Source organism: Cavia porcellus, unplaced genomic scaffold (assembly GCF_034190915.1).
Source record: "Cavia porcellus strain 051 isolate PalLab524CR breed Dunkin Hartley unplaced genomic scaffold, mCavPor4.1 scaffold_21, whole genome shotgun sequence".
Taxonomy (NCBI): domain Eukaryota; kingdom Metazoa; phylum Chordata; class Mammalia; order Rodentia; family Caviidae; genus Cavia; species Cavia porcellus.
The window spans coordinates 36,858,026-37,002,204 of NW_026947504.1; the positions used below are offsets into that span (position 1 = coordinate 36,858,026).

Below are 144,179 nucleotides of genomic sequence, written 5' to 3' on the forward strand. Positions count from 1 at the left end.
GAACTTCTCACCACTCAGCACACCTGAAGTGCTGTGTTGATTTACTCACAGTCCTCACCGCAACCACTACCCCAGGTTCATGGCAGATCGGAAGGGAAAGACGCAGTCAGCCAACGACAGAACAGGAGAAATGCAAAGACAGAAAGCCCCGCTACTGCTCTACTAGCTGGTTAGCAGCACAGAACAAGTGACTGATGCCCACAAGAAGGCGGAATCACAAAGCAAAGGCGAAGTTCAAATTCTCTTCATTAACTCAGGGGACAAAGGGAGACATCTGCAGCAAGACTTCAATGAAAACTAATTAAAAACGGACAAGCAAGGTGAAGATACTCAACATCATCCGTCATCAGGGAGGCACTTATACAGAACTAGCTGACTGGCAAAATCCAGAACACCAACAGCACCAGACGCTAGTGAGGATATGAAGCAAGAGGACCTCTCACTCACTGGTATTAGGAATTCAAAATGGCACAGCCACTCTGGAAGACAGTTTGGTAGATTTTTATAGAAGTATATACCTTCCAGGAATCATAATTGGGAGATATTTACTCAAATGAGGTGAAAAATGTGTACAAAAACAAAAATACAAACACCCTGTTCTTGAATGTTTCCCGCAGCTTTATTCACAACTGCAAAACCTGAAAGCAACCAAGACGTCCTTTAGGAGATAAATGGGTAAGCAGTGGTACATTCATACAAGGGTATATTATTTAGGGCTAAAAGAAATGAGCCATAAAGCCATAAAAAGACATGGAAGAAGCATGTGTATTTGTTGCATGCATCACGCACCACAAACAGTCTGAAAAGGCTTCATTCTATACGACTCCAACAGACACTGAAAAGATCAGCAGTTTCCAGGGGAGAGGACAAGATAGTAGGTGGAGCACGGGGGATTTTTAGAGTAGTGAAATTATCCTCCGTGATACCAGATCGGTGGACTTAGGATACGCTTTTGTACACTGTACAACAGAGTGAACCCTAAACTGTAGATTTCAGTCATAATAATGGATCAATACAAGTTCCTCAAGCACATGCTAATAGAATACATGCTAATGTAAGTTCCTTGTATACATGCTAATAAAAGGGCAAAATGGGGGTGTTGAAGAGTGAGTACATGGGAACTTTGTATGTTCTCAAATTTTCCATAAACGTAAAAAAACTATTAATTTAAAAAATAGTTTTTTGGAGATCTTCATAAAACAACACTCAGTCATGTGGAAAATTTACCGTATGTAAAAACCTTAAAGACATAGGGGTAGGTAGAGAATTCATGAACAGGAATCAAACCGCATGGGAAATACTTCCCAGAATCAATAACTGGAATCAGGTCTTATTAAAAAGTTTCTTCATGTCAAAAGAAATCTCCAGCAAAGTGAAAAGAAAACTCACAAACTGGGAAAAAAATCTTAGTGAACTGTCCCTCAGACAAAGGACTTGTAAAACATATAAAGAATTTTTAAAAAATCAGACCCCCAAAATTCAAAGATCCAATCCAAAAATGGGCATCTGAGATGAATACACAACTCTCAGATGAAGAAATGCAAATGGCAAATAAATACATGAAAAAATGTTCAGCATTGTTGGTCATTAGAGAAATGCAAATTAAAACCACACTGAGATTCCATCTCACTCCTGAAAGAATGGCCAGGATCAAGAAAAACACCTACAACAAATGCTGGAGAGGCTATAGGGAAAAGAAACTCTCCTGCACTGTTGGTGGGAGTGTAGACTGGTACAACCATTGTGGAGGTCAGTCTGGAGATACCTCAAAAAGCTGGGATTGGAAGTCCCATTCAACCCAGCTATTCCACTTCTAGGCATATTCCCAGAAGAACTGAAAACATCATACCACAGTGATATATGTGCACCTATGTTTATAGCAGCACAATTCATAATAGCCAGATCTTGGAAACAACCTAAGGGTCCATCAACTGAGGAATGGATAAAAAAAGTTGTGGTATTTTTATACAATGGAGTACTACTCAGCAATAAAGAATGATCACATTGAGATATTTATAAATAAACGGATGCAGCTTGAGACCATACTCATAAGTGAAATAAATCAAATTCACATGTATAAATACTGAATAGTCTCCCTAGTGTAAGAAATGGTAAGAATACATAAAAGTATGTGGTAATCATGATTGCCCATTATATTGCTTTGAAGCCCTATAATGTTCTCATCCATTAGTTGGAATGGTTTTATTCTGCATTGATTTGTCTGTGATGGTATGAAAAGCTATTTTGAAGAAAACAAGACATTGTAATAGCTAGTGATTTAATATCATCTTGTTTTGAAGTCCTACCAAGCATTTGTTCTTCTGTCTCCATCTGTTTTATCATGTTGTATCTTAGTGGATTTTATTATATGTGATAGTATAAACCAACATTTTTTAAGGACAAGGAGATAATATAGTGGCCATTGTTCATTTTCTGTTATTTGGTTCTGAATGCCCTGTAATACTTTCATTCTCTTGAATGGTTTTATACTGTCTTGTATGTTTGATACTATAGTATAGAAGGTATACTCAAATATTTCAAGGAAAGAGACACTATGGTAGCTACTGTTATGTCGGGTTATCCTGTGGTGAAACACTATGTTGCTTAAATTGTTCTGTTCCGACCTGTTTTGTTATGTTTTCTTTTATCTTAATCTTTTTTTTAAATAAATAAAGTTTTAAAAAAAGAAAATTTACCATATGTAATATCCATTCTACAATGGTGCTACACAAATAAGCCAAATGTATTTGTGAAAACAGAATTATTGAATAACTATACATCTTAACTTGCCTCAGTCTGGAAATTATCAGTATAATGCACAGTAAATTCAAGTTGACAATGTATGACTCTGAGAAACAAAGATTCAGGAAAAGTCAGCTCTTGCTAGTGAGGGGTTGTTGCCCTGGTGGGGGAGAATTATACAGATGACTGTACAGAAAAAGTGAACTACCAAGAAAAGACTGACAGCCAACACACTAGAAACTGATATCAAATTGCAACCTACACACAAACCCACTAAACTCAAGACTACCAAAGCAGCAGCACAAAGTGTGAGGCAAACACGTTTAATACGTACAATTTAGGAATGCCTGTTCTTTAAATTATGCCTCACTACTAGGAGATAAACACCAGGACATAAATCTTAGAAACACACGTACAACTCATCGTAACATGCAGTGACTCCACCGGACACAGTCCACAACCCTGAAGGCAACTGCCAGCTCTTGAACCGCTACGTGAATATACACTTGTCCACTCTTGTGCGTTTTCTTAAGGTATGAACAGGTGAGCACCAAAATTTTTACTTTTGTCATATGACTTTGTAAAGCTATGGGAGAACAGTGGAATGTGTGCTATACTTGTAGCTGCATGTATAAAATACACACAGATAATAAAGATAGTGTTATAATGAGGAGAAAAGGAAGTGACACGTTTCAGACTTAATCTTACCAGAGAAAGAATGACGAAATGTATTTTTTAAAACTTTCAAGTTTAAATAGAAAGGAGATGGGAGGAGGGCAAGACCAGAAGGGAGGAGTGCTTAGGGAAACAAATCTAGAGCTTCCGGGAAGATGGCAGAAGGGTAAGCAGCCACCAGTCAACTTCTCCGATTCTGAATCCACACTGGAAAACAACAATTTGGGGAAACAAGGAGGAGGGTGGCAGGTCCCTGGACCCAGGAATGGAAAATTAGAGAAAGTGAAGAGATGGACCTCAGCACAGAACAAGGGGCAATCCGTACCTTCTCCTCGGCTCCCACCCACAGGATAAGAACAAATCTAGAGTGCTGCCAGTGAAAGTGGGTGACTCCAGAGGCCTCCAGGGAGGTGGAAGACAGCAGTGATGCTGTGTGCTTAACTGCTGGTGAGGGAGTCCAATCCAAGTGCTGCCACGTCCCCTGGAGCCAGGGCTTGGTCCATGCCATTTTAGGGAGGGGCCAACGGAAACAGACTCCGAGCAACTGTGGGTGGGCTCCATCTCTGGGTACCCTGGGTTAAAAACCCACTGTTAACTAGTTGAGGGACATTCATGGGTGACACCCAGGGTCAGGGAGCAGCAGTCACATCAACAAGAGACACCCAGAGTATTATGAACTAAATGAGGCAGGCTCCAGCCCTACAGCCAGAGGCCAGGGTCAGCTTGCACTTCTGCAGATTTGAAAGTACCAGAATTGGCACACAGCCTAATTCCACTGCAGGCTCCCTGGGATTATCCGGCACAGAGCTGGGCTCCGGCCACCTCCTCCAGCAAGCACAGTCATGCCCTGAACTGGAAACCACTGCAAAGCTGTAGACCCCAAAGACAGCCAGAGGCTTCAAACCACACAGACACTGTTTCTCCCATCACTTTTGGGGTTTTTTTATTGTGGTCTTTTTTTGTGTGTGAATATAAATATTGTTTTTAGATTTTTCTGCCTTGTTTTTTCTTCTTGCTTTCCCTCCCGTCTTCTTCACCAGTTTCTCAAGGCCTGGATAATCTTCCTTTATCCTTCAGCCCTGCTTCTAATCTCTTTCTCTTCTTTTATTTCACTATTTTATCCTCCTATCTCTTTTAAGTCTTTCCTATGTAGGGTAAAATTGCACTCTTACGAGGACATTTACTGTGGATAATTTTCTGATTTGTCTTAGAATTTATGAATAATAAATCTTACACCTGTGGTTAAAGGCAGCCAATGAAGTTTTCACAATTTGTCCTTTTCTCGTCTATACTTGATGCTTTTGTTATTAAAGATTGTGCTACTTTAGCCAAGGTGACATAGTTGTTATGACCAACTGATTTTCCTTATATGCCAATACCTAGATTGTCTGGGGATCCTAACTAATACTATAGTCTAGCACCCCAAAACTGAGTATTAGGCTAAATAGGCAGCAACCTTTCATCCCTGATAAACTGAAGATGCAGGATCCAAGGACACACTCAAAAGCTAAATCCAGCCATGCCTAAAAGATATTTCAGAAAAGCAGTCATTTTCTAGAGGTTTCAGTACTAGTCATCAAGCTATCTACCATAAGGAATTTATAAACCTCAACATGTAACAAATAAACAACACACACACACACACACACACACACACACACACACACACACACAGATAAAGAGATAGAGATAGATGGAGAGAGAGAGAGAGAGAGAGAGAGAGAGAGAGAGAGAGAAAGCATAGAAGCAAAATGCAACCTGTAACCCTAATTCACCCAAGGCAAATACAAGAGACACTGAAGTATAAGAAATGAAAAGATACCCAACTGAATTTTTGAAACAGTAGTAGCTAAAGAAACAAAAGAGATAAGTAAGTCTCCTGACAAAACCAAAACAGAGATAATTAAGGAGATGACAATCATAGTGAAAGAAATAGTGAATCTTGTGTAGATACAGAATTTTTTTATAAAAAAGAGATTTGGAAAGACATGAAAATATGAACACCTAACACAGAAAAGAAATGCATTCCATAAAACAGACTCAAATAGAAGCCCAAGAGATTAACGATTCTACTGAAAATATAGGCAGCAGATTCTGCCAATCTGAAGATAGACCATGAAATCTAAAAGACAAGGTGTGGGTGGTCATCAAATAAAAGGCCTTTTAAAAAGAACAAGAGAACCCCTTGAAGCCAATCCAACAGCTACTAGATTATGCTAAAAAAAGACTAATGTAAAATTAATTGGAATCAGTCAGAAGACAACAGAAAGGGTATAATAACATGTTCACATAATAGCAGAAAACTTTCCAAGTATGGCAAAAGAATTTAAGATACAGATAAGTGAGACATGTAAAATTTAAAATAATTAGAAAAAAACTACACCAAGGAATATAACAGTCAAGTTCAGAAACTCAACACAAGGAGGCTAAAAGCTGCCAGAGAAAAGGAGCTGATAAAAAGAATAAGGACAGGAAAGAAAGAAGTTAATTTATCATTATTTGTGCATGACATGACACTCTATATAAAAGATGCCAAAAACTTCACCAAAAGGCTTCTACATTTAATAGCCAAATTCAGTCGTGTAGCTGGATACAAAGTCAACACTCAAAAATCAATAGCATTCCTTTATACAATAACAAATTCACAGAAAGAAATTAGGGAAACCACATCTTTCGTAATAGAATAAAAAATGAAATATATGGGAATCTACCTAACAAAGAAGTGAAAGACCTGCACATTGAAAGCTACACTAAGTATCATGAAAAAAGAGATCAAAGAGGGTATCAGAAATGGAAAGATCTCTTGTTCTTCGATAGTGAAATGGCCATTTCGGTAGTGAAATGGCCATACTTTTAAAATTGTTATGCAGATTTATACAATCCCAATCAAAATACCAACAGCATACCTCACAAAATTAAAGAAAAAAATCTTAAAATTCATTTGGAACCAGAAATGATCTAAATTAGCAAAAGCAATTCTGGACAGTAAAGGCAGGGGTGGGGGGCATCACAGTCCCTGACTTGAAATAATACTACAAAGCTACGACGATGAAAACCACATGGTATTGGGGGGAAAAAAAACTAAAAAATAGAAGCCAAAACCAAAACAGACCCAAAGATCAATGGAACAGACTAGAAGATGCAGAATCAACTCTGAACGCACTCAACCACCTTATTATCTTTGACAAAGGGCCAAACACTTTCACTGGAAGAAAAACAGCCTCTTTTACAAATGATGCTGGAAAAACTGGCTTTTCACATGCCAGAAACTAAAACTAGATCCATAACTCTCACCATACACTAAACTAAAATTGAAATGGATTGAAGATCTAATATAAAAACAAAAACACTAAATCTGCTGGAAGACAGAAAAGGTAAATCCCTTGAAGACACAAGTGAGGCAAAGACTACGTACAAACCCCAGGACCCACAGGATATACTGTATTACAAAGAATCAACAACTGGGGTCTCATCTTATTAAAAAGCTTTTGTACAACAAAAGAAACCGCCAAGAGAGCAAAGAGACAACCCACAAAGTGAGAAAAAATTTCTACTGGCTACTCTTCAGACAAAGGGCCTACATTTAGAATAATAAGGAACTCCGGAAAACAGAGCACCCTAATTTAAAGCCTCAGTCCAAAAATGGCCATCTCAAAAAAACAGACATTTCTCAGATGAACCAGTACAAACAGCAATAATGTATGAAAAAGTGCTCAGCGTCAACTGGTCATTCAAGAGCTGCAAATTAAAACACTGAGACTCTGTCTCACTCTAAAAGAATGGCTTTCACCAAGAGATCAGCCAATGGCAACAGCTGGTGAGGGTGTAAAGAAAAAGAACCCTTCTTCCCCATCAGTGGGAGTGTAGACTGCTGTAATCACTGTGGAAATCAGTACGGAGATTCCTCAGAAATTTAAAACCAGGGATGCTACTTGACCCAGCTGTCGGCTTCTGAGCTACCTTTCCAAAACTTAAAAACCAACATTCCAGTGGTATATGCATACTCATGGTTATAGCAGCACAATTATAACAGCTAAATCTTGGAAACAGTCTATCAACAGATAAATGGATAAGGAAATTGTGGTGTTTCTATAGAATGAGGTACTTCTCTGCCATAGAGAAAAGCCTGAGTTACTGTAGGAGACCATATGCTTGAGTGAAATGTATGGGACACACAAATTTAAATGTCACACTGCTTTGCTTGTGTGAGAAACCCAGTGGGTAGATAAGAAGCAGAATGGAGGACAGGTACTGGGAAATAAGAGCATGTTCAAATGGGAAGGAGAACAAGGGCGGAGGGAGGAGGAAGGAAGGACAGGAAAGGGAAAAAAAGAATAGAAAAAAAAAGCTTTCATAAATGAGATGGGCAAGAATTGAAGGAATGGGAAGGGAATGAGAAAAAAGACTTCAGGTATATCACGTATAGGAACAAATTCCATAGCAAAGGTGAGCAATACTCATGACAAATATGCACAAATAAAAATGTTAAAGAACAAACCAATTAGATAAAAAAATAAAGTAAAATTTGCATAGATGATTGAATGAATTTAATACAATTTATTCCTGCCTAAAACTAAGCAGCGTTAACTGAGGTAGAGTGGAAGTAACACATGTGCAGATTTTTTCCAAACATCAGTATTTAATCATTTGAGACAGTGGGAAGAGAAAGTGCATTTTACACATAAAATCAAATAAGAGCCTTTTAACGGGAGGGAAACACCTCTACACTAATTCCCTACTTGCTGTGTCCAATGTGAAAAACTTACACACTGCTATCGATAAAACAATATCCAAGTTTCTGTTTTATTTCCTCAAGAAATGAGATTTAAAAACTTTTTGTGACATAAACTGAACATTTCTTCCTGCTTTTATTAACAGTCATCTGCAATTCAGAAATATCATCAAAGCTAAACAGTTGTCTAGAGCCAAAAGATTTAATAAAATTTCAAAGAATTATTGTTAATGAGGTGAATGTGTAAAAACATTACTGAACAGATTTGATTTTTAAATACTCATACAATTTCCATATTGAGACAATATTAAAAGCAAATATCCAAAAATAAATAAGTATGAAAAGCCTAGTTTAAAAGCATAAATAAGTAAACCTACAAGAATTACAACACCCGTTTCAGCTCATCCTATAAAAAATAATTAGTGGAGAGGAGAGCAAAACATTTGAGGTTTAAAATTTTTTACCCTCCTACCGTACCCTCCAAATGTAATTCTTGCTGTTTTTTCTGTTGTGACAGATTCTTTGATTCACATAAATATTATGTGCATCACGGTAAGTGGAATGTAAAAACATTACACAATCAAAACATTCAAGCAACAAAGACACACACAAAAAAGAATCATTAATGATTTTTTTCTTCAAACAAGTGGTCTTCTCCTAGAAAAGGCCAGCACATACCCTTAATATTTGAATTCTAACATACAAGATACATCCAAAGATGACTTATAGTTAAGAATTTAAAGAGAAAAGTGGGAATCTATGCAAAAAGAAGACTCAATAACCAAGGTAACACAGAAGGAAACAAAGCCCACTTAAAACGTGAACTAACTTGCCTGGTTCTTCACTTGATCTCAGGTTGCAGGAAGAGGAAGAGGAGACATAAGTAACTATACCAAATAGCTGCCGTTTCCTAATTCTCCACATGGATTCAGAATATACAGAAGCTTACTTTCAAGAAAGGAAGTAAAATGGACTCAAGAATTTTACACCCAACAGAGCTGGGCTGCTCACAGCAAAGTAAGGGGTGACTCTGGGTTGTATACAATGTCCATTCCCCCGAGGTACCAGTACAGTGCTCAAGAGATTCACCAGGTACCTGCTGGCTTACTTTTTGCATAATGATTTCAGCCTATTTTTTTTTTTTTGAGATACTTGACAGTCAAATATCATAACAGGAAAGCTGCAATCTCAGGAGCTCAAAGCAAGCCCTGGTTCTACACTTAGCCCATGGCATGCTTCCCTAGGTGTCCTGATGTCTCTGGAAACAGGTGCTAGAACATTCTCAGATGGGCACACCGCTACTGACTGAGAAGATAAAGGCTGTCACACTGCCTCACTTTCTTCTCGGATGACTAGAAGGTGATAGCCTCCAATAAAGATCCATTTGTTTCTTTATTGGTATATTTCACCAATATTAATTTCTTTTAAAGGACATGTATACATGTTTAGTATAATTACACAGTAGTTATTGCATGGAAAATGATAAAAATTGCTTCACTGAAAGATAAAATAACTTCATACTTCTCAACCAACTGGGCATCAGTTTTCATTTTAAAACTAAACACTGAAAAGAGAGGAAGAAAACTTATGTCTTTTCAACACACACACGTTCCTTTGCCTCATCACATACGACCTAAACTCTCAATCTGGCAGCAGAAGCCAGAAACTACAACGAATAATCAGACAAAATGTCAGAACTTTCTGTCACCAATATCTTACACATGGTAAGCAATCACAAGTCTGCCTATCAGGGGACTGTTTGATCAGATAGTCACAAAGAAGGATCACATACAACTTACAACCTAATCTGAGAATCATTTCACTACAGAAGTCGAAATAATCTTTTCAGAGTAAGGAACCAAATATTTCTACTTCGTTAATGCATCTCTTTTTTTTTTTTTTTTTTTTTGTAGTGTGGATAAACACACCTCCAACCACCCAAGAAAAATCACAAAACAATTCTATGTCATTCTGGGTAAAACAACTCAGTCTTTTGCAATAAAGACAGCTATATACCAAAGGTTAGACAGCTAAACCCCTGAGGGATCTCTTCAAGATCTTTTAGGAGGTTTAGAGTATGCAAAGCCTTAACCATCCACTGATAGAGCAAAATGAGAAATGAAGGAAATAAAAGGGTATATTTGACTCACTTAAGACAATAATATAATCTTTCAGAAAACCCGAGTTGTTCTCAAACACTGCTTAACTGGTAATGAAAGAATCACAATTACCATGTCATTATGCAAGAAGAATTCAGGAAAAAAAAAACCCTGAATACATGCTAAAATAAATCCTGCAATAAAAAATAAATAAATACTGCAAAACTCAGAAGAGTCCTACTACCTAACTGAAATGTTACTGAAAAGTTTTATCACAACACTAATGTTTTAATGATATCCTTAAGAATCTAGGAAAAAATACATTAGTGGCTGGCAAGATTCTGAAGATAATTTTACTGGGAATACTTATTTATTTTAAAAGCTTATGAATAAATAGAAATTTCACTCATTTCTTAAAATGAATTAGGTCAATTATAATACAATCATGATTCCTTGTGGTCTAAAGTCTTATAATTTCTTTCTCAAACGAAAAAGAGTAATTTATAGCATCACATGAATACTGGGGTTAGAGTCAGACTTAAATTATCTGAAAAGAACATAAGACAGTTATAGTTCTTAGTAGGAAAAAACAGATCTGTTAGTCAAGATAGTAGGAGTTTTTGTTAAAGTATCTATAAGCTGTATTATTTTTTTAGTTTTAAACTAGTGTTACGATTTGCATTTGGACATCCCCCCAAAGCCTCATGCGGTCATGGGGATGGGCCTTTTGAAAGCAGCTGAGTCTAGCATTTGTGATGGGTTTGCTGTCTAGTGCTGGGACACAGCAGTGTGAGCAGTGCGCCCACCCAGGGCAGGCAGCGGCTTACTATATAAGGGAGGGAAGGAGGTGTGCTCCTCCTTTGGCCCTTTTCACTCTTGTTGCTTGCAGCTGCCATGACAGTTGCCCCTTAGCCACACCAGCCTGCCTTAGAGCCAGCTGAGTACAGACTGAAATCTCCACAAACTGCAAGCTAAATAACCCTTTCCTTGCTTCATTTTGGGTGTCAGATATTTTGTCTCAGCAACAAGAGAAAAGTAACCAACAACCAGTTGATGTCATCTTAAATTGAGAATTCAGAATGTCATTAAATACAAATTTTCAAAAGCCAGATTGTTAAATCACAGAATGTCTAATAATCTAAATAGGGTAAACAGAATTAATTACAAACAGTGTCATGATGTTCCACTTGTGATTCGATACATGCTATTTACTTTCCCTGGGTCCTTTTTACTACCTTCATGCCAAACTGAATAAGTACATCAAATTTCTATCTTTTTTTTGGTGTCTTTTTCCTTTTTATTGGTACCGGGGATCAAACTCATGACTACCTGCTTGCAAGGCAGGCGCTTATGCCGCTGAGCTAAATCCCCAGCCCCCAAATTTCTATCTTAATCTTACTATGTATATAGATTCTTAAGACTAAAAAGAATTTTAAAATTTTCAAATTTCTGTTAAACAGAATATATGGAAAACTATAAAGATTCTGTTTGTCTTGCACCAGTCACCAAGGGTGGATTTACTTAGAATGGCAAAGACGTATCTTAAATACTAAAGTAGCATTCAACAAAATCAGTATTGGAACTAAAAATAGCTGTTCGAAAACACTGAAATAAAAATGAAAGCAAATTTAGAAGTCTCTAATGAAGAACAGTTTCTCATGCAATCTTTAAGAAAGAATAAAATCTGGGCTGGGGATTTACTTCAGTGGTATAAGCACCTACCTGGCAAGCCAAGATCATGAGTTCAAACCCCAGTACAAAAAAAAAAAAGAAATAATAAGAGTTAATACAAAAAATGATGAGGAAGGGAGAAGTAATTATTTTAACCATATGTTAGACTCAGTAAGAACCAAATTCCAAAGCTTTAAGTAGCAAATTTATTTCCTCCAAAACTTATTGGCATTCTTCTCATAATGAATGAATTTGACTTGAACCTAGTTTGGCTGTGAGGAGTCAATATACATAAGGACCGCATGTTCGCAGAGTAAAGAATTGAAAACAAAGACAAAAGCCAACAAGGTCAGCTGAGAAACAGATTTACCAAATCATCTGTAAACAATTCCTAAAACTACACTGCTATGTTCCTTAGCCTCCCTATTATACTGGTTTGGGTGTGTTAATACTAATGCATGACTACATAGGCGGAGAGGGAGACCATCAAACTCTATCAAGTTTTTGTTTAGTTTTGAGATAGAATCTTGCTATGTATGTACCCCAGGCTGGCTTCTACCCTTTTGTGAAGATGGGAATTACAGGCATGCAACTGCCATGCCCAGCCAGACTCTACTAAGTCTTTCATTTCTCATCTACAGTTAGGATTTCTTTTGTTTTGTACTTTTAGATCTTTGTGTGTCTTTTTTTCCTCGAAGGGAAAATAGTTCCAAAGAAAAATTCCAAACCTGTTTAAAAACAAATTTCAGGAATTTCTTCACATTTGATAAATAAAAATGCCAGAAGTGAAAGAGCTGACAAAAACTCAAGCAGATCCAAATTCAACCATCCATTTTTCGTATTTCTCCAAGTCTGCAGCAGAGACAGACTTAGCAATTTTCTTAAGCGCCAACTCAAAGTCTCCTTTGGTGACAGGCATCTGAAGCTCCTCCTTAGACAGGGCACGGATCTCCTCCGGACTTAAACCATTGATACGCCGCCTCATTGCCATTAAAGAAGCGTCTCTGAAAATACAGCAAAATCAGTCAACAATAACTTCTGTAAGTGTTTTCAACACTTTTAATCATTACAAAGTTATGGGGAAGCACTGAAAATATGTTTCTATAGTACTGCTTAAAATTTTCCACTTCAGAGACTTCCTGCGGGTTCACGGGAAGTTAAAACAGAATCTAAAACACTTAGCACATGAAATGTACAGTACGTGGATCATAAAAATCTAGGTAATGAGCTCCAATAGTAATGAGTTTTCTTTTCCTTACCTATGCTTCAAAAACAACCAAGTCGTTTAGGAAACTGAAGTCAACTCTGAAATACTAAATTGCATACTTGGAAACAAACATAATGCTAATGTTAAGATGATTCGAATCACGTACAAGTTTCTCTACAGCCTATTAGAGGGCACAAAGTCAGGAGCTCCTCTCTAGAGCAAGAAGATATCCACATGCAGTGGACACGAATTCCCCACACAGCTATCTGAAAGCAGTCAGGACTCTCCTGACCGCATCTGCATCTCTAGTAAACCTGCTTCAACACATATGTACAAAACACAGAGACTCTCGCTCATGCAAGAGCTGCTAGGAGCCACCCAAACCTCCACACTTTTAAACATTTTGCTATACCAATGTGAGTTTTTTTGTATACCACTAACCTTAGATGTACACAGGGAAAATATTCACAGAAAAATGAGAAAACAGATGTTGGGTCATTAAAGAACAGCCACTGAGTCGATTTTACTTAGGAAAATAAGAAAAAGGAAAAATCCTCCTTACTGAGAGATGTGAACCATCTAAAAAGTACAGCGTCACTAAACTGAAAGGAAATTTACAGACGCGTGTGTGCTTCGTCCAGAGCTTAGGCTGATCACTGCATTCATCTGCATGTGGACAAATAACGCTGGCCAGCGCTAGCTGCGTCACTGTGTGCTGAGGCAGTGGCTCTGGCACAGAACTACATCACCCACACGCAGTTAATGTCATTATTATCACGTCAGACGAGACAATTTCTTAGAAAGCAATGGATCAAAGATATAACTTTTGTTATAGATATTATTTACCTAAGAGTGATCAAGGAAAAATTTACACAAACAGGAAAACAAGTCAAAGAATTAGGCAGTTACTTTTTAGGCTAAGGGTAATACAATGACTTTAAGATACAGTCTTCCTGTAAATTGTGCAACCAATGTCTAGGATGACAGCTCATTAAAGAAAATACCTGCAAACATTGGTTATATCGGCGCCGGAGTAGCCCTCAGTCTTATCTGCTATGTCTTCCAGCTGAATATCAGGATCTATTTCGACCTCTCGAAGATTGATCTTCAGAAGTTCGGTTCTTCCTTTTGCTGTGACAAGATTTTTAGTTGTTAGAGCAAACTGTTTTGCTGAGAAATCAACATGTTTACACTAGGAAAAGAGCAATACAAACAGGCGTGAACAACGATCAGCCCACCAGCACTGCCCATTCGCGGTGCAGCTCTCGGAACCGTCTGACCTGTTAGGGTCTCTGCTGAAACAACTGGAGCAAAGCTTGGTGTTCCTTACAGGTTGTGAGGATAACCTGCTATGGAAACAAAGCAGCGGAGATCCTTTACGTACCGGAAATACTCCTATCCAGAAATAGCTGGCCTTGTTTTACAAAGTAACATTGGGAGCTCCAATGCCTGTACCTTGATGAGCTCCTCACTTAGCACATCTCAAGTCTGGCAGCCGCCACACGGTCAGCCTAATAAACTCACTTCTCCAGCCCCTTCCTTTATGATTTGCTTTTTGCCTAACCCCTTAAACTGTACTCCGTAACAGTCTTTTAAACTCTGGGTGAGTGTGGCTTCCTATCATATCCAGGTCAGAATCCTTTTTTCTTTTTCTTTTTTTTCTTTGTCTTTTTCCTTTTTATCGGTACCAGGGATCGAACTCACGACTGCCTGCTTCCAAGGCAGGTGCTTATGCCGCTGAGCTAAATCTCCAGCCCTTTTTTTTTTGTACCAGAAATTGAACTCAGGACCTTGGGCTTGGCAGGCAGGTGCTTTTGCCATTGAGCTAAATCCCCGACTCAGAATTATTTGTTTTTACTTCTCTCTGCCCTAAGTTTGCACCTATGTGTCTTTCATCTCTGCACTGGTGTCCTCAGGGAGGCTCTCGTAGTTGAGAGTGGGAGGGGCAGTGAGTATGTCTGGAAGGCTGGCTGAGATTCAGGTTTTATAGGTATTGACTCATTTGACCATCAGGACAGACTGATGAGAGAGACTCTGTTCTGATCTTTAATTTACACTGTGGAAGCTGAGGAAGGCTGAGTATCCTCTGCAGCTCAGGAGATCAGGCAGCGAGGCACGGTCTGGCCCGACTGCCTGCTGTGCTCACAGGGAGCTGTGAAGATAAGCGGCATTGCATGTTGCTTCTGTCCTATTTGAATCTAGAGTACTGTATGTGTTAACATTATATCGCATTGGCAGTCCTTTACACTATTAACACACCAACCCCGTTACATCTTTTCACAAGTTAGTAAATCCCATTAATTCAGTTTTATGGGGCTGATAAATCTTACTTAGAATCTTCAAAAAAATCAGTGATATAATACCATTAGTTAAAAGCTAACTGCCCTAAAGACATAGTTCCTAAGAAAAAAGAGGATCCTTGCTGCCATGTTTCAGAACCACCAGGTCCTTAAGGAGCGGGCTTATCTTCAACGTTCATTTGAAGTCTGCTGTGTGGAACTTCATTACTGCATAAGAATACTGTACGTCAGATTAAACTTGGTGTTTAGGGTTTTAGGCATGACCAAGGCAAAACCTTCATTTACAAATAGAGTGGAATTGTGCTATTTTACTACTGCAACTAAACGAGTTAAGTGACTCTAGCTCACCTGTGCTCCCTTGCTGAAACAAGGAGCACTGGATAGAAATGTGCTTTTTCAAAACTGGGAGTTCTTACATGGGCACCAGGGCCCCAGCAGCTTTCTGTAGCAGCGTGGGTAGAAACCTCCTCCCGTCCCTCTTCCTTCCCCTCGTCTTTGCCATCCACCTGCCTTCCTTAGCTCAGTGTGTGCCAGGTGTCCCGGGAGCTTGCATGGTGGGCCTGCTGGCTGGGGTGCAGCACAGGGGCCTCCCGAGGTTAAGGAGCCGTACAGTTGGGGGGGTTCTAGCTGTGCCTTTTCATGTGGTTAAGTCTCAAAAATGCCTTCTGCCTCCCTTCCAGCCGCAATGGTTCTGTGTTGCTTTGCCCTGCCTTGTCCTGGCAGTGCACCTGTGTGTGCAGAATGGAACTGGAGTGTGGAAACATTTATTAAAATGTTTGGATTATCCAACTAACAAAGCGGACACCTCCATGGCAAGCCATGGCGCATCCTTGGAACTCAGCAGCTGCTCTGTGCGTCTCTCTCTTCCTGCTCCCTGCTGGCCACCACTTTTGTTCCTTTTATGGAAGTAATTTATTACTTTTTCTTTTATCACCTAGATTGTGTACTCAGTTTGCCCAGCCTTGGCTTTCAGATGCTGAGACAGAGCCTCCTGGCTTGCCCAGGGACATACTGTGCCCAGGAGGGTAATGAAGCGGCTGTTGATAAGAAAAGTGTTCTAGCTGAGTGCACTAGAATGACTTTCTTTCCTTCTTTCTTTTTTTTTTTCTTGTCTTTTTTTCTTTTTGAGACAACGTCTCACTCTGCAGTTCAGGTTCACTTTGTAGCCCAGGCTGGTCTAAAACTTCAACAATCCTCCTGCCTCAGCCTCCCGAGTGCTGGGATCACTGGAGTGCCCCATTACATCTGGCCAGAAAGATTAACTTTTATCAGTACTTTAATTTAATAGCAGAAAAAAATGATAGAATAAAATTTGTGAGATGAAGCTAACTCAGTGCTTTAAGAGAAATGTCAAGCTTTAAAATGTTTCCGGGTATGGGGGTGCACACCTGTAATCCCAGCTCTGTGGGAGGATGAGGCAGGGAGATGGCACGTTCCAGCCCAGCCCCCACAACCTGGCAACTTAGGAACAGCCTGTCTCAAAATTTAAAAGAGATGGGGGTGTACTTCAGGGATAGAATACTCCTGAGTAGATATGACAAAGATAAAAAGAAAAAAGAATGCTTAAAAGCAACCCTTTAAATTTTTAACTTCAGAAAAAAAGAAAACGAAATTCAAACTATAAAGGAAAAAATAAAAAAAGAAGAAATAAAATGAAATAGGAAATACAAAATTAACAAAGCAAAAGTCTGGTTCTTTGAAAAGACTCTTAGTATTCATAAATCTAACTATGAATATATTAATATTCATAAAATAGCAAGAATAATCAAGATAAAATAAATTACTAATATTAGGAATGAAAAATGAGCCATCACCATAGCTCCTACAGACCATGAAGGAAAATGAGATTAAGTGGATTTGTGTCTTTACTGCCCAGAGATCTCTTCATTGCATACCTCTGGGTTAATGGAGTGGAGATTACTCTGTGTGAGATTCCAAGGCAGAAAGGAATCAATGGAGAAAGTTGGTACATATTGCCTCTTCCCAGGAACTTTAGAAGAATGAGAGCCCAAGGTGGGTTCCAATCCACACTCCTGGGTTCCTGCTTATCCCAAGGTTACAAGTGATTATTACTTTTAAAACTTCACAGGCACCCTCTTTTCCTGAAAGCTTGCTCTGACCGACCTCAAGTTCCAGAACCACACATGAAATTAACAGCCGCACATACACTGTCAGCTTCTACATTTACATTAAGCCAAAACCAAATAAACTGACAACTTAAAAGAAATGTATATATTCTTTGCAAAACATAAGCTACCAAAGTTACTAAAAAAGAACAAATAACATCTTGAATAGAAAGATCTGTATCTATTTTTGAAAAATTAGGGGTAGAGATGAGTGTTTATAGATAGATCTATACATACATAGCAAGATATATAAACAAAGATGCTAAAGTAATGTAATGAACAAGAAAAGTCCTTTCAACAAATTGTGCTAGAACTGGATACATACATGGGAAATAAAACTCAAAACCTACACTACACTATAGACACACACACACACACTTAAGAAGAATCAAATATAAATATAGTTTCTAAAAACTATGGGGGAAAACATTGTAGCCTTGGAGTAAATGAAGATTTCTGAAGACATAAAAAGCACTATCCTTAAAATAACAACAAACACAAATGAAGAAGAAAAAGAGGAGGAGGAGAAGGGCGAAGGGGAGGGGAGGGGGGAAGGAGGAAAGAAAAACCTGACAATGAGATTCCACCAAAATTAAAAATTTCTGCTTTTCAAAAGATGCCATGGGAGGTACATAAAAAGAGGTAAAATGTATTATAACACATGTAACCAACTTATGAATGTAATCATTACGTTTGCCAACTACTAAAAATAAAAATTGTTTATGCCATAAAAATGAAAAAGCAAACTATAAATTGGAAGAAAATACTTCAGGCACATATCTGATAAATAACTTTATATAAAGTTTTAATAAAATAGCAGATAACTCAGTGAAAAACCTGGGCCAATAACCATATGAAAAGGTAAGACATCCACAAAATACAAATTAAAACCTTACACTGGCTAGAATGAACAAAGTTAAGATGTAACACTAAACGTTGAGAAGGTTGTACTAGAATTCCACTAACTGGTGGTAAGAGCATGAAATAGTACAACCTCTCTGGAAAAAAGCTTGAGTTTTTCTTAAGTTAAAAATGTAACTACCTTATGATTCATCTATTCTATTCTAATTACCCAAAAGAATTTAAAATATTTATGCATAAAAAAGATTTGTAGCTTATCGTAATGGCCAAAATCTAGAGGCAACTTAAATGTCCATCAGTCAAATAAATTATGGTATAATTATGTCAAGAAGAGTGTAACATGAATAAATCTCAGAAATATTAAATTGAATGTAAATAGATATCGTTATGATTCCACTCACATGAAGCTTAAGAAGAAGTAAAGCTAATATAAAAATCAGGTAAAATGAGTATCTGATGGAGATCTGAATTACCTGGTAGGGACACACAAAGTTTTTGGGGTGATAGAAATGTCCTACATCTTGAACAGGACATTGATTAACCTGGAGGATATATATCAAAACTCATGGATTACATACTTGATTTGTATGTTTTAGTATATATAAAAATTCACTTAAGGAAATTTAAATATTTATTAACTAAATGAAATTACAGTTTTGAAACATTATATTTTGAAAATGACCCCAAGAGAACTTTATTTTTAATCACTTAAGGTTTAACACAGATGCTTCAAGTTTAGAAGTGCTACCAACTTGAGTGTTATCAAATTTATTAACGCAAATATAAGAACTTCTCTGAAATGCAAGAAACTTCAATAGATGTTTCAATACAGTGCACTGCCTCTGTTTCTATGGACCACAAATTGGTTTTGTGATGCTGTGAACTTTGAGTAGACTGACAACAGAATAAACACACAGGCAAACAGGAAAAGGTAACAGCAAACAACAGAAAACTCAAACAGAACAGAAGGCAGAAGTTGTACCTGTGGGGAGAGGTATGTATATCCTTTTTTCTAATCTCCTTCTCAAAGCTTCGTCAATGTCCCACGGGAAATTAGTAGCCGCCAACACCATAACCATTTTGGAGGGGTCATCGTTTTCCAAAGCTCCCCCAACGCCTGGATGAGTAAGTGGGACAGAGAAGGTCTCAGCGCTTTATTGCAGCCCTTTATTCTTTCATTCAACCAATCACCTCTAAATGTAACGACACTTCTGGGTGGGAGGATACATGATAAAACACAGCAGCTTTTCTGACCTCTATGTGGCAGCAAAACCAGACACATTTTCAGATTAACTACAAAGAAAGCAAAAGAATTTTTAACGTAATCTAGTGAATTCTAAGCCAAATAAATTTTTTTCTGTATGAAAATAAATGCCTATTTCTTCTAAAAAGAAAAGGCATCAGAAGTTAGACTGTTTTTTAACCATAAATTTCCTCAAAAATTATTTTAGTTTTGAGTCTAACTTACACTTTTGTTTTCTTTACCTAGCAATACAAATGAAATCACAATCTTGAAAGATAGGTTATAGTGCAATTTGTTTTGTCCTTCAAATATTTAAGTGACATTAAAAAAATCAAGGAAAATATTTAAGAATGAGCTTAATAATCAAACACTGATGAAAATTCTGTTTTCTCTTAAGTCCAAACCAATTGTTTGTACATACACAGAGTCTACTTTTTCAGAATTAAAATTTCGGAATATACTTTATTGATGTGATTGTCCAATCAGGCATTTCAAAGGGATAAATAGCAACCCAGTTCAATATGCATTTTCTTAAAAATTATTAAACTATTTCAGTGATTATCTCAAAGAATCAAGCGGTCCAACTAATTATCAATAAGTCTCTAACACCCCTCAATCAAATTCTGCTGACTATAATCTTATTCACTGATTTTTTTTCCAGTTTTAAACACCTAATGTTCTCCTGTTTACCCTCCTCCAAAAACGTAATACTGTTGCTCCATTCTCTCATATGTAAGCAAAAGTTCAAATACAAACTCACTGAGGAAGAGAACGCATGGTACACTATTCTGTGTTACAGTGCCTGGCACTGTACCTAATACACATTAATACTCAGTAAGACTCTATGGCTGGTGGATGATAGCCAAGGGTGTTCTGAAGCACCCTGGGTATTTTTAATACACTCTGTTATTTTTAAACACATTTTAATCTTTCCTCATGGTTTGCTCAAACAGCTGTTGTTTACTACATAGTTACCAGAGAAAAAGGAGTTCTGAGCCTGGAACTTTCTTCCTTCTATGGCTTCCGAATATCTGGGAAAATGACCAGCGCTTCGAAGTCCAACTCCAGTGGCCCTTAGTCTGGGTGGTAGGACTTCTGAGGGGGGTTCAGTGCTCTCAGAGGCTACCTGCACCTCAGAATCCATCACAATGAACCATCATTTTTCTTTAGTATTTAGGCTTTTGTTGAAAAGCTAGGCTTTCTTTAGTATTTAGGCTTTTGTTGAAAATGGAAGTGAATTTTTCAATTGCTCTTAAAAAGTAAATAGTAATTAATGACTTTACTGTTATACTCAAAATCATGTATGCTTAAGATGAGAACCTTTGCCAGCAGAAAGGCGCTGCTCCACTTCATGCATGGTATTACAAAGAACTAAAATTTCCTTGTTTTTTTCTTCTTGAAGATGCGGAAGCTTCCTTCTGTAGCTACTCTGTGGGGAAACAGCAACTGGACAGTTTGATTTAGTCTGAACTCCTGCTAGCTTGGCATCGACCTCCCGCTGTAGTTTAATGATTACATTTTGCTTGTCCTTTTCTTGGGTTACTAACTTTGCATTTAACTCTGAAATTTCTGTCCTTGTTAGTTATTAAATCTTGTGCTTTTCTTCATTTAATTCAACTGTTTTCTGCATATCCTGATATTTCTATCTTGTGTTCTTCCTTTTGTTTTTCATTTTATGTACAAGTTTGTCAATATTATTCTTATTCTTGAGATTTTAGTTTTTCCTTTGACATATCAGCGTTTCTTTTCAGTTGTTCATTTTCACCTTTTTAAAATGAGGCTTTCTTTGTGTGGATTACTTTGAATAAACAGGTAGTCTTTCCCAGCTGGATCTCCAGGATGTGATTCTTTCCACCGGTTTCTATCACTTTCTTCTCTATCTGTGAAAATCTCTTACCAGTTTGTCGTGTTCACACTGCTAATCTTTTTTGTCTACCCTTCATCGCTTTGATCCATGTGTGCACAACTACTTACTGGGCTTCCTGAAGCTCTTTCCTCAGCTGTACTCTCACTTTCTGATCAGTTGTCTGCTTCTCATCTAGATGAGTCCTTCTCAGAGTTTTTGGTTTCAGGAGCCTTGTGCACTTTTTTTTTTTTTTTTTTTTTTTTTGTCTTTTTCCTTTTTATTGGTACCAGGGATCGAACTCACGACTGCCTGCTTACAAGGCAGGTGCTTATGCCGCTGAGCTAAATCCCCAGCCCCCCTTGTACACTTTTAAAAAGTACGGGGAGCTCCAGAGCTCTCTCTCTCTCTCTCTCTCTCTCTCTCTGTGTGTGTGTGTGTGTGTGTGTGTGTGTGTGTATGTGTGTGTGTGTATGTGTGTGTGTGTGTGATGGGAGTTCACTGATCAATATTTACCATTAGAAATTAAAAAAAATTTTCAAACTACTAATTAACTTTAAAAATAAATGTATTACTTGTTAACAAGTAAAAATTTTTTATAAAAAATAGATGTATTTTTCAAAACCCCAAAAACTGCATCGGATTTTTGTAAACATTTTAACATCTGACTATATAGAAAACAGCTAGATTACCACATCTGTTTGTTTCCCAGTTTTACCAGATTGCCAGGTTGTGTAGGTGTTGAAAAAGTCCACTGTACACTTGTGAGAGAATGAGTGAAAAAGACAAAATTACTAGTAAAACAGTTTACACCTTGTAGACTCTTGTGGAGGGACTCCAGAGCACATCTCTAGAGCCTCTGCTCTATAGTAAGCTCCTCGTGGGTGAAGACCATGAATGCTTCACAATGTATTACAAGTGTGTAACAGATACCTTTTTAATTCATGAAAAAAATGAGGATGAGTACATGAATAAATGATTAAATTCCAGCTGTCTTCTACTTCATTTAAGAACTTCCAAAGTATGAATCTACAAAAAAGTTCAAAAACGAAAGGCAGTAATTAAATGTTAATTACCATCCATCTGAATGAGGAGCTCAGCTTTCACTCTGCGACTTGCCTCGTGTTCATCAGAGGTTCCTCTTCTACTACAGATGGAATCTATTTCATCAATGAAGATTGTGGTAGGGGCATAAAACCTAGCCTTTGCAAAAATATTTTAAAGAAGTCAATGATCTCATAAAGCAACCCAAATATTTCTAAATACTAGCTACCCTTTTAAAACATGGCAAATGCAAACTGAAAGTTCACACTGCTTTAATACTGCTGCTATCTAGTTATTAAAGAGGCTAACTGAAGTAGTGACACCAGAAAAAAGGAAATTTCTAAAAATTTTTATGGTTGGTGGAGTTGCATGACTGACACTTTACGGTTCCCTTACTATTTCCTACACTTTTGTGTTTGGGAATTTCCATAGTGACTTCTTTAAAAGATAAATCTGCTAGGGTTATTTCCAAAAGATGAAAAATATTAACAAAATATGAGAAGTATAAAATAAAAAGCAGCCTTTATTCTGAGAACACGGAGAGAGATGACCGGCACCCCCACCGCTGGTGTCCGGCGATCTCTCCGGCTGACACGTGGTGTGGGGGCCTGTAAATAGCCTCGGTTTGGGGTGGAACCTAAGGCAGGCATTAGAGATACACAGGTAGCCCATTGGTCCTAGGTTTGGCGCCATATGTAAATTCCCAGGGGCGGGAAGATGGCGTCACAGGTAACTTCCTAGGGGCAGGGGAGATGGGGCTTCCTGCTTCCGGTTGTGGCTTTCCTGGCTACAGTGTCCTATCTGGGCCAAAACCCTTTCAAAATCAATCTCTACCTAAAAGCATGAAAAGAATAAACTGTAATATAGAACAATTTCCAATTTTTAAAAACATTACAAATCTTATTCTGCTCTATCAGCTCACAAAACAATGAAGAACCATCAATCAACCCACAGTTCGCCGAAGTTTCTTCATTCCCACTGGAGAGGATGCCAAAGGGCCTTCTGCTTCAGCAGAAGATACACAGAAGGCAGGCCAACTGTCCCACAAACCCAGTGCTCATTTCTCATTAGTGTGTCTGAACTATGAAAATGCAACCTCACTGCCCTTTTTACAAAGGTTCCTAGGCAAGCAGACTAGGTCAAGGGGCAGCACTGTACACCTATGCAGCAGACAAGCTCTAAATGCTAATCACTCACCATTTCAAACAACAGCCGGACTAACTTCTCAGATTCACCTCTGTACTTGGAAGTCAGAGTGGAAGAGGACACGTTGAAGAATGTTGTGCCACACTCCGTGGCAACAGCTTTCGCCAGCATAGTTTTACCAGTGCCTGGGGGGCCGACCATGAGTACACCCTGATATTTCAAAAAGAGGAACTTAAAATGATTGATCAAGGTGTATTTTTTTATAATCCATCAACTGTTATAGTACCTGAAGATTTCCTATTAAGAACTTCCTGGTGCATTTAGAAAAAACTTTTCCTGAGCCTATTATAAGATAAATTCTGTACAGTCTTATGTACCACCTAAGAGAGACTGCTCTGTTTCAAGTTGATGAAAACAAGGTATTTCCTGTTACACGCAGGATCATACATCCCTTTGCCGCTGTAAGGGATGAATTTTACCTTACACAATTCATTTCTACAGCTTTTAGTCACAAACAAAGAACCACTTAGCAGTTCAGCTAGCAGTCAAATCCAATGATAGTCCAAACAATCCAATTAGCTACAAGTCCATTAGTTTAACTATTCCTCGGATACACATTGAATAGTGTTACTGATGAAAGGGTCACTGAATACAGACAGAAAACTAAACATTTCTTATCTTTCAAAACAAAGTATTCTACAAAAACAAATCAGCAAGGCATAAAAATGACTCAAGGAAACCAATCCTGTAAGTTTCAGAAGACTAATGAATTTTTAGATATTATCTTCTCACACTTTCAATGAGAATTTGGATACATAGTCAATACTACTTTTTTTGGCATAAGAGTTGGTGATTCTTTAAGAGGAATTCTGGCCTAGTTACTATTTAGTTTGATAAGCTTCTGGAGGTTTAAATTTTGAAAACTATGTACACACTGAAGTCCTATAAACTCCAAATTCAAAAATTTACAAACCCCTTTCTAGCAATAGAATTTTGATACACAAAGCAATCAGGGATCACTTAGAATTGAAACTGGAGTTTTGTTTTGTTTTGCGTGCATGATTATGTGTGAGAGGGGTTAGTACTAAGGACTGAACTCAGGCCTTTGCAAAGAACTATATTTTCTGCCCTTTTCATTTCTTAATTTTTTTTTTAAATTTTGAGACAAGGTCTCTCTAAACTGCTCAGGTTGGGCTCAAAGTCACATCTTCCTGCCTCAGCCTCCCTTCATACTGATACTGGGCCTAGAGGCATGTGCTTCCACATCTAGCTGAAATACTAGCATTATAAAAATTTCCTTTTACTTTACAGGAAGATTTTAACTGCATGTGAGACTGACATTTTGAAAACTAAACACAAACTAATGCTATAGGCACTGTTACCCGGCACAGATACAGCAAAGGTCATACTTTTCTAACATCCCCCATTAAACGCCCTTTTAGTTCCTGGAAGGTCAGTAACTCAGTAACGGGCTGCCTGCAGTAGGAGGTCATTTCCAACACCATGATCTACACACAGATACAGTAAAATACCTGTGTGTTTCACCACCTCGTGACATTATTCCTTCAGTCACCTCCTGTCTGTCCTGCATCTCCTAGTCTATAGGCTCTTTTTTCTCAGTATAGAAACATAAATAAATCAGACTTGCACAGGTAAACACAGTATTGTCACCCTAGTGTAAAAAACTGAAATAGCAAATAAGATCCAAAAATTACAACAGATATAGTAAAAGGGAAAGAAACTGCTCAAAGGGAAATTTTATTGTTCAATCAGTCTTGCATGCCTGAATCTGGTAGCCTGAGCAATTACTTTGAGGATAACAATATGCAATATAACAACCATTGTCAAATTCCTATCATCTTGTTTTGAAATCCTATATTGCCATTGTTTTGTTATCATTGTTTTGCTTTGGTTGTTTTTTAATTGCTTATTTCTTGATTTTTCTGCATTCTTCTCTTTAAAAAAGTAAAAAAAGGAGCTGGGGATTTAGCTCAGCGGCATAAGGACCTGCCTTGCAAGCAGGCAGTTGTGAGTTCGATCCCCGATACCGATAAAAAGGAAGAAGATTAAAAAAAAAAAGTGAAAAAGGAAAGAAAGAAAACATATGCAAATGTCCCAGTTTTTAAAAAATCCCTCAGCTGACCCTACAAATCCTCTAGCTCCAACTCTCCAACTCTCTTTCCCTTTGTAGTCAATAGAGAAGCGAGTTATCCTCACTGATTCTTCTTCCTAGGGTACACTCTGACTTTGGTCTCCACCGTTTCTCTAAAATGACCTAATTTACTACTCCAGTGGCACCCTTCCAACCTACCTCCCGCCTCTCGCTGAAACCTGGGACAGCTGGGCATCACCTTCCTCCTCTTGTATTTTTTGCCCCCTGCACTGGGTTCTGTAATCTTGCTCTTTCCCCATCACTTCTATTCTGGCTGTTTTCAGTGTCTTTCAGATTCCTCCTTCCCTACCCCTTATAACTGCAAAGCAAGTCTAAGTCTTTTGCTCATCTCCGCTTATAAAAGCCCAGAACAAATTCAGCCATCACCCTACCATCAGCTACCAGTTATGTCTTACTATTTAAATTTAAACTCAAACTCCATCCCCAGCTCCAGACCTTTATTTCCACTTATCTGTTCAGTATTTGCCTAAACATGTTTTGTCTCTATTTAAACTTGCTCCTTTCTTATCAATTTTCAGTATCAGTTCACTGTACTTTGTAGAATAAAGAATTTGGTTTGCGTTTATCTCTGATATCTGGAAAGCAGCCTCTAGGGTCTTGAATGTAGTGAGTGAAGGAGTGTCTTTCTTATTCATGGTGGACTCTGGAATTTTATGCAAATGAGGTAACGGGGCAGGGTCCCTGAATAATTTATGCTAGCATGAGAGATTCAGGATGACAGGTGACCACGCCAGAAACACTAACCAAGTGATTAAAGAATTGGGGTTTTAAGCCATCAATCAATACCTAGGGAGAGAAAGAGGCCTGGGGTTTAAAGACCCATGGCCATGCTTCCATTCATCATGCTACACGGGACCCCAGTGAAAACTCTATACTGAGCTGGGTGGGGTGGCAGACTATGGCAGAAGGATATAAAGTTTGAGGCCAGCCTGGGCAACTTAATGAGACCCTGTCTCAATATTTAAACAATTTTTAAAAGGTTGGGATATAGCTTAGTGATAGAATACTTACTTATCAAGCATGCAAAAAAAATCCTGGGTTCAATCCCAGCTACTGCAAAGAAAGAGAAGAGAAGGGGAGGAGAAGGAGAGGGAGGGAGAGGACAGAAGAGAAACCAAACCAAAGTCTCCAGACATGACAGCCTGGCAGAGCTTCCATGTGTGGTAAGTGTATTCAAAGCAAGGAAGGGGGAGATAATGGCAATGTGTCTTCTACAAATTTACACATTCACTGGGTATTCTGATCACAGCTCATACATAGGTGTCAAATAAAAATTTAAAAATATGTTAAAGGGATAAAACAATCTTCAATTTGTAAGAGACGATCACAATGCTGTGAATGTTCCGAACTGTTCAGGCAGACACACAACCTCTAGTTTTTCAGCACAGGACAGAAGCAGAGGCAGGCAGAGAGACACAGACTCCTAGCTAAGTCAAAGGGCATAGTAAAATCAAGCTTTAATTTCATTCTACTATGAAAGTCAAGGAAGACCCCACCTATGGCTAAGACCAAATCAAAACAAAACAAAAACAAAAATAAAAGCTCCTGCCAGCCTGGAAGAGGTTTTCAATATGCTAAAGGAAAAATGCTGAACTTAAAAGGAACTATTCCTGAGTGAGCTTTAACCTCTAAAGCAGAGGACAACCTAGAAAGAAAGAAACAAATGATTTTTTCTGATAATTATACTGAACCTAGATTAAATGATGATCACAATAAAAAATGGTTAGTGAGAAATGCATCAAGTTTTAAGACTATACACTATTACTGCTTAATTTGCTTGATTTTTTACTTATAGAAACAAGTATCTAGAACACTCTTAAAGCCAGCCTCTAGGTCAGCACTTAAAGGAAGTGACAGACTAAAGAGGAGAGTTTCAACACTCCAGCCGGCTGGCTCACACCACACATCTCAACCACAAATTACACCCAGGTGTTCCGGGTGGTTGCAAGTCAAACCTCCCTTGTCTTGCAAACTAGGTTAAACACAAACTACCTGCCAGCAGCATCCTGACCCTCACACCCTGCTATTAAGTTCTTACCTTCCACGGCCTTCTAATCCCTTTGAAGAAGTCAGGCATCCACATTGGAAGGACAACAGCTTCCCTCAGCAACTTCTTAGCTTCTTCCAGATCTGCTATGTCATCCCTTTGCAAGAGCAAAGATTCACAATGCTTATCCAACAACAGCTTCGATTTAGGGGCAAAATTCTCTCGTATTTTTTACTTATGAAACATTATTAAAACATTATTCTGACTGCATAAAATGATCAGTGAAAGCACTGCAGGTATTAATTACTATGTTATTCAATTAAAGGTCTTTGTCAATCAATGTCAAGTTAACACATAAAATGGCCTGTTTTATACTGACAGAACCGTCCTGTCATTTCTGCATACTCATAACATAATCAGGAAAATAAAGGATAGCAAAAAAAAGATACTCTGCCAAGCTATACCTGTTTTTTTCTTCTATTTTAATTCAAGAACTTAAAATACTAACCAGTGAATGCTAGGATTCCTGGATACAATGTCTCTCTCAAGGGCATCCACCAGGTCCTTATCATAGCCAGCACCATCAAATTTTGGAATTTCACCATCACTTGCACCATCTTGCATATTTTTCCTTCCCTAAGAGCAGCCATAAAATAAACAAGTCAGTAATAAGACAATTTTAATATCATTAGGCTTTCAAAATAGTACAACAGAATCACTTCTAAAGTATTTTCTTACAGTTTAAAATAGTAATTTATGATTGTTCAAATTTTATCCTCCTATATTTAATTAATTAGAGTTAAACTGATTAAATTTATTACTATTATTATTTATATCTTCAAATATTATTTATATCTTCAAATCTACCTTCTAAAAGGGACAGTTACGGGTAAAACTAAAATAATCTTTGATAGATGCTAACAAACTAGGAAAGCCTAATTGTTGGACATAGAGGATTTCCACCACTCCTAAAGAATAATTAATGTAGCAACATACAGGAAAGAAAATTAATTTACTGAGACTCTACCACGTGGCAGAAGAATCTCACAAACACCATCTCACTTAATACAATAATTCTACAAGGTAGCTATAATTTTTCTTGTTTTTATAGATAGGAAACTAGTTCTCAGTAAAGCTCAGTAACCTAACATCACAAATAAATGTCAGGGAGAGATCTGAATTCAGGGTCTTTCCGCCCCCCTAAACCCACACTGTTCCACATCAGATTGTTTGAGGCTCAGCTCAGCTGCTTAAAGCCTAAGAGCAGCAGTGGTTGGAGAACTGCCCTCCACAGCATCCAAGGAGGAGCCGTAGAGGAAGGAAGGCTTGGGACATCTTTTTTTGTCTTTTTACTACAAGCAAGGCTCAGGATTCCAAGTTTCTTCCAGTAAGGTCCTTGGACCACATGATAAAGTCACGGTAATGACACTGGTAAATGACCTTGAAAAACAGTATTATTAAGAGCATTAAACCAATATGCTTTACCACAAATTCTTGATTTAATAATGAAGCACTACTCGGCTTTGAAGAGCTTTAAATTTGAAGAGCTATAAAGGAACACACTGATCTGCCAGACAGCTCAACTACAGAAACTGCTTAGCAGGCAGAGGCAAGGACATCTCCAGAACGGCAGCCCCACAGCCCCTGCCTGATGGAACAATGAAGCTCGAGTGTCCGTCTCCTGAACGGTACAGGGAGAGAGGCACAGGACATGACAGAGTTCTCTGATCCAGCTCTGCTGAGACCGATGACAGATGCACCCAGGACTAGGGGAGAACCAAACGCTTCCTCTGCAGATGCTCCTCTCATTTTATCAACTAAGTAAATGATAAACAGTGCCGCAGTACTTGACCCCCAAAATAAGTAATTTACTTTATCTGGGGAATATGACAGGAATTGCAAGCTAATTTTTATTAACATCCTTAAATTTCAGAAGACATGTATCAGTACTGACACTGCTGAATACGTTTCTGCCTTAACCATACAACAAATATAACATCAACAAATCCAAAATAGATAGCCCGGAATCACATTTGATAGATGGACAGGCCAAAGCTACAAAGTCTCATTCAAATGATTCACTGGGAACACACTGCAATCATTTAAAAATTAGTCTAGAAATAAATCAACTAAATAATGCGAAATAAACTAATACGGGGCTTAACAAGTCTTCACAGGGAAGCTGTAATTTGCAACAGCAAATTAAATTTAGAATTTCATTGTAAAGGAAGAGTCCAAGTGGCAGGGGAGAATCTGATAAAAATACCAAGAGAAAAGAAAGCCGCCTACCTATCTGCAAGCAACAGGACCACCGGATTTTAGAACAGAAATCTGAGCATCGATTAGGAGCAGCACATTCTACTGTGCTCTGGCTTTTAGAGCAGTGATTGAAAACACTCATGGTCTCATAGAGCATCTAGTCTAGTAGAGGAAAACCAGTAAACAAAGTAAAACCACACATAATCATAAATTTTCAAGGGTTGTGAAAAAATCTGATTAGTCACTGTGACCAAAAGGTACTGAGTAGAAGGAAGAAGCGGGAGACGGGGTAGAAATAAATCCTGGGTTTTACACTAAGTATACGAGAATGACACAATACGACTAACGGTTTAGATGACATTTCAGGCGACAGTATGGAAAAGGGGTTTGTGGAGGAGGAGGTGAACAAAGAAGTAAAAGCCTCTCACTGCAAGGAAGAAACACAGGTAAACATTCATCAAACAGTCTGCCCAGGAACTCGGTTTTCCAATGGGAGAGAATGACATACTCTGTATTTAGAAACCTTTTCGAGGCAAAATGATAAGGTAATAGGAAAGACAGAAAACTAGAATGAAATAAGATAAATAGGTGACCATTACTCTTGTAATAAATATATAGATAAATTAAAATATAGACATCATATACAAATAACTGTGGTATCAGCCAACCAGCAAATTAACTGCAACACCTAAAACACTTGTTTTCAAACTATAAAGCTAATCTCACCCATTATACATTACTCATGCATAATACTAATTGCAGTGACTCTCAAATGACCTTGGAATTCTTGCCTTAGATTTTCACAAGTTTACTAAGCTCATTGTTAGCAAGAAGGCTGACACACTTTTTTTTTCCTCTTGAAAGCAAAATATTTTAGCTGTTTTTACTAATATCTAAATTACCCATATCAAGAAAGCTCTGTTAAATATCTTCTAATAATAGTGGCTAACCATTCTACGGCAGATAATGAGATTTAGAATGATCGACCAAATACTACAGAGTCAGAGATTAATACAGCTTCACCCGAAGTACAAATAATAGTTTTTGCATTTCGTTGTTCAGCCTCTCACACTGGTGGATAATGTGAACCTGGTTAGTTACCAGCTGAGTCCTGCTGATGGATTAATTATACCCAGGGAAGGATGACTAGGGCTCATACACTACAGCATACAGAAGAGGACCAAAGAAACTAAAGATACTTAAGCAAAAGAAGAGGAGGCTAACAAAGCAACACAACTAACAAGCCTGTTCTACACTACTGTAAAGAAAAGAATCAGGATTTTAAAAAGTAACAAAAAGAGGTAGCTTTCAGATCAGCAGAAGAAGGAATTTTTCTCAGAGAAAAGTTCTTCCAAACAAAGAAGCCAACCCTCCCGTTTGGCAGTGAGTGACCTGACTTGACAGCCAGTGGCTAGCGGTAGCAATAATACTTGGTCCCCAGTCACAGGGATATCCTGAGGATGCTGAATGACAGCTGACCTTCTGGCCTGTACAGCCACCGTCTCCTACTTGACAAACTTACTCCTCTATGAGCTGGATCCGATGCCCAAAACAAGTACAAGATTTCCTGAACTCACCTCACTATTTACTTTTTTTAAAAAAGTGATTGCGCGTTCTCTCTGTGTCTTACTTTCGCGTCAGATTGACAGCTAAAACCACATACCAGGAACTGCAGTAAGCACTAGACACACCACACTAACTCCCTTCTTACCCTCAAAGTCCTTCTTTATCCTCTATCCCTGGCTTCCACCACCGCTGTTCTATTATCAGGCACACAGGAAGAATAATGTAGCTCTCACCTGAGCCAAACGCGAGGGCCCCAGGTCCAGCCTGTTTCAAGTTAACCAGAATACTTCCCACTAATACACTGCATTTAACATTAACCTTATCCCAAACCCCATGTTTTGCCACATGTGAAATTAAAATCAAAAAGGATCAAAAAGCTAAATGTTAAAACAGAAACAATCTGCTGAAAGATAAAATAGGTGAAATTCTTGACATCATACAGACAGGCCATGAGTTCCAGACAGAAACCTGGTTCACAGGAAAAGTACTAATCAACAAATGAGACCTTATCACGATCTTCATGATCTTATCTCATCAAGATCAGATCTCTGCACAGCATGAGAACCAAACAATGGGGTGAAGACAGAACATCCAGAGTGGGAAAAAATTTTTGCTAGCTACTTCTCAGAGGACTAATATTCAGACTATAGAAAGAGTTTTTTTTTTTTAAATTAGATTTCCCAAAATGAAAGACCCAATGAAAAAAGGAGCAAGTGAAATGAATAGACATTTTGCAGAAGAATTCATTTAAATGGCCAATAAATACATGAAGAAATGCTCAACATTTCTGACATTAGAGAATGCAAATTAAAATAACACTGAAATACCTTCCCACTCCACGAAGAATGGCCATCAACAAGAAATCAAATAATGACAATGGTGAGGCTGTGGAAGCCCTCCACGTGTTGGGCAGAATGTGATCTAGTATAAGCACTATGGATTCCTCAAAACACTAAAACTAGAAATTCCATTCAATCCAGCTATTCCCCTCCTCAGTACCTTCCTGACAGAGTTAGATATCACAGTACAGTGACATATGAATATCCATATCTATAGCAGCTAAGTCTTGAAATCAGCCTATCCTTCAACTAATAAACAGTCAAAGAAAACGAGGGATTTACACAATGGACTACTATGCTGCCATAAATAAAGGTAAACTTAGTCATTTGCAGGAAAATGGATGTCCTTGGCGATCATAATGCTAAGCGCAATAAACCAGACACACTGGTTTTTCTTATATGTGAAATCCAAAATAAAAAGAAAGAGCGAAACACAAAGCAGGAAGTTTAGAGACAGACCCTTCTCAGATGAGATGGGATGGAGAGACAGATGCAGGAGGGAGAGGGAGGGCAGGGAAAGGGGGTGAGGAGGACTAAGACGTGTTAGGTACGGGCGCCAACTCCATACGAGGAATACGAACATTTTGTACTACAAGCACGTGCTAATAAAAATAAAATTAAAATTAAATAAAGCCAAGTTCTTAATGCATTATTATTAAAAGGTGGGACCTTTGGAAGTTAATTTAGTCATGAGTTCCCCGACCCTAACGAATGGGATTGGTCCTCCAGGGAACTTGAGGGACACAACAGAAGGGCCATCCATGAGAAACTGGCCTTCGCCAGACACTAAGTCTGCTGGATCCGTATCTTGGGGTTCCCAACCTCTAGAGCTAGAAGTGACAAATTTCCATTGTTCATGCATTTATTCAGTGTTTTGTTACAAGAGCTCAGACCAAGACACCAGCTACATTCAAGGAAGACGGAAAACTACAGTGTAAGGTAACCTTGTTCATCTAACTCCCTCTCAACAATGAGAAAATGCTCAGCTTGAGACCAGGGATCATCTTTACTAGGTTATATTTCTAGCACCTACAAGTATGACTGACACAAAGCATCAGCTTCATAAAGATTTGTTAGGTAAACGGGGTTACAGAGTGGCCTCATGAAAGACTCTGTGAACCTCAAGGAGGAAAACTATAAGGTTTCAACAACAGATCACTACATAAAGTAATTATACACATGCGTAAACATCACAGTGTTTCGTTAGTGTGACAGGCTGAAAGAAAAACACGTATGTGTGTATGTGTCTGAATATGTATACAAAAATAGTTAAGGCCATTACACTGCTGATTTCTCTGAGTTGGCTGAAGATAAAGATTTGCGCCAGTATTGTCTGCACAATTAAAGGCAGACGTCCTGTGCTCTGGGTGAATGATTTGGGGTGACAATGTGTAATGTATGTACCATTGTTGCCCCCTGACTGATGTACTTTAAAATTCTGTTGCAGTTTTTTTCTTTCTTTTTATCTATGAATAAAATGGAGTTGGAAAAAGTAAATAAATAAATTTCAAAAAATAAAAATACCATTTTAACTATGGATCTAACCTGAATCTTATCAATTTAAAAAAGCAAAATAATAATAATAATAATAATAATAATGCACTCACTATCAGAAAATGAACTAGTACTCTCACTAGAAAGAAATATTCATGGTAAATTAAAATAAAATAGCAAGTATTTTCAAGTATGCTTTTACTAGTTTATATTTCTAGCACTAGTTTATATTTCTCTGAGTTCAGCGAACTCAAAGAAATCAGCAGTGTAACTGTCTTAACTATTTTTATATACATATACATACACATATACCATGGTTTTTCTTTCACACGATGATTAAAAGCTCTGAGATGACAATCAAGATTCAAATTCTGGCCCCACCATTTACTAGCAATTAAGACCATGGTGCCTCAGCTTCTCCGTACATACAACAGAAATTTATGCTGAGCTCACAGCCAAGTGCAGGGATCAAATAAATCAACACATGTATAAGCCTTCAAAAGCAGTCATTTGTAGAAAACTCCAAAACGCATTAAGTGTGCTCAAGGAAGAGTAACATTTGTTACTAAGTTAAAAGCCCAAATATATCAGAGAACTCAGACAAGAGAAATAGTTTCTCAGGGCTGGGGATTTAGCTCAGTGGCCTAAACGTCTGCCTGGCAAGCATGAGGTTGTGAGTTCAATCCCTGGTACTAAAAAGAAAAAGAGAAATAATTTCTCTTATCCTCACTTTTTGACATATATAAAATTAAGTGATTGGAACACAGCAGCAACTTCCACACTTCTGTCCATAACACAAAGTAATAAATGTGTTTCTAGATCATGAGATATGCTCATATAACTAAATTTCATGTATGTATATAACTGTTTCTGACAGTAATACTACGTTTACCATGAGCAATAAACGCTCCATTTTCTAGTCTATCCTGCTTCATTTTTTTAAAGTTAGATGAAACATATAAACTTACTAAGAAAAAGAGAGGGGGACACACTCCCACACTTCTGAGGATACTGCCAACACCCGCTTTCAGACGCATCTGCCTGGAGTGGCTCTATCAGTTATACCTAACCCATCAGCTTCAGCTCGTCCCTGAGACGGCAGTATCCTGCTGAACACTTCAAGGGCCATGAAAATCAGAACTGAGCTGAGTAGACCTCTCAAATTCAAATGAAATTTCTATGAGTTTGTCTTGTAAATTCTAGTCCCTTTTATTTCCACAGTGACTCAGAAGGTCTCTTTTATCTGCAAAACAACTGCAGTTTTGTTTTAAACACATGACTTAGTTTTCAGTAACATTCTGAGTACTTTTATATGTCAATGAAAGAGTAAATCAGACTTAGAAAAGTATTTGGAAACAGTACAAATCAAAGACTTTTTATAATCTCCAGAAAAAATGTATCTGACATTCAACAAATGTTGCTTGGTTTTGTTCTTAGCTTAAGAGCCGTCACACTTTAAACTCAATATTTAATTATTCTGAATTTTTTTTCAATCCAATCCAGATTTGCAAAATCTAGCTTGATAGGAGAATACAACACAATACGAAAGGCTTAAAGTAAACAGGACAAAAATATTATGACTTTACAAATTCTGTTCTTCCGGACTCCATTCCCTTCCTTTGCGAGTGACTTTAGTTCTCTACACTGGCTTCAACTTTAAAATGGGTATAAGATACCTATTTTGCAAGACTATTCATGAATTACATGTGATTACTCTGAATGTTACCTAGCAAAGGAATATCCAGTAACGCATGGCCACAGTTCTTTTCCTGTGCTGTGTGAAAATGAAGACCAAGTTCCATTTAAGGTATCACAATGGAACAGAAATACTATTGCTAAAAACTTCTGACTAAATTAAGGCTTTTCACTAACACTAAGACTAACACTAAGATGCATCAGATCATCCTGGCTCGTGCCTTCCTCTGCAAGATCATCTGTAACTCACTGTCTGTGAGAATTTTCATACAGTGCTGTGCCTATCTGCCATTCAACCTCCCAAGTTAAATTCATGACCATAATGAGCATTAACCATGAGAAATCTTCTTACTAAAGAAACATATATATTGTTTAACTCTATACTTTCAAATAAATAAAAGATTTTTTATTTTTAACAACAGAAAACCATATCCCTCATCGTATTCTGTGAATATATTTATCGGCTTTTTTATATCCCTACAATTATGTTTTCACTTCTTGTTCATTTTCATTCAAAATATTTTCCAAAAATTTTCAAATTCTATTTGGAATATTTCTACGTAGGATTCATTGTACTACTTTTATTCCTCTGTGTGTGTGTGTGTGTGTGTGTGTGTGTGTGTGTGTGTGTGTGTGTGTTTACCATGCCTCTGAGGTTCTCTGCATTACACTGTGGTCTTCAACAAATAAAGACCATTTTTTAGGTTCTGAATCTTTCATAACTCTTCCACATCAAAACCTGAAAAGCCCACAAGACCCAGGCTAATGGTCACCCAGGTCAGCACCTCGCCTCGGGGAGGGAACCACAGCAGACAGCCTTGCCTTGTCATCTCTCCCTCTCGCTCTATAATCCTTGTCCCTACTTGCAGAAGGTTTTTCACTCCTTGATATCGGGTGTCCTCGGCCTACAGGTCCCCGGGCTCCTATTCCTGCCACTTCTTTCCTCAGAGGTCTCACTTCTCGACTGGGACGCCGGATCGGGGGTGGCGCTCTGACAAAAAAAAGAACAAAACATTAAATTGCCAAAATCTTTCAATACCAACTTAGTTGATAAAACAAAAACAAATATATTTGCTCAAAATCTCCTGTTCAACTTTTTGCCAATTCATGGCCCTAACTATTAGGTTTGCTTTTAAATTCTTTTATCTGAAGTATATGTATTGACATAGTTACTAAATACACACAAATAATACATAAGCAGTAATTATTTTGTAAACATTTAATCACCCATAGAGGGCAATGCAGACTACTCTCATCTAATAATTTTAATAGTATAACAGAAAGTCAATACCTTTATTTATTACCATCCTAATCCAAGAATACATAACTTCTTAAAAAGCATTAAAAGCTTAGAAACAGGACAAGAGTTGAAATACAATTACTGGCATATTTTACTAATTTTTTTTTATAACCAAGATGATTTTCTCTGCTCACCATTTAATTCATCGAATTACAAATGATAAGGATTAGCAACATAATCCTGAAAACAGTTAATTCATATGTAAAAATATTATTCATATTTTGAGGGTGTGAAAAGTGAGACTCATCCCAAGTACAGAGACCTCCAAATGTAACTAAGAATTCGAATAAATTAAAAGTTTAGCACATAAGAAGGTATTTTGTTTCATATAATATAAAACATGTCGCCTTCAAATAATGAAGGGTTTTTGTTTTGTTTTGTTTTTGTCTTTTGAGGCAGGGTTTCATTATGCAGTTCAGACTGGACTTGAGCTCACTTTGCTCCCAGTGGCCTTGAACTTGAAGCCATCCTCCTGCCTCAGCCTCGCAAGCGCTGGGATTACAGGTGTGTGCCACCACGCCCAGCCCAAACAATGAAGTTTTAAAGTTTGTCAGCACACAAGTTAGTTGTCTCTTTGGGTTTTAGGTGAGGCACTTTTATTACTCGCGGCCTGATCTTGGCTGTTCTTTCCTGAACTGTCTCTTCCTCTGCACTTCTACCTTCTCTCTCGCGATGGCTACGCTTGTACTTGTAGTACGTCAAATCCCTTATTCATATCACATTTCACCCCACCATATCTGCCACATGCCTTTAACGCATTTATGCCTAGTGTTCCGTTTTTGGGTTTTCTTTCCTTTTTTTTTTTACCTTTTTGGGGGCTACCAGGGATTGAACTCACACAGGGATTGTGTTTGCCAGGCAGGTGCTTATGCCACTGAGCTAAATCCTCAGCCCCGAGTGTTCCATTTTGTAATGTTGCAAACAGTGGAACATAATAAAAAAAACTTTTCTCTTCAAATTCTTGTTCCTTGAATTTTCCTACATAACATACATGAAGTCCATGCAAATACGAAGCAAACTGCAACTTTTGTCACAAATGGGTTAATTTACCTGACATCAGAATTCCACTCCTAGTACTAAAAAACAGGTGATGTTGTTCTTAAGGTCAAGATAAGAAAATGAAAGAAAAGTCCAAAAGGTTGCAAATTTGGAACAAAGAAGGCATTAAAGAAAATATTGATGCGTTACAATTCGGCATATTTCGATGGCTGACATTAGGTTACTTCCTGAAACTACCCAGGGCAAGAATGACTGGGAAAGCTCCACTCAGGTGACTGGACACTAACAGCCTAACCCTTGGAGTCCAGCTGAACACTTACTGAACGCCCTCAGTTAGCACACAGCCTCTACTGTGGGCCCTCAAAAGGCGAAAGTAAAAGAAATAACACCAGAGAAACTAGAGACTGGTGGACAGTAAAATGGCTACAGGGTACCTTGAAGTCTTAAAAATTATTACATTATTGGCTGCAGGGCACTAACAGTTTTTAAGGCATTCTGTCAATAATATGCAAATACGATGAGACTAGCAAAGGATAAAAGTCTTAGGGTAAATTGCTCTCTTTCTAATATTTCAAGGCAACCATGTTTCAAACTGAACTTTTTTTCTGTTTTGATAAGAGGTGAAAAGCAGTGGAGTGCAACTATACTTCTGCATGTGTGTATGTGTGCCCGCATGCTGGTAACCGATAAAAACGAAAAAGACAAAAAAAAAATTCTTTCCGCAGTGTGATTGATTATAATCAAAGACAAAAACGCAGCTAACAACCTTCTCCAGCAGAGCACACATCAAGTTTTCCCTTTTGTTAGCAGCTGTGCCCGCTATTTAAATAGCCTGGCACTGTTTGTGGTCCTGCTTTTCTGACTACACAGCCAGTCTGAAGCCCCCGCCCACAGAAGCAAGCCGGGCCTGGCCGTACACTCCACACCAGGCTGTCCCTCAGCTGCAGCCTACCAAGGCGGCCTGGCTGCTTCTGGACGCAATGCAGTGAACCCCAAGAGCCCTCCTTGGCTCGTGCTGTCTCCCCCAACACTGCTGTTTAAACGTCGCCTGGGAGCCTGCTACCTGTAGTCCGCTTTGCACACACATCCAGCTAAGCCGCGTTGCAGACTTCCTGCAAAGCTGGGCCACGGGCTGCCTTCCAAGTCTGCTGCTGCTGACCCTGTCCTGTCATTTAGCATTCTGATGGGCGCATAAATGGTCTGAATCCAACTGCTCAAGAAGCCAGATGTGCCATCTGAGGCAGGCCCGACAGCTCACAGAAGTGGGCCTGTGCTCCCTAAGTCTTCGGTTCCATCTCACTGCGGCTTGGTATTACGTCTGTAACAGACTCTGTCAGCTTCCCGAAGGACATCCTCGATGCTGCTCTGTGCTTCTTTGTCCATTAGCGCGCTGCTGCACAATGTCATGCTTCACTTTAAGGACTCAGTGACAGCTTCCAGGCTGTGTAAACAATAGAGCTCACAGGGCTTCTTTTGCTGCTCTCTTTTGAGAGTTTAGTATGGTTACACAGCACCATTGACCTCTGTTCTAATGGTCACACAAACAACACTGCTAGCATTTAGGGTTTCAAATATGGAGAATAAATGGTTAGATCTGCGGGTAAACACAAGAATGCCTACACTGCACTACAGGAAAGACAGAAATACACCTTATTCTATTACAAGCAAGTAGGCCTGACTTCTTCTGAAATCCAGTATTTCCTCTTCCTATAGTAAATATCAGTGTTATATGTAAATGCCTTTAACACTGCTGCTTCTAATGAAAACCGGAAAACAACCCAAATATTCATGGTCAGAACACATAAACTAATATACATTCATATAATCGAATACAAGACACAACTGAACATCAATTTCTCTCTCTGAAGTTGAGGGAAAATCATAGAATTTGAAGAAACACTTATGGAAGATATCAAGATAATAATACAGTAAAGTTCTTAGACACCATGGAAGGTACACAGTTTTATACTGCCCTGTGCTTCTTTATGTCTTAAATAATTGTCACCACTTTTTATTCTCAGAAGGTAACATTGTAAATATGAACTATGCTACAATAATAAATACCTGAGCCCCTAAAAAATGAAATAACAGGATTGCTAATCGCTTTGGCACCTTCTGGAAACAAGGATTCAGCACACACCCAAAATGAACTGCCTGGTCTGCAAAATCTACCCGAAGGCCTGAGCAGCAGAAAGAGGGCGGGCTGTGTCGTGGAATCACTCTCCAGGATTCCAGGAAGTAAGAGAGCCCTCTCTGCAGAGCCCTCCCTTCACGCCATGTTAAGAGACAGGGTCTGCTATTCGTACAGCCTTCTCCAATAGATGCAAAGGCTCCCTCTTAAGTTACCAAGTTCTTCCTACTTCCCTGTCTTTCTGAATATTTTAAATTATTTGGTTTTATCTGTCTATACATTGTTATAATTCTAATATTAATTTGTTATTGTTTTCTTTAACCTTAGCTTTTTCTATACAAATACATACATATATATACACGTTGTTTCTTTCAGCTTCTCACACCAGTGAGATAATATTATGATGTTTACCCATGTGTGTCTTATTTATTTCACTTATGAGTATGGTCTCAAGTTGCATCCATTTATCTTTAAAAATTTCCAGTTTATCCTTCTTTATGGCTAAGTAGTACTCCACTGTATAATAATACATCCTTTTTATCCATTTCTCAGTCAATGGGCATTTAAGTTGTTTCCAAGATCTAGCTATTACAAATTGTGATGCTATAAACATGGGTGCACATATATCACTGTGGTATGATGTTTCTAATTCTTTTGGGAAGATATCTAGAAGGGGAATAGCTGGATTGAATGGGAACGCTAGTCCTAGTTTTTGGAGGCATCTCCACACTGATTTCCACAGTGGTTGCACAATTCTGAATTCCCACCAACAGTGGAGAAAGATTCCTTTTTCCTCACAGCCCCTCCAGCATTTGTTACTGGTTGATTTCTTGATAACAGCCATTCTTTCTAGGGTCAGGTGGAAGCTCAGTGTTGTTTTAATTTGCATCTCTCGAATGACCAGTGATGTTGAACATTTTTTCACATATCTGCTTGCTGTTTGTATTTCATCTAAGAAGTGTGCATTCATCTCAGATACCCATTTTTGGATTGGGTCTTTAAATCTGGAAAGTCTAACTTTTTTCGAGTTCTTTCTATGTTCTCAGCAGTAATCATTTGAGGTATAGCTGGTAAACATTTCCTCCCACATTGTGGTTATCTCCTCACTCTGTTGGTGGTTTTTCTTGCTGTGCAAAAGCTTTTCAATAGAGATTCCAGTTGTTGATTTTTTATGACAGTGCCTATGCAGTTGGGGTTTTGTGCATAAAGTCTTTGCCTACACCAATATCTTCAAGAATTTTACCTACTCTGTCTTCCAGTAGATTTATTATAACTGGTTTAATACTAAGACTTTGATCCATTCTGATTTTAGCTTAGTGCATGGTGAAAGATATGGGTCCAGTTTTAATCTTTGGCATGTGTAGAGCCAGTTTTTCTAGCATCATTTATTAAAGAAGCTATCTTTCTTCCAGTGACTATGTTTGGCACTTTTGTCAAAGATAAGGAGTCTTAGTGTGTTTGGAGTTGTTTCTGCATTTCTAATCTGTTCCACTGATCTTTGGGTCTGTTTTTGCCAATACCAAGCTGTTTTTAACCACAGTAGCTTTATTGTACAATTTCAAGTCAGGAATCGTGATGTCCCCTGTCTTGTCTTTGTTGTCCAGGATTGCCTTTGCTATTCTAGGTCTCTACTGGTTCCAGATGAATTTTAGGGTTGTTTTCTCTAATTCTGTGAGATATGCTATTGGAATTTTGATTGGGATTGCATTGAATCTGTGTAACTATTTTGGTAGCATGCCATTCCATTATACTGGTTCTTCCTACCCAAAAACATTGGATGTCTCTCCATTTTCTAATATCCACTTCAATCTTCTTTTTCAGAATATTGTAGTTTTCAATATAGAGGTCTTACATCCTTTGTTAGATTACTAGGTATTTCTTTTTTTGGGGGGGTGCTGCTATGAAAGGTTTTGTTTCCCTTATTTCTCTCTCAGTGAGTTTGTTATTCGTGTATAGGAAGGCTATTGATTTTTGACTGTTGACTTTGTATACATTACTGAATTTGCCTAATAAATCTAGTAGTCTTTTGGTGGAATTTTTGAGTCTTTTATGTAGAGTGTCATTTCATTTGCAAATAATAATTTAACTTCTTCCTTTCCTATCTTTGTTTCTTTCTCTTGTCTAACTGTTCCAGCTGAAGTTTCCAGGACTATGTTGAATAAGAATGAAGACAGTAGACATCCTTGTCTTGTTCCTTACATTTTAGATTTTAGAGAGATAGTTTTCAGTTTTTGTCCATTTAGTGTGATGTTGGCTGTTAGTTTATCATAGATGGCTTCTATCAGACTGAGATAAAACCCATCTTTCAGTTTTCTGTTGGGTTTTTACCATGAATGGGTTCTGGATTTTGTCAAGAGGTTTTTCTGCATCTATTAAGATGATTGTATGATTTTTGTTCTTGGCTTTGTTAATATGATGCATTACACTTACGGATTTACGTATGTTGAAACATCCCTACACCTCTGGGATGAATCCCACTTGATCATGGTGTATAATGTTCTTGATGATTTGCTGCATTCTGTTTGTCAGTATCTTATTGAAGATTTTTGCATCTATGTTCATTAGGAAAATTGGCCAGTAATTCTCTTTCTTAGTTAGGTCCTTCTCTGGTTTTGGTATGGGGGTAATGCTTACTTCCTGAAATGAATTTGGGAGTATTTCTTCCTTTACTAAAGAGTTTGAAAAGGAGTGGTGTAAGGTCTCTCCAAATTTCTTGTAGAATTCAGCAGTGAATCCATCAGGGCCTGGGCTTTTTTCTTTGTTGATTTTTTTCTTTTGGTACCAGGGATCAAACTCCTGATTTTGCATTTCCCAGGCAGGAGCTTGTGCCACTGAGCTACATCCTCACACCTGCTGATAGATTTTTAAATACGTCTTTGATTTCACTGATACTGGTTTATTTTGGATTTTTATATCGTCTTGATTCAGCTTTGGTAGTTCATATGTATCTAGGAATCACTCCATTTCTTCTGTGTTTTCCATTTTATTAGGTTACAAGTTTTCAAACTAGGTATAGATGATTTTCTGGATTTCTACAGGGTCTGTTTTGATTTCACCTTTTTCATTCCTAATTGTGTGGTTCTTAGTCTTTTCTTTCCTTTTTTGGATAAAGTTGGCTAAGGGTTTGTCAATTTTGTTTAATCTTTCAAAAAGCCATACAGTAAGCAATTTAGAACAAGGTGGTATTTTTGTTCAAGAATGTTACTTCTGTTTACTCAGTTAACTTCTAGGAAAAAAAGAGTATCTTACTTTCTAGTACATTCATCTGTATAACTGTAGAATAAGCAGGAAAACATTTCTGTCAATAGCTAATAAAAAGAAACATCAATTCCAATAGTTCACACTGATATTTTCACTACAAGGACCTAAAGAGTTAATATATGAGATTTCTAAATCTAAGAGGAATTATTTGGTGAAAAATAAGTAGGCAAAAAACAAAGTTTATCTATGATTTGAAATTAAACATTAAAGGTAATGAATTTTAATGTCTACTCTTCAAATAAATACTGCCATTTTTCAAATAAATTGTATAACTAAAAAGAATGGCATTTATTCATCTAGTTGTAATAAAAATATGGTAAATACCATACCTAATTTAAGTACCATTCCTAAGTTAAGAAAAATACCATATCTCATTTAAATATCACACCTAAGTCTAAAAAAAAAAAAAAAAACGGCAATCTAGGGTCAGCAATAGGCTTAGAATCCTAAACTATAGATCCTTTTTACCTCCTAGGCCTTCTGATCACATGAGCATATCACTTAATATCTATAAGCTTCAACCTCTTCTTTTATAAACAAAGTTTGAGAAAGGAAAGGTTCTGTAACTGGACAGCATTCTAGAATGAAGAGGAGTCACAACACCCTTGACTTTATAAAAATTTTTAACTTACTTTAATTGAGGTACATCCGCACAATAAAATGAGCATATATTAAGTATGCAAAAAATTCTGTATCATCTAAACACCAGGAGGTCAAAACAGAATATTTCTTAATATCCCAGAAAACTCACTCATGTTTCCTCTCAATCAGTCGCAGTCCCTTAAAGCAACCACTATTGTGACCTGGACATAACAGATTAGTTTTGCTTGTTTATCAGTGTCATATAAAAGTTTGCCAGGTTCCTTCAGTATTACCTATAAAATTCTATCAGCATTGCTGCAAACAACATCATTCTGTTTTAATTTGCCATGCAGTACCACCCAAGTACACATTTAAACACACTGCTATGTGAGTTCCGCTGTCACAGTGACCAGACCGAGAGATGTCTAGAGGTGCCTGGATCAGAGCACTACACTCGTGAGTGCGTTCATCCACCAGTATTGCAGGAGGTGGGTGGCTAGAGGGCATATCTCTGGCTGGCACTCTTTGCCTTGTGCTCTGCTTTGCAATTGCATGAGTGAGCAGCTCAGCTCTCCACGCCATTGCCTTGTATGACCCAATGGGACTCTCCCATGCCACCGATGGAGTCATGTACACACCACCATGGTTAAAGGTGGTGGCAATGTGTTATGGATGAAGATGGTGGTCAACTTAGCGCCAGCTGGATTACATCAGCATGGGGCTGAGCATAGATGTTCCACCTAAGGAAAGTTGCCAGCATAAATAGAGACATGGAGAAGGAAAAGCTGTTGCGTTGAGGCATTGAGGCATTGTGGGTTCTCCTACGAGTTGCTGTCTGAGCTGTTGGTTCTCCCGGAGAAGCTCTGGTCCTCACATCGAGCATTGCTTCCTGGCTCCAAGAGGGGAAGACATGTGCCACTTGGTCTCCAGGATGAACTCGTCACACTGGCTTCCTGGCATGTACTCGACTGCGCTTATCGTCAGAGCAGCTCGGGATGGCTGTGGTGCTTTTCAGGCCAGCCCTGGTCTTTGTTGTGAGTGTGACTTCTCAGCTCCAGCATAGAACCCTCATCCCACCAGCACAGCTCCTTCACCTGGCTGGCATAGATTTCCTGGCTTCCACTGCTGACCTTTGGGTCTTCCCGGCACGGATCCGTAAAAGAGACTGGCGTGAGTCCTTTTTGTGGGCTCTGGACCTCCAGTTGGACTCGTGGGAGGCACTGTCATGAGCTCTGGGTTTTCATCTGGACTCATGTGGGACATCGCTGTGGGATTTAGTCCTTGACTAAATATTCTATGTCTGTGGTATTGCGGACAGACTTCCTGCACTTTCTTGTGTTAACTCCCAGTAACCATTATAAACTCCATGTCCTGACTCTAATTGTTCTCTGCACAACCCCTACCTACAACAGAATGTGTTCATTTCGGCTCACAACTTCAGGGGTTTTGGTCCAGAGGTTTCACTTTTCTGTATGGTATATGGGGGAGGCTATATCAAGATTTTGCCCCCCCCCCCATGGATATATTGATTAATCCAGAAGAGTATATTAACTCTTTAAGTCCTTGTAGTGACAAGTATCACCACTGCCTACTGAACTACCGTGGTGTCTTCTTCCACAAATCAAGTGACTTCAGAGAATTTAAACTTCAGCGGTTAAGCTCTAGCTCTAAAAAGCACTTTGTAATTTTTAATTGTGATCAGAATATCTATTAACAAATATCTAAGTAGGAATCTGTTTAAAATATTACTTCTCTGAACAAACATGAACTCTTTGTAAATGCAAAGCACTGTTATATAACTTATTTCTTCCTTAAATCTTGTAGCTTCTACTACAAACTTTTTCCATGTTCAAAACTATAAGATTTTAGAAGGTCCTTTTTTTTTGGTACCAGAGATCAAACGCATGACTCGTGCTTACCAAGTAGGCGCTTATGCCACTGAGCTAAACTCCTGGCCTTAGAAGGTTCTTTTAGGGTTAGAATGATATCCCCTTCACAAATCTAGCTGACACAATGCCAACAAAAATTATCTTTTATGAATTTAATATAATTTATTTTCTTCTTAGTTCCTTCACAGACTTACTTAAAAATATTAATTTACATGTAGATATACTTATAAATCTTAATAAATATATAGTAAAGTAATTTAACATCTCTAAAATCCTAATAAAGTATCAGCATAAATATTTATGTAAAAAACCCACAAATCTAAAATATTCCGTAATATATTTAAAGTGAAACTGCATGCACAACACCCTTGTCACCCATATATATAATCAGTATTCTAAGTGAATAATAGTAAACGTGCAAATATGGACATCTTCCTTGACAAAAAATATTGCTACTAATATTATTAGTTTTGATTTTCTATTTATTCTTAACTTTAAATCTTCCTGGAGTCAAGGGACACTTTTAGTCACCTCAGAAGATACTATCTAAGTTAGCAAAGGTAACAGTTACCAGAAACTGCAGCTTGGATGCGTCCTGGAGCTGCCGCTGAGCTTCTCACACCAAATGTGATGCAATCCCACTTACAGCAATCACTGCGCCCTTTCGGCATTCCCAGGCTGTCCATAATCAGTTACTGCAGCTGGGACACTGAAGGGATTTTTGTCGTCATACTAATAAGTGATACTAAATCATATGTAAAGTTATTAACAAGTCTTTCAATCACTGGGGAGAAAGGTGGAGATCATTATTAGTTCTTTAGTCTAATGGAGGAATTCCACACCACTCCCAGGAAGGTTAATTACTAGATTGAATCTTGTTTTTCTTTGGCTTAAAGTTAGGCCACTCATTTGAACTTGAAACACCTAAGATATTTAAAATTATTCTGTCCAACTCTAAAAATGTTAAAACAAGATGGACAATGGTATTCTCATAGACTAGAGGACTACATAACCTTTACAAATAGTATCAAACTGAATTTTAGTTATCTCACAGGTCTTTGTCTAGTTTAGAGTCAACTCTTAATTTTTAAAACAAGAGAACACTAAAGGCGTATGACATGGTCCCAGCATTCAAAAGGTCTATAATACAGCTCAAAATTCATACACGTTTTAGAATTACACTGGACATACCTTTCTTTTTTCTGTTTTTTTTTTTTTTTTTTGGGGGGGGGTTACTAGGGATCGAACTCATGACCGCACACTTGCCAGGCAGGTGCTTACACCACTGAGCTAAATCCCCAGCCCATGAACATCCCTTTCTGTCCACACATAAATCCTACAAGCAAAGCTCCGCTGACAAAGAATTCTCAACTATATCATCAAAAACAATAAACTAGCACAAGACTCTCAAGAACTTATGGAATTAGAACTACAAAAATAATATATAGGGACAATAAAAATAAAACTTTCCACAATAAAACATGTAGGAATGCTGGGCAAATGTAACAAGTGTCCGTTTTTGTACAAAGCTGATCTTACCAGAATGTAAGAGACATACCTAAAATACTGAAGGAGGAGGAGAGTTGGGAAGGGGACGGGGGAAGACGAAGAAGGAAAAAGAGAGGAGAAAGACTTCAGGCACCCGAGCTGACGATGCAGCACTCCTTTGGGAGTTTGGGCCACAGTCATCTGGAGGCTTAAGATTTAATGGTCACATGCATACCGAGACCTCGTATGAGATCTGAGGCCTACACAAGTCATAGAAGTTGAACTGAGACTACAAAAGATATTCACAGGCAATAACCTCAATTTAAAAAATGCAGAATTTAGAAAGAAGAAATAAGTACATTTATTTGTCAATCTAGGCCTGTGATTTTGTTTGTTTTGTGTTTTTGAGGCAGGGTCTCACTGTGTATGCAGGTGGCCTTGAACTCACTTAAGTAGCCTAGGCTGGTCTCCAGCTCACAGCAATCCTCCTGCCTCAGCCTCTGAGTGCTAGAATTACAGTTGTGCATCACCACGCCTGGCTTGAGGTCTGTGATTTACGAGTGAGGCCAACGTCTTTCCTTTAGAAATTACAGACAAGAACCTGTCCTCACACAATTTGGGACTCAACTTGATATTACTGAAGCGAAGAAATTTCCTACAAGTTGATCTTGAGTACAGGACGTGTCTAGAGGACTTGGCTGAAGTAAACAGACGTTCTCAGAAGTGACACCGTTTCTAAACAAGCCACACAGTGAAGGGCTGATAAAAGCTTTGTTAAAGAGACATTCTCAACTGTACGACAAAGAAGAATCACTAAAATAAAAAAAACTAAGATCCCCAAATGTCAGTTACAGACTACAAAACATGTTTAAAATTATTTAAAGCATTAAAAATTTTTATACAAAAGGACAAGTCTTAAGTATAAATAAAAACAAACCTACACAGATAATTCACAGTGAAATCACTTAATGTCAAAAATAAAAAGTAGAATATTAAAAACAGTAAGAAAAAGTTACCTAAGCAAACAAAAAAAAAAAATCAGATGAATACTCTACACCAAAAAGTAAAATAATACTGGTATTATTACTAATGCCATCCACAGAACATAAAGACAAAATAAGAACCAACCTAAATTCCAAGCTACTATTCAAGACTGATGGGGAAATACGAGTATTTCAGACAGAAACGGAGAGTTGAACAGAGAGAGATCTTTGCTGTCAGAACTATAAAGCATACTTCAGCAAGGATGAAACTGAGAGTCAAGTGCGAGGAGTGGAAAGCAAAACCATCGGCAAACTCATGGATAAACCTAAGGAGGTGTTTTGGTCACTCATTCTCCCAACAAACACTTCCTGAACGCAGACTCTCTGCCCGAGGATGCTCTCGGTGCTGAGGTACACAGCAGTGCGCAAATCTGGTGGGGACAGAAAACAGTAAAGCCACAATCTCAGGCGGAATAACTGCTAGGAGGAAAAGTAAAGCAGAGAGGGGACAGCCACGACAGAGAAAGGGCACATACTGTAAATAAGGCGGTCAGGGTACAGCTGTGTAGGCGACTGTGAACAAGGTGATAGCCAGCCGTCGGAGCGGTGGACGGCTAACGGAAACGGCAAACCGTTCCTGAGCACTTCCTGTGTGCCAGGCTGCTCTTCACACCTTACCTGCATTAAATCATTTACTTTTCACAATAACCCTACAGGGAAATTGTCATATTGATCCCAGTTACACAGGAGGAAAATGGGACACGCTACCGGCCCCATCCCCAGGGACCTAAGTGGCAAGACAAAAGATAAGCACTCTTGCAGAGCTTAAATTATCAAGCTCTGTACAGCAGAAACAATCTTGCTAGAACAGGAGTTGCCGCGGGGCCAGAACCTTCCTCCTGCTCGTCTCTGCATCCTGATGCCTGCAGACAGACAGTGCCGAGCGCCATGCTGAGCCAGGTAAAGCAGGAACGACAGGCTGAGGGCCAGAGAACAGCAAAAGGAAGAAACTCCAGAGGCCACAGACAGAAAATAGAAAAGCAGAAAGTAATGCAATGTCACAGAAGCCAGAAGAGGAGATGGCAGGTCCGAAGAAGACGGTAAACACTAAATGTTACAAAGGTGAAAAAGGAATCTCTTGTTGTTAATTCAGGAAGCTTTTCAGGATTTTCAAGGATTCAGCCTCAATCTAGAATGACTGGGGATCCAGAATTTCAAGTATTTAAGGAAAAAAGGGCACTGAAAGGCAATGATCCACACACTCTACAGCATATTGCAGTCTGCCAAAGGGACAAAAATGGGAAATAAGCTGCTAAGTGAAGCAAGATAAAGATATTTTTCAGTAAAAATGCAAAAGTAACACATGTTGTGGGTCCATTCTGACTTACCACTATCTTGTTCCCACTCCTTAGTTTATCTCTAATGAATTACAATTTCTATCTTTCAGTTGCCTTTTCTGTAACATAAAAAAATAGAAACACCATGTTTTTAAGTATTCATTATATAAATACCTAGAATTCCAAAACAGAAATTTCAAATGAAAATAACATAAAGAAAACTTGTGCAAACAGAAGAAATTTTAAAATAAAATTTCAAAGCCCAACAGAATGTTCTCCTACCTTCTGGATCCTTCAGATCAGAATTTAGACCCTGAAAAACACCTGCTCCCTCTGTCCTCACTCTCAGACGGTCCTGCTTGCTTTCTCTTTCCTCAGTGAAAGGGTCACCACAGAACCTCTGGGAGCTGTCACCTCTGTCCACCTCTGCACCCACTGCAGTCCTGGGACTGGGTCAGCTGCCCACACGCTCCCGCGACAGTACATCAGATCGATCTCTCCTCCTGGCTCCTCAAGAACATGCCCTCTGTAACTGCATCTCGTATGCAGCATCCTCTCCTATCAGCATATCCTGTCACTCTTCTCCTCTCACAACAAACTGTGACTCCTGTCTTTCCCAACTACGGCTCATTTGTCTGCTTCCCTTTTCTGGAAGAACCGTATATACTCAGTTCATCTCTTCCCACCCTCTGAGCCTTCTCCATTACTCTACCAAAACTGAGCCCCAGTGAGCTCACGCTGCTCAATTCAACACAATCCGCCGGCCTTAACCTAATCTGATCTTCATGAAGTACTTGATAAAGTCATTTAGGATTTAAATGTCACTTTCTTCTTTGACCATAGCAGTATCTAGTGCACAGAATCATTGTAAAGATCAAGAAATAAATCACATAAAGAGTATCTGCATCACAGTTAAGAATTCAATAAATATTAGTTACTATTGTGGGTAGTCAACCCTGTTACTTATACCCTACTCGTGGTCTAAAAATAAGAGTCTATCCATATCCCAAAAACACAGTTTTAGAAGACAGTATGATTTCAGAATGTTTAGAAAGCGGATTATGACCTCAACCCGCTAATAGTATTAGGTAAATATTCTATTCTCAATCATGTAAGAGTAACTTCAAAATTTCTAACTCAGCCTTAGTTGTTGTTGATTCCTAAATAAAGTCCAGTTCTCATTTCTAATTACTCTTCAAAAGACTGATTCGAATATTTAATTTTTTTTTTTTTGTACCGGGAACTGAACACATGATTTTGCGCTTGCCAGGCAGGCACTTAGGCTGCTGAGCTAAATCCCGAGTCCTAAGTATTTAATTATCTGCTCCAATTTTTCTCTCATTTTTCTGTATTTCATTAATCACCAAACCTATTCCATTCTACCTCAGTGAAGAGGGAAGGGCTCATTTCTGTCTCCACATCCCAACATATGAGGGCAGAACGTGGTAGTGTTGACAGCACATAACAAGCGCCAGTATCCTAGCTGAAGCTCTCTAGAATACTGAGATTGTTGTCTTTTACTGGTTTCTTGAAGCCAAGATCTTCATTACCAATATATTGCCTACAGAGCCCAAGATGATGTCTACTGTCCAATGTATATTTATAAAATATATGTTGGATAAATCATTGATATAGTGATTTTCCTCTTAAGATATCAAAGCAATCTTACAAAACAATCTCATTTTGATATATATTTTGCAGTGGGGGAGATGAGTTCATAGAGAAGTAAACTTGAAAGACAACTCAACAGCAGTAGGAAGTGATACGAAAACTTGCTCTAACCTTCTAGTATCAGGGAAATAACTTGTATGGATGAGATGTAGTTTACTCTCAGTATTTGGCTTTCGCCTTAATCACAGTAAAGTGGGCTTTTAAATGACACCAGTTACTTACTCTATGTGAATAACCCAAGGGACATAAGGCAGTAACTTTAATACCAAGTCAGTAAAAATTTCCTCTTCACTGATATTCCCTAGAACAAACTTGATAAAAAGTAGTCTTGCCATTATTTGTACAGAGAAATACATTATGCCATTTTCCTGGGTCTTGATGACATAGAGTTTTAGTCTCTCTATGGAATAAGCCAAATGACTAATTTCAGACTTGTATGATCTCTTTTCACCTCCATCTTTCCCAAAGGATGTTACTTTTAAAATCTACCACATGGGAAAATAAACTGGCATAGCAATTATGGAAAACTCTATGAAAATTCCTCAGAATATTGGAAATAGAATTATAATGGTCCACCAATCTGCCTTCCAGAGTACATAACCAAAGGAAATGAAATCAGTGCGGTGAGGAGAAATCTGCACGCCAGTGTTAATTTCAGCATCACTGACACTAGCCACGACACTGGCAATAACCTGAGCAGCATCAACACGTGAGCAGGTGCTGGGGACTAAAATTCACAGTGACTAATCTGCATCCTTCCCTAAAGGATAAATGGAGGCCTGGGATCATTATAGCCCTTCTGGGAGTTCCTGATAACTCTTTTGGGATGGGTCACCCTCTCCCACCAAGACTACACTAAAACTATTAAAACGAACAAGAACATTCCAGGGCAAGATCCTTCTTAGCGTAAGACCATCTCCGACCTCCTGATTCATCCTGGGATTATCCGCTGCCTGCTGAGTCAACCACCTCTGAATCTTCCACTGACCCTGAATCTGTGTTGGCCCTTGCACAGTGCAGAAACCCAATGGAGTTTGGAATCGCTTGGTCTCTGCCCATCCTGAGGGAACAACCTCCCAGGCCCCCATCAGGCATTACTAAATTTGTCTCTGTTTCTTATTTCATCCTTTCACTGTACCCCTCAATACAGGCAGTTGGGGATCTTCACCAGGTCCCCATAAGTGAATACAGGGAAAATACATATACACACACATACACATGCACACCCAATGGAATATTATTCCTGCCATTTGTAATAACAGAAGGGAATCTGGAGGACATGGCGCTAAGTGAAACAGGCTGCAGAAAGTCCAACACGGCATAATCTCACATGTGGAATCTAAAATAAACTCAGAACAGAGTAAAATGGTGGTTACCAGGGACTGAAGAGAAAGGGAACTGGGGTGTCTTAGTCCATTTTGCGCTCTGGCTGACTATCTGATACTGGGCAATTTATCAAGCCTAGGGATTTATTTCTCACAGTTCTGGAGGCTGGGATGTCTAAAATTGAGAGCATCCGACAAAGGCCTCTGTGTGCATCAGCCTATGACAGGAGGCAAAAGGACAAGAGCACAGGAGACATCAAAGCGGGCCACCTTGATTTCACAAACCCAGTTGTATAATAACAGGACCAATCCATTTGTGAGGGCCAAGCCTCATGACCACACCCCATCATAAAGATGCCACCTCTCAGTATGGTTGCATTGGAGATTATCTTTCCCACATATGAAGCTTTGGAGGACACACCCAAACCAGGGCAAGAAGTGATACTGGTCCTGGACTGCAGAAGTTCAGTAGCCCAAGAAAAGTTCTCAACACCTAACATAAGCAAGGTGACTGTAGTTAGCAATACTATGCTGCACACTAGAAATCTACTAAACAAGGTGCAAGAGTTTTGCCTTAGAATAAATTACAGGACATTATGGCAAAGGAAGGCCAAACTGGGGATGTTTACCCTGAGGTCACTTCCTCCTTCCCCTATTGCAACTGCTTTTTTCCTTTCCCAGTGCTTGCAAAGAAAATTCCAATCGGCTCCTCCAGCGTCATCCACGCCTGTCCTAAGCACCATCCCCAGCCGAAGGTTACATATACCTCTACCCCATATCCAGGGTAGAGGAAAAGCCAGATTGCTCCCAGTTATGGCTCCTCTCCACAGCCTTACAATAAAGGTCACTTTTACTTTTATATTCTGCTCCTGAATTGCGCCAAAAAAACTCTAACACAAGGTAGACCTTAAGAGTGCTCACCACAGAAAAAGAAGGCAAACTAAGTGAGGTGATGGATATGGAAATTAGCTTGACTGTGGTGAATGTCACAATTTATATGTACATAAAATCATTAAGTTTATTCATTAAACTTTTCCTTCAACTATACTTCAATAAACCTGGGGAAAAAAGATCACATTTATTTTTCAAGCTGAATAAAGAATAATTTCTTGAATATACACTAATTCAAATACCATTCCAATATACAAAATACTAGTTTTATGGTTCTGGGTCTCAGTGGAAGAAAATATCTCTTTAAAGATAACATAGTTAATAAAACTACATATAAAATGCTACCAAAACCATTTTATTAACATAACCTTTTTAATAGTTTTATTTTGAGGCAGGGTCTTATTAAATTACTAAATTATCTAAGTTGGGCTCAAACTTATGATCCTTTTGCCTCAGCCTTTTTTAAACCTGAGATTACAGGGATAAGCCACCGTACCCAAAGACATGCAATCTTTTAATTTAGGACAATTCTAACAGTGCTACTCATAATCTGCCACCATGCTCCTACATAACAAGTCAATTTCTTAATATTTAAAGGAAAATTTAATTTAAAAAACTTTTGATTTATCTAAGCAGCTGCTGATGATCATGATTAAATCCATCAGATTTGTAATACAGATGGTATAATTTCAAGCAGGGTAGCAGAACCACTGGTGGAAAACCACAGTATACAAAAACTGTTGGTATGTAGCAACAGGCATGGAGAAGTTTGTGTCAGAAGTCCGTGCCAGAAAATGGATAAAACCACAAACAAAACTACCAAATTAATGTGAAACACAGCAGCATCTCTGAAATTCTTTGTACAGAAAATGTAAACTAAATTACGTTTTCCTGTTGGCTGAAATCGCAATTTCACTGTGGTACTCCCACAGATAAATTTTTAAAATTTTGCTCAAAATAGGAATATTTATTCCATTATTTTCAAGTTCTTTATTCTCCTACCACTACTACCAAGAATTTAACAGATAGATATTTGGATAGATACATGTATATCAAAATATACCCACAGAATCCACTCAGTGTGTGTCCTGAAGTAATAGAACAGATTGAATACAAGAAAAATTATTTAAGTTCAACAGAACTGGGTTCAAATTCTGACTCAGCCACTTTCTTGTTCAGTTGACTTCAGTTTTCTGAAGGGTACATCAGGTTCACAATAATAAATTGGCAATAATCATAAATGGCCAGAATTCATGGGAAAATGGCAGGTTGACATAAGACAATGCTTACAAAGATACAGTAAGTAACCAATAATTATCAGCTATAATTCTTTCCCTAGAAATAATCAACAACTTCCTGAGACTTGGATATTTAAAAAGTCATTTTTTTTCTGCCAGAGTTACCCAAAACATTTCAGAAAACTAAGGATTTACACAGAATTTTCGGAGAAAAAGTTTCTGGAGAAATTTCAAAAATAACAGTATAGTTTCTTAAAGTCTATTATTCTAAAAAACCAAAGATGAGATTAAAAGTGGGAAAGCAAAGACTGCCTCTCCAGGCCCTGGAATTGAGACATCTGGAAAATGACATGATGAAGAAAACAGGTAGATCTCCAGGAATCAGGAGAGAGCTGACAGGAGAACCAGGAACCATAGAGAAGCTGAAGAAATGGACCAGAACAAGAGAAAGGAACGAAGCCGTGGGGAAAGCTAACCCCGGCTCCCAGGGAGGAGCACCTGTCTGCCAACCTAAGGTAAGGACAGAGTCAGCAGCTCCAGGGAAAGAAATGAGGCCCACAGCAGTAGCCCCAAGAGAAGCCCATGATTTGTAAACTGCAAAAACAGGGCAGATCTTAGTCCCAAAGTGACTATTTTGGCACAGAGGATAGAAGGGGAGCATAAATCCAATACGGCGCCCACCATATTTGGGTATGTCTAATCAGGACTCATTTGGGGAGAGGACTAGTTGCTCAAGACTGAGCTACAGAACAACTAATTTCAGAGCTTCTGAGGTCACCCTTCCAAAGTAATTGAGTGGGAGACACCATGGGAGAGTGTTGCAGAGAGGGTGCAGGCTGTGGATTTTAAGCTCAGCCTGGGAAGGATAAAGAGTCCTGCCCTCCAATTTGAAAAGCTAAGTCAATTTTGTGTGATTTTCAGAGGGGGACTCGGTTTGAAAAGTGCTTGCCTTAAAACCAGACTCGACCCCCATGCTCACCCAATCATCCACATCCAATAGTTCGCTGGCTTTTTGTTCCCCCAGCTGCCAATGTGATCAGGATTCACCTCATCCTGGACATTGCCTCAACCTGAGACACACAGGTACAGGAGGCTCTGGAGCAGGAGGGCACCACACACACCCACAGGCCACAAAGCTTGCGGGAGAAAGCTGTGACTTGGACCACTCAGAAGGACCTGGGAGTGGCTGAAATGAACACAGCCATAGAGCAGGCATCACTGACCAACCATGCCCACCAAGACAAGCGGGGAGGACTCAGCATTTACACACAAAAACATGAGTGTGGAGACAAAGTATGTCCTACTGATCCAACTGATCACTCGCCATCCCTCCCTCACATTTGGCAGACTCCAATCTATAGACTCTGAAAGGAACCACTGCTTCAAAACATGCAGGGATTTTATTTCCACTCATTTCTCTTTCATGGGTTTCTGAGGTTTGGGGTATTTTTTTTCTTATTTCTTCATTTTGCAACATACTTTTCTTTCTTCTTTTTCTTTTTTGTTATTTTATTTAATTCTATGAATTTTCTTATACTCCTTAGTAGGATCCTTTATCTCACTTTTCTCTCCTCATCATCCCTTATTAAATTTTGCTTCTTTCATTTTGCACTTCCCTATCCCTCCATCTTTACTAGAATATTAGACTTTATCATTATATACATATTTAGTTGACCCTAGGCTATCAGTATAGAATTTTTTCTATGGTTAATGGTGGCAGAGTCAGTCCATCACTAGACACTGATTGTATGTTAATATTTGACTTGTCTTTGTGGCTATAATTATGGATCTCTTAAGGATTAAAGCTGGAACAGTAGTAGTTTTATTTGGCCTTATGATATGTCACTATCCAGTTTATCTTTGACTCTATTACTGTTGCTGATTTTGTGCTATAATTTGTTGCTATTACCTGGATTTTAGTGTATGACAATATTTGGTTTTCCTTTGCATCATCAACAATACTGCAGTTCGTTTTGGACAACTGAGCACTAGATCAATTACTCTGCATGCTCCTCTACCCAAATTAACAGAAGTGGTCAGATCTTGTGACATGGGCAAAAAAGGTTTATAGTTAGCCATGACCAGAACACATCAATGGCAGGAAGACAGTTAACTAAAAAGACATTCATACCAGCAACCAAGTCCTGTAACTCAGCATACATCAAAAAAAATAAAAACATGACAAACTAAGCCAAAAAAATGTCTCCCAAAATTCTCAACTTCTACAATGCCAATCCATAAGGTATAAATGGAGAGAAAATCAAAAGATAAACAACTGAATTATATGAAATGGTAAAAGATCAAAGTAGACCCCACAGGGGCTGGGGATTTAGCTCAGTGGCATAAGCACCTGCCTTGCAAGCAGGCAGTCGTGAGTTCGATCCCCAGTACCGGGAAAGAAAACAAAAAACAAAGTAGACCCCACAACTCTTGCATTCTGCACCACAAGGATGAGGCAAGGGGCTGCCACCAGCAGAAGCAGTAGCCAGGCTTCCTTATCTCTTGGCTGAAGGGGGTCAAACGTCTGGGCTGTTGAGCACTCCAAACCCAATCCCAAGGAAAAAAATTACCTAGGTTGCTGCCACTCTAGAAAATGGCGCTGTGAGGCTCTCGTCTCAAAAAAATTCTGCAGTTTTCCTCTCAAAGCAAACTGCTTCACCTTTGCAACCTTGAGGCTGCAAAGGCTGGGATTCTGCCGGTTCTTGTGATGTCCTCAGGCCGTCTTCTCTATTATCCTGTTCCTTCTCAGCAACCAAGTTCTCCTCTTTGTTCTCAACACAGACCTGGCCAACAGCCTCCAACAATAGCTTTGCCACTGCCTCAACGTTAGTCTGTCCTGAAATTTCTTCTGCCAAATTAGTCTTCTGCTCTTATTCTTAGCCCAAGTCTCTGGACAAAAGCAAAATGGAGATGAATTTTCTACTAAAGCACAACCACAGGATCTGGAATCCAACAGCCAATAAATTTCTTCTTTCCAAAAGAAACCTCACGAGCCCAGTCTTTACCAGCAGCGTTTCCATCAGCATTCCGCTGTTCTGAGCTCTGACCAGAATCTCCCATCAAGTATCAGCTTAAAGCATTCCAGAGCTGCTTCTTTAGTCAGTATCTCCAAACCTTCCCAAAGTCTTCCCATGACCCGGTTCCAGAAGCTCCCAAACCACACGGTCAGGCACATTCACAGCAATGAACACACACTTGCCAGCAAAATCTGTATCAGCACATTCTACAGAAAAAGATTCAACACAAGGTGAAAGTGAAGCCTAGAGTTCCTCACAAGAAACATGTGAGCCTTCCTTCTTCATTTCTCCTTTATAACATTCAGGCAGCAAGGCCCCCTACAGTGGGTCTCCATCTTCAGTAAATCCCCTCAGCCACACTCAGAATAGCTGATTCAATTTATTTGGGTGTTTTTTACTCCAGTTGGTACAATCAGACAACTATCACAAAAAGACATGCACTATTCCTGGACAGACAGAGCCAATACTGTCAAATGGTCATTTTTCTAAAACTGATATAACATTTAATGCAATCACAATCAAAGTACCAATATGATTTCTTACAAAACTAGAAAAAAACAATTCTAATATCCATTTGGAGCCAGAAGAGACCTGAAAGAGCAAAAGCAATCCTCAGCAACAAAAGCAAAGCAGGAGATATCACAATTCTAGATTTCAAATCATATTACAAATCTACAGTGATAAAAACAGTATGACAGGGGCACAGAAACAAACATGCAGATCAGTGACATAGAACAGAGTATTCAGTAACAACCCCAAGCACATTCAACTATGTAACCTTTGACAAAGGAGCCAAAACACACTGGAAAAAAGATAAACTATAACAAATGGGAAAACTGGCTATCCACATGAAGACTGAATCTAGACTCATTTCTCTCACTATATACTAAACCAAAATCAAAATGGATCAAAGATCAAATATTAAAACAGAAACTCTTAACCTCATGGAAGAAAAAATACGTAAAACTTTGACAACTTTGCCAGGTACAGGCAAAAGATTTCTAAACAGAATCCCAAATGTAAAGAAATAACATCAAGAATCAACAAATGGGACTATCAAATTAGAAAGCTTTTGCACAGCAAAGACAACAGTGAACAGTGCAGAGACAACCTACAGAATGGGAAAAAATTTTGTCAGCTACTTCTCAAACAGAGGACTAATATACAGAATATATAAAGAACTAAAAAAAAAAATGGAAGCTTCCCCCCATTAAAGACCAAATCAAAAAATGGTCAACTGAAATGAACAGACACTTGTCAGAAGAAGCAACACAACTGGCCAATCACCACACTAAAAAAAATGTTCAACACTGCTGGCCATTAAAGAGATGCAAATTAAAATGAGATGAGAAACCACGTTAGGAAAAAATGTCTATCATCAAGAAATCAAAACAAATGCTGGTAAGGCTCTAAGGAAAAAGAAACCTTTCTACATTATTGGGTGGAATGTAAACTACTATAATCACATGGAAATCAGCATAGAAAGTCCTCAATATTAGAAATTTCATTTGACCTAGATATTTCCCTTCAAGATATCTTCCTACACAAGTTACAGGCATCAGATTACAGTGATATGGTATGTGTACACCTATGTTTATAGCAGCACAATTTCTAATATCAAAATCTTGGATGTAGTCTATATGTCCATCAATAGATGAACAGATAAAGAAATCTGATCTTCATGCATAATGCAGTACTATTCTACTGTAAAGTAATTTATAGAAAAATAGATGCACATTGAAACCTTAACGTTAACTGAAATAAAAAGTAACTTAAACATCACATAGTTTGTCTTATATGAGAAACACAAAGTATAAATAAATTACAGAGCAAAATAAATGAGATAATAGAAAATAGGAAGATTTTCTTCAAAAAGGGAAGGAGACCAAGAGATGGAGAGAAAAGGGAGTGAAGCAAAGATAACATAAAAACAATTAAGCCAAACTATTAATCTTACTCCAAACATGTACTACTAAAAATAAAAGCTGAAAATAAATAAGTGAAATTGTTGCCCTCTTGCTATTTAGGTGAAAGAATACTATAGTACTTTATATCAAATTTGAAAACTCATTTTGATTGTTACATACTATTTGTATCTGACACATGAAATTCTTTTTTAATTCTATGACAAGAGCTGAGGATATAATTCAGTGGCACAAGCACCTGCCTGTCAAGTGCAAAGTCATGTGTTCAATTCCTGGTACAAAAAACAAAAATTCTATAACACAGAAATTTCAGACAATGACACTAATTTCTAGAGAAGTTAAATGAATTAAGGTCATAAAACAAGCAGGTGTCAGGAGCAGGATTCAAAGTCAGATCTCATGAACTAAAACCAAATGTCTTTCCAAGGACTCTAATCACTACTCATTATCTATAGAGGAAAATTTTACACCTGCTTTAAATGAGCTGAAACAGAAACAAATTTGTAAAAGAGAAAAGCACACAACTCTAATTTCCCATAACTTTTAACCTAAGTTTCAGACTTAAACATTTACTTAATCAGCCTGTGCACACATTCCTAACCACTCGCCTTACGTATGTCACTAACACTACTGATGAGACCTGTTCTGTTTATATATTTTATTCATGAAGTCTGAAGCTTCTATTTCCATGTTATTTCTCACATATTAAGCATAACTCCTTGTCTAGTGAAATTTCCTAGAGTTGCTAGGTATTTTCTTATTGTCACCAACATATGTTTGAAATAGGATTTTTTCCCCAGGTAACATACAGTGTTATATTTGCTTTTATTAAGTTTCTGATTCACGCATACACAACAGCTTCCCATAATAGAAACTTTTATCACTATGATGGATGTGGTCATTATGTATCTCTAAACTGTACCAATAAACATAACCAAAAAAAAAGAAAAAATTAAAAGAAACGTCTAAAAATTTAGCATGGAGAAAGAAGTTTTGGAGAATACATAGCCCATTCACTTTCACTACAAAAAGCATTTGAAAGTATGTACATGTGTATAGAAATCAATCAATATTATGTGCAGGTAAGGAAGGACAAAGGAAAGGACGAAACAGTGCAATTATTTCTCTAATGACCAGTTTCCAGGTTAGTATTCACAAATGGGAAAATGTTATCCATAATTTCTATTCAAGTTTTTCTTCAATTAGCCATTATACCTATATTTAAATTTATTGTCAGCTTTAAGCTCTAAACTGGGAGTGTACTTCAGAATTGATGTTTTTCAGAAAAACAGATATTCCATTTATACACAGAAAATTTTCAAGTTCTAATAGGTCATAATGTAATTATTTCTTTTTCTAGTATTTACTTCGGGGCTTTCCTGGTAAGAACCGTGTTACACATGAGACAGGTCCTTTTCAGGAGATCAAGGTTACCTTCTCCAAAATACCTGAGCATGGTTATATTGAAAGAAACACACTGACCTAAAAAAGAAATCTCAGCTCGTGTTTTTACCAGAAAAGTATCTGTAATGTACTGGGAAAAATTCTGAAAGAATAAATTAACTTTTCAATCCTTTAAATGTTTTTAGAAAACTTCAAGAGACCAGTTAAATAAATTACCACAGTTACTAGCAAAAGGAAAACTTACTTTCCATGGTGCAACATCTGGCCACAATTCCACTACAGAATAAAACACTCACAAGACCAGCCTAAACGGAAACCTCAGTTTAGCCAAATGTACAAGCTAGGGTGTAGAGGCTAGCTTTCTCCCCAAAGCCTCAGAGGGTCATAGGTGGGCTTTTTGGAGGTGGCTAGATCTAGAGTGTGTGACGCTAGGATTAAGAATGTGTGATTACTAATTCAGTCCACTGATGGGCTTGGCATACTCTAGGTAGGATTAACGGGGCCCCATCCTAAGTGTCAGTGCTATCTAAGGGCAGGTAGCCTGAGTAAAATACAAGGGGCAGAAAGAGGGCTAGTGAGGTAACTTGTCACTTGCTGGTGGGAGCTTGACACCTTGCTGACTTCTGTCTCCCCTGATCCACTAGGAACTGTTTCTCTTCTGTGATGCCCCTCTGCCCTGCTACCCTGAGTAGGACCCAGCCAACTATGAACTGAAACCTCTACAAACTGTGAACTAAACCACCTTTCCTCCTTTAACCTTGGGTGTCAGGTATTTTTCTCAGCAAAGATACAGGATATTCCAAGCTTTAGGCTTGTCATTGTAAAGGTAATGGAATTATTCATTCAGTTAACTGAGTATCTACTGTGTACCAAATCCTGTGTCACCAATGGAAGTTTTGTTATTTGATTTTTGTTTGAATAAATAAAACCATGTTCCTAATATTGTGGAGATACAAATAAATGCAATACAATTACTGCTTTGAACCAAATGGATGCTTGGGTAAACTGAGAAAGACTGCCAAGGGGACAACGGAGCACAGCACTGAAGAATGAGCTGCTGAGAGATGGGGGTTAGGGGTATTCCTTGAAGAAAGAACACTGTGTGTGCAAGAGAAAGACAGGAAGGGAGATTTAATGTAGATGACGATGACGATGCACTGGCTGGGTATCAGGGAAAAGAACCTCTGAAATTTGACCTTGAGGGAATAAGCCACTTAAACATTGTGGTGAAGTCCTTTCTATGCTAACGCTATGGAAACTGAGCGGAGGTTTCATTCAATCCAATGAATTTAATTTCTCCACTTCTTATTTCATTTCAAATTGTTAGTCTCCTCAAGCAAACAAAACAAAACAAAACAAAACAAAATTATCCAAGTTTTAATGCTGATGTGAAACCTAAAAGACCTTTCTTAACTGACAACTTTTTTTTTTTTTTTTTTTTTTTTTTTTGTCTTTTTGAGACAGGGTCTCACTATGCAGTTCAGGCTGGCCTTGAGCTCACTTTGTGGCCTAGGCTGGTCTCAAACTCACAACGATCCTCCTCCCAAGTGCTGGGATTACAGGCGTGAGCCATCACGCCCAGCTTAACTGACAGCTTTTAAGACATTTTTAATATGCCAGTAGTAAGGCATTCTAAAAGCAAGATCTGACAAACGATTCACTTCTGCTTTTGATCAATACAAACTCAACACATAAGGTGTGGAAATTAGAAACTGATACTCCATTTGTGTATCCCCAAAATACCCCCTCCTATTTGATGAAATGAAGCTTTCCTCTAAGGCCCCATCACCCAGAAGAGAATGTCAGGTCCCACTTGCCTGTGCTCCGCAGGGACAGGAGGTGGCCAGACAGCAGGATCTCTCAGTGGCTCGTCCTGAGAGGACACAGGGAAATCTGGGGGCTTGTCAATTTTAAAACTCTCTAAAGTGTTGACAATACTTTTAACTTGTTCATATTCTTCTAACAGTTCCTGCCGAACCTTAAAAAAAAAAAAATAGCCTTTATGTTATAATTGCTTAAAGTTCATGCAAACAGTAAATAAACCTATACAAAATGCAAGTTCTTTATGTAGAAGTACACAAAAATATGCCATTAATACACACAAACACATAAAAAGCTGGAAACAATGAAGAGCAGAGACTGACTTAAAAAAAACATTATTTTATCTTTTCATAATGAATTATACAGCTTTCATAATGGAACTCTATTTTACGTATAATGATAATACAATTTAAACAACTAAGTAATAATACCATCCCCAGAAATCTATAGTTTTGCTAAACTTTTTTAACAAATTTGCAGATGCCAAAAACTTGGTCAGACAGAACTTTCTCCAGCATTTCCTACCCTGTATCACTAAATATGAAATGTCTGTCACAAGTGTCTAAAAGCCTGAGGCAGCATAATACTAGAAACTACACACTTCTAGTTGTCCCGTAAATTCTTCTTTCCCTACAATCTGATTCTTCTGACTTGGTTTAAATTATTTTAAGTAGTAGGTAAAGTTTCTTTTGTGCTCAAGAGAGATTTTTTCTCTATGTTTAAAAGCCTATCTGGCGTCTTCCTCTGGAAAACACCAAATAGAGGATGACGCAGGTGAAGTGGAGGCCTGGGACGCCCTGGAGGCCCTGGGGCACCTGCAACCCCTGGAGGCCCTGGAGGCCCTAGAGGCCTGGGACTCCCTGGAGCCCTGGAGCACCTGGAGGAGGCCAGGCACAAGAGGTGGTGGAGCTTTTGAGGAGGCTTTGGAAATAGTCCTCAAGGCCAAGGGAGGCACCAGGCTGACAGTGGAAAGGCCAGGCCAAGGAGTGGATTCCTGTCGCCAAGCTGGGCCACCTGGTCAAGGACGGGAAAATCAAGTTCCTGAAAGAAATTTATCTCTTCTCCTCGCCCATCTAGGAGTCTGAGATTACTGACTTTCTCCTGGCCACACCTCTAAGGATGAAGTTCTGAAGATCACGCCTGTGCAGAAGCAAACTCACACTGGCCAGCAGGCCAGCCTCAAGGCATCTATAGCCTCTGAGGACAATGGTCACACTGTTCTGGATGTAAAGTGCTCCAAGGAGGTGGTCAGTGCCCCTTGGGGGGCCACCATCCTACCCAAGTCCTCCACCATCCCTGCGTAGAGAGGCTATAGAGGGAATGACATCAGCAAGCCCCACACTGTCCCCTGAACGCTAACAGGCCACTATGGCTCTGCACTGGTGTATCTGACCCTGCCCAGAGGCAGCGGTGACATCCCAGACCCGGTGTCCAGGAAGCTGCTGCTGATGGCTGGCACAGTACTGACCAGAGCTACATCTCTGCCGAGGACTGTACCGCCACTGGACAACTTCTCCAAGGCCACCCTTGATGCCACCTGTAGCCACCTAATACCTGACTTCTGGAAAGAGACTGCGTTCGCCACATTTCCCTACCAGGAATTCAATGACTGTTCTGTAAAAACCCACATCACAGTCTCCGTCCAGAGGGTCCAAGCTCCAGCAGTGGTCACAACACAGGGTTCTTACACAAGAAGCACAAAGTGAACCAAATCTGGCCAAAAAGAAAAAAAAAACCCTATCCAAACAGGTACTATGTGGAGATTATTGTGTTTTCAGATTCTGGACTCAAATTCTGGAATCAAAAGCAAACAGATAAAGACTGAAACATACTTATAAATTCATTTTAACCATTTTATTTCTTTTTAATCATAAAGCATATTTTTACTACATAGCAGAACATAGGAAATTTTCTCATCTTTACCTTAAATACACTGAAAAGAATATAATGTGTAAGTTACAGAATCAAAGAAAAATCAGGTAAAATTCAACTGCTAATGTAAGCAATTATGTAAACTAGGAGAAACAAATTTGAGAACTGAAAGTAACATGATGAAATACCTGGACAGAAATGACTGCCATTTCACACACACACACACACACACACACACACACACACACACACGCACAGCACACTGATAGTACCAAAAAAAGAGAAGAATTAAAATTTTCAGTTTGACTTAAAACAAGTATGGGGTTCTCATTCACATTTGGTAACACAAACTGGAAAATAAGCCAAATTTACTCTCAAAACTTGGTAAAGTCCTAATTTCTGGCAAAAGTCGCATAAATACTTGAAAAACATTAGCACATAAAATGGGAACTTCAAAGAAATGCTTGACTTTGAATTTTTAATTTTAAAAAGATTTTAAGTTTTAACAATAATTGAGGAAATTATAATTCAAGTTATTAACTGTACTACTATATATTCAAGTATGGTCAAAAGAAAACAAATATATTAATATTTTTATTAGATTACTGATTCATTTGTTTTTGTACAGAGCTTTTCAAAAAAAAGTTTGATGAAATGGGCCAAAACTACGTGTAAAAAATGAAGACGGGCAAGTAGAAGTGCTCCATTTCAGATCAAACAGACGTGTAAATACTGCAGTTTCTCTAGTGTGAGAACCTGAAAGTGCAAATAAGGACCAAAATGCGTGATAGATACTGTGAAACAGGGAGAAAATGCTCAAATAGGAAAGGGAGCCAGGGAGGGGGAACGGGAAAGGAAGGAAGGGAAAAGAAAAAGAAAGGAAAAAAATGGAAACAAAGCATTTGTAAAGAAAGAAAGAGGAGCTGAAGGCAGGGTAGCGGAACGGGAAAAAAAGAATCAAAATACATCATCTACAGGCACAAATGTCAGGAATGTGACCATTATGTATAACTAAAATGTATCAGTAAACTTAATTTTTTAAAAAAAGAAAAAATATTTTATAGTTAATTAGGAAACTGATTATGAATATTTCAAAAACCTAGATTCAATTCAAATTAAATACATACAAAAAATACTTCATTGACTATATGATCAAAATATATAAAATATTAACTAGCTAAGATATTATTCAGAGTACATTTGAAATGGTTTTCAGTATTCGGACAAAAAAGAACTCTTTACAACACCGCAGAGTAACTCTGTAATCCGGCTTCTCTGTCTGATAGGCTGCCGCCGCCTTCTGTGCTCGCCAGTGTGAGCTCACCTGATGCCATTTGCCTTTGATGGCGGGGTCCCTCACTGACTGGCAGTGTCTCTGAATCTGCTGGATCACCCCCTGGTAGTACACCATTGACGAGTCGTAATTTCCCAGAAGTGCATATTCTCTTCCTTTCTTTGCATTTTCACAAATCTCAGCCAAGTTCATCTTTCACAGACCTAAACATAAAATATGACTTAAAAAATTTTAGCACTCACTTTAAAATATTTACTCTTTAAGATAGCTGCTTAAAGCTATTTTGAAAGTCAAAATAGTTATCTTTCTTTCTTGGAGGTTACCCAAAACTAGCTTTTAATACTGAATCAAGTGTCCAACTTTGGAAGTATAAAATAAATCACAGAACACCCAAAGAGATACTAGGGAAAGCAGACCTAACTTATTCACACATATATAAATTTGATACTAGTTTTCCTTGCTCATTTATACTTACTACAAGCTGTAATAATAGTAAAAATGAATCTGCTTTGTTCTATTCAATTGATTCTTAACAATATAGAGTTCTATGAATATGCTATAATTATATGAACACGCTACAGTTCCCACTGATGTCGGTTAAAATCACAAAAATTCATTTTCAGCAAGATTTGTTTTGGTCCTCAGAATAAATTATACTTAAGGAACACATTCTGAAGAACAATCCACATCTGGCCATGTATCACTTAATATGAACCTAATTGCCCCATATAATTGAAAGCTAAGTTTAAAAAAAAAATCTATGAATTAAACTAAGTCCTCCCTACACTTCAACTTGTAATCTTCTGGCCATGCAAATAACTATCATTAATCTTTTCTTTCTGTAAGGTGCTAGGAAGAATACTACATGAACCTCTAGTTTCCACGAAAATCCTCCAGGTCAGTGGTTCTGCTTCTTCTTCAGACTTTTCAAAAACCCCTCAGAATCATTCAAAGATTCTCTCAAAAGACAATTTCTTTCCAAGACTACAAAATAAGAAGGCAAATGATACAGAAGATAATATCCTGGGAAAGAGTTCAAATTGCCTTACTCTTACTTCTTGGGAAAGTGAACCAATGAATATATGTAGTAGAAAAATTAGAAGTATTTCTCTATTCTATGCCTTCTTGAGAGAATTAAATCTTGATTTGGGTAGCCTGGCTCTTCCTAACTTTGAATATCATATATATTCTTAAGAGCTTCAAGAATTCACCCTGAAAATTAATCATAACTACTTCTATGCATTTCAATGGACTCCAGAACATTCTGGGAAGTTGCCACTTAAGCAACTGTAAGTTCCTGAAAGGGAGCATTATGCTACTTGAGAATCACATTTGCAGCAAAGTTATTTGCATGGAAGAAAAATCAATGTTTCAGGGAATTCATCTACCCATAAATTCCAGACCATCACAGAAAGCCTCCTCTTTAAATCTAGAACACTAATATGAAGTAATAAGTTTTTATTACCGTAGCAAGCTGTAATTAATACATCCAGTAGAAACAAAACTGCCCCATCAGTAATCTGCTTCAAAAACCATTGAGAGACAATTAGCACTAATTCTGCCGAGTGCAGGTACAGCACTATGCAGGATAAAAATAGCTTGATGTACAGAAATCGCCAGCAAAGTTCTTCTATAAAGGGCTAGAGTAGTAAATATTTAAGGTTTTGCAAATTAGCAAACAAAATGGAGGTTATGATGCAAGCACTTACATAATGAGACAAAAATTTCTGTAATTTTTATTGCTAAAATTCAAAATATTTATACTAGCGGCAACTAAATATAGCTTCCTGTAAGAAGGGTTTTCCACTGAAAAGTAAAAGACTTTTCAGGGCTAATATTTCACTGATGATTCAAAGTGAATACCCTCTGCCATCAAAATTCACAAATGTTCATGTTATTAGTGCTGATCTTTAAGTATCACACGTTTCATCTCTGAAAATGTCTTTTTTCAAGAAGTATAATATGTATCACATACTAATATAATTTCTACTCAGCACAGTCGCTGTTTGGGAGGTAATGAAAGAATTCGTTCTTTTAGTATTTGCCTTTTATCTTACCATTTAGTTGCAGACTGATCACTTTCCATTAAAAGTTAAGTAAAGGGAACTGGACTACAGATTTAAATGGATTTTTTTTAGTATGAAATTTCCTTTGCACTTCCATCAACATCTGAAAAATGCCACTGAAACTAGTTTTAGTGTCGAAAAACTTATCTACAGCAGTTCTGGGTGGGAACAGAGATCACATGTCTTTACCTTTTGACAGCAGGGAAAATTATGTAAAATAGCTTGACATTATATGTGATTCAAAGGTTAGCTGGCACTAAAATAACTTTACCACTGTATTCTTTTCAATATAAGCACTGTTTTTGTTTGGTAATTTCAGATTGAATTAATAAATAATATTGAATCTGCAGCAAAAATTGATTTCAAAGTCATTCAGCCTTCATTAATAGTCATTTAGAGCAGTTCTTATTCAGAAAAATTTATATTTCAGCCCTCAGCTCAAAAGTTTACAATAAAACCTTCCCACTATTATGTCATCAGCGTGATGTCTGGAGAGAATACTGAGTTTCAATTTCTGACAAAACCTCACAGAACTGACAATAGTTAAGTCCACAAAACAAATGCTAACATTTCTGAGTTTTATCATAGATTTAAATGTTACCTGCAAAATGCTTCAGAAATAACAGAGTGATCATATACTTTAAATATTTATGCATAACTTCACAGCCTTATTAGCTTATTTCTATTCTGCACAAATTTTAGCATCATCACGGCAGATTCTACTTCAGGTTGAACAGAACTAGTGTTTGCTTAATTTTTTTTTTAAAGATTCTTGCCTGCAGTTGTTCCACACACACTATTCATTGAGGCTAATTCTTCAATAACTTAAAACTCAGTATTAACATCTTAAATAAACAACAACTGAGCGGTACTGGTAACATGTGCCAACGCATGAAGAGCCAAGGAAAATGTCTCAAAATCATCTGTCTTGTTTTTTTAATTGATTAATGACGTCCTCTATTCTTCATGCAACTGTTCACGCCAAAAGGCTAATAGTTACTTTAAAAAATTTATTTTCTCCAGAGACAATTCTGTGCCTGCTGCAACCCAAAATGATTTAGTTAACTCAGTGTTAGTAAATGACTTCCTTGCTTGGCTAACAAATGAGCCACTCAGAAAGTTACTCTGTATGCTACCTCATTTTCATTTTTTAATTCTGTGAAGAAACTATCAAGTAAGATACAAGTTTTCTAATTTTTCTAACCATTGCTTTCTTGTGAGTTGGAAATACATAATGAATTCTTAGGCTGATAATGCGGCTGTATCTTGTATTTCCCTTCAGCCCAACCAGTGCCATAGCATAATAACAATTGTTATCTATTAATCCACAATTCAATGCTGTAAAAGTATTAATATTCCAAGGCTTTTTCATCTTTTCTTATTTCAATATGATGGATATGCAAAATGTACAGTATCAGGAGGCTCTTGAAATGCTAATTACAATGCACCAACAGTAGTGCACAGTAATAAAATGCCACATGTCCCTGACACAACTACTCAGCTCTACCCCTGTAACACAAAAGCAGCAGGGATAATATGTAAACAATCAACTATGGCTATACAGTATTCCAATAAAACTTTATTTAAATATGTAAACAATCAACTATGGCTATACAGTATTCCAATAAAACTTTATTTATACACAGTAAAATCTGAATTCCATTCAATTCCCACATGCCACAAAATATTCTTTTGATTTTTTTCAACTATTTATAAAATGTGAAATCATTCTTGGTTCATAGCCCATTCAAAAACAGCATGCTATACATATTCAACCCCTGGGGTGCAGATTCCTACTTACAGCTTCTATTTAGAATCCAGAGAGGAGGAAATTAAATGGAAAACTAGCAAAAGGAAGAGTAAGGAAATAAGTCAATGAAGAAACAGAGAAAAACAAGGAAATTTCAAAATGGCCAAAAGCAGGTACTTTGGAAAGATCAATAAAACAAATAAACCTCTAGTAAAGTTAGCCAGGAAAAAGAAAAACACTATCAAAATCAGAATTAAAGGACTGTGACTACAAATATTAAGAATATTTAAAGAAAGCTTAAGGAAATGAACAATTGCAATGTTTACAACATATCAAGCTCTGCAGAAACTGGAGCCGGGCTGCAGTGATGCACACCTGTAACCCCAGAATTTGCGAGTCTGAGGCAAGCTGCCTGCAAATTAGTGAGCTGAAGGCCAGTCTGGACTACACAGTGAGACCCTGTTTCAAAGAGAAGGAGGAGGAGGAGGATGAAGAGGAGCGGGGAAGGGAGGGGAAAAAGATGAGAAAGGAGGAGGAGGGAGGAAGAAAAGGAGAAACAGTAATCTGAATTATCCTATATCAACTGATGAAACTAAATTTGTAATTCAAAAAAACCTCCCCACCCTATCTCTCAAAAAAAAAAATTACTTCATGCGCAAATGGTTTCGCAGGTGAATTATACCAAGTACTTAGGGAAGAAATAAAACCAATTCTAAACAAATTGTCCCAGAAAATAATAGAAGCAAAAACACTTTTAACTTATTTACAGCCAGAATTACCTTGATATGACAACCAGACATTAGCAAAAAATGGCATACCAATATCTTTCATGAATACAGATACAAAAATATTTATTTAAATTTTAGATAATCAATCCAGTAACACTGGGAAAGGATATGCATTAAGACCCCATGAGATTTAGCCCAAGAATTAAGATGGTTTGTATTTTAAAATCAATCAATACAATATTAAGAAAATACAACTGCAATATGGTGTGATCATCTCAATAGATGCCAGAAAAGCACTTGACAAAATTTATAAAAATGCTTAGTGAATAAAAGAATGTCCTCAACTGAATAAAAAGTTAATACAGGTTTATCTATGAAATATCTAGCATTGTATTTACTGAGAAAGTCTAAGTGCTACACTAAGATCAAAAACATGGTTAGGATATTTGCTTTCACCTCTTTGATTCAACATCCAATCTAGAGGTTCTAACCTGTGTAACAGGCAATATAAAAATATAAGATATACAGATTGGAAAAGAAGTGAAAGTGCTCTTACTCACAGACAAAATTGTTAATGCTGAAATCCTAGGAAATCTACGAAAAGCTCTAAACTAGTAAGTAAACTGTAAAAGCCTCAGGATACAGGATCAATGTATAAAAATCTACTGTATTTGTACCAATAAACACCAAATAATTGGAAACTAAAATCAAAATAATGAAACCATTCAAAAGTACTAATCATACAAAGATAAACTGTAAAAAGTATGTCCAAGAGATATAAGCTGTTAATGACCAAAAATTAACAGAAATAAAAGAAAAGCTGAATTAATGGAATATGTGTGAATGTTTTTATGAACTGAAATACTCAAATCAGTAAGCTATTTGTCTTGAAACTGATTCAGAGACAATGCAATTCAAAATTCCTGAAATTTTTTGTTTAAAAAAAGGACTGCTGAGTCTAAATTTTATATGGAAATACAAAGGACACAGAATAGACATAATAGTTTTGAGAAAAAAGAATAAAGTAGGAAGAATTATACCATCTGATTTCAAAGTTTACTGTAATGTTACAGTAATCAACACAGTGTAAAACTGACATATACATATAGATTAGAGGAACAAATTAAGAGTCTAGAAATAGAGCCATACATATACAGTCAGTTAATTTTCAACAAAGGTGTCACAGCAATGCAATAACGACAATTTCCTCCAACAAAAAGATGTTTTAAAAAAATAGCGGGGACTCCAGGTGGAAAACAAAACCAAAAACTGACCTTTAATTCTTACATCATACACAACAATGAACTAAAAATAGACTACTGACCTAAATATAGTTAAAATTCCAAAGTTTTCAGAAAATTACCTAACCCAAGGTGGTTTTTTGTTTTGTTTTTTTGCACCAATTCCACGACTCTCACAGAGCAATTAGAAAAGATAGATGCAGATAACATCTGCATTTGCAGTAAATTGGATTACAGAGGAGAAACCTAAATTTAGAGACCCTGAGTCTTCCACAACAAAGGACATATATGCCTACCCTTTATTCCAAAGGGAGACACTGTATCTTTCAAGATTCTAAATAAATAGAACCTTTTTAAAAAAAAAAAAAAGAACATAAATAAATAGAACCTTTGCTCTGCACAGATAGTGCATCTGCCCTCAGGGCTGTTCAGCTGGGCACCTCTTCTCATCCTGCCTCTATGCTGTCCTGTTTATGAATTACATACCTTCCTCTTTCCTAGTTTATTCCCTGACCTCTACGGAATACATTTCCACAAATGGGAGATTAAGTTTTGGAGACTATGAATGCCTCAAAATCCATTTATTTTACTCACACTTGAGTGATGGTTCAGTTGGTTACGAAGTCTTATTTTGGAAATGCTTTTTGAAGGCACTATTACACTGTTTTTTAGGTTTCAATATCAGGTTAAAACAAATTAAGTCATTCCAATGCCTGATCCCTATATATTATCTGTTTTCCCCCTTTTCTGAAAACTTGTAGGATATTTTATTTGACATGAACTTTCTAAATTTTTTCTTTTTTAGACAGGGTCTCACTCAGGCTGGCCTTGAGCTCACTCTGTAGCCCAGGTTGGTCTCAAACTCACAAGGATCCTCCTGCATCACCCTCCTGAGTGCTGGGATTATAAGCATGCACCACTATACCTGGCTCGAGCTTTCTAAAATTTTTGATGATGTTTTGAAATCGATCTATTTGAGATTCACTCAACATACAAATTAATGCCTTCCGACTTTAGGAAATTTTCTGAATGATTTCACTGATAAATTTGTCCTTTATTTCCCCTCCTGAAAAAAAATCTTTTATTCAAATATTAGACTTCCTTGGCTGATTCTGTATTTTATTTTCTCTATTTTCATTCCTGTCTTCTTCAGCTTTGCTTTCTTAGAGATTTTTCTCTTTACAAGCTAATTTTGGATCTTAAACATTCCCCAAAGGTTCATGTGTTAAATAAAGGCTTAGTTTCCCACACAGCACTACTTGGAGGTGGTAGAACCTTTAAGAGGTAGGGCCTAGTGGGAGAGAGAGCACTTGGTTAATGGAGGAGAGGAGTATTGGGGTGGGGGGGATTGTGGAATACTGGTCTGTGAGGTGCTGGTCTCTTGTTCTTTCAATTACCACCCATGAGGTAAACAGCCCTCCTCCACTAGGTGCTTCCTCAAGATGTACTGTGCTGACACAGGCCAAAAGCAATGGAACTAATTGGTCATGGACTACAATCTTCAAACTCTGAGCCAAAACAAACCTATCTTCTTTTCAACTGATATTCCTCAGTATTTTTGTACAGTAATAGAAAACATACTAACATTATACTCAAGCAACACATCAAAATACAGTTTTCTTCTAGAGTAATCACTATTCCGAGACCATTGATGAATTTCACCTGTTTTTTTCATGTGCTGGGGATGAAATCTACAGCCTTACACATGCTAGGTAAGTTCTCCACCACTGAATCATACCACCAATCCAAAATGCTGCTTTCGAAGGTGTAATTTTCATACTATTAAGGTCATGAATACTAAGTATAGAAGTTGATGAATTTTAAGAAGTATATAAATTGCATCACAATGGAAATAACATTTCTGTCACCTTGAAAATCTCCCTCATGTCATTTTCAAGGTAATCTACCCCTCCTTGTGTATTCTTCTGTTCATTTCTCACTATAATCTAGTCTATTCTAGAATTACACAAACTTATACCCTGATGTGACTTCACTGACATAAATAGAATTATAACAACTTATACTCTAATTTCTTACTTCATTAGAAAATACTTGTTATGGTTTGTGTTGGATGATGCCTCCAAGCCTCTTGCAATCATGGACATGGCTGAATCCAGCATTCATGACTGGTTCATTGTCTAGCACTGGGATTGGTGGTGTGAGCGCTACACTCACCCAGGGGTGGAGCTGACATACAGTGTAAGGGCAGGAAGAAGGCATGTCATTTCTCTTTTGTGTAGTTCGCTGGCCCTGCCATGCCACCCTGCTTTGAAACCAGCTGAATATGGACTGAAATCTTCAAAATTGTAAGAAATAAACCTTTCCTTTCCTAATTTTGGGCGTCAGGTATTTTGTCTTAACAACAAGAGAAAAGTAACTAAGACAGAATTTGGTACCAGGAGATGGGCTGTTGCTGTGACTATACCTGACCACATGGTTCAAGAGCCTTTAGGAATTGCTGGCGGAAAGAGTTTGGAAAGATTTGGAGATGTCACCTGAATGCATAGAGCTGGAACAGTTTAGGCTGTTCTGTAGGGGATATTCTGATCAGAGCTCAGGAGACCAGAAGGATGATAGAAACCTGCCAGTAAAGACCAGGTACAGGAGAACTGCTGGAACTGCTGGAAAGGAGAACTACATTGGTTGTTGAACTCCACACTATGTGTGCTTTGGCTTGGCAGAAAGTTTGTCTGCATTTTGCATGTGTCCAAAGACTTTGCCTGACACTGAGATTAAGGGTGGCAGACTGATTATTCTAACAAAAGAAATTTCAAGGCAGTCAAATGTTGAGGCTGTAGCATGGCTATTGTTGGGGGATTTTTAGCCAGATTTATGTTGTGAATCAAGAGCAAAGAGCCTAACAGGATGATTTAGTATTGTGAGCTTGGCCAGAAAGCTGTGGACTGTAAAGACAGAGCTGAGACTTCATTGCTTAAAACAAAGAGAAATAAAAAAGACTGTGAGCATCCTGGAAAGCAGCAGATTTCTACCCTTTGCAGCCTCAAAACTGTGGAAGTGGAAGACTGCTTGAAGGAGAAAGCCACAGAGTGCCATATTACAGAGCAGTGACAGGGGCCACAGCAAGTTCCAAAATGGTGGCAGCATTGAGAAGCTGTTCCTCACAGTCAGGTTCAGAGTGCTCAGCAATCCAGGCACTCAACCCTACAGCCAAGAGGAGGTCTGGCAGCAGACCTCCGCAGCATCCATATGGTGCTAGTTTTAGGCAAATGAAGAATGCACAAGTTCTGAGGTTAAGTCAGCTTCCACATTGATTTCTGAAGGTCTGGGAGGCCAAGTAGTGTGCCCAAGAGGGTAATATGTGAAGCTGTAAATGTGAAGCCAGACGTGCAGTGGAGACCCCAGAAGTTTCGTAAAGCCAGGAACATGGATCACCCAAGGAAAGCTGCAAAGAATGAGCAGAAAGGGCTTATAAGAGAAGCTGTGGGAGTGGAAACCCTTGGAAGTGCCATGGGGGTAGAGTCACTCAAGCCTTTTAGAGCTCATAGTCAGATTGCTTCAGATGCTGAGTGTGGACTTAATGTCTGTTCTGCTGGATTTTGGACTTGCTTTGGATCCAGTGCTTTGTATTCCCCAGTGTGTAACTTTTGGAATGGTAATGTTTATCATGTACCACTGTATGTCAGAAGTGTCTAACTTTGTGTTCATTTGTACAGGGGCTAGTAGCTAAGGGTTGTCTTAGATCTAGGAGGAGACTTGGGACTTGGACTTTTCAGCATTGCTGAACCTGTTAGGACTTTGGCAACTCTTGGAGATGGACTAAATGTCTTTTGCATAAAGGATGTGCATGAGTCTTTGGGGAGCCAGGGTAGAATGTTACAGTTTGTGTTTAGATGGGCTCCCCCCACAAGCCTCATACAATCATGGACACAGCTGAATCTAGCATTCATGATTGGTTCATTGTCTAGCACTGGGATTGGTGGTGTGAATGTTACACTCATCCAGGGGCAGAGCTGACATACAGTGTAAGGGCAGGAAGAAGGCATGTCTTTTCTCTTTTGCACAGTTCACTCTTGCTACTTTGTGGAGGCCATAAACAGCAGCCCTGCCATGCCACCCTGCCTTGAAGCCAGCTGAGTATGAACTGAAACCTCCAAAATTGTAAGAAATAAACCTTCCCTTCCCTAATTGTGGGAGTCAAGTATTCTGTCTCAACAATAAGAGAAAAGTAACTGAGACAATGTTTTTTCAATTCATCCCTGTCCTTTCACATATCAGTAATCTGTTGCTTTTTACTGCTAAAAAAAAAAAAATACTAGGGTATAGATATACTAAAATCTGTTTATGCACTCATCAATTCTCCCTAGTAAAATGCAAAAATAAGCCCAAAAGAACAGGCCATATCCTTGACACACTCTTCAGAATATTGCTATTTAACCCAGGAATGGTGGACATGCCTGTAATCTCAGCACTCAGGAGGCTGAGACAGGAGGATTGTTGCAAGTTTAAGGCCAGCCTGAGCTACAAAGTGAATTCAAGGCCAGCCTGAACTGCACAGTGAAATCCTATTTCAAAAAGAACAAAAAAGGAAAGAAAGAAAGAAAAGAAAAGAAGATAAAAGAATATTTCTACTGAGGTTACAATTAAAATTACAAGAAACAATGAATATAATGCAACATGAGCAAAAGTTACTACACACAACAAATGTGTAGTTGTGATTTCAGCAAAAAATGAAATTTCTTTAGGCTTCAATTCTATCTATAAAATATGAAAAATATTTATCATAACAATGGTATTCTAAAACTTTAATATGATAATACTAGCATCATTTCTGGCATATAATAACCACTGAATCAATGTAAAACATATTTATTCCACACTCAACATGAATACAAAGAACTGAAGCAGCTAATTTTTCCTCATAAGAAATTAACTCATTCAGCTTTCACTACAAATTTCAAGAAGTTGGACTGTAATAGCTATACTATTAAAACTTCAATTGCTTTTAACCATAATCTTGAAATTCAGTATTCTTTTAAAATCTCCTTCATTATAAATCAGGGCTTTTAAAGGGTCAGAATAAATCTAAAGAACATATGAAATATCTTAGCAATGTTTAATATTTAACAATACTTCTCTTATTTTGAATTTATCACATATTCAAAAAATGAATTCAGCATTTCCCGGCAATATCTAAAGTAACCCAGCAATGTTTCATACAAAAAAATTCAAATAATATCCTCAAGGAGAGTCCTACATTCAGATTGAGAAAAGTTTAGCTCAAATGCATGCTCAGACCAAGGAAGTATATTGCCTCACTGGGTCCCAGATAATGGTGCATCAGTGTATCACGACCAAGATTTAAATGTAATAATTCTTAACCTACAGAAAATTGGAATAGAAGGTCTTTATCTCAGTCTGATAAAAAGTATCTATGACAAACCAAGAGCTAACATGATACTAAATCGACAAAAAATGAAAGCTTCCACTCTAAAATCAGCAACAAGACAAAGACTTCCACTATCACTACACTTATTTGACACAGTTCTGGAAACATTAGCCAGAGCAATTAGACAAGAGAAAGAAACTGGGCTGGGGGTTTAGCTGAGCGCTATAAGCGCCTGGTGGGCAAGCATGAGGTGCTGAGTTCAATCTCTGGTACCGAGAGAGGGAGAGGGAGAGAGGGAAAGAGGAAGAGAGGGAGAGAGAGAGAGAGAGAGAGAGAGAGAGAGAGAGAGAGAGAGAGAGAGGAAGGAATAATGGGTAGGAAAGGAAGAAGTTAAAATATTATTCATAGGCCACAGAAGGCCCCAAAAACTCTATCAAAAGACTTCTAGATTTAATAAGCAAATTCAGTAAGGTAGTTGGACACAAAGTTAACATTCGAACCTTAATAGCCGTCCTGTACCCAAATAACAAACTCACAAAGAGAGAATGAGGGAAACACCTTTCAAAATAGCATTCAAAATAACAAAAGACCTAGAATTGATCTACCAAAGGAAGTAAAAGATACACATGTTGAAAACTACAATATGTATTGAAGAGGATATCAGAAATAAAAAGATATCCCTTGTTCTTGGGGAAACAGAACCAACTTATGAAAAACGGCTGCACTTTCAGAACAGTTAAACAGATTCAGTACAACCCCATCAAAATTCCAGTATCTCATAGAATCAGAGAAAACAATCCTAAAATTCATCTGGAACCAGAAGAGACCTAGAATAACAAAGGCAATCCTGGGCATCGAGGGCAAGGCAGGAGGCATCACAATACCAGACTTGAAATTTTACTACAAAGCTACTGTACTGGTACGGTACTAGGGAAAAGAAAAGATCTAAGGATCAGCGGAACAGATTAGAAGGTGCAGAAACAGCTCCAGACATACTTAGCCACCTTATCTTTGACAAAGGTGCCAAACACATTCACTGGAAGAAAGATAGCCTCTTTAATAAATGATGTTGTATGCCGACATTACATTACACTCACATGTTCAGTTATGCACTAAACTAAAACTGAAATGGATCAGAGATCCAAATATTAAAACAGAAACACAAAGTTGTAGGAATATAGAATAGGTAGAACTCTTGAAGACATTGGTATAGACAAAGGCTTTACAAATAAAACCCCAACTGCACAGGAACTATTACAAAGAATCAACAAGAGAGATCTCATCTTATTAAAAAGCTTTTCACAGCAAAAGAAATCACCAACAACATGAAAAGGCAATCCACAGCATGGGTAAAATTTTTTGCAAGCAGTTTCTCAGACAAAGCATTACTATCCAGAATATATAAAGAACTCAAAAAAATCAGACCTTCCAAATTTAAAGACCCTGTCTAAAAATGGGGATCTGAGATGAATGCACACTTCTCAAATGAAGAAGTACAAACAGCAATAAATGAAAAAATGTTCATCACTGGTCATTCAACAGATGCAAGTTAAAACAATGCTGAGATTCTACCTCATGCTGTAAAGAATGGCTGTTATGAAGAACTCCACCAATGACAAATGCTGGCAAGGCTGTGCGGAAAAAGGGGCCCTTCTCCACTGCTGGTGAATGTAGTGGAACCACTGTGGATCAGAGTGGAGATTCCTCAAAAAAGGAATTCATTTGATGCAGCTGTTCCCCTTCTTGTTATCTTCCCAAAAGAATTAAAAGCATCATACCACAGTGACATATACACACCCATGTTTGTAGCAAAACAGTTTATAATAGCCAAATGTTCATCAACTGGTGAATGGATAAAAAAGATGTGCTTTTAATATAATAGAGTACTACTGTGCCATAGAGAAGGATATGCTTGAGACATTTCTAGCTAAATGGATGCACCTTGAAATCGTACTCTTAAGTGAAATAAATCAGACACATGTATAAATACTTCATTGTTTCCCTGATGTGAAAAACCAAAAGTATAAATAAGAACCAAATTGTACAACAGATATTGTGAAATAAGATGAAAAAGTTCAAATGGGGAGGGGAGAGCAGGAAAAGTAAAAAAAAAAAAAAAAAGCAAGAGAAAAGGAAAAAATGGAAACAAAGTTTTTGTAAACAGGGAAGGGAAGAGAGGTTAAAGTAAAAGTATGGGAATGGGAAAAGAACAAAGAAAGAGGTTTTTATGGTTTGTGTCTGGATATCCCCCCAGAGCCTCACGAGGTCAAAGAGGACGGGCTTCTCAGAGGCGGTTGAATCTAGCGCTTGGGACTAGTTCATTGTCTGTTGCTGGGATTAGTGGTGTAAGTGCAGCCTCCACCCCAGGGCAGGCAGCCCGCATGCAACACAGGGGAGGAAAGAGCCTTGCTTCCCCTTTTTGCTCCTTGCTTTTGCTGTCTTCCACCACCATGAACTGCTCCTCCTCTGCGTGCCACCCTGCCTTGGAGTCAGTCGATTGTAGACTCAAATCTCCACAAACTGGGAGCTAAGTAAACCTTTCCTTCCTTAATTTTGGGTGTCAGGTATTTTGTCTCGAAATGAGAAAAGTAACTAAGTCATAAGTTACATCATATACAAGTGCAAAGTCTCTGTGATGAATGTGATCATTATGTATATCCAAAATGTACCAATAAAATCTGATTGGAGAAAAAAAAACTTAAAAAAAACCATAATAATTCTTAAACTCATGGTTCCAACCTACCTCCTCATCTCTACCTTCAACCACTTCCTTCTGTCTTTTAAATCTAGCATCCCCCATAACACATAAACACAGCAAGCTCTCTCTGTATATATACTTCAACTGCCCACAGCAAGACTACGACATACAACTAAAAAATTAAAATATGGCCTGTATTCAGAACCCAAGCATTCTTAGGATATTATTAATATAGTTTTTTGGTGGTTTGGGGGGGTCTTGGGGGGTACCAGGGATCGAACTCACAACTTTATGCTTGTCAGGCAGGCACTTATGCCCCTGAGCTAAATCCCTGGCCCCTAATATAATTTTTAAATAAAATAGAAGTATTTAAAATTGTTTTGTCTCAAACTAATTTTATATTACTAATTATCTAATTCACTTATTTTATAAAGTGAAGCTAAGAAAAAAATTCTGATTAAACTGTTTTCAATTCTACTCCCTTGTGTCTCTCATATTGCTCTTTTCCTTTAGAGCTGTAAATTCCTGAAAGTAGATGCTTATTCAAAAACACCGAAGTAGTCTTAAACCAACTATAGCTATATGAACCAAATAACACTACTACAATAATGCCAAGAAAACAACAAACCAAATGTTTCTTAATTTTGTATCATAGTGAATTCTACCAATATGCCTAGCCTTCACCTATTTAAAATAAAATGCTCCTTCAAATCACTAAAATCCAGTTTACTGCATGTAAGAAGTATTATGAATATAAGTAATTATGAAAATATACAACTACAACTTCTAAAATTAATGCACCTTGAATTATGTCATGTATTAGTGTTCGCTGATTATACAGAATAATAATGGTTTCACTGCGGCATTTTCACATACAAATACAGCTTGCCCTCTCCTCACTATCATCTTTACTCTTCCCTCCACCCACCCCCTTGATCTCCCTCCTCCTCTTTAATGGTCTCCCTCGAAGTATGTTTTAACAGCAATAAATTAACCCACCTTGTGAATACTTATCACTGAAATGGCTAACTTTGAAAGTCGTAATATCACCGATGTCTAGGTAGGGTAACAGTCTCATAGACTTCAGCCCGTCATGAACAATATAGTATATAACTTAACCCCAGGCCAGAGATAAGAGAAGAATGTCTATACCAATGAATGTCTATACCATTTATCACCTTACCTGCACTCATGTGTCAAATACATTAGAAACATAACTGCCCATGAAACACTACGGGATTAAATCCACTGTTTTAACATCATGTCTCTCAGAAATAACTATCGCAATAATTTTTGCTTCTGTGCTTTTAGCAATAAAATAATAGTAACATTTATTGAATGCTGCTCACTCTATATCAGCAAACATGATAAAAACGGATGTTCTTTTCTGGTACTTGGGATTGAATGCAGCACCTTCATACTGAGCAACATCCCATCTTTCTGTTTTTAAGACAGGGTGTCAGTAAGTCAGTAGGCTGCCCAGGATGGGCTCCAATTTACAGTCCTCCTGCATCAGTTTCCCAAAGTGCTGGGATTACACACATGTGCCACCACACTCACCTGAAAGCTATTTCAAAGAAATCATCTGCTTCATATTACTTTAGCAAACTAAGTGATGCTATTATCATATTTATATTCTTATCTATTCATCATCCAAGCTACAAGGAGTAAGCATCTACACCATTAAGCAATGACCTTCATATACGTAAGAAACTATATACTATATATATACTAAAATATTAAAAATAAAGCTCATATTTGATAGCTCAGTAGGAACTTTTAACACAAAAACAAAGTTTGAAAGAGACTTCAAAGGTGATTTGTTCCTTTTCCACACCTTCAAGTAACACCATAATGAAATTGACCCTAGCAAAGAAATACATTAAAAGACATCCGAAGGGGATTAAACCCATCTTGGAAAACTATTCCAGTTTTAAAACCACTCTCACAAGCTTTGAATTTATCCAGCAAATGCTTATCTATACCTTTTACTACACATTCTAGGATATAATTTTCATAGGCCTACCATATGTAAGTATACTTATCATTGGAGAGAAAAATATTTAACAATGCTGAGTTCACTAAGACATGTTTATTTCCACTAACAAATATATGTTAATATAGCAGTATGAGTATAAAATAAATCACCCCAGAAATGAGATAATCAAAGAATTTTAGTTATTAGGATGTCCACTCATTTCCTGGAAATTCCTATTTCTTCAATGATTAAAAAAAGAGTTAAAACAGTATCTGCTATGGTTTATATTCAGATGGCCCTCCCAAGCCTCATACAATCATGGATGCCGCTGAATCTAGCCTGTGTGCCTGGTTTGTTGTCTGGTGCTGGGATTGGCGATGAGTGTTGGACCCGCCCAGGGGCAGAGCTGGCACCCAGTATAAGCAGGGGATGTGGCTTTTTTCTTTTGCCCTCCCCTGCCATGTGTTTGCAGTGGCAATGAACAGACTGGCTGCCCCACTTTGCCACCTTGCAAGTTGGAGCCAGCTGAATATGGACTGAAACCCCCAAAACTGTAAAAAATAAACCTTCCCTTGCTTCACTTTGGGCATCAGGTATTTTGTCTCAACAAGGAGAAAAAAGTAAGACAATGTCACTAGTAATGGCCTATAAAATAACATTTAAGGAAGCTTCACTTTAAAAAATAATTGATGAATCCTTTTATAGAACTAAGTCATCATTTTGTTATGTAACCACTAGCTGATATACCTACTTATACAGACAGATAAAGTCACAGGACAGAATGTCCGCTGTCCTGCCACATTGTCAGTAAGAAAGAAGTGAAGGAAAAGAAAAACACATTCACTTACTGAGTACTTAGTTTACCTCAATTGAATTGTTTGATCATCCCCAAATCACATAAAACATCTGAGGAGATGATGAAAAAGGTTTGGAACATTGCCTTTGACCACAGAGAAAACACAGTACAGTGGAGATGAGGACAAGAGACCCTTTGACATCCCGGCTAAATCACAATCACTAAACGACACTTGGGAAGAATTCCACTGCAATGTTCAGAATGGTTAGGCATTTCCAATTTTACTGTTAGAGCGCTACAAAAGAGACAGTAATTACTAAGAAGATAAATCTAAATTGTTGAAGAATGACCCAATTTTCAGTTCTACGCCTGGATTATCTCCGGCTACATAGTAATGTACTGATTTCTTCAATTAAGTGTTTTCCTAATAAATCAATCTAAGTGTAAGGAGAAACTCACACAATCACATGTTTTGCTATCCTTGTAAACCACCAACTTCTATCAGATCAGTGAGACAATTCTCACCGGCTCTTTCCACAATGGCTGTTGTAGGTTTCTACCATTCTCCTCCTGAAATCAGTCTCTTCTCTAATCAGCTTTTATTCATGCCCACCTCCTGGAGACTATCACCTTTGAACTCTCTCTTCTTTACACTGGACCTGCCAGTGTGGATATCCACTCAGCCCCGCTCCTCTACCTGCTCTGGCACACCAGCCAGGAACACAGCACTTGACTGGCAAATGTCGTATGTGACGAATTCCAGACCAATTCTTACACCTTGCCCATCCCATTCCTTCCTGTATTTTCACAGACCTCTCTCCGTTCTCCCTTCCCTTTTATTTCCTACTTCCTCAAACACTGCCTGTTTTTGGCTCCTTCTCTACTAGGGTAGCTTATCAATCTTAAAATCACAATGCAACAAAACAAAAATCAACCCTACAAATCATTTGTAGTTACTGCATCTTTCTTTTCTTTACAGCCAACTCCTTCAAAATGAAATGCAACTGGAAATTTTATTGTCAAGCAGAGTTACACTTAAAAAAAAAAAGGATCTAGGAGTTCAGCTTCAAAACAGCCACAGGTGGAGGGCAGGAGTCACAGAAGGAAAACAGGTTGCATGTTCACTCTTCAAGTGCTTTCATATTTTCTTCCCTTTATTGTCTGTTATGTTTTCTTTCTTCTTCCTCTCTGCCTAACCTTTTCATTTTCATCTGTGGGCTCTTCTCCCCCCACCTCTCAAACACGGCCCCTTAAACACACACTTTACAGGATGCTGCTTCCCGTCAGGTTCATTTTCATGCTTCTCTTTTCTGTTCATCCCTCCTACCTGAGCTGGTCCATTGTCCCCTGCAGTTACCTATCAGTCCTGACGTCTTGTAACTCCAAACCTAAATGTATCCCCCCAAAAATATGCCAAAGAAACCCTGAACAAACAGTCAAAACTGAATGTATCATAATCTTTCACCCCAACAAATTTGCTGCTTCCATGAAAATCAAGTTCCACTGCCTTCTGTCATCTAGCATCATTTGTCTCAGACATCCAAAGTCTTAAATCACATCAACTCTGCCTCTTAAATATCCCCCCAATCCACCTCTTCCTGTGACTCCCAACTGCTTATTTCAGGCTCTCTTCATTTCTCTACTAGACCTTTTTGTTTTTTGACAACTGTTTTCCCTACCACTTCTCTAATCTTTCCTTCTCAAGGTCCACCATCCACGTTGGAGCTGGAGCTATCTTTCTAACGTAAATTGAGTGACACCACTACTTTTTCTGAATTTTTTCAATGGTTGTCCCATGGTAAGAAAAACTGCAAACCCTGACAATGGCACCAGGTGCCTTAAACTCTGGCTTCTCCCACCACAGTACTGCAAGTATACTGGGATCCAGTCACTTAGATCTATTGAGTGGTCCCCAAATACAAAAGACTCACTCCTAAATCTATCATTTGCTCATATTGCCTAGTATCTTCCCTCATCCTCCCTCCAAGGAAAAGCCTTCAACTCACTCTGTAGCCCAGATTGGCCTCAAACTCCCAGCAGTCCTCCTGTCTCAGCCTCCCAAGTGCTGGAATTACAGGGGTGCATCACCACATCTGGTGTTCAACTTTAACTACAGTCAAAAACTACTTTATGGCCAGGTAAGGTGGCGCATGCCTGCAATCCCAGCACTTGGGGAGGCTGAGGCAGAACTGTCAGCAGTTCCAAGCCAACCTGAACTACACAATGAGACTGTCTCAAAACAAAAACAAAAAAACAAGCCACTATATATCAAAGACCTCTCCTGGCAGACTCTTTTTAATTGAAAGGGAGAATGGCATAAGGGGTTGAAATCATGATTTATATTATGAATTAGATCCAGAAGGGTTGGAATCCCATGTTCACACTACAGACTAGGACTTCCAGGAAATTTTCTAACTCTATTTCTTTATCTCTAAATAATAGTACTTTGTATCTTCATTGTGAAGATTAAGGGTCTTCAAGGAAACAAACACGCAGTGCCTCACATAGAGTAAATATTCAACAAATGTTACTGTTGTATGCTTATTTATTACCATTGAAATTATCATTGTTCTTATAGCAACCTGGCACATTACCATAATAAAATGACTGCCCATACAAGGTACACGTTGTCTTTTATTCCTCTCTTTAATCTCACCACCTGGCCTTCAGAAATTCTGAAGGAATATTTCAAATCTCTGTACTACACAATGCTTTTTTCCCTGTCTCTTGAAACTTACCTTCTGTAGCCTTCTTATAAAAATTTAAGTAAAATTTATAGAATCAACACCATTTTAATTGATAGTAAAAGAATTTTAGTGTTACAGTCCTAGGGATTTTATCTCTAAACACACACACACACACACACACACACACACACATACACACAAGGCCCACAATACTCACAATACTATCAACAACTTCCCAACCTTATAAAATACTAAATTGTTAAGAGGTGTTAATGGGTGTTAAGAGCACCCAATGAAAATCTTTTAAGGAAAGTCAAGGCAGGTTTTCCAAATCTAGGTCTGCCTCCTTACCGCCAGAACTTGAGTTAATTCTTGTGATTAAGAATTAAGGTTTATTCGGCAGCATTTTTTTTAAAAAAGCATATTTTTCATCTTGAAAATATGATGTTGAGAAATTCTGAAAAGCATTGGAATAAGCAAAGAAAACTACTTTCCAACGGATGGGGCGGGGAGGGCTGGGCTTTAAAAGTTTAAATCTAAACTAGACTTTAAAATAGAATCGAATTATGTGTCGGCTGGTAGATGGAGAAGATGGGGATTTCACAACCTTGAATCTTCACAGATAAAATGCAAAGTGCAAAACGATAAAAATCAGATACACGAAACAGCAATGATCTCTTGTATCCACTTTTACACTTACCCTTTGGACATTAGTGCCCTTTGAGCAATCACTAATGGATGGGTTGAATATGCCAACACCTTTGAGCTACTTTAAAATCAGCATGTTAAGTATCTAGAAATACGCGTATCCAGTAGAGAAGCCTGCTTACACCACGGGTCTCTCGGGTCTCACACCAAACGTTTGCAGCACCATGGTTCTGCACCAAGAGGCAGCGCCCCGGGCGAGGGACAGGCGCTGAAGGCCGGAGGCCCTGCAGCGGGTGCCTGCCCTGCCTAGGCTAGGCTGGGCGGCGGCCCCACGGGGTGGGTTGGGCGCAGCCGCAGCCGGGGCGGATCAAACCTCAGGGCGGGAAGCCCTTGTCTCACCTCCACTTCCCCTTCCCAAGCGAACACAGCCCAGTTCCGAGAACCACTCAATAGCCCCCCTAAGACAAAAAAGATTGAGATTCGCTTTCTCTCAATCCGCCAAAATTTATCTGTCTTTCGCAGCAATCGGGGCCGCTGGGCTTTGTAGTTCGCTGGCCCGAGCCACCCCGCCAAGGCCGCGAGCCTGCTGAGCCGTCGAACTACAATTCCCATGATACCCCGCGAGCCTCGCACTCGCTCCCTTATCCCCCTCCTCACGCGGCGGCCAGCGCCCCTCTCCCGCGCCGCTCTCGGCCTAGATGTCTCGGACTGCGGGAGCTAGGACGCGACTGTCAAGTTGGACACTCACCACCTGTCCTCGTGCTCGCGACTGTCGCCCTCAGACTCATTACCTAGGGGCTGCAGGTCGCCGGGCCGTCAGTGAGGCGATTCAGGTGGGGTGGGGTGGAGTGGGGTGGGGGTGGGACGCGGCTGTCGCAGAGTCCGTTAGTTCACGGCGTGCGTGAAGAGGCGGTGGCGGCGTACGGTTGTCATGGCAGCCGCGGGCCGCGAGGCCGGGCAAGCGCAGGGACACTGAGTCAGCTCCAGAAGGAGCTGGGCAGCGCTCCAGGTTGCGGGGGAAGGGAGGGCGCCTGGTGGGGACCCGGGAGACTGAAGAGGGGATCGGCTGGCTGGACGGGCTCAGTGTGCGCCGCGGAGCCCATCCCCGGCCGGGCACGCTCAGGCCTACTTTGGCCTTAGCGGCTGGAACCCCGGGAGCTCAGACGGCTGGTTGAAGGGTTCTGTCCCTGCCCCCCGGGATGTGTGGAACGCAGCCAAATCGAATTCGCTCGCAGTCTTACACGGCCTCTTTCTGCCATGCTTTGGGGAATGGGGTTAACAGCGGGACATCTGATAAAATGGAATGCAGATGGGCCCTTAGGATTATTTAGAAGGTTTTAGAACTTGTATATCGCATTGATCTGCGTTGAATCTGGAGCTGTATTTCTTAGGCAATCGTTTGTGAACGCTCCAGGGTCGTCATTATATTATAAGCAGGCTCTGAGTTCCGTGGTATCTCTGTGCTGGGTCCCCAATGCCTTGTGACCACCTACTCTGCTCCTCAACATTTGAATTTGCATAATGAAATACCTGTCTCATGCTTAAACGCATTAATGCCTTTGAAGCAGAATGAAACAAAGATGTGGTGGAGGGAAGGGAAGAGAATATGATGAAAAAAGAACTATGATGTGTTATGTATCAACTCCCCTACATGCATTATGTCTATAAACATGTAATAAAAATTTTAAAGTAGCTATACAACAATAAGTGTGAAATATTTAATCCGCCGTGGTAGAAGTTAGATTAATGAGAGGCTAGCTGGCTGTGACGGGAGTTTCGCTGTGGAGGGAATTTTCTGAAGTGATGAAACAGCTGTATAGCTAAGGGTTTATGCTGCATAAGTATCTGCAGTTGTCAAAACTGTTACTGGCATTCAGATTTGTACATTTCATTGCATTTAAATTATCTCAAAAGGAACATAAAATGTTGGTTGTTATTATCACAGCCCTACCAGAAACCATATAGATAATCTAGGCTCAGTCTCCAGATTTTATAGATGAAGAAGGTGAATCCTAGATGTTTAATAGGAAAAGAGGAGGGAGGATAAAATACTGACATTGTCATTTTCTAGAATTAAATGTCTCCCGAGGTTGAAGTTGGCCCTAGTCTTTTATCCACCTCTCTAGGAGAAGCCAGTGTCCTGCCTGATTGCACAGGCCCCGAAGGTGTACCTTCTCAGGACCCATCTGGTTCTGAGTTTTTGCCCTTTCTAAATGCTCAGGTTCCGTCATATCTCACCTGTCACATCTCACCTGCAGCTCTTTTCTCTCTGCCACATGGTGCAGAGATCAGTCTGTCTTCTTGGGGTCTTCTAAAGGTTTTGAGTGGCCAAGGGATTTAAAATAAAAAGCACAAAAAGTTAAATAAAATGCACAAAACCCCTAAGATTACAATTCCTTGCTCTTAAAAGTCCTTCAGTTCCTCCATGACATTTTTATCCACTGACTCCCATTCCTTCAGCATAAATCATAATCTCCTGTTAGCCACCATCTCTCTGAACCTTTCTCTCCTCTTTTCTTTCTTTACACAGTACTTTTACTTATCTCCATGCCTTAATTTGTGCCTTCATAGCTACCTACCAATCCCAAATTGTTCACCAGACTATTTTCCCATACAAAGAAAGTGCCTTCCAATTTTTTTTTTACCATAGTATGCACCTTCATATTCTAGTAGATGCAACCTACAAATATTAACCAGTAATGTATGTGACCTCTCCAGGCTATCTTTACAGTGGGTTCAATTATGAATACTATTCTCTTACAGCCATAATAGTTTATTTAATATAACTAAGGAAGCAAATGATCACAGCAGGACTCTGTTACCTAGGAGGAGAAAAAGACACCTGTATAATAATAGTTTATATAATGCAGAAAGTATGATGGTGTTAAGGTCATAAAGCCTAGACAAAATCTTGAGCATTAGGCCATAGTAACTTCCTTACAGAAAGAATGCCTAATCACCTATAGTACTTTGGGCACAATTCTGCATATATAATGAGTATGTGAACAGATTCTCCTTTACACCTAGAAAAGATGATACTGATACTAGCTGAACACATGTTTCTGTAGTAGGGACGATAGGTTCACCTGATCCATCTAGCACTCATCTGATTTCCCTCGTGACCAGTTTTTTTGTCTGCAAGGCAGGTGGCCAGGGTGCTACTACAGTCTATTACCTTGAAGAAGTCTCCAAGGGCAAGAGACCAATGCGTGGCCCTCTTTTTTTTGTTTGTTTCTTTTTTTATGCCAGGATCCCAGGGAATTAGCTTAGCATGACAAGTCACTTGAGAATGTATGATAACAGAAAAAGCAGACAGCTGCTCTGCAGTGAGCCGAAGGTGGGCAGTCGCATACAAGACCATGAGCCGTGCGTGGAAGCACCCTTAAAATGCCTCACAGGCCACAGACAGCTAGGAAGAAATAAAGATTAACTTAAAGAAACTACTACCTAATACGTCAAACCCATTTTAGTGATAGTTTTAACAATGCACAAATCCAAAACATGGAGCTGAACGACCATGTGGTCAAGAACCACCATCTTGAGCCAGAAATAGAAATGCACACCTGTAATCCCAGCACTCAAGAGGCTGAGGCAGGAGGACCACTGAAAGTTCTAGGCCAACCTGGGCTCCTGAACTACACAGCGAGATTGTGTCTCAAAAAAAAAAAAAAAGAAGAGGCTTAACACATCTGGTACTAAGGCAAATGTTCACCCCAGGCTGTGTAGCCTTCTTGCCATCGGTAGCATTTGACATTCTGATCACCATTGTATTGGTCAGGGTTTTACTAGAGATATAACCCGGGATATACAGAAACAACAAGATTGGCTCACGATAGTCACAGAGTCCGATGAGGAAGCATGCAGAGGATATCTATGCACTGGAGGCCAAAGGATTCAATCCAAGGTCTGGAGTTCAACCTAGTGTCTTGTGCAAGTCCACACCAGCAGGCTGATGGGTCTGCGACAGAAGGCCAAAGGCTCTGTGATGAAAGGCTGAAGAGTCTATACTGGAAGCCAGGAGACAAGGTCCAAACCAAAGGTAAAGACTGCAGCTTCTCCCAAGAATGGAATAGATTCATCCTTCCTCCTCCCCTTTTATATCTCGAGGTGATAACCCACCCTAGGGTGGGTCTTATTCCACATCCTTGGGTGTAGAATTGCTAAACCCCATTTAGTTAACTTCTAACTGTCTCAAGTTGACACAATCAATCAACCACTACAATCATCCTTGATGTCCATGACCTTGGTTCTCTTCAAAGCTTTCTATCCATCTTTTGCTGAATTATTTACTAGCTGGTTAGCAGCTTCTGAAATGGGAAGATGGTGCCTCAAGTTCGATCTTTACACCCTGTCCATTTCAAAGGTTTCATCTCTCCGGTCTTATGGATACTCAGATTCCTCTTGCTGGTTTTGCTCCCTAAGTGCCAGCACTGTGCCAAGCAGGCCTCGTGTTCCCTTACCTAATTCGATGCTTTTGCTGTTCTCTGCAGATGGAGAAATAATTCAAGCCTTTCCATGAAACCTCTCCAGGTACTTCTAATAATCATATGACCCTGATGTGTACTCAGATTATTTCCTGTGTCAATCACTTGACAACTAACCATACTGCCTAATGACATTTTGTCTATTGTTTATTAGTTGGCTTTTGTCTTTTCTCATCATATTTCAAGATTTTCTGATATGTATTCCTTGGGCATTCCACAAAACACCACACATATAAGGACACGGTAGGCCAGGAGTGGAGGTTCCCACCTGTAATCCCAGCATTTGGGAGGTTGAGGCAAGAGGATTGCCATGAGTTCAAGGCCAGACTGGGCTACAAAGTGAGTTCAAGACCAGCCTGAACTGTGTAGTGAAACCCTGTCTCGAAAAGACAAAAAACAGAACAAAAAAATCCAGTACTGAACTGAGATACAGTGGTTTCCCTAAACATATAACTATGGTAAAGTTTAGTTTATAAATTAGGCATAGTAAGAAGTTTAAAAATAACAGCAAAATAGCATAATTATACCGTGATGATTCTTAAAATTTATAGATTCTTTGTTCCTGTAGTTTTCCATTTAATATTTTCCAACCAAAGCTGACTCTATAACAAAATGTACAAAGAAAAACCAGAGTAAGGAGGCCCTACTTTATGCAGACCATGCTCAGCTTCTTAACACAAATATCCCAGAGGCCTATGGAAGTGTGGGCCCCCACGTGCATTCTGCGGAGGGGTCACTTTTGACATCATCCCTTTAACTCGCTGTGGCTGTGGGAGGAGGCAGGAGGTGGCAAGCGCTGCGTTGCGGCCTCTGAAGGCCTCCTGGAGCACTTTTCTTGCTGAGAGTCACAGCCTGCTATTAAGTCATGAAATCAGTGCGATGCAGCTCCTCCAGCTTTTCAATATTTCAAGTATGGTGAAGTAGTACTATGTGGAAAAGTAAAACAGAAAAGAATGCAATTTAAAAATTCAAAGTCTGCTTAGAGTTCAGGCAAAGTGTCACAGGGCAGTTGAGCTGTTGTCTTTCAGCCACAGACCTATGCCTTCCCCTCTTCTTCGTGGTAAGGGGTTGGACCTGTGCAAGCCACACTGCTGCTGTCCTCTGTCCACCAGGGACACTAGAGGAAGCGCGCCAGGGTGGAGAGCAAGACCAAGTTGCCCCTTGCTGTTGGCCACTGTGCCTGTCAGCACCCCAGGGATGGCCCTTCCGTTTGGCAGCAGCGTCTCCTGTCTCCAGCTTTCTAAACCGGCCACATCAGGTGGGGCATGGTGGTGCACACCCGTAATCCCAGTGTTTGGGAGGCTGAGGCAAGAGGATCACGGCAAATTCCAGGCCAATCTCAACTCATAGTGAAGACCCTGTCTCCAAAAAAAGGAAAAACAGCCAGAAGGTTTGTTTCTCTTGTCCTTTGACCTCAGCCAAGTAGGATTCCTTTTCAGAGGCCTTAATTCTTGCTCTTTTGGGGGCCTTGTCCAAGCTCTGTACTCTCACAACCCCAACCTCATGTCCTCTTTTTGATTTCCAACTCTACAGGCCATAGCTGCTCCTTGCAGTCATTACTTCTTTGTCACTTTTTAAAATTTTTTAGTCTCTCAACGCGTTTATTCAGTTTCTTACACTAGATTCATTTTGTTAATACTCTGGGTTCTTTCCTTCCTCGGTAGTAAGCATTAAAATAAAATATATTTGCTACTCTTTGAATCCAGAGGCTTAAGAAACTGTGTCTTAGAGGAGCAGGGACTTTTTAAAAAGTGACAGATGCCCCAAGTGCCAAGAAGTCAGTCCTGACATGTAGCTACCTTTAAATGTCAAGCTCATGAGAAGCGGAGCCCCAGTTCCTTTACAGCAGATGCTGCTATGCGAGCCCTGCGACCTGGCCCAGCCTGTAAGGATGAGTGCCAGTGAACTGCAGTTGTCTCCAGAGTTTGCCCTGAATCCCAGCTTCAGAGAGAAGCTGACCTCTCTCAGGCCTGTGGAAACCCAGCCTTTTGGCTTGGTACAGGTTTACACCTTGTCACCAAGAGGAAAGAAGCAAAAAGTTAACTATGCAGATGGCCGGGGAGTAGGACCCAAGACTCAAAGTGAAGTGGGATACTGAATAGAAGGGGAGGGCTAAAAATATTCTTTGGGAAGTAGTTGTGTCTGATGCTTTCTTGAAGGTATTATGAAGAGATAAAAGATAAGAGAATGAAATGAAAAATCTTATAGCTTGTGCCTACATTTATATTTATCCAGTCAAAATGAGTTACATTATTCTATTAGTTTACTGTACTGCTTCCAACTCCTTTAGAAGTAAGACTCAATCACACAAGCCAAATAAAACGAACTACTCCATGTTTTAGAAAATCAAAATATTTTATGTATGCAAAAAAAGCCACAAAACCCCTTGGCAGTAATCTATGAGGATTCCCCTTGCTTATGGCTTTGTATTTCTTTATGCTAATTTAAAAATATGAATAGGAAACCCAGGACTTGAGGCTGCTAAGTGGATGGTAACACTCTGGAGTATTGTGGGTACATAAGTCAATGAATAAAAATGTCACCCGTGAGAGCTGGGAATAATAGTATTTTCATTGAGGCCTGCAGTTAGGTCATCACGAATACTCTGCTAGAGGCTAATACATTAGCAACACTTCTTTCACTAACTGGTTAGGCCCTTGCACTGGGTAGAGGAATTCATAGCAAAATATGAATTAGGCAGATATTGGCGAGAGTGACTTGCTGTGTGACACACAGAGTAAATTCCAGTGAACTGAGAAACATATCACCTTCCGGTTTATCCACTGAAGCACGCTACAGTACGGGAAGAAGCTTACAGAAGAAAAGCAGCTGGTGATCAGGTTTTCCATTCATAAAAGGCAGCACTGTGCCAAGCAGCCCCAACCATAAAACATTTCAGATCACAATGGAAAAAGGAACAGCGCAGCTGGAATCTCATTACCCCCTCTAAAAAGATACCAATCCCTCCTACCCCTAACATCCTTTTCCTGTGTTTCTTGTGCCCTGCTGCACATCAACTGCAGAGAATTCAGATGACAGGTTTTAAAGAAAGATTCCATTTTTTTCTCCTTCCTCGTGTTTTCCTGGTGCATTTGGGCTTTCTTTGTGAGTAAGTGCATGAATGAAAGGTAGAAAATGGACATTGTCAGCTTCGTTGAATCCTAAACGATCAACTAAGCAAACTGTCCATACCGTGTTCTCCTTAATATTCTTTCCTTACATTCACAGGCTGCCCCACACCGTCCTCGGCGCTCACCTCAAATGTCACATTCCCCAGAAATCCTCACTGGTAACAATCCTAACAGCACTTACTCTACCTCGTCTCTGTCCCCTTTTCCCCGAAGTCCTGGTTATCTGTTCACAGTCTCTTTAGTCAAAGTGAAAATGAAACAATTAAGGACAGCAGCGACATAAGTTTTGGAAGAAACACATGTGATCTGTGCCAGGATTTGTAGCTTCATGACAGATAAACACTTGATTTTTTTAACAGACAATAATTTATTAAAGAGCCTAGCGTATGTCAGACCCTAGGGGAGGGGGAGAGAGACAGAGACAGAGACAGACAGAGAAGAAACAGTAAGTGGTACACACCAAATCCTGATTTTTACTTTGGGGGGTGCATCTTACACTATTGCTATATATATTATAAGCACCATATAATGTTGTTTTGCAAGTTTTCGACTTTTATGTAAGTGCTATTATACTATGCCTTCATGAGATTGTATGTGTGTATGTTTTTTTAGGTGCTTTAAACAATTTATTTGAAATTGTTTCAAATGAACTTTCTTTTATTTAACTGATATGACTTCCATTTTATTTTGAAACATCTCTGCCCCGTGGTGATCTTTTCCCCATTGGATTTTTTTTTTGTCTTTTTCGTTTTTATCAGTACCAGGGATTGAACTCACAACTGCCTGCTTGCAAGGCAGGCACTTATGCCACTGAGCTAAATCCCCAGCCTCCCCCCCATTGGATCTTCAAGCCAATATAAATATTTCATAAATATTTAGCCATTTGGGATACACCTGCACAATACCTCAGCAGTATCTTTCGGCAAGAAAAACACTACAGAGTGAAGACTTGACACAATTAACTAGGTAGAATGAAAATCTGCTCCAAATATTTGTTTCTGAAGTAAACGCACCACACTTGTCCAATTAAGAAAACCATCCTTACAACACAGAGCTCCCTCCCCAGCTTAGGCCATGAATTCCTAGGGAACACAGTACAGCAACTCAGGCTCCTTCCCATTGGTCGTCACAAAGTGTGCTTCTCTGGGCAGGGCAGGCTGGCGCTTTAGTTGAACCCAGGTAGCTTTCTCTTTGGCTTCCTTCTTTTTCTGATCATTTTCTTGACACGTTTCAGGCAGTTATCATGACTCTTTGATTGTTTAATATGCTCAATACGCACATTAATCCCCTTGGCCAGTATCTTGCCCTTAACTTTCTTGTTTACAGCAATGCCAACAGCATGCTGGGTAACGCTGTAGACTCTTCCTGTTTTGCCATGGTAATATTTGTGTGGCTTTCCTTTTTGCACAGTACCCATCCCTTTGAGGTCTACAATATCACCCTTTTTGTAGATTTGCATGTATGAGGGCAAAGAAACAACCCTATGCTTTCTAAAAGGCCTAGAACATACACCAGGTTCCCCTCCTCCTTCCCTTGTGTTCATCATTTTGGCAAATTATTGGAAGATGGAGGTTCCAGCCACAAGGTGAGATTGTCCTTTTTAATAGTTCAATGTGGTGTTTCTGAGATTTATCCATGTTGACAAATGCAGATTTAGTGCATTAATTTTAATTGCTATAACCTTATAATACAATCCATTTCCATTTACATCTAGGGTCATTACTGATAGGTAACACCCTCCTATCATCATGTTGTTCATTGTTTTCTAGTTCTTTTTGTTTTATTTTTTTCTTGACAGGGTTTTACTATGTAGTTCAGGCTGGACACAAACTCACTGTGTAGCCCAGGCTGGCCTCACATTCGTGGCAATCCTCCTATCTCAGCCTCCTGAGAGCTGGGATTACAGGTATGTATTGAAAGGTTTTGGCCCAGACAGGACACTGTAGCCAGGAAAGCCACAACCGGAAGCAGGAAGCCCCATCTTGCCCTGCCCCTAGGAAGTTACCTGTGACGCCATCTTCCCGCCCCTGGGAATTTACATATGGCGCCAAACCTAGGACCAATGGGCTACCTGTGCATCCCTAATGCCCGCCTTAGGTTCCACCCCAAACCGAGGCTATTTACAGGCCCCCACGCTGCGTGTCCGCCGGAGAGATCGCCGGACGCCAGCGGTGGGGTGCCGGTCATCTCTCTCCGTGTTCTCAGAATAAAGGCCGCTTTTTATTTTATATTTCTCATCTTTTGTTAATATTTTTCATCTTTTGGAAATAACTCTATCATTTGTTGCCGTGACTCGATCGGCAGGCAACTGACTCTTGGGCCACATACCCAGAGTTTCCTCGCCGATAACCAGATAACATCCTGGATTAATCCCGAGCTTTTTCCTCTCCCAAGACGTTCCTGTCGCCAGCCGCCTGCGCTCCGCATCGGCCAGACTGATTTCAGGTGAGCACTCCCCGGGGAACTTTTCGCACTGGGCAGCCCCAGTGGAATGTTCTCCCCGTCTGCGTGGGTCTGTGCATTTTCACGTCCTTAGGACCGCCCAGGGCAGGGTTCTTTCTGGGCAAACCTGCGCCCACAAAATCTCTCACGTTCTTTGGGTTCGGATAGCCCAAAGCAGAGATTTTTGGGACCGCCCACACTGAAAGAATGCCTCACTTCCCTTAAAGCCTTGCGCTTTCACGGGCAAAACTGTTACTGACCCCACGTAGACTCCATTCGTAAATCTCTCAGTGACGACTGGAGTTTACGGTTTGGAACCCCGTAGCCGCCGCGTGGTACCACAAATAAGTGACGACTTTTTTCTGGACCTCTGGTTTTTTTTCTTGCCTGAATCAGTCATGGGGAACGTATTTTCTAACTCCCAAAAGACGCCTTTACGATGCCTAATTTCTAATTTACGTACTCTAAAAATTAAAGGTACCATAAAAACTAAACAACTAACTTTTTACTGCCAGGAGGTCTGGCCAACCTACCCGCTTATCGGCAAGCCTTGGCCCAAACAAGGAACATTTGACCCCTGCATTCTCAGGAACTTGTACGATTTTTGTCAAGCTGGCAACAAGTTATTAGAACTCCCTTATGTCCAAGCCTTTCTTATTCTGAGAACACGCCCATCTCTCATTAAGTCTTGTGCTCCAGCTGAGATACTTTTAGCTAAGTCTACTGCGCCGCAAACTTTTTCCATCCTGCTCTCCGTTGTTTTCCCAGCCGCCGCCTGCCTACCACCAAACTCGTTCCCTGCCTTTGTCTCCCGCCGGACTGCTCTCTCCTCCCCCTATGCCTGATTCTCTCAGCAGCTCTAATCCCTCTCCATTGCAGATACCTCCCACTGTACGATCGTCTCCCTCTCCGCCTTCCAGGACCCATAACTCTCCCAGCAGCTCTAATCCCTCTGTGTCGCAGTTACCTCCCGATGTTCCATCCTCTCCCCCGCCTTCTCCTGGGACCCATAACTCTCCCAGCGGCTCTGAACCCTCTGTTAGTGCTTCCTCTCAGTCTCTGACTTCTCCTGAGAATTCTGTATCCCCTACAGCATTCTCACCGCCCGCCCACCATACTAGGTCTTGGTTGCTATGTCCTTCCAGCAGGTCGCGTGATTGTTCCAGCTTGCGCGGGGAACAGTCGCCATGTTGCAACCCTCTGCCACATGGCATGGCGCCGCCATGTTCCGGAGGGCCACATGGCGACAGGGCGCCGCCATGTTTCGGGCCACATGACAGGGCACCGCCATGTTTTGGGTCATGTGACAGGGCGCCGCCATGTTTACAGGGCCTTCACTGTCAACAGGCATCTCCTTGTGGCTCCTCTTGTGAACTACAACAGCCGCCCTGTTGCAGTGCACATGACACTTCATTGTGCTGCCGACAGCAGTCCTCTAGCTGCAAGGCACACAGTGAGATGCCATCTGCCTATGTTTCCCAGGGTGACCGGCAGCAGCTCTGTAGCCGCTCTACAGATGATTGCTCACATGCGCCTACCGGAAGGATGGCTGCTCAAGGGCCCTCTGCTCCAGAATCTCCTCAGGCTCTGCTACCTCTTCGGGAGCAAGCTGGCTCCGAGGCGCTTGTTAACATCCATGTGTCTTTTTCCTTTTCTGATCTATCCCAGACTGTCCATAAATTAGGTAGCTTTTCTGTTGACCCACAGAATTATATCAGGCAATTTAAATTTATTACTAATTGTTATGATTTATATTTTAAGGACGTTTATAATGACTCTGGGCCTATAGCTGTGCCAGAGCAGGTCAAGCATACTAACTATAACAAATTTTTAAAACAGGTCCAGGAGGCTAATCAAAACCCAGCTGTGTTCCTAAATTGGCTTTCTAATCCTCACACCCTGCAAGCAGTTCCAGCTTTGCGCGCTGTGTCGGGCCGCCTCCCAGCCCCTTCCCCATGCGCCGTCCTAGCCCCTCCCTCCCCCATGCGCCGTCCTCGTCACCGCTGCCACCTTACACGTTTCCGGGGGCAGTCTGAGCCCGCCCCTGCGCGCTACATCCCAGCACTTGCCCCACCCACTGGGCGTGCTCTGCCGGAGCGCAGCGAAACAGCAGCTCAGCGGCTCTGCTCAGGCGTGCTTTTTTTTACAATTTGGCTCCGCTCAAAAGATGCTTTTTTATTACAATTCTCAAACCATTTAATCAAGGTTATTGGCCACCTGATAATTTTACCAGCCTTGTTTAGCAATCAAAGCCTTCACCAATCTCCTGTTTAACAACTAAGGTTATAAATTTCCTTTTTGCTGGGAACCACTAGCTCTCTTTCAAGACAAGGGTTTTCTTCAAAGTTTTATTTTATTTGTCTTGGTTCATACTACTGCAAATAACAACTTTAAAAGTAAATGTGTTCAGAATTTGACAGTATTAGATCAGTTTTGATAGATGTATTCATAAGATTGCTAAACCTTTACTGCAAAATGTTTCCATTAAAGCCTTGTTTGGCAGACTAAAGCTTTTTTGGTTAATTCTACGTGGCACCCTATTAAAAAAAAAGCGATATGCCATCCAGATAAAGCCTGCTGTCTAATGTAAAATGCCAATTAAATTCCTGCATACTTACTTAATTCTACTATAGTCCAAATCCCAAACAAAAAGGCAAAACTTGACCTTCAAACCTTAGAGAGATCTTAATATGGTTTTTCATATTTTTAACACTTGTGACACTTGGAGTTCTGAGACAGGTAAACCTACACAAGGTGGAGCTGCCTGCCCCCTCCATGGACCACGCTCAAATGCAGCAGAAGATACTGGACAAGAAAATGCCCCATCCTGGCATTCTTTGAGACCTTACTCCAGGGCCGCTGGACTGTCCTAGCCACCAGAGAGTGGGTAAGCCATCCTAAGTTCTAGCCCTCATAGGAAATGTCGACACTGCCAGATTAGTCACCGACAGAAAATTGCTGCTGAAGACTGAGGAAGTTCAGGGCAACAACAGCCCCCTTTAAGGTGTCCGTCTCAGATTCCAAGTCGCACTAAAGCCTCAGGTAAGACATTCTCTATATTTGTGGACATAGAGGCCATATATACAGAGGTCTTCCTGAGTATTCAGGCTGCTATATTAAGTCCTCAATCTCTATGATGGGGTATTGATGGTCAACCTATGCCATTTACATTACAAACAGGGCCTATTTTGTGCAGGTCCCAGTCCTAAATCTTAAAATGCCTTTTATACAGGCTGACTTAGACACACTGAGGCCTCAACAGCTTCCACCTGTTGTTGCTGGTGGACCCTTCCTCAGTGATATAGACCACCCCCTTCCTTTCTTGTTCACCAATTTGTCAGACAACCCTGGTCAAGACTCTCAGATACATTTTAGTCTTCTCACTTGGTTTATACTTTTTCAGGATGCATAAGAGCCTTTCTCATACTTGCTAAAGTTCTGTTACAGCAAATCATTCCAAGGACAACAACCAGGTTGCAGCGACCCATGTCTAAATCAAAGTTGCTAGACTGCCACCCTGGTTTCACATCACTCAGGCTAAGAGGTGCCCTCCCAGCCCTAAATCTGATCATTCTGAGTGGTCATCTCATCTTCTGTCGCCTACCCGTCTCTATCTCACAAAGGCCTCGCAGCCACATTTAACAGGCTAAGTCATGTTTTGTTATCCACTTTGGCTCCTAATTTCTTACATTCTATTAATGATCATTTTTACAGCAGGACTCCACTCCTCCTAACCCCACGTTTAATTTTCAGAATTCTGCCTTACCATGGAAATGTTTCTACCTCAACATGGTCCTGATAAAATGATATGTCTAAATCAAAGGCACCTTTCCCTCTACCTCACCTGGGTCCTTAAATATGACAGTGCCATGTCTCCTCATAACATTTTGTCTCTTTGTTTTTCCAGTCTGACATACGTGCATTCACCAGTGAAGTTGTCCTGGCTAAAACACCTGGCAGCAGCATCTACCTGGGCATCAACCTTCATCCCGTCGACTCCCCTAGGCTCCAGTACAGCGCCCTTTGCCAGCAGGAAGTAGTTAAAGAGAGAAATCTTCGCCCCTTTTCATAATAATAACCATAAGACGGGATATGAAAGGTTCTGGCCCAGACAGGACACTGTAGCCAGGAAAGCCACAACCGGAAGCAGGAAGCCCCATCTTGCCCTGCCCCTAGGAAGTTACCTGTGATGCCATCTTCCCGCCCCTGGGAATTTACATATGGCGCCAAACCTAGGACCAATGGGCTACCTGTGCATCCCTAATGCCCGCCTTAGGTTCCACCCCAAACCGAGGCTATTTACAGGCCCCCACACTGCGTGTCCGCCGGAGAGATCGCCGGACGCCAGCGGTGGGGTGCCGGTCATCTCTCTCCGTGTTCTCAGAATAAAGGCCGCTTTTTATTTTATATTTCTCATCTTTTGTTAATATTTTTCATCTTTTGGAAATAACTCTATCATGTATCATCCCACCAGTTCTTATAGCTGTTTTATAGATCCTTTATTCTCTTATTCTCCCACAGACTTCTTTTGTGGTTAAGCAGTTTTCTTCAGTGGTTTATTTTGATTCCTTGATTTTTATTTTTTGTTTGTTTATCCACCATAATTTTTGCTTTGTACTCACTATGAGGGTATGTGTTTATGGGGCAGTAGTTAATAAAATTGTACATTTTAGAGTCTACAGAGTGAGTTTGGGCCAAGAAAACATAACAAAATAGGGACATTCCACAGGAGAGAACGGACTAGAGTGTAAGAACACAATAGCAAAGAGTTCACTGACAAATGTCCGTTTAGTGTCTCCCACTCTCCAGGCCAACATGAGATCTGGCACATCCTATAGAAATCTACTTGAGTTCTCACCAGAAGTCCACTGCAGGACTTTGAGAACTGCCTCAGGCCCCTATCCTGGGACTCTGTCATGCCTCACTCCCCAGGCAGTCTGCCACACCCTCCTGGGATTTTGTAACTAACAGGTCATGCTCTCTTCCAGATCCAGTCTTTGCCATGCCCTTATCTTCTGCTTCAGTTTCCCCTGAGAGATACACATCCCCATAATTCTTCATGGGGTGCTGATTGTCTTCACATATCTACTTCCTGCTAAAACGGCTGTGGTCCCTTCCTATGGGGGATTATGTGCTCTCCAAAGACCTTGAACTATTGTGGCTTACTGACTGGGTTGAAGGAAAAAAAAAATCTCACCAACAACGAGAGAAGAATTAGTAACTGCTGAGCTCTCTGTTTGGTGGAAAACAGAAAGTGACTTTACTATTAGATGGGGATGGAGAGCCCAAATATGAAGAGCAGATTAAATTTCCATGCTTCATGTAGAGGACGGATGACAAAGAGAGATGTCAGGCAAATTATCTAAAGGATCATTAGGTACCTGGGGATTTAGCTCAGTGGCACGAGCAGCTACTTGGCAAGTGTGGGGTGAGTTCGATCCCCAGTACCAAAAAAAAAGAGAGAGTATCATGTGTAGAAAACAGCTTGTTCCTACATCCCTTGAGGAAGGATTAATTTAATGGTTCTTCAGGAATGGGAAGAAGGCTAAAGTCTTAAAGGACCATAAGGTTTTCCTTCTTACCTCTCCAGCAGGCTTCTGATTTCCCAGAGAGATTTTAGACCTCTCTGTTAGAGGTCCCCTGGAATAAATGACAGCGACCTGCTTAAGAAGATAGACTGGCCCCGAGAGTTGTAGAATTTTCTGCTTCTGTTTTGTAGGTGATTGCTTACTAGTCAGAAAGCTCCTTTTTTTTTTTCTTCCAGATTGCTGCATGGCTATATAGCACAAGAGAAGCATATTTGGAGTCTGCATAGATATTTAGCTCTTTGTCTTTTTCTAATATCAATCCCCACTTAAGAGCTAACAACTTTGAACTCTGCTCTTCAAACAGAAATATTTGGGCAAGGGGGTTTGGCCTCTGTAACCTACTGAGAACTGACAACTGCTTAACCTGCCTTTTGTTGTCTTTCTTGGGCAAAGCTACTTCTATCAGTGAACCGTACCTGCTTAGGGTCTTAGATGATGTCCTGTCTACTTGTAGGTCAGGGAAATCGCCTGTTCACAAGAGTGCCTAATTTCTCAGCCTATAGGCATCAGAGAAGCAGGGTCAAGAGTAGTGCAAGTCTTTGTGGCAACCTCAGGGAGTCAAAACAGCATGGCCTGGCATAGTTCTAATGGGTAAAATTTGCCTTAGGCAAAATTAGAGAATTACCCCCAAATTTGCTAGTAAACCACTGGGATCTGCAGCATTGACCACTGACTCCTTAGAGGGAAGAGTGGAGCCTCCCAGGGGCTGCTGTAGAAGCTCCCATAAGACCAGAGTGGAACTCCCTGCCCAGGGACCCCTTAGCCACCTCAGTTGCCTCTATTTTTTAAAAAACCTCAAAAAGTCTTATGTAGTAAGATGGTTCTACTTATGAGTTGAACTTTACTTCAGCTGTTCCTTTGTTCTGTGCAGGCCATCAAGCACATATTATAATCCCCTGAATTTCTGTTAGAAGACCCATTAGTCTCTGAGTATCCCTACCAGAGATAAAATGATATCTAGGGGAAAAGTGCAGATGAGACTTTGAGCCCAAAAAGAAGCCAACTAGGGTAGGCGGTGTTATGGCTTGTGTCTAGATGTCCCCCTGAAAACTCATGCACTCATAGATGGGAGATTTCAAAGGTGACTGGATTAGGATGTGATACTGGGATTAACAGTGTGTTGCTAACGTGAAGGGTATGGATAAGGGAAAGCCCTCCCTAGATGTGGTTGGCACCACCCAGAAGGCTGGTAGCCTAGATGGTATGAAAAGGAGAGGCAGGCTTGCTGCTGCTGCCACCTTCTGCATGCTCTTGATGCCCCACTGCCATGCCACCACGCCTTGGAGTCAGCTGAATATGGACTGAAACCTCTATAAAATGTAAGGTGAAATAAGCCTTTCCCCTTTTGGCACTGAGCACTGGGTATTTTGTCTCATAAATGAGAAAAATAACTAAGCCAGATAGCTACCCAGATAGGAGACCAAGTTACCAATAGCTGTTTTTCCCAAAAGAATGATAAAGCTGAGTAAAATGTCATAGGGAATAGAAACATGAGGACAAAAAGGCATTCTAAACTCTAAGTTGCACATATGGAACCTAAATGATTTGTTCTGAGACTGATTAATACTGGGCTCTCTGGCTGCTTTTTACTGCTACGAATGATTGAAAGTGGGAAAGAAGAAAGAAAGGGGAAGATAAATTTTAGGTTGGACCTCTTAGGAGCTGGAAGAAACACAGGCCATGCACACACACACACACACACATCCCACATGGCAGGACACACTAGGAAACTTCCCAGAGCCATGAGAAAGCTTCCTGAGTTCCCCATGTTCCATTAATTTTTTTTAACCACTCTCCCCAATTCCCTGCTTATTCCCAATAATCAAAAAGGATTTGGACCTGCTAGAGAATGAAGCCCATCCTGGGTGAGAAGGAATGAGGAGTGGATGGGAGGTTTCCTAAGGGAGAGAGGGGGGAAAAAAAGAGAAGAGAAGAGAAGAGAAAAACAGATTTAAAAGAAAAAGAGAAACAAAAAATGTGCCCAAAAGGGCCTTATCGCCTTCTAGAGATGGTCTTTTAGGGTCTTTAGGGTCTTTCTGTCCTGAACAAAGAATTGGTCAAGAAAAGAGCAAAAGTGGTGTTAAGGTTTTGCACTTGTTAGAGACAGGAAAGGGAACAGGCTCTGCAGAGCAAGTTTGGACCAAGTGAAGTACGAAGGCCAGTATGCACTACAGGAAAGAGCGGGCCACAGTGAAAACCCAGCAGTCCCACAGGATACTTTATAAAACACTTGTAACCCGTCATTTTAAACTGGCAACAACCTAACTTTGATCAAAATCTGCATCTTTACTTCCTTCTCACCTACAGAGCTGGAAAGTTTAACATCACTTGTTTTTTAAATCCAGGGCTTCACACACAGCTACATCCGCATCCCTTTTTATTTCCTGGTTTGAGACAAGGTCTCAGTAAGTTGCTGAACTGACCAGGTTGGGCTCACACTGTCAGTCCTACTGCCTTGGCCTCTCAGAGTGCTGCGATTTGCTGGGATCACAGGTGCGTGCCATCACACCAGGTTTACTTACAACTTCTTATATGTGTATCCTTTGGTGAATGATTGTAGCCATTATAACATTGAATGGCTTTGTCTTTCAGTTTTTGACTGAAGATAAAAGTGATTTACGCAGACCCACTGCAGTATTATAATACTCTGAATTTGTGTACTTACTTTTTCCAGTGAGTTTTATACTCTCACACATTTTCTTGATACTCATTAGCTTCCCTTTTTTTCAGCCTGGGTAACTCATTTCATTCCCCACTGATGGAGATTTAGGTTGTTCCTTTCTGTGTATTGGTCAGAAGCTGCCTTCAGTTCTTGGCTGTATGAGCATCTTCATAGGGTGTTTTATAATATTCCAACTTGCTTTAACACACCCAGCGAGGGACAAGACTTAATAATGAAACAAAAGCCATAATCTTAAGTAAGATATTTATGTAAGTGTCATCCTTTGCAGATTCTGTTGGTTAAAAGCCAGTCAAAGGTCTCATTCATATTCAAGGAGAAGGGATTATCTAGAAATGTAAATATTAGGAGATAAGGATTATTAGTAATCACTTTAGAGACTATTCCCCAGAGGCAGACATTATAAAGGATAGTGGTTAGCCTGCTATTACAAATGCAAACAACCGTGGCTTAGACAGGTGTGGAGATTTATTTCTGTCTTGTCTAAACTTCTGGATACACAGTGCAAAGGTGATATGGCAGAGCCATAATCATCAGGGGCCTATCATCCTTCCATTTCATTGACTGGCTATTTGAAACACATGGTTTCTCCTCATTGTAGAAGATTGCTGCCCCATCACTTGAATCTATGCTGCATTCCAACCCCTCCAGTACATCCTCTATATTGTGGCCAGAAAAAAATGTGATAAAATGCAAATCTGATTATTATATACACTTTCCTGGGCAAAACCCTTCAGTGCCAGTTAGAGTCTACAAAAACAGTATGTGAATTTTTTTACCATTATCCTTTTATATTCAGTATAGAACTGTGTATGCATGTGTCTATAACAAACAAAATTCTGTGAAACACCTACCTGCACCGTGTATTGGAGTTCACTCCAGTATTCTTTATTTCACTTTATCTGCATTTAATTCGTGCACAACCTACAAGCTGCAGTCCTGAGTCTGCAGTGACCCCCCCCCCCGCTCACTCTCTGTGCTTCTGCACCCCAGTCTCCTCATCTCTCAGATATCTGTGCCAACACACCTCTTCCCTCTGCCCTGCCCATCTTTCCCACTGTGCCTTTTCCTTTTCTGCCCCTTCCTGTCCTGCAGGAGCCATCCCAGGCATGGCCATTCCTTGGCTCCTGGCCCTCTTTCACGTGACCCATGGAACTCCATGCCCCCCCACGCAGCACTTACCTTGATTCTAACCGTTGGTTCACTTCCCATTTCCTACCTGCCTCCACAGTTTCACATCCCCAGCCCTAGCACTGGGTCTGCCATAAAGTAAAAGCTTTATAAATGTATCTTGTATAGTAAATAAATGACTGACTGTCATAGGCAAAGAAGTCTTGACAACATTTATTGAAAATCTATTGCACATAGAGCGAGCAAGAGAGAATTATGAAAAAAATAGTGGAACTTGACAGTATTAAATGAAAAGTAGGTATAAAATGACCTGTATTTGAAAGGACTGTCTTTATATCTACAGTTAAGTGCCATCAACTGTCTCACCCATAGTAGATTGAAAACACTCATTTCTTTCATATCTTTGCTGTTTCTTGATTTTCATCTCCTGAGAGAGAATCACTCAGACATAACTCTCTGCCCAGGTCTGTGTGGAGCAAAAGAAGAGCTGTTCCAGTGATTTTGATTCAGTACCACATGTGACTACTCCAGACTCTCCAAAATGGACCCAGAAAACCAAAGTGAAGAAATACTGCATGTTACAGACTTAAGGGTAGTTAGGGACACGTCCAGCAGCTGCTCTACATGCTAGGATGAATAAAAACAATTCAGGAACACAGCAAAGGAGAGGAGGATGAGTCCAAAGCAGACTTAGCGTCTCATCTTCAGACACTTTCTGGGACCTTGGGAAGCCCCGTCTGCTGAGGTCAATTCTGCAATCCCCGTAATGAATAGAGCAAGCCAAAAACAAACACAGGCTATAGTTGGAAGAATACAACATTATCGTGCTTTGGGCTGCATTTACAATCCCAAGACAGGGAAGCAGCATTATAAATACCCTGACTTCACTCAATCTGATTCTTCCTCTCTCTCTTATTAATAATCATAGCAACACTTTATGTTTGGACTGAGGTTTATATTCCAGGAAGTGTTTTCTGTTATTTCATGCTATCAATAATCCTTAAGGTAGGTACAAGCATTAGCCTCATTTTGTAGCTGAGGAAACTGAGGTTCAAAGAGATTACTACAGGGAAGTCACACACCGAGGGGTTATAATAACTATTTGGGAATCTAATATAGTGCCGATTTTACAATGCAATAAAGATCAGAAACCTGGATTCTAACCCCAAGGCTGCTAGGTATTAAGTTGTGTAATCACAGACTTACTCTTCAACTTTCTAGAGCTTCTTTTCCTGGCTTATAAAATGTACATGATGATGCCTTTCCTTTCTGCCGCCCAGAGAGCTTATGAGAACAGTATAGGTGGTGTGTGTGTATGAGTGTTTTAAAACAGAGATGATAATCCACAGACATCAGACATTAGCGATCTTTTCTGACAAAATAATCAGGATAATACTTGCCCTAATCTTTCTACTTGGCAATGTCTTTCATGGCAGCCACTTCGTAATTCTGAAGCTGTCACCTGTGAAACATCCCTGTTACCTACAGTCTCTACAGAGGCACCAGCTGCAGGCAGGTGGAAGAAGGGAAGGTCTTCTCAGCATGACTTGAGAGCAGTGATTCTGTGCTGTTGCCACTGCAATCACCTGGGAAGTTTTAAACATGCACGGGTCCAGACCCCACCTCGACCAAGCGCAGTTTTAATCTGGAAGTGGGAGAGGGAGTGGGCCAGGTATCTTTTTTAGTGTCTAAAACTATAATATGCAGCTCATGTTAGGGACTACTGCTCTTCAAACTATTTATGCATCTTTGTGGCTGCTGAAAGTGATCTCAGTTTTTAAAGGACAGACCAAGTCAAGTGAGGTCTGAGGTCACTTGGAGAAGAGAACCAAGAGTTGAATATCGTGTTCAAACTATAGTGAAGGTAAAATTCTACCATCAAATATCCAACAGGCCCACTGTGTTAAGATGTTTTTTTGTTACTGTGACAAAATACCTGAGATCTTTTAGAAAGTTTATTTTAGGCCATTCATGGACTGTGGAGGAAGAGAATCAGGCCTCACCAGGAGGTGGTCCCTGCCTGGAAACCAGCACCATGCATGGCCCCCTGCTGGAGTGGGGACAGCCAGATGCCAGCCTCTCTCTGTGAGTCAGCGCCATTCACCAACTGTGGAGGGAGAAAACAAGACTTCACCAGGAACTGATCCCCGACTGGAAACCATACCATTTTCATTGCTTTGTTGGATTGGGGGTTGTATTTTTTTTGTTTTGTTTGATTATATTAAATCTGATGGCAGGAGCAGCTATTTAAAAGATAGCAAGACAAACTAGCAATTTTGGATTTACTATTGGCTTGTTTTTAAGTCCTTTATTGTATTCATTGTTTTGTTTTTATTGCTTCTATTCTGTTCTGCCCTGTTTGGTTTTTACTATGTCTGAAGGCATCTGCAGCTATTTTGAAGACAACAAAAGGCATTATGGTAACCATTGTTGATTTTGTAAGGTTTTGAAGTCCTGTATCACTTATACTGGTATATCTTGATTGATTTTATTCTGTTTTATTTTCCTTGGTTTTATCCTCTTTAAAATAAAAAAAAGTTAATTTTTAAAAAAGTTTATTTTGGCTCATGATTTCAGTGGTTGCAACCCTGGTCACTTGACCTTGTTGCCTTGGACTGTGAGGCAGAACATCGTGGCTGGAGTGCATAGTGGAAGAAGCTGTTCACGCCATGGTGTCCAGGAAGAAAAGGGAAAAAGAGCAAGGAGCTGAAGTCCCAATATCCCTTCAAGGGTGTGCCCCTAATACTTAACTTTCTCCCATCAGCCTAACCTCCAAAATTTTTACCCTCTCCTTAGAGTGCCACAGACTTGGACAAGGTCATCAGTACATGGCTTTTGGGGTCATTCAAAATCCAGATTATAGACTCACATGTGTAAATATCATGTTGTCTCCTTAGTGTGAGAAGCTAAAAGAAATTATATATGTGTTGATTACTTTTTTCTCATTGCTGAGACAACATACTCAACATTCACAATAAAGGAAGGGGAGGTTTGTTTAGCTCACGGTTTGTGGAGATTTCAGTCCATAATAAGCTGGCTCCAAGGCAGGGTGGTGTAGCTAAGAGGAAACAACTCATGGCTACTGAAAGCAATAAAAGTGAAAGGGAAAAGCACATCTCTTTCCCTCCCTTATATTATATGTCCACTGCCTGTCCCTGGGTGGGTACAATAATTATACACTATCAATCCCAATGCTAGACAACAAACCAACCACAGCTAGACTCAGCTGCCTTCAAAAGCCCACCCCCAAGACCACATAAGGCTTTGGGAGGAAATTTAAACACAAACCGTAATATTCTACTCCTGGCCCTCCAAAGACTCATGTACATCCTTTACATACAAAATATTTAGTCCATCTCCAAGAGTTGCCAAAGTCCTAACAGTTTCAGCATTGCTGAAAATTCCCATTCCCAAGTCTCCGCCAAGATATAAGGCAAACTGTTAGCTGTGAGCCTCAGTACAAATGAAAAGTTAAAGACTTTTGGAAGTACCAATGTTGGCATACAATGATACATGATAAACATTTTCATTCCAAAAGTTAAAAACATGAGAATAGAAAGGACTGGGACAAAAGCAAGCCCAGAATCCAGCAGGGCAAACATCAAGTCCTGTAGTTGCACATCCAGCATCTGAAGCAATCTGTGGCAAATTGTAACTTCCAAAAGTCTTGCATGCCTCCACCCCTGTGGTACTTCTGGTGATTGTAGCTCCCATGGCTTCTCTTTTGGGTTGGTTTTGCTCCATCCTTGTAAGTTTCTTTAGATGATCCAAGCCCCTGGATTTTCAAAACTTCTGGGGTCTCCATTGCTCCTTTGGCTTCACACTCAAAGTTTCATGCAATGCCTAGCTTCCCAGGCCTTCTGAAATTGGGATGGAAACTTTTTCAGCCTCACAACTTCTGCATCCTGTATGCACCTAAAACCAGTGCCATGAGAATGATACCAGTTGGAGCTATAGCCAAGCTTTCCTCTCTCTTGGCCAAAGGGTTTGAGTGCCTGGATCACTGAGTACTCTGAACCTGATTCTGAGGAAGAAGTTCTCAAAGCAATCACCATTCTTGAACCTGGTGTGGCCACCATCTTGGAACTTTGTGTGTCCTCTGCCACCATTCTGGAACATGGTGCTCTACAGCTTTCTCCTCAAAGCAAATTTTTTCACTTTTGCAGTTTTGAGACTGCAAAACATGGAGACTCACTGCTACCTATGATGCCCTAAGGCCATCTTTTATATTTTTCTGTTCCTTCTCAACAATACAGATCTCAGCTCTATCTTTACAGTCCACAGCTTTACTGGAGCTCTTTTCCTGGCCAAACTCACAATGGTTTAAATCATTCTACAGAGATCTTTGGTCTTGATTCACAACATAAATCTAGCTAAAAGCCCCCAACAATAGCCAGGCCACAGCCTCAACATTTTTGACTAGCTTGAAATTTCTTCTTCCATATTAATTAGTCTGATGCCCTTAATCTCAACCTCAGGCAAAGTCTCTGAACATGAGCAAAATGCAGACAGGCTCCCTGCCAAGCCATAATACATCATCTGGAGTCCAACACCCAGTGCAGTCCTTCTTCCTAGCAGAAACCTCCTGAGCCTAGTCTTTACTGGATTTCTAGTCTTTTGAGCTCTCCCACATGGAACATCCTGAGATGGCCCAGGGCTACTTTCAAGTGAAAAGTCTGAAGCTTTCCAAACTCTTCCCACAAGCCATTCCCAAAGGCTCTTGAACCACATGTTCAAGTATAGTCACAGCAGCAACCTCACTCCTGGTACTAGATTCTGTCTTGGTTACTTTTCTCTCAGTGATGGAACAAAATATCCAACTCTCAAGATTAGGGAAGGAAAGATTTATTTAGTTCACAGTTTGTAAAGATTTCTGCTGGCTCCAAGGCAGGATGGCATGGCAAAGGGGCAACCATTCATGGAAGCCTTAAGGGACAAGAGTGAAAGGGCAAAAGGGAAGAGCACATCTCTTTATATTGTATGCTCGCTACTTGCCCCTGTACAGGTGCAACACTCACACCACCAATCCCTATGCAAGACAATGAACCAACCACAAACACTAGACTCACACACCTTTGAAAGGCTCACCCCACCATGACTGTGTAAGGCTTTGGGGGAGGACATTTAAATACAAGCCATAGATATAGATAGATATAGAAATAGATATATATAGATATATAGATATATAGATATAGTTAAGAGAGTTTTATTACTAATTTCTCTTAGCTCATTGAAAAGAAAGGTTTGTGCTAATATTGTTTGGACAATTAAATGATGATACACTGTACCCTGAGTAACTAATTTAAAGATAACAACACACAATGTATTAACCATTATTACCCTCCAAATATCTTGTTTTGAAATTTTTTTCTCTTTAAAAAAAATCCAGATTATAGCTCCTCCTTTCTAAAGTGACATGCTTTGAAACATGGGTGCCACATGTGTGGTGGATTAAGTAATAAACTCTGCAGAAAATCCTGGGTAGGACAGAGCCCTCTTTGCCATCTTTAGCCCTCTGACAAGATCTATTTCTTATGAGTATTCCTCAGTACCTTCCTTTCTTGGTTACTTTTCTCTTGTTGCTAGGAAAAATATCTGACACCCAAAATTAAGGAAGGAAAGATTTAGTTAGCTCACAGTTTGTGGAGATTTCAGTCCATAATCAGCTAGTTCCGAGGCAAGGTGGCATGGCACAGGGTCAGTTATTCATGGTAGCAGCAGGTACCAAAGAATAAGAGCAAAAACAGGCAAAAGGGTAAGGGAGGAGCAAGCCACTTTCCCGTCTTTGAATTGTATGCAAACTATCTGCCCCAGGGTGGGTGCAGCACTAATACCACCAATCCCAGCACTAGACAATGAACCAATCACAAATGCTAGATTCAGCCACCTTCAAAAGGCCCACCCCTCATGACTATATGAGACTTTGGCAGGACATCCAGATACAAGCCATAATGCTTTCCTATATTATAGTGATTCGAAAATTGTATACTTTTGTTGAAAAAAATCTTAGAGGATAAGTACATAGAAAATTTGCAGCTATGATTTTTGCCACATTTGTAGGAGCGGCTCAATGACCGCCACCTATCTTTCACCCCATGGGCAAATGGCACATCTGCCTACATCACCCATGATTCTCTGCTTCCCTCCACGACACTTCCTGGATATGACAATAGTCCATTCAGCACCCGACACGATCTCCCTATCCCGTTTATTTCCTGCTTCTCAGTGCTTATAAGCCTTCTGTACTTCCTCAATAAATGAGACTTGATTGGAACCCTTCAACTTGTCTCTGTCTCTCTCTCCTCTTGCCCTGTCCCCATCCCGCATCCCCGTTCCCTCTCCAGGTGTGTCCCACGGAGTGATCCGCGGGCCAGATCACACATTAATTATAAAGAAGTAATCATGCAATATTTGATATTAATTTCTATATATTTGTAAATTATACATGCTATCTATGATTTTTCTTTTTAAGGCATAAATTTACTTTTTAAATAAAAATGTGATATATTTCTTCCCTACAAAAAGCAATTTCTAGTAAAAAATAATGGATTTTGTTTTTTGGCTCAAATTTCCCAAACAAGCCATTATCAGAACAATAACCATCCGGGTGGTAGTGTGGGCCACTGCAGCCCTTCCAGGGGGAGAACTAGCAGTGTCTCCTGAGATCCACACCATGTTGGAACTTAGGACTCTGGAAAGCCAAGCCAGCACCTCCCTTCCCTGGTAAGTGGCGGTACTGTGGCCCACTGTAGCCCTTCCAGGGGGAGAACTAGCAGTGTCTCCTGAGATCCACGCCATGCTGGAACTTAAGACTCTGGAAAGCCAAGCCAGCACCTCCCTTCCCTGGTAAGTGGTGGTACTGTGGCCCACTGCAGCCCTTCTAGGGGGAGAACTAGCAGTGTCTCCTGAGATCCACTCCATGTTGGAACTGAGGACACCATGAAAACAAAAGACCATTCTGCCTCCCTGCTTAGCAATAGTGAACCTACTGCTACATGGCCTAGAGTCAATTATCCCACTTCCCCTATCCTCCTTCTCCCCACCCATTAGCAAATGGGAACCAGAAATCTGAGCATCTCCTGGGAGATTGACCATAGCAAATAAGGGGGACTTCCTTCTACCATTTCTTTGAAGGCAAATATTTTTATTACTGTTTTGCTCTTTTCTGATTAATGGTACTGCTCTATTCAATATTCTGTTTTGATAAGTTCTATAGTGTTCTATATTTCATCTCATTTTGATATACGGGATTGAAAGAACAACTATTATAAGGATAACAAAATATACTGTGATACCTATTACTGTTATCCCGGTAACCTGCTGTGAAGTTCTGTACCAATTTCACTGTTTGATCTTAGTTGGCTTTATTCTGACTTGTTCTGTTGTATACTTTCAAAATAAAAAATTAAAAAAAAAGAATAATAACCATCCAGGCAAAATTCTGAGGATAATTGTCATTGGAGTTTGACTTTGTGTCTTCATAGAAAAGGAAGTAACACTTTCTCACCTTCACCACTGACTTTGCTTCTTGTATTAGAAATGAAGCAAATAAATAATAAAAAGACGACTTTTAAGGAGCTTCATTTAGAATGGGACATCATTCAAAAGAGATATTCTCTTCAGTGTTCAACATTTCCTTTCAGAAGTTCTCAGGATGAGCTGCATTTCCTCATTTGATCACTTCTCTTACAAGAAGACTGCACACAATTGGAGTGTGTTAGTGTAACTAGAGGCTATAGGAGGCTGTGAAGACCATGTCAAAATTTCTGCCCTAGAGGTGGGAGATGAAAGTGTCCTTGGTGGAATGAAGGTGCTGCTTTTTAATGGTCTCAGAGGAGAAGACAGTTCATTACCTCTAGGGTTTACCTCTCAGGGAATGGTTTATGTATCATCTGAGAAGATTTGATAGTGTACATTAATAGCCTGCAGACAAACATGCATCCCTAAAACTTAGTAATTAAGCTATATTTTATTGTGATGCAGTGAGTTTGCAAAAGATGAACTAGTCTCAGAGGCTTAGGAACAAAATTGGCTTCCTGGAGAGCCAACAAAAGAAATCTGGCAAACTAAGAATATTTAAAGAATTTAAGACCCCCATGGGAGGAGTTCCAGTTATTGAAGTGGAAAAGATGAAGTGTCTGAGAGGTCTGAAAAGAAAGTTTTTAATGAAAAACTCAACAAACTACATGAAAGTTTGGATAAGGCATGTGAAAAAATAGTAAGGTCAGACCTATTATGTACCGAGTAATCAAATTGGAGACTTTATATTTTTCCTCATAATATTGTAAGAAAAATGACTGAAAAATAAAACCTACAGGTAATGAACTGTCCTCTCCCCTAAATTCATTAGAAGGCAACACCTTCAATCCATTTGTAGATGTGTTTGTGTAGAAAGTCTGAACTAGATATTTAATTACACATTTAAGATATCATTTTAAAAGTTATACACAGTCCTGAAGTCCAAGAAATGTTCCACAGCATCTTCCCTCACCTCCAGCAGTTTATGTTCCACTTGAAAGAACATATGTCCATGAAAAATAAAACAAGAATCCAAACCAGTTCACAACTATATATAAAGTACTGTGAGTAGCTCCAATCATGAGAGCTACAAAAATGCAGACAAGAAGGAATTCTGAGGGAAGAGAGTCTCAAATGTACTTTTGAAATTTGCAGAGAACTACACTAGACCGTAAAATACAGGTCAGGAAGATGAAGGCAGATTAGGAGGGAGATGAGGGCAAGTCACAGAGCCATGCGTCAGAAACAGACGGTATCTATTTGCAAAGATAATTGCCAAACCTACACCAGTCAAAGGTCACAAAGGTCACCAAGTTGAGGTTTCCAGTACTACACTAAAAGAGTCTGACTTTGCTCTGGGAGTCCCTGGAGTTTTGTTACTTGAAAAATAGTTTAAACACAGATGTGTCCAAAGTAGAGTCATGTGAGCACAGATAAGCAGGAATCAGATGATTAATAATGTGGGAATAACGTGATGAGGTCCTCCTTGGCTAGGGAGATAAGGTACAAAGACCTTTTTCCCTCCATACCCTTCTCACAGCCCAATTCTCCTCCAAGCAGCCTTTATCAGCTTAGCACACCAGGCAAAGATCAAGAGAACCAGATGCATTTGCAAAGTTACCCAGGGCATCTGGGCTCCTAGCCTTCCTCTCTTCCTTCTCAGATGCTAGAGCAACCTTAGACCCCCATTCCCATATTCCTGTTGGCTGTCCCGTCCTGGTTACTCCCTCTGTCTTTTCTTGTGTGTGGCCAGTGGATGCCAAATGGTCTTTTCCCACTAAAGACCAATTATGGGGGGAGTGTTAAATTATTTTTATCTATTTTGCTGAATAATGTTAAATTATTAAGACAGTAAAAGATTCAAATTTTTAAAATCATATTAGTACATATCTGTAGTACATGATGATTACATCCATTGTGAGGTATTTGGTGCACGTACATAATTAAAAGTTTAAAGAATTATCATGATTCCTCTCCTTATCCGTAGTTTTATTTTCTGCAGTTTCAGTTACTCTTGGTCAGCCACAGTTTTAATTAAACAGAAAATTTCAAGAGGAAAACGGCAGAGTGGTGATCAGCTACAAAGCTAGCCTCTGTGAGATCTGGAATCCAGACACTGGAAAATAACAACTTGGTGAAGACAAAAAAGAGAACTAGATTGCTAGGAATCAAGAAAGAACTGCAGAAAAATTAGGTACTACAGAGAAGGTGGAGAGATGACCACAGTGCAAAGGAAAAAAAAGACAAAGAAAACATCTGAACGGTCTCCCTGGAACCCTGGCTCTTGGCTAATGAGGAGGGGAACCTGGCTCCCCAGAAACAAGGTGAATACACAGGGCCAGAAAAGGCAGGCAGATATGACAGCAGAATTCCCAGCTGTTGTGAACTGCACAGGCAGCACAGGGTTTTGCTCAGAGGGGATTTCCTTCACACAGCAGGTAACAGGAGAGGAATTTTAGCACGGGTGCCTGCCATATCACCCGACCATGCTTAATGAGGTGGCATTTGGGGAAAGCACTGATTATTTAAATCTATAACTCAAAATAACTAAAAAGTAACTTCTCTTCAGGGCTCCAGGTGTTAACCTTCCTCAGTGACAGGGTGAGAGATGTTCATCGGAGACAGCCATGCACATTGAATAGGATAGAAAGAGATACCCTGAGAAATATAAGCTTAGGCCTTAAAAGACGTAAGTACTGCTCCCCACAGTGAGAAGCTGTTATAGTTTGTGTCTAGAAGTCTCCTAAAGCCTCATGTGGTCATGGGGGCGAGCTTTTCAGGAGTGGCTAGATCTAATGTTTGTATCTGATTCATTGTCTAGTGCTGGGATTGGGGGCCTGAGTGCTACTGCTGCCCTAGGGCAGGTATCTACCACACACTGTAAGCGGGGAAAGAGGCTTGTTCTGCTCCTTTTGCTGTGTTCTGCCACTGCCATGAACTGTTGTGCTTCTGCCATACCACCCTGTTTTGGAGCCGGATGATTATGGACTAAAACCTTCACAAGCTGTGAGCTAAATAAATCTTTCTCTCTTTAACTTTAGGTGTCAGTTATTTTGTCCTAGCAACAAGAGGAAAGTAAGACAGAAGCCTGGCCTGGCTGAGCTGTAGTCAGAAATGGCTGGGTTTACCTGGGCATGGTGGCACGTGCCTGTAATCTTAACACTTGGGAGAATGAGGCAAGAGGATCACTGTGAGTGGCCAGCCTGGGCTGCATAGTGATTTCAAGGCCTGTCTGAACTGCATGGTAAGACTCTGTTTTAAAAGCCAAAGAAAAGTATGACTGAGTTTGAAAGTGCAGCACTAAGTATTAAATCTTAGCTCGGCCTATAACCACTACGAGCCTGAGGTCTTATTGCTTTCCTCTATCAAGGACGTGTCTTGGCACGGACATTGGCACAGCCTGGGATAAACAAGGGGTTTCTGGAACCAATGGCCTCCTCAGAAACCCACCGGCCACCAGACTAGCAAGGGACACTGATGCATGAGGCATCAATGGGGAGGAAAGCAAAACCAAAAAGCTGAGTTTTATGAAAGAATAAAAGAAGACACTTTTGAAAAACCAGATCAAAATAAAGAAAAGGAGAAAAAAAGAAAAAACAAGTCAATAAGGTGCTTGATGGACTTACAGATGATATAACTAAGCAGATAATGGAGATAATAAACAAAATGTTAAGGGGGCTTACAGAAAATACTGGTAAAAAGCTAGCTGAGCTAAACAAAATTATATAAAACGTGAATAACCAGTTTAGCAAGGAATCATAGTCCAGACAAATGTCCCATCCAGAAATCTAGGATATTAAAAATTATACTGGAAGTATGGGCAGCAGAAGCATCAAAGTGAGGACAGAATATCAAAATTAGAATATAGCAATTAGAGACCTTAAAAGCTACAAGAGAACATAAAGAATGGATGCAGCAGCTACTAGGTGACCCAAAGAAGACTAACACTAATTGTAGTAAATGGAAAATCAGAAGTTAGCAAAAGAACATTTAAGAACCTGTTTACAGAAATCACAGCAGAGAACTTTTCATATACTGGGAAAGCATTAAATATGCAGATAAGCGAGGCATTTAGAACCCTAAGTAGCCATGATCAAAAGAGAGTCTCTCCATGTCACATCATGGTCAAAATCCAAGAGGTCCAGCTCAGGGACTAATTCTTAAAAGCTGCTAGAGAAAAACAATGAACCACTTACAAAGTCACACATATTAGAAGCATGGCAGATTTATCAAACCAAATAGTCAGTGAAGTGTTTCAAGTCCTAAAAGATAACAGTGTTTGATCCAGACTTAATATCCTAGAAAATCTTCTTTCAAAACTGATAATGAGATATTTCCATGACAAAGAGCACCTCAAGAAATTTATGACCACCAAACCAGCACTCCAAATGCTTCTCAAGATGTCCTAGAAAGAGGTAATGAACCCAATAATGCAAAAAAGTCTAGTAGAAAGAATGCACCAGGAAAAGGTGAGCAGTTAAGCAGAAATGGAGGGGGGAGGTCAGCAAAAGAATGTGATGACAGGAATAAATCTTATTTTAGTAATAACACTCCTGAGGATGGTCCCAACTCCCCAGTCAAGACATGGACTGGCAGAATAGATCAAGAAACAAAACCCAACAAGATGCAGAATACAATAAATATATTTAATCAAAAAAAGAAACACACACATTAAAATCCAAGGATGGAAAACAATGCTCCATACAACAAGAATTTAAAAAAATAGGAAAGCAAACAAACAAAAAACCTCATAAGCATAGCCACCCTAATGTCAGACATGGTGGATTTCGAGGAAAAACTGATCAGAAGAGGCAAAAGGGGGTGGGGGACATTATATGTTGGCTAAAGGAAAAATTCACCAGGAAGAGATAATCTTTATAAACATTATGCACCAAACACCAGTACTCCCAACTTCATAAAAAGAAATACTACTAGACCTTTTAAAAAGTCAGATAAATAGATGCACATTTATAATGGGAAATTTCAATACCCTATTGTTATAAATAGGTCAACCAGCCCCTACACCCCCCAAAAAATCAACAAAGAAATATCAGAGCTGAACAAAACAGGGGCCAGGGATTTAGCTCAGTGGCACAAGTGCCTGCCTGGCAAGTTAAGGGTCGTCAGTTTGATTCCTGGTACCACCAAGAAAAAAAAAACGAGGAAAAGAAAAAAAATAACTGAACAAAACCTTCAAACAAAGGGATTTAATAGATATCTATAGAGAATATTACCCAACAACAACAAAATAGAGACATTCTTTGTTCTGGTACTGATCAAAGTTGTTAAATAAATCAGTCGCTAAATGATGAATTGTATATAGTGTGTACATTACAACATTCAGAACAAAAATTGTCAAAAGAAACTGACTTGATGATTTTGCTTTTATTTATAACTGTTACATGCAGTACTGTACTGTGTCACAGAGCATAAAACTATGTTAGTATGCTATATTGTACAATGAGCAAAATTATAGTACTGTACAAAGTGTACTTTAAAAAAGGAAAAGACATCTAGGCTTGATAAATAAGATGTAGAGAACTGTTCAGAAAAAAAACATGAGTTGTAAGTCTGAGTGGCAGGTTGTAAGTCTGCACAGCGTGTCTTGGTTAAGTAAGTCCGAATGGCTGTTAAACAGGCAGGTCACTAATGAGGAATATCTGTACACGTTCTTCTCAGTAGTGCGTGGGACTGATCAGAGACTTGGCCTAGCCCCAATCTACTGAAATGAGTAATGATGACAGCTTAAATGAAAGAGACAATGCAATATGGTTTTGGGGGGAGTCCAAAAAGGTCAGAACTCTCTAGGAGCTAAGACAGACTTTTCTGGATTCCCCTGTATTTATTGGGTTTGCAAGCAAAGAGATACTGAGGCAAAGGCGGGGAAATGAGCAGGATCTTGGGAAGTTAAATGAAGACTGCTCTAAGCAGTAAATTTTGCCAACTAAGAGGCTGCTTGATCTCTAAGGTTGGAAGTTGGTTGCTGTAAAATAGGGCATGTCAGCAGCCAGCAGGTGCAGCGTTGTCTTGGCTCCAGAGCCTGTGAACTTTTCTAACACAGCCAGAGGTTCCTTCAAGGTCAGCAACTTGACCTGGTCTCCATCAATGAGTCCCTCCCAACAGACCACATGCTAGCCCATAAAGCATGCTTAAGTCAATCTATAATCATTGAAATTACTCCAGCCTGTGATCAGCTCAGAGCGCAACGAAACTGGAGATCACTGAGAAAAGAGACCACAGAAATTGTGCGAACACAGGGAAATTTAAAAATACCTTTTAATATAATCAATGGATCACAGAAGAAACCAAGAAAGGAATTAGACAGTTCCTAGAATCAAACGATATTGCCAGTATAACATAGCAGAACCCAAGGAATACAATAGAAGAAGCCAAAAAGGGAAATCAATAGATGTAAATGTTTACATCAGAAAAACACAGCAAGCCCAAAGAAACAACCTAACGATACACCTTAAAGTCCCAGAAAACAAGAATGATTCATATCCAAAGTTAGTAAAAGGAAGAAAGTACTAAAGATTGGGGCATAAATGAATCAAATTGAGAGAAATACAAGGAATCAATGAGTCAAAGAGCCAGCTCTATAAGAAGGCAGACAAATGCCTGACCAAACTAAAAAGGCCCAAATTAGTAGAATCCAATGAAAGAGGAAAACACAACCAAAATCCAAAAGACCGTGAGTGATTTGAAAAAATTATACTCCAATAAATTGCAGAATCCAGAAAAATATGGATGTATTTATAGATACATATAAATTACCAAGACTGAGACAAGATCATATAAAAATCCCAAGTAACTCAATATCAGACAATGAGATTATAAAAGTAATAAAAAAAACCTACTAACTAATAAAACCCAGGTTTCAGTAGAGTCACCATTAAATTCTACATGAATTTTAGGTAAATTTAATCCCCAAACTCCTCAAAGCTTCTATTGAAATTGATAGGGAAGGACTAATCCCAAATTCTTCCCTGGAAGCTAGCATTACCTGGTTCCAAAACCCCAGAAGGGCCCAACCAAAGAAGAGAATTGCAGGTGAATCTTTTTAATAAACATCACTGCAAAGTCCTTAACAAGATACCGGCAAACAATATAACAAATGATCAAAACAAATCACACATGTCCAAATAGGATTTATCCCGGGAACAGAGAGCTGATTGAACACGTGCAAATCATATGACAAAAGCAAGCAGGCCAGGCATGGTGCCACATACTTGCAGTCTCAGCACTTGGGAGGCTGAGGCAGGAGGACTGCCACAAATTCAAGGCCAGCCTGGACTGAGGAGTAAGACCCTGTCTCCAAAAAGAAAGAAGGAATAAAAGGAAGGAAGAGAAGGGCGGGGAGGACAAAAATCACATGATTGTCTTGATGCAGAAAAAGTCCAAAATCCCTGAAGAAAGTCGGTATTCTATAATATTATCTCCATCTGATAAAAAATCATTTATGACAAAGCAATGCCAACATCGTATCATTGGAAAGAAACTGAAAGTTTTCCCTCTACTGTCAGGGACGGGCATAGATGTCCATTTTCACCACTCCTGATCCATATAGTTCTCAAAACACTAGCCAGAGAAATCAGGTCAGAGAGAGAGATAAAGGGATGTGTATCTGAAAGAAAGATGTCAAACTATCATTTCCTGCAGACGAGATGATCCTTCACATAGAAGACCAAGAAAGTCCACCAAAAGACTCCTAGAATTAATAACCAAATTCAGTAGGATTGAAAGATAAAGGCCAACACACAAAACACATAACATTCCTGTAAACCAATACTAAACTCACCAGGAAAGACACTGAGGAATAATAAGAGCATCAAGAAAAATCAAATAGTTAGTAATTAATCCAAACAAGAAAGTGAAAGCCCTCTTCCACAAAGACGACAGTGCTATGGTAAAGGACATTAAATGGAAAGGTATCTCTTGTCTCAGGATAGGTAGAACCAAAATTTATATACAGACTTAACACAATTCCAGTAAATATCCCGATAGTATTCCTGGCGGAACTAGAGAAGACAATCGCGGAATTCATAGGGAACCAGAAGACACCTAGTCTAGCAACTGTGATTCTGGGCAACAAGGGCAAAGCAGTGGGCATCACAATCCCAGACTGTAAGTCATCCTACAAAGCTACTGTGATTTAAAACAAAACAAACACAAACACACAAATGAAAAGTATAGTATTGGCAACAAAGCAGACGTGTAGATCAAAGCACACATGTAGAACAATGAAATGGCACAGAAGATGCGGGACAAGTCCAGGCACACTCAGACACCTCATCACTGACAAAGGGGGCCCAATAACGTATGCTGGAGCAATGATGACCTCCAACAAATGGTGCTGGGCACTCATATGCGAAAGACTGAGTCTAGACCCATGTCTCTAATTGAACTAAACTAAAATAAAAAGATTAAGAGTTAAAGGTTAAAACAGAACACTATCTGCTGGGAGATAAAATAGGTAAAACTCGAATATATACACATAGTCAAGGACTTTCTGAACAGCACCCCAGTTGCACAAGAAGTAACACTGAGAATCAACAAATAGGATTATATCAAATCAAAAAGCTTCTGCACAGCAAGGGAAACAACCAACAGAGTAAAGAAAGAACACACCGAATGGGAAAAAATTTTGCTGCCTAGTCCTCTGACCAAGAACTAATATCTAGAATACATAAAGACATTCAAAAAATTAGACCTCCCAAAATAAAAGACCTAATCAAAAATGGGCAACTGAATTAAATGAGACTTCTCAGAAGTTACACAAATGGCCAGTAAATATTTGACAAAATGTTCAGCATATCTAGACATTAGAAAAATACAAATGAAAACAACACTGAGATTCCATCTTACTCCAGAAAGGACGGCTGCTATCAACAATCAAATAGTAACAAAGAACAGCAAGGCTGCGGGGAAGAAGGGACCCATCTACATTCCTGGTGGAGTGTAAACTAGTACCATCACTATAGAAATCAGTATGCAGAGTCCTCAAAAATTAAAACTAGAAATTTCATTTGACCATCTATTCCCCTTCTAGGAATCTTTCCCCAAAGAATTAGACATCATATTCCAGTGATCCGTGCAGACCCATGTTTAGAGCAGCACAACTCACAAAAGCTAAATCTTGGATGGCCTATATGTCCATCAACCAAGGAGAGGGTAAAGAAAATGCAGTATTTATGCACAAGGAGCACTACGCTGCCACGAAGAAGGATAGACTTGAGTCATTTTTACGAAAATGGGTACAGCTTGAGACCATAAGTTTAAGTGAATTAAATTAACTGTGCAAGCTTAAATATCACCTGAGTTATCTTACATGAGAAACTCAAAACATGAGGCACAATAAAAGTTAGATGATAGGAAATACTAAAATGCATACAATGAGGGAACCAAGAGATGGATAGAGGTAGGAAGGAGGGCAAAGAGAATAAAACAGAATCAAGATGTGTTATGAACATGTACCAAGTCCCCATGAGGAATGTGATCCTTGTGTACTACAAACGTGTGCTCACAAAAAATAAATAAAAAATGAAAATTCGAGAAATCATTTGTAAAGCTTTAAAGAACTTTGAGTGTGTGGTAGATTAAAAACTGAACTGAATTAAGTCAGCATGGTGCTGAGTGAGGGCCCCTGAAGATTGTTGCCGGCATAAAAGAACTGGAGAAGTCAGTGCTGTTGTTTGGTGCTGCTGGTTCCCCTTTGTCATGGCTTCTCCTGGAGGAGCTTGCTGAGCTTCTTTCCTGATATGATTTGGTTGTTCTCATCATTGTCGCTGAGAATGGCTGTTGTTCACTTAGGGGCAGCCCTGTCCTCACTTTGAGCATCGCTTCCTGGCTCCCGAGGGGAAGCTGTGTGCTGCTCAGGCTCCAGGAGAAGCTTGGCACGCTGGCTTCCTGATGTGAACTCGGTTATTCCCATCATCAGAGGAGCTCAGGACCTCGATGTGCTGAGGATGGCTGTGGTACATTTCAGGGCAGCCCTGGTCCTTACCTCGAGCATTGCTTTGTGGCTCCAGTGCAGAACCCTCAGCCTGCTGGCACAGACTGCATCCCGCTGGCATAGACTTGCTGGCCTCCATCACTGACCTCTGGGCCTTCCCAGCACAGATCCGTGAAACAGACTTGCATGAGTCATTGTCGTGGGCTCTAGGCCTCCAGCTGGATTCATGGGCGGCATTGTCATGGGCTCTAGGTTCTCAGCTGAACTCATGCAGGTTATTGCCACGGGATCCAGGCCCTTGGCTGGGCTTTCTAGGTCTTTAATGCAGATTTCCTGCGCTTGTTTTATATTTGACTTCTTAGCTGGCCATGATAGATAGTACTATAAATTATGTGTCCTGTATGTAACTGTTCTCCTGGCAATCCCTTCTGCAACAGTATGTTGTTACAATTGTCCTATTTTGTTATTGTTGTTACTCTTTTACTGAAAAACTAAACTTTATTTAATAATTATTTAAATATTTATAACAGGTAATATTAACATGATGTCAATATTTATTAATATTTATTGATAGATATAATTAACATATTTAATATATAATTATTTATGAATTAAGTTTCCATATACATGTATATAAAAAACATAGAATGTATATTAACATTATACTATCATCAGTTTTGGGCACCTACCGAGGCTCTTGAAACATATCCCCCAAATATAAATGGGCAATACTGCAAACACTTCAAATGGATGCAGTTTCCCTCATTTTTTTAAATAAAGTTGACTGAAAAATATATTTGGGGGGCTGGGGATTTAGCTCAGTGGCATAAGCGCCTACCTTGCAAGTAGGCAGTCATGAATTCGATCCCCAGTACTGATAAAAAGGAAAAAGACAAAAAAAAAAAAAAAAAGAAAGAAAAATATGTTTGATGGTTGAAGCTACAGAGAGGTGACGATCGCAGCTTAAATTCTAGTAAACAGTTTAAGGGATCAGTTACTTTAGTCTCAAGGCATTAACTATTAGTTTGGAAGGTTGTGTATCACTTGTGACATGCATAAAACTTTTGTTTTATGTCATGGGCTCATTTCTTAAGCAGGATTGACAACAGAGTTGCATACTGGATCACAAATTATAGGTAGCCTTGACTACACAAAGCGATACTTAGTGTAGATCAGAGATGGCAGGTATGACGCAGTGGGCTGGGGTTTTATTTTATTTTTTTGTGTCAGTGTTACAGGCAGCTGAGCTAGTTAGAAATATTAGAGGCAGTCAGACAGGGTTGGGTCCTCAAAGCAGCCAGCACAGACGACCAGAGTCTGGTGACCTTGGAGGAGACACATAGCTGCAACCACACCCCTAAGTAAAATCCTTAGGGATTAAATCTGGATCACTTTGAGAAGCCAGGAGTCACCATCCCGGCCTCCTGTAGGAAGAGTCACTGATCCATAAAGAATGCCCATTTGCTATGTGATTCACCTCCCCATTTATCCTGGATTTGGCCAATTTTACTGAACAATTACACTCATTGGTTGACCATCGCTCTGCCCCACCTTATGTGCATCTCCCTCTCAAGTTCCCAGTTTTCCCCACTTTAGACCTGCGTCACCTCATGATTTTATTTTATAAAAATCCCTACAAAAGACAAAAGTCCCTGGGCAACCCACTCGAGACCCCTTCTGTCTCTCTCTTAGACAGAAGCTTTCTTTCTCTCAATAAATATTTATGTCCTGACTTCCTTTGTTCCTAAAATTCATTCTTCAATTTTAGAAAACAAGAACTCAATCTGGACATACAGTAAGCCAAGTTTCGTTCCTTTATATCACCAGGAATCGAACGCAGGACCTTGAGCTTTCCAGAAAGGCATTTATGCTGCTGAGCTACATACCCAGCCACAGTAAGGTGTTTGTATCACTGACAGCTCTAATAGGCTCACTATCACTGGTCTAGATAACTTCTTAAAATGCCTTTCAACTCAGAAAGGAACATATGTATTGATGTATCTGCGTTTAATTTAATTTTTGGTGACAATGCACAGACAAATGCACTCCATGAGTGGTCCCTGGATTGGCAACACAGGCTGGGGTATTGCTCAGTGATACAGCACCTGCCTGGCCAACGATGAGGTCATGAGTTCCAATTCCCAGTACCAAAAAAGAAAGAAAAAAAGAAAGAAAGAAATTCTTAAGTCCAATCTATCTCCTCAAAATTAGTGGGGATGGGGCCTAGGAATCCAGCAGCAGTGTTTTATATTAGGAACTGGGGAGCCATGTATGTGTTAGGGGGAGTGGGTACACACACTGTGATCTGCACAGGCCATCAAAACGTAACAAAGAACCTCATAGCTAAAAATAAAATAAATTTAGTTTATTAAGTAATACTATATATACTGCCAGGCATGGTGGTGCATGCCTATAATCTAAGCACTTGGGAGGCTGAGGCAGGAGGATCACTGCAAGTTCAAGACCAGCCTGGGCTACAGAGTGAGTTCAAGGCCAGCCTGAACTGCATGGTTAAACTCCATCTCAAAAAGACAGCGACAAAAAAGTAATATTAAATGTAGAATACTACTCCATTTTTGAATTTTTTATCCAGTCGAATTTGACATTTAATATATACCTTAAGTACTATTTTATAGCAACTCCCGGGAAGGAAAGAAAGGGAGTAATAAAACTTGCAGTAAGCACTTAGAGCCTGGAATCTCACTCTTTTAGTAAGGTCGTTATCCTTTGAAGGGATAGAAGTACCCTTAGGTTAAAAATGTGCTTATTTGGGGCTGAGGATTTAGCTCAGTGGAATAAGTGCCTGCCTTGCAAGCAGGCAGTCATGAGTTCCATCCCTGGTACCAATAAAGAGAAAAAAAAAATGTTCTTATTTGCATTTTAAAAGCACACATCCTCCTGAAACACTTTGTTTCTGTAATTTAATCTGCTCCTGCATTCCAGTCTCAGACTCACACTGTCTCCAGAAAGGTCCAACAAGCCCAGCTTTGGTATCCGCCACTTCCTTCTGTTCTGTCTTATCAGTAGTCACTGTCAACCAAAACCCCACAAGCACTCTCTCAACACGGGCATTTCTTCCCTAAGGGCACCTTGCTCAGGACCTTTATGTGAATCCTTCCTCCACCTGAAACTCCAGCCTCCTCTGGTCCCTCAGGAGACCTTACCCAGCCATTCAGCCTCAGCTGAAATGTTCTGTCTGCTGGAAGCTCTCTTAGGGTACCCTAGGCACATTTAGGGCTTCTCTCCCTGGATACCACAAACACAGAGAGAGACCGAGAGAGACCAAGAGAGACCGAGAGAGACCGAGAGAGACGGAGAGACCGGTGGAGCCCTTATCCTCCCATCAGGAGGAAAGGAACTGCCCTCACTTCAGGGATGGTTATTTATACCTTTTAGCAACTTAATGTCACATGACACCCGATTGTCTTGGGGTCAGATCTCTGGGCTGGAGCAGCTTCTGCACAGGCTTTCCCCATGTGCTCTTTGTTCTTGGGATGGCCATGCTCTAGCCTTAGATGTGTGGTCAATTTCCAGCTTCAATGGCTCCCAACAGAGAGAGTCAGAGAGAGACAGAGATAGAGCTTCACACACACACATCTGCTCTAGCTTTCCTCCTCTCTCATTGCAGAAGTTTGGGCTCAAATCTATTTCTTTACTGGACTTAGTCTCTTGAAGCAAGAATAATTTTTACCTTTGCATCTCAGCCATTGATCTATTGCCCCGTGATAAAGTATTACTTAATGAACAGATTAAATAAATGAACGGACCTAAGCTGAACTCTGCAGCGTAGAAACAGGAGCTATAACTACAGACTGGCTCCAGTGAGGAAGTTGTATTTGACCTTGGTAATAAAGGTCACAGTTTTCTTAGCAGAAAAAAAAAAGAGAAAATTATAAACAAAAGACTAGCAAGAACAAATATATGGCCTTGCCGAACATGGTGGCGCACGCCTGTAATCCCAGCACTCGGGAGGCTGAGGCAGAAGGATTGTTGCAAGTTCAAGACCAGCCTAGGCTACAAGGTGAGCTGGAGACCATCTTGAACTACATAGTGAGACCCTGTCTCAAAAAAAAAAAAAAAAAAAAAACAAAGAAAAAAAATATGGCCTTTTCAGAGAGCAACTAACATCCTAGGTTCAGTGGCAAACAACCATGAAAGAAGAATTGGAACCAAAATAACATGCTAATGAGTTCAAGTTTAGCAAGAGGTAGTGTTACACACGAGTAATCTCAGCACTCTGGGAGGCAGAGGCAGGAGGATTGCAAGTTCAAGTTAGCGAAATCCAGTCTAAAAATAGATTTAGCAAAACCCAATCTAAAAATAGAAAAATTCAATGGTCAGCTGCCCTTGGTCCAATACTAGGTCTCGCACACATACACACACACATGCACACACACACACACACACGAGTTCAAACCTACCCTTAACAAAAGGAAAGAACTTCAAGTAGGGGAAACACATGGTCAGACATGTTACTTGGGCTAGAGATTAGCTAGGAAGAATTAATGGAGTCAAATCAATTCTAAAAAATAGCTTCATGGAGCCTAATATCAGGGGAATGAGGGAAGCAAAGTAAATATCAGAACCATCTTGGATCGTGGAGACGTGGCAACCAACTGAATGTGGAAAGCAAGAAACCAGACAAGCGCAGCTTCCTGACCTGGTGACCGAGTGGACACTTGGAGCTCGCCACCTGAGCGCACCTGCTCTTCATGAGCAGGGTGCAGGCTCAGAGAGCTCGTCTCTGCTTTCTTACCGCCCCCAACACCAGCCACACATGCGGAGAGGCCGGTAAACATTTCTTTGAAGAACTAACATTTCTCGTATTACCAAATACATAAGAAGGATAGTATTACAACACTGGTGTCTTTTCCAGAGACTCTCTGACTTTTTATCCTCGGTAGGCTTTCAGCCACACTATTCAACTTGTAGATCCCCCATGCCAACACATCACGGCACAAATTGAAGTCTCCTTTACTATTGTGGGTGCCAGGAGCAGTAGACAAATGATGACTTTTTAGAGGGAGGTTATGATAGTTTAGTCCCCTGAAAATGAATCCAAAAACAATAAAAGAAGCTGAACATTTTTGGCAGTAAAAGGAGAGAAGCGAACCTACTAACAGGTAAATTGGAATCTTCACACTGCCAAGGCAGTCTTGAGACAGCGACATTAGTCAGAGTGGGGCCATAAATCTTTACGTTTCTTCATTCGCCTGGCAGGACTAATGCGATTTGATGGTAGTTGAGCTGTTGATGCCTTGACTGACATTGGCAAGAATAACTGGATCTTTATTGTCAAGGATTTGACGCACTGTAGCTTGTCCACCATTGACTGCTCCAGAGTCAGAGCATTTACGTCAGGTTAGGGACCTCCTTGCTTTAGTGAACACACAGCCATCCCTCTCTGTTACCTGGATGCAATCATTCTGCCCTAATGTCTGCGTAAGGGGCCTGCAGCAGGATTGGAAAAACCAAAACAGAAACCCCCAGGTCAGACCTGCAATGAGTCACACAGCTGCGGTGGTTTGGATCTGGAGTATTCCAAGGCCCGTGTGGAAGGGCTGGGTCCTTAGCACTGCAGTCTTGGAAAGCGCTGGAAGCTTTGGTGGTGGTGGTCTAGTAGGACATATTTTTTTAAATTTTATTTAAACAAAGACAAAACAAAACAGAAAATGGGCAGAAATAGTACGTACTTTCAAAGAAAAGAAATAAACAGTAATAAATCACTAGTTGACGCATACATATTTTCTTCCCACAAATAATTGTTCAAGATACACAAGTGGAACATATAAATAGGAATTCAACCAGGGAGACTGCAAACTGCTCTGTTCAACTATCCAACAAAAACTAAGTAATATGGTTATCAATCCTATACACTTAAACATGTACGCATTTACCCATATCTTTATTTATGTTGAGACCTAACAAAACTTAGTATATTAAAATCATTCTGAACAAAGATTAATAATATTGCTGGATTTCACATCATAACACTCGGGATCAGCACTGGGTACTGCAGTGCCCCTTTCTTTCCTTCAAAGTATTTGTTCATTTCATCATGTGTCATAAGATCAGTTTTCATAAACTGTTTATAGGTTTTACATAAGCATAAGTCTTAACGTGTAATTCTATCCTTTCTATATTAGAGGGAGATATAGAACAAAGCAGGATAGAACAAAACATATTCCTATAGACACATAAAACTAAAAAGACATATAAAACTGCTGTATAAGGAGTTCTACCATGGTCACTGTGCTGTCTCTTGTTATTATCAACAGAATTGGCTATCTCATCAGATAAAGTATAACTGAATGTATCAGTACATAACAGAATTAATAGAAATACAACTTTGTAGATAGTATAGAGCTACAAAAACAGGTAGTAATCAAATCAGAATGGGTATTGTAGTGAATCACTGTCATTTTCAGTATGGTTGTCTATACTCCTCAACTTGATACCATCAACCTAACAGTTTTGAATAAAATCTGTCAATAATAAACAGCAATCAAACAAGTCAGATTCAACTAAGATCAGTCATGATACAACAGTATAAGTCATACAGGGATACGGATTGAGTTAATAGGAAATTAAAGATGACCACTGTGCTATGGCCTGATATTTTTGGGATAGCTGTCTGTGCCCTCAGATCTAGTGCTTCTATACAAACTGGGACGGAACAAGTTTCATCCAAGCAGAGTGGTGTGAGTAATAAGGGTTTTAATTTCCTATACACTATTAGCAATATCTTCTGCTATCTTTTTTAAAGGCTATTCCTCCCCTTTTACTCTCCCAGGATGTACTGTGTATTTTTGGGTCTCCCCACCACTCTCAGTTTTATATTGCGGGGGGCAACCTACTATTTACCTAAGTGTTTCTGAACTTTCTCACTCTTGGACTTGATCTCTGTTATTTTTCTTCACTTATTAAAGCCTGTCTTTTCAACCTATCCATAAATACTGGTCCAGTTACCCCTATTACTCTCTGGTTCCCTATCACATCAAGTTCTGTTTTCTCATATTTGATTTTGGCCCATATACCCTTCTTCAGGTTAATTATATTTTATAAAAAGCATTTCAGTGGACCCTACCTCTTGATCCACCCTGCCTGCAATTCTCTTTTTTCCCTTAAGTTAGTGTATTTAGGCCACATATATTAGAAATTATATCCAACCTTCTCTGCCTCATTTCTGTTGTGCTCTTTTTCCATCATTAATTGTCGGTTTATCTTCTTCATTTTGCTTTTTGCTCCATTCATTGGGGCTCCCTGCCACTGTTCCTGAAGTCCTGGTGCTTTTTTCTCTCTTTAGAAAGTCCTGTAGTAGTCTCTGTAGAGTTGGGTTGGTGGCTGCAAATCCCTCCAGATCCTCTTTATCTTGGAAGCATCTTGTTTCTTCATTAATTTCTAGGGACAACTGTGCAGGATGTATCGATCTTGGCTGGAGGTTATTGTCTTTCAAGGCTTGGATTATTTTGCCTCACACTCTTCGAGATTTGATGGTTTGTACTGAGAAGTCTGCTGTAATTCTGATGGGTGTTCCCTTGTAAGTGATCTGTTTCTTGTCTCTGACAGCTTTTAATATTCTGTTCTTATATTGGATTTCTGGAATATTATATGCCTGGGTGTAGTTCTGTTTTGATTATAGGTGGCTGGGGTCCTGTATGCCTCATACATCCGAGTATCCTTTCCTTTTCCTATGTTTGCGAAGTTTTCCTTGATTATTTCTATGAATAGCCTTCACAGTTCCTTTGTTTGTACCCCTGCTACTTCATTCACATTCTTTATTCTTAAGCTATAGATTCTCTTGTCATCTTCTAGCCTTTCTATTGTTACTGCTTGCTTCCTTGTTATTTTTAAGACATTTTTCTTTTCATGCTCTTACATTGCAAACCTGTCCTTCAATTCAGATAATCTATCCTTAGTTTCTTTCAAGCAGTTTTGCCAGCTTGCAATAGAGTTTTTAGTTTCCTGGTAATCTCTTTGAACCTGCTTCATGTATTCTACGTTTTCTCTATTTTCTCCATCAAACAATTCTCTTTTTTTGTTCTTCCATTCCACCATCTGTTTTTTCTTGGGTGGTGCTTAGCATTTCTTTAATTATTCTATTTATATCTTGCTTTAGTTGGTTAAATACTTCACTTTTGAACTCATCTATGAGGTCCCAAAGATATTGCTTTATGTCTGTTGGTGCCATGCCTGATATTGCATGTTTTCTGTCCTCATTCTCCTTTGCATTCACCTTGCCTGGATCAGTGTTCTCAGGATTGGGGACCAAGGACCTTTCTTGTTGCCTCCTCTTCTCATATTTTTTTGTTCCTTCCATGCAGGCTTCCTATAGGGGCCCAGTTTCTTTCTTTGTTGGTTTCAGTTTGCCTGAAGTGCACCAACTAGGTGTTCCCACCCACTGCAGTGTACTAGGAGGTACAGACCTGAGCAGCCTATGTTGGGCCCACTCCTCCAGGTCAGTCAACCTGCTTAAGGCTTCACTGTGTTAGAGTGCACTCTCAGGCATAGGGACTTGGTTTGGGCTACCTTATTGGGTCTCAGTCCACAGCATCACCCAGGTCAAGTGCTCCCCAGCAATCCCGCTTGAGAAGGGAATAGCTGACTGAAGTCACTGCAGTCCCTTGTTCTGACCAGTCTGCCCAGTCCCAGAATGTCATCTGTTGGAGCTCCCCCTTTTCTATGGAAAGGTTTTTATTCCTCTCACTCACCGCAGGTCGATGCAGGGTTCCCCACCAGCTCTGCTCTCAATTTGGTTTGCCGATTCCCACTCTCAGAGCATTCATGTCTCCAGTGAGTTGAAACTAGCGAGCTATTCCTGCTGCACCAATTCAGATACAGCAGCAGCAGCACCTCAAGCAGCGAGTTCAAGTGGCCGCACCAAGACTGTAGCTGTTCCAATCGTAGCACCGGGACTGTATTTTTAATTGATTTCTGTCAGCTTAGTTTGTTCCTGGGTCAGGAGGGTGCATCTCCCTTTGGAATCTAAGTTGACTATCTCAAAGAGCCTCTGTAGCTGCCGTTATCTATCTGCCATCTTTTTCTCTGTCTAGTAGGACATCTTTAGGTCACTGAGAGTGTGTTTGTGGAGGGGACTGCAGCACTCTGGTGTTTCTCCTGTCTCTCTGTCTCTCTATGTGTCTCAGCTTCTGTCTCTGTGTGTCTCTCTCTCTCTTTCCCTCCTCCACTCCATTTCCCAAACATAAAGTAAATGATTTTTGCTCCACCAATGCTCTGCCATGATGCATTTCCTCTCTAGAGGTCCAAAAGCAATGGACTCAAACCACAAGTCATGAGCTGGAGCCATCAAAACCATGAGCCAAAATAACCTTTCTTCTTTGTTAAGTAAGAAAGCTGACTGTCATAAAGGCTGATTGCTCCATATCTAAAACACCCTCTGTGTCAATCTGCCATTAGGAAGAGGTCTGCAGATAAATTGCTGCCCACAGAACCATGAATGCTGTACAGGCAGAAGTTAAATATACAGACTCACAGGCCTGACAATTGAAACCATAAGCCTGTAGGCTCATGTATCCATTCAACTTTTGTGCTAGAAAGATGTCCACAGTTCTCAGGCCAAAGGGATGTTGAAAGATGGCTCAGCAAACTCAAGGTACGGATTTCTATTTCTCCCACTGAATAAGGCTGTCACACCAGGACAGAATGTGTGGGGCAGTTACGTGAGGACTCTTTAAAGAGTAGACAGTAGCAGGAAGATTGGAGAAGGGGAACACAGTGCAAAGTGCCACCTAGCGTGGCTGTGGACTCACCACCTTCTTCCTCTGGCACTACCTGAAGGGGACTCAAGATAACCTAAAACCTCGAAGCAGGCATCAGTGTGAACAGGAAGAGCACCAGCACAAGCTACGAGCCTTGCCGCTGAGGCTCCAGGCAGGAGAAGGGAGTCTCGTGGCACTTAGAGCCACAGCACAGAGAGCTGCAAGGAAAGGAAACGTCCTCTCCATCTGAAGGAACATTTCTTTGTGCTTCTACCAGGTAATATGAGATGAGGGCAGAGACACACAGAGTACACAAAAGAATAGTGTGAGTAAAACCCCACTTTTGGGCATGAAAAATCGAAAGGGGGGACCCTGGAAAGAGAGTTCTAGGCAGTTCATGAAGAGGAAGGAGCTTGGGAAACCATGCCCACAAGGTTATTTCCTGACTTTTGGACTATGATTAGACTTGATCACAAACACTGCATAACAAAGAATCTGAAAACTGAACTGACAGCTAATGCACCATGAAGTCCAGCCTGACTAAAGGACATTAAGCATCTGAACACCACTTCCGGGACTCTGAAAACAGCTGACCTCCCAAGTGAAAGTCACAGAGCACTAGTGTTCTATACCAACTGCACAAAATAAGAAAGCAAATAAGTAAGCATGCTCTGCAAGGTTAAAACAAAGTACAGTATCTCATAATGTAGTTTTCTAAATGTCCATGATGTGATCCAGGATACTTGGCACGTAAACCAGGAAAATCTCAACTAACAGGTGAGAGGACAGGCAATGGGTATCAGCACCAAGAAGATCAAGGTGTAATAGTTACCCACAAGGACTTTAAAGCAACTTGCATAAAAAGTGCTCCAAGAAGTAAAAGTGAATATTCTAGAGAGCCTCAGCTAAATTGATAAATAAATGAGATATAAAGAAGAGTCAAATGTCCATTTTAGGACTGAAACATGCAATAACATAAAAAACTCAGTTGGGCATAATGGCACAGTACTATAATCTCAGCACTCTGAGAAGCCAAGACAGGAGAATCAAAGTTTAAACACAATCTGGCCAACTTAGTGACTTAGCAAAACTCTGTCTCAAAATAAAAAACAAAAAAATTTTCAAATGCTGGAGATGTAGCTCAGTTATGAAGGCCCTATGTTCAAGCCCACGTACAGGGGGAAAACATTCAATGAACACCGGACAAAACAAATTCATATGCAGATCCTATTCCAATTGAGAAAGCAAGAAACAAAGAAAAGAAAAGAAAAAAGGAAACAAAAGAGGCATAAACACAAAAATCATGAAAAACCGGAAAGCCAAGTGTGGGGGCTCATGCTATAATCCCAGCATTCGGCAGTTTGAGGATCGCCCTGAGTTCGAGGCCAGCCTAGGTCTATATTCTAAGAAAATGTCTTTTAAGAATGCTTAAATAAACTGATGTGAATGAAAAGCAGGAGAACTGGTTGGCTCTACGAGACTCAGGAAAGAAAGTTGTAGACATCATTGTCCTATGGAACGGAAGCCGGGGTCACAGGGGATGCACTGTGTGGTCTATTTATGTGGTGCTCTCCGGACTATCCAGCCCTTCTAGCCTCTGACTTCTGCCTGGACTTTCACCACGTCCTTTCAACCCCTGCTTGTGCAGGTAATCAGTGAGGTCAAGGCCATTCCATTTCCGCTGTCCTTGGTACAACTGTTACACCTGAATTTACCCCGCCTACCTGCCCCACCACTCACTTCAAACAAGGTAAACAACACATACTTGAGCGGAACAATAAAGGAAAAGTCAAAAGACATCTTCAGAGACAGCCTTCTTTCCGCAAAAGCAGCAGAGCTCACCTTCCTTCACTTCTCTATCCAAACAAAGGTAAAAAGAAATGGACTCTTCAGGATCAGGATTTATGACACTTGGTCACTGGAGCACCAGCTTCTGGGTTTCTTTCCTAAGCTGCTGCACCCACAAATGTGCAGCAAACCCCAGTGGGCCCTGGAGCCTGTACACCACCCTATCACTTTCTTCAAATAGAGTATTCTTGTTGCAAAGATTCTATTTGATTTTGACTATTTGTTGTGGTTTATATATAAACTTGTTCCAAAGATCCATACATTAAAAGCATGGTCCTCAGCCCATGTCACAGCTACAATTTATCTTTAAGGTAAATGAAATTAAGTGAAAAGAAATTAAGTCATACTGGCAAGGAAGTTGAGGGTTGGTCCTTCAAAGAGATACAAAGACCATGGCCCCCTCTCTCCTTTTCTGCCTCCCCTTACCTTACCATAGAGTAAACAGCATCCTGCACCATGTACCACCACCATGATGCACTGCACAGCCACAGGCCCAGGAGAAGTGTGGCCAACTGACCCTGGCCCAAGAGCTCTTAAATTAAGAGCCAAAACAGACCTTTCCTCCTTTTTAAGTTGCTTACCTCAGGTTTTTTGTCACAGTGGTCCCTAGCTGACTAACACAGTAACAGCATTCCTTTTGTATTAGGAGGTCAGCAGTGTCTCCAGCTCATCCACACCCAGAAAAAGGGAATTGCGTTTGCCAGAGAAGGAATCACAAGACTTTTAGCACCTCTCTAATACTGCAGTTATGCTTTGTTTAAAGGCTGTGACTCCTGAAATTCTCTTTACTTAAGGCAGGAATTGTACCTTTTTCAAATCCGTGTCTCTGGAGAACTGCAGCATCGGACAGAGGTGCTCACATACATGGAGGTGTGGGGGAGGAAAAGAATGCATCTGTGGCTGAATCAGTGTGCTGTGTGGTTGATTAAGCCAGAGATCAGCACCTGCAGCAGGCAGCCAGGCTCCGTGCCCAAATGCATCGCTTGCTGCTGATGGCAGGCACAGGATGGTTGGGCCTATGGCACGGGGGAAAGGAGGGCGGCCACACAGGGACTTGGTCTGCAATAATACAGCAGAATTGGGCACAGCAAGTGATGGACCTAGTACCCTGCCCATGGGTCGGGACAAGCTGTGCACCTCTGTGATTAGCAAAAGGAAGGAAGCTAACCAAACAGTAAGGTCAGAAACCCATGGAGGTCAACTGCAAGGCAAAGGGTGTTCTGTTGGTCTAGGAGATTGGCTCAGTGGTAGGGAACCTGCCTAGAGCATGCAAGGCCATGAGTTCAATCCCTGGCCCTGTGTGGAAGTGTTCTGTGCCTCTTCAGATATTTTAAGAAACACTCTATGCTCTATTATTTTCTTTAAAATGCACAATATATATTTGCTTATTTAATCCTCTGAAATTTTCTATCATAAAGAAACAGGCTTTTCAAAAATATGTAGAAGTAAGATTAACATAGACACAGATCTTATGTGTTCAGAGAAGTGGATTCTCAGAGCCAGGATATATTCACCAGGCTTAATTCACCAGGATATAAAAGATTTCCACCACCCTGAAAACTATTGTTATATCCCTCTCCAGCCAACCCTGTTCCTGCTCAGACACCAGCACCGTTTGGCTTTTTAATCACAGTTGTGAATTCTTAAACAACTCTGCATGTTTTTGTGTGTTCATTTATTTCACTTGGGTTTTTTAGTTTTATCAATTTTTATATTTATATCAATAGTTCAGTTTTATTGCTAAGTTTTATTGCTAAGTACGTGTTAACAATTGGCAGAATACACAATCATGCCAGTGACGGGCTTCATGTTCTGGTAAATACATTTTAAAGCAATTTTGTCATTGTTTGAACATCATAGAGGGTTTCATTTCCACAAACTATAGAAGTTAGACAATCTAATCTTATGGGATTACCGTGCTAATTGTGCTGCATCTTTGACCAAAACATTTTGTGATGTGTTACTGCTCATATACACAATTTGTTAATTCTCCTGTTCATAGACACATGAATTATTTCCAGGGTTTAACTATTATGGATAAGGCTGGTATAAACATTCCTATACTAGTCTTTTGTGCAGATATGTTTTTATTGGGTAAATACCTAGAAATGGAATTGCCTGGGTATGCATACGTACATTTATAAAAAATGCTAAACAGTTCTCTAAAGTAGTGGTACCTATTTAACTCTTTAAATCTTAGATTTCCAATTTTTGTCTGATCACAAAGTCTCAAACATCCGAAAATGAAGCAGGTTACGTTAGGTAACACCAAGATTCTTCCTGACTTTTTGCAGTGAAAAAAGACATTCAGAATGGTCAGGTTTTGACAACTTTTATAAATCTTAGTTGGAAAAGCACATGAAGTGAAGTCTTAGAAGAAAACCTTAAAGGGTAGACAGAAAACACTGCTGAGTAGTTAGTGAGAAAAAGTACAGGCAGGCAATCATTTCAACCAAGACCTGAAAAAATGGACATTCGGGCCAGATGGACACTGAATTACCAAAGATAAAAATGACCAAAGTAGACAGAATATCACACAGGAGACTCCAGCAATAAAATGAAACATTCTGCTTTCTTTTTTAAGGAAGGAGCTTGAAAGAGGGTTTGGAGTGAAAATGAAAATGAAAATAAGGTACAATAAGACTATATTTATTCTAATTCCTTTGATTAAGAATCTCAAATGGCCATGGGAACTCAATTCTTTGTATGCTCCTTGCATACCTGTGCGTCTTGAGCAGAAGCACTGGGTGTCACTTGCTCTGGACTATCTTTTGAAAGATGCTTTACTAACAAACAACCTTAAAAAATAATTACATCTACCTCTAGTGCAGATTTGCCTGCATCCTTGGAAGGTAGAGAGAACACCTATTCCTAAGGTAAAGGGCGTACATGCTTACTGCCCATTAAAAAAGATTCAGGTCCTCTAAGCTCAGAATTTATTTTCCTGAAGTGCAGGCTATTGCATGTGCAGGTAGAAGCTGACCTTCTTCATTTCCTCTTTTGACATCTAGGAAAACAGCATAAATTTTAAAAGACACTCTAACGGGCTGGGGATTTAGCTCAGTGGCATAAGCACCTGCCTTGCAAGCAGGCAGTTGTGAGTTCAATCCCTGGTACTGATAAAAAAGAAAAAAGACACATTGACAGTCAGTCTACTGCTCTAAGGGCCAGCCATCCTGTCTTTTCCAGTACCCAGGAAACTGTAATGAGGTAATTTGTGAGCTTACAAGTGGGATCAAATCTCAGTCCCTTCCAATGTCTTAGCAATTATATATGATTTCTTGAATAATAGCAAAAATTCTTCTAAGTCTGGCTTGTCAACAAGAGGAATTCAATCTAATATCAAGAGAGTTCTTTAAATCAAAAGTTCAAGCAGTTAAGTGTCTGTCAATATGTCACTAGTTTCCAGATCTGGGGAAACAGGGACAAACATCTTCCTGCACTTAGGAAGTTATTTTGCTGACACTAATTGGAAAAAGGTTCTCCCATTGTTCTAGGAACTAATCCAACAAAACCTGTCTCCTGGATCCTGGAGCACAAGGCAGCGAGTGAACCCCAATCCCTGCTGAAGTCGGCGGTGCTGCTGGGGACCAGGGCTCTCCTGCTGCGGAATTTCAGAGATTGGCTCTAGACAGCCCTCAGGGCAACCCGGAAGAAGGCTTCTCTCTGTGGTTTGTGAAAGACAGAGGACAAGTGTCTGTCCACACTGCAAATAGCTGACGAGGAGGTGGACAAATCCCCAGCCAGACGACAGAGTCACTGGCTGGGTGCCTGGATTCTAACTTGCCAGGATGGACCAAGTTATTCTTCTCTTTCTGGATGACAAGTCTAAGTCCCATTTCAATGATTATCCATGTCCAAGGAATTAGGAAATCACAGGCTGGGGATTTAGCTCAGGGGTGTATGTGCCTGCTGGGCAAGCACAGGGTTGTAAGTTTGATCCCTGGTATCAAAAAAGAATTAGGGAATCTCTTTGGTCCCCACCCCTGACCCCAACTTTCACCTTCCCTTTTATAGTCATGAACCCAGATTTCAAAGTGACCTCAGCCATATGAGCACCTCCCAACCACCGCCATCCTCATGTGAGTGCCGCCCCCTCTAGAACTATGCCCTTCCCTCGCTCCTTCCTCTCCCGTGCCAGTGTCTCACCACTCTATTGGTCAGTGATTGCTAGAGAAAGATTCATTGAAAGATATACAAATATATAAAAATTTACAAGACTGGCTTACAACAGCTGTTCACAGAGTCCTATGTGGAAGAGTTAAAAAAAAAAAATCTGTCTGTGCATCAGAGAACTGAAGGATCCAGTGGAAGCCCTGGAGCCCATGCAGTGTCCCATGAAAAGTCTGTATCGGGAAGCCAAAGAGTCTACGCTGGAAGCCAGGAGACGATGTCCAAGGTGAAGGCAAAGACTGGAGGCCCTCGAAGAAGCAGAAGCATGACATTCTTCTTCATTTCCCCTTTTTATCCCTCACTTGACAAGTGGCCCTAGTGTGGGTCTCCTGTCTTCAGTAAATCCCCTCAGCCACACTCAAAACTGCTGATCCAATTTAGTTGGCCATGTCTTACTCAAGTTGACACGACCAGTTAACTGTCACAGCCACTGAAGCAAATGATCTCTTGAGACTCCTTCTAAATCCATTGTCTGTCATCTGATGTTTCACACTCATTTATCTACTTGCTTTAAAGTGCACATACCCTCAGGAAAAAAGCTGATAATGAGCCTTTATATCTTCCCTCTCCTCCAAAGACAAGTTCTTATATGTCTAGTTTATAGTCAATTTGCTCCTAGATAATTTCCAATATACAGTGCAGTTTGCTTTGTATATGCCACAGATGCAGCGTGCTTAGTCAGGTTCTTAAAGACCTGTTTATTTCAAACCCAATGCACAGTTCCCCTCTCCTCATTGCCCTCTGGGGAGAGGGAGCTAACGTGTGTGCACACATTATGCACCGAATTGTGTCCCCCCACCCTCACCACCAGAATTCATGTGTTCATGCCCTCAATGCTCCTGCCCTGGGAGATAGGACCTTTAAGAAAGGAATGAAGCTTAACAAGATTATAAGGATGGGACCCTGTTATGGCTTATATCTAGATCTCCCCCCAAAGCCTCATGTGGTCATGGGTGGGGCTTTTAGGAGGTGGCCAGATCATGGGTGTGGGATACTGCGCTGGTCCACTAATGGGTTTCTAGTTGGGTCCGATGTAGGGAGGTACAGCCTGGTGGGAAGAGATGTATCAAGGTGGGCACAATCTAAGGGTGTATATCCCTCCTCCTCCCTTGATGGATGCTGCTTCCTGCCTGCTATGCCACAAACTTTTTCTCTTCCACTGTGCCTCCCTGTCTTGGAGCCAGCTGACTGTGGACTGAAACCTCTACAAACTGAGCCAAAATAAACTTCTTTTTAAATTTGTGCATGTTGGATATCTTGTCCCATAAATGAAAAAGTAACTAAGACAGGTTCTAATTCTACAGGTCTGGTGTCCCTCAGGGAAGAGATACCAGAAAGCTTTCTCTTTTTCTCATTATGAGTGCATACACACACACACACACACACACACACACACACACACACGCACACGCACACACAAGGTTATGTAAGAGAATACAGCAAGAAGGCTCTATCAGTAAGCCAGGAAGAGAAGCATCACCTAGAGGACAAAATTTGTTGGCAGCTGGATTTGTCCAGCCTTTGGAACTGTGAGGAAATCAATACCTGGTTTTCTAAACTGCTCAGTTGGTAGTATTTCACTACGGCAGCCAAAGCTGACTAATGCAAGGTACATCCCTTGAGTGGCTCCTAACCTTGTTACGCCCAGTGAACTACTGAGATGCAATATTTTTAGTATACTACATAGAATATGCCTTCTTTTCCATACAGTACAGCCTGCATGTTATGCGAAGCACACATGAAACATTAGATCATTACAGAATGACAAGGCTAGAAGTAAAGGTCACAGGTAAAGGCAGAACGCTAGCTGTCATCTGTAGGGAAAAAAGGCATGGAAGGAAACGCACAAGCTGTTTCATTTCTATTTCAAAAAAGCTCTTTTCTCTAACATGTTTATGTCTTATTTATTCACCTTTCATGGCCACCGATGAATAAAACTATTTTACAGTTACAAGCACAATTACACTTCATGAAAAGGTCAGCCTTAGTCAATATTTTCACATAGGATTACATATTATCATTTTATCAAAGACATTAGCTGTGTCCCAAGTCCCCGGCAGCCACATGTGGCTGGTCGCTACTGTATTAAACGACACAGGTGTCAAAGATACAGGAAGCTAATAAAAACTTGTGTAAAAATGAAGTTAATTCAGGGCCAGGGTTGCCCAGAGCACCAGGAACAGCGGAGGTGGGCAGGTCTGGAATTAACATTTACAGCAAAAGGGGGATAATCCACTAATGGTTCTTATTTCATATTTTGAACATTGACTGGAGATTTTTGCTTAAGAATCAACCATTTTGAGACGGTTAGGGATATCCAAGCTTGGGTTGGGCCTTAACATTAAAGAATTACTGTTAATTTTGTCAGGTATGATAATAATACTGTGGTTGTGACAGTAAATGGTGAAACAGAGCTATTTAGGAGAAAAGAATGAGGGAGAAAAAAAGGAGGAGGTGGCAAGGAAAACATTGTTACCTTGATTAGTGGATGGGTACAGGAGGTTAATTATGCCATCTGTCACCTTGTAGGTAATTTCAAAACTGCTCATTAAAAAGTGCTTGTAAAAATCATGTTTACAGGGCTGGGTGCAGCCCAGGAGTAGTGCGTTTGCCTAGCATGGATTCCAACCTTCATCTAGCCCTGGGTTCCGTCCCAGGACCACAGCTGCTAACATCGTCACTGTCGTCATCCTCGTGTTGGCAGACTTTTACAGAACGTCCACAACACGAGTCCATTGGGTGCCTGCTATTGTATCTGAAACTCTTACAGTTTGGGAAGGTTTCTTTAAGAAAAAAAAAAAATCAGTACGAAATTCTCTTGGATAAACACATGAAGGAACACACATCTCTGGCCATTAGAGAAATGCAAATTAAACAACACTTGGATTCTATCTTACCCTAGAAAAAATGGCTGTCACCAAGAAAGCAGATAATAACAAATGCTGGGGAGGCTGCAGGGAAAAAGGAAGCCTTCTACATTGTGGGTGGGAATGGAAACCAGGGCAGCTGCTATGGAAACCAGTGTGGTGATGTCTCAAAAAACAAACACTAGAAATTCCATTTGACCTGGCTCTTCTCCTTCTGGGTATCTTCCCAAAAGAGTCAATGCTATTGTTTTACAGTGATACATGCCTACTCGTGTTTTTAGCAGCAAATCTCATAATAGCTAAATCCTGGAAGTCCCCCCATCTAACCTTCAATAGGTGACTGGAGAAAGAAACTGTGGTATTTACACACAACAGAGTACTACTCTGCCATAAAGAAGAATAAATTTGCGTGGATGCACTTTGAGACCACAGTGAAGTAAAATAAATCAGACACACACACAAACTTAAATATCACCATAGTTTCTCTTGTATCAGAAACAAATAGAAATAAAAAGCAACATAAAAGATGGATAAGAGAACATAGCAAGATAAATCTTTCTTAGTTGGGAAGGGGAAGAAAGGATAAGAAGGGAAAGAGAAAGAGATAAAAACAGAATGAAGATGTTGTTGTGTCGTGTCCACGTACCAGCTCCCCACAAGGAGTGTAATCTTATGCACGTGGGCTGTACTACTATAAAAAGAAATTTTAAACTCAATACAAAATGGCCTTGGAAGGGTCTATGGCTGATGGGGATTCCCAAAATATATGTCTCCTCTGCTTCCTGGTGGCCTCACCTCTGTCTCCCATGTGTATGCTCTGACTGATTCAATGATCTTTTCTTTGTTTTGACCTTTTGTTGTTATTATTATTAGGAACATTTCAAGCATAATCAAATATTAAGAAGATTAAGACAATAATCCTTTGTTGACCTCTCAGCCCAGCTAGCCACCTGTGCTGGGCCTGTCTTAGTTATTCCTAATGAATGAACCACCCATGGCCCTTTGTTACTAGGTTTTGGGGTGCTGGAGTCTCCTTCTAGAGGTGGTTTCTAGGTTCCTTCTGTCCTGAACAAAGAATTGGTCAAGACCAGTACAAATGGCAGGGAGGTTTTACGGGTATTGAAGGCAGGGAAATACACGTGCTCTGCAGAGCAACTTTGGGCCAAGAAAAAGGAGGAAGAGGATGCAGGCTACAGGGTGAAGGTGGGCTCCTGTGAAGGAACACATCAAAAGCTCCACGGCAGCTTTCCTGTTGTATTTTTCACTTGGCAAGCCGAGTAAGGCCTAGGCCAGGGGCGGCTCACCAGTGGCACATGTGCAGCAGTGGGCTGTCTGTCACGGAAAGTTCTAGAAGATTCACTACCACTGGTCTAGGCCATGCTATCAAAAACCTGCTTGACTTCTCAGAAGTCCGCATCCAGGGCTTTGGGAACTGTTTTGCGTTTGTGTTTTGGGATTTTCTAATTAATGAGTCACACGCCCCAGCCAATCTGCCACCCCCTACTCTCTGGCCTCACCTCCACACAAATCATGCAATAATAAAGCAGGGGCACTTAATATAATTAATCTCTAAAATATTTCCATATGCACTTCTGAAAGACAAGGACTCTTTCAAAAGATATTCTACAATCCCATCATCACACAAAATAAAGTAAGTGGCAGGGTTACATTTCTCAAATTGTCTCAAAAAAATATTCTTTTAGTTTGGTCAGCTCAGGAACCAAAGAAGATCATACACACTGCAACGGACTGATACGCCCCCTACGTCTCTTTTAATCACAGCCTTACCTTTCAAGTTTTTCATTCTCTTGCAACTTATTTGTTGAGGAAACTGGGTCATTCCGTCCCATAGGGCTCCCCACAGTCTGGATCTCACTAAGTGCTTTCCTGTGGTGACATCTGCCGTGGTCCCCTGTCTTCCTTATGTCCTGTAAATTGGCAGCTACATTTAGAAGCTGGATGGGATTAGTGCTTGATTTTTTTGGGGGGGGGACACAAATTCCTCACAAGTGTATACGTCCATCGGAAGGCACGAGGTCAGTCATCTTCCGTTAGGTGAGCAGCCACTGCTGACCACTCCCGAGATCCGTGATTTCTCACTGCTTGTTCATTGCCTCATTTAAATCCCAGCGCCTCCAGGCAGCGGAGCCATACATCCCCGGCTCTTCCCTCCTCCTGGCCTCGGACTCACGTCACATCATTACCTGGCTGGTCCCTGAGTACTGCTGGAGGGGCGAGGTTTGGGGACAGTAACAGACAAAGGCAACGAAGGACAAGCTGTACCCTAAAGGAGTTTATAGCACAGTTAAAAATACAATAGGAAGACACATAAAAGTAACAATGAGCTTTGTCATAAAGTGGTACAATAACTTACTGCACTGGCAGGGCAGGAGCCACCCACACAGGTGGCCAGGGAAAGACCTTCACCTGCACGCTTGCTCCAGCTGAGAGGGAGGATTCCCGGTTCCATCCCAGCTTCCTGTTGCAAAATAGTCTTCCCATCCTTCCCCACCTGGTGCCCATTAGACAGGCACAACCGCTGTTCTGGCTTCCTCTAGGTTCCCGGCCAGTTTGTGG

At 39.9% G+C, this 144,179-nt stretch overlaps 1 protein-coding gene and 2 pseudogenes across 4 annotated transcripts; 1 reads left to right on the forward strand and 2 right to left on the reverse strand.

Moving 5' to 3' along the window:
* Positions 1 to 12,111: 12,111 nt before the first annotated feature.
* On the reverse strand, positions 12,112 to 86,964 carry Katnal1 (katanin catalytic subunit A1 like 1). 4 transcript variants are annotated; one of them, XM_013141227.3, is made up of 11 exons: positions 86,818 to 86,964; positions 66,161 to 66,333; positions 62,961 to 63,121; positions 36,525 to 36,693; positions 28,358 to 28,485; positions 27,901 to 28,006; positions 23,741 to 23,899; positions 22,576 to 22,702; positions 19,396 to 19,530; positions 14,131 to 14,257; positions 12,112 to 12,923 (listed from the first exon to the last, which is right to left on the reverse strand). In XM_013141227.3, the coding sequence occupies exons 2-11, from the start codon at positions 66,320 to 66,322 to the stop codon at positions 12,725 to 12,727; spliced, it is 1,473 nt and encodes a 490-aa protein (XP_012996681.1). In that variant the 5' UTR covers positions 66,323 to 66,333; positions 86,818 to 86,964; the 3' UTR covers positions 12,112 to 12,724. The 4 variants fall into 4 exon arrangements, with proteins under 4 accessions (XP_012996681.1, XP_012996682.1, XP_003477461.1 ...); XM_013141228.3 differs by lacking the exon at positions 86,818 to 86,964 and adding an exon at positions 86,469 to 86,604; XM_003477413.5 differs by lacking the exon at positions 86,818 to 86,964 and adding an exon at positions 86,122 to 86,462.
* LOC134471966 (coiled-coil domain-containing protein 152-like) lies at positions 19,537 to 22,566 on the reverse strand (annotated as a pseudogene).
* Positions 63,730 to 64,670, forward strand: LOC111753700 (small ribosomal subunit protein uS5-like; annotated as a pseudogene).
* Positions 86,965 to 144,179: the final 57,215 nt, after the last annotated feature.

Excerpts from the sequence above, each read along its gene's own strand:
- Katnal1 (XM_013141227.3), bottom strand. The coding sequence starts at position 66,322 with ATGAACTTGGCTGAGATTTGTGAAAATGCAAAGAAAGGAAGAGAATAT. Across the intron at positions 28,486-36,524 it reads CGAGAGGGAGAGATGACAAG|GGAAGGAAAAATATGCAAGA; the intron begins GCAAGGCTGTCT and ends GGCTGCTCTTAG. Across the intron at positions 23,900-27,900 it reads GGATTAGAAGGCCGTGGAAG|GGTGTACTCATGGTCGGCCC; the intron begins GTAAGAACTTAA and ends TTGAAATATCAG.